Source organism: Podarcis gaigeae, assembly GCF_964106915.1.
Source record: "Podarcis gaigeae genome assembly, chromosome: 11".
Classification (NCBI taxonomy): Eukaryota; Metazoa; Chordata; class Lepidosauria; order Squamata; family Lacertidae; genus Podarcis; species Podarcis gaigeae.
In genome coordinates this window covers 27,065,452-27,209,630 of record NC_139687.1, presented here as the reverse complement: position 1 = coordinate 27,209,630, position 144,179 = coordinate 27,065,452, and the positions used below count along the sequence as shown (strand labels likewise).

At 43.0% G+C, this 144,179-nt stretch overlaps 2 protein-coding genes and 1 long non-coding RNA gene across 7 annotated transcripts; 2 read left to right on the top strand and 1 right to left on the bottom strand.

Annotated features, from left to right (window-relative positions):
• Positions 1-5,516: 5,516 nt before the first annotated feature.
• On the top strand, positions 5,517-48,524 carry RGMB (repulsive guidance molecule BMP co-receptor b). Of its 4 annotated transcripts, none has more exons than XM_083702394.1 (5): positions 5,517-5,764; positions 7,730-7,816; positions 13,686-13,927; positions 25,162-25,673; positions 44,433-48,524. In XM_083702394.1, the coding sequence occupies exons 2-5, from the start codon at positions 7,812-7,814 to the stop codon at positions 45,096-45,098; spliced, it is 1,425 nt and encodes a 474-aa protein (XP_083558520.1). In that variant the 5' UTR covers positions 5,517-5,764; positions 7,730-7,811; the 3' UTR covers positions 45,099-48,524. The 4 variants fall into 4 exon arrangements, with proteins under 4 accessions (XP_083558520.1, XP_083558522.1, XP_083558523.1 ...); XM_083702396.1 differs by lacking the exon at positions 5,517-5,764 and adding an exon at positions 5,782-6,530; XM_083702397.1 differs by lacking the exon at positions 5,517-5,764 and adding an exon at positions 7,169-7,220.
• Positions 48,525-53,026: 4,502 nt separating this feature from the next.
• On the bottom strand, positions 53,027-101,861 carry CHD1 (chromodomain helicase DNA binding protein 1). Of its 2 annotated transcripts, none has more exons than XM_083702179.1 (37): positions 97,150-101,861; positions 95,195-95,394; positions 86,406-86,607; positions 84,981-85,085; positions 84,405-84,472; positions 82,617-82,766; positions 80,528-80,793; positions 79,894-80,119; positions 78,849-78,949; positions 78,404-78,582; positions 77,832-77,959; positions 76,842-77,058; positions 73,815-73,904; positions 73,362-73,552; positions 71,071-71,259; positions 70,746-70,908; positions 70,090-70,242; positions 69,911-69,982; positions 69,392-69,541; positions 67,814-67,962; positions 67,114-67,210; positions 66,933-67,028; positions 65,948-66,124; positions 65,649-65,809; positions 64,703-64,744; positions 63,355-63,485; positions 61,950-62,088; positions 61,129-61,279; positions 59,913-60,035; positions 59,689-59,826; positions 58,703-58,960; positions 58,161-58,301; positions 57,399-57,577; positions 56,347-56,443; positions 56,135-56,192; positions 54,863-55,073; positions 53,027-54,098 (listed from the first exon to the last, which is right to left on the bottom strand). In XM_083702179.1, the coding sequence occupies exons 2-37, from the start codon at positions 95,245-95,247 to the stop codon at positions 53,756-53,758; spliced, it is 5,394 nt and encodes a 1,797-aa protein (XP_083558305.1). In that variant the 5' UTR covers positions 95,248-95,394; positions 97,150-101,861; the 3' UTR covers positions 53,027-53,755. The 2 variants fall into 2 exon arrangements, with proteins under 2 accessions (XP_083558305.1, XP_083558306.1); XM_083702180.1 differs by having other exon boundaries at positions 56,135-56,189.
• A 14,040-nt stretch (positions 101,862-115,901) lies between these two features.
• On the top strand, positions 115,902-133,958 carry LOC310827014. The gene is made up of 3 exons (XR_014556134.1): positions 115,902-116,068; positions 123,953-124,057; positions 133,842-133,958. It is a non-coding gene; the product is annotated as an uncharacterized lncRNA (long non-coding RNA).
• The last annotated feature ends 10,221 nt before the right edge of the window (positions 133,959-144,179 follow it).

Here is a 144,179-nt window from a genome sequence, read left to right as displayed (position 1 = left end):
GAAAGAAAGAAAGAAAGAAAGAAAGAAAGAAGGAAAGAAAGAAAGAACCCTCATTCATGACATGATACAGGAAGGGGAACGGGGAAGATGCTGGAACAGCATGACAAAACAGCCTCACAGGCAAGCTTCCTGGGATTGCTTTGAACTCTTCCTCATCATTATTTCATGCACAGGATAGCTTTTACGCTTATGAGAGGGGAGGGAGAGGAAAGAGAGGAACAACCAAAGTTGCCTTCAGGATTTTTAAAATCAAAGCTGCTGCTTTTCTGATTCCTGCTGCAGTGAGTTTTCGGTTAGGGAGATTCAAGTCTGGTGACCTATACACGACAACCTTTTTTTTTTTTTTTTTTACGTTTACAAACACCACTGGGCCTGCAAGTGATTTATCAGAGACAACAGATATGGCTGTCCTATTTCTGGAAGATAATCACGCATCTTGACAATGGAGTACAGGCCTTTGTTCTTATTTGGTCTGATCTTCTGATGTCACTCGGACGCGTGTGCCATACACACCATCCTATGGACTATGGAAAGATGGTCATTCCAAATGTACTCAAGGGAGAATGGGATGTTAATGATGGTTACGGTTTTCTGAGCTGTACCTTCAATAATTAAGGTGTTATTTGGGGGAGCAGGAAGCAGGTTGTTAAACAACGGTATCTCAGCTCAGTGAGCATGTGGCCAGCACAGCATCTTCTGACAAAGTGGTTCCATCAGAGGATGTATTTATTTAATATATTGCAATGCAATATACAATTTTAAGACCACTATGCCTAAAAGACCACATTTCCCCATATAAATCTGCCCTGACCATGAGGCACTTGTCTGCATGCTATATCTGAGTAAGGCTTAAAGGTGGCAGTGAGAGAACAGGCTGTCTCTATATAGTATGCTCCCCCCACCAATGTTTTCAGGAATGCTGTTCCCGGGGAAGACTGCCTGGTACCCATATTATCATGAATTTTGGCACCCAGAAAATGCTTTTTTGTTTTCCCAGACATTTGAGCAGCATCAGTAGCAGGCTATTGCACTATAAAATCTGTTTTTAATAATGTTATTTATTTATTTATTTGCATATATTTTTTTACTTCGGATGTATGTTGATCACTTTAGGACTATTTTTCATGGGAAATAAAGTATAAACTCAATAAACGCAACAGATTATACTGAGATTTGTTTCGTTCTAAAAGGAAAATGGAACCAGAGAATTAAAATACTGAAACACAGGCAATTATTTGACTATGTTTTATTAGAATATGAAATAAAAGATCACTATAAGAGATAAATACAACGATTATGTCTATGCACTGTGCTCCACAGATAAATAAGGAGATCTATACTTGATTCCTAGAATGAGAAAAAAGTATTAATACATTTCTGGGCAATTGGTATAGTTATTGAAGCCCCAAAGAGCTAAAATGCTGTTGCCCCGTTGAGAAATGTGGCGTTGCATTTTTAGGACCCTTTCTTACAGCACCATCACTGCTGGTTTCTCAAACTGCAGAACTTCAGTGACCTACAAACAGATCAATTTTTGAACCTGGAGTTTCAGGCCTTTTATTAGGCTCCCAAGTGGCTTTGGATACACACATAGCAAAGAGCAAAAGATCATTGCTAGCCCCTCTCCTGCTGTCTTCCCTGCCCAGGCTCTTCTCTTCTTTGAACACCGAACAAGCAGCTCTGCTTGAAAAGGCAGAAGCTCCTCCTCTCCTGTTGAGAGGACATCTCTCCCCCTCCTCAATTATACCTCCTTTGTATTAGGGGGCAGAAACATTTTGAAAGGCACTAAACCACTTTTATGAAAACTCCTGGCACACCAGCAATAAAGATACAGGGCTTTCCAATGATGCTGAAAAATGGCATTCCACTTTAGCATATTCAAAACTTCTAAGAACGATCCTGTTAAAACCTATGGTGGCCCCACGTTATACAGGGAGGAAGAGAAATAAGTCAAAAAGTAGATTCTGAGCAAGCAAGCTCCATCCCCCATACTGAACTTCCGAAAACATGAGCACCGTAACACTAAAAATATTGACTAAGCTGATTTCCACCAGTTTTGCATCCAAGTAAGTCAAGATTGGAGCCTTAATTAAAAGTTTGTTTTAAAAGCCAAACTGCACAATAAATGAGTCGTTGCATTTAACGTGGCTGTTTTTGCTTTCGGTAACCACTGTGTTTGGAGATCAAGACCCTCACAGGCCAGATAAAAACCCTCCCTTATCCCCTTAAGCTGCTTTTTGCATTAGGAGAGAATCTCCAAATTGTGGTATGGGCTGAACCCTTTTCCTGCTCACTGGAGTCCCAATCTTGGTTGCATCCCCCTGGTACAAGTGACCACACTTGGAATACTGTGTGCATTTAGGGTCACTGCATCTCAAAAAGGTGTCTTAGAGCTGCAAAAGGTGTAGGTGACAAAAATGATCAAGGGACTGGAGTGACTCCCCTCAAGGGATAGGTTACTTGGGGCTTTTTGGGTAAGCAGGGGGAAGGGATGACAGAGGTATATAAAATTATGCATAGTGGAAAAAGAGAACTTTTCATCCTGCTCTCAGAATATTAGAACCCTGGGGACACCCAATGAAACTAGATGCTGAGAGACTCAGACCTGACAAAGGAAGTCCTCATTTACACGCTATAGGATTTTGCTGTGAATGACTTTAAGAGGGACTTAGACACATCCATGAGGAACAAAGCCATCAAATGCGGCTAGTCAATTTGGCTCTTTCTGCTCATAAAAAAAAAGACAAGGCCTCCCCTCCCCCCCTTATTAGGAAACAACAATTGAGGTACAAACTGTGGCAGCATGGTGTACTTCTGCTAAAGCCACTCCACTCCATCTGACTCCTTCTGGTTTTCTTTTCCATGCCCGCCTACTAAACAGTCATTCAACATTATTTGCCTACTGAGCATGTTCAGTTCTTATTAGATTGTTTTTTCTCCCGTCTCTCTCCATTTCCTCCCTCCATTTTACTAATGTTTTACTAAGTTTTTATATAAATGCTGCAAGCTGCCCAGAGTGGCTGGTGGCAACCCAGTCAGATGGGCGGGGTAGAAATAAGTTGTTGTTGTTGTTGTTGTTTTTCAGGGTGGGGTGAACACAATTGTGTCCAATCCTAGCTATATTAAATTTATCAAATTTATCGACAGATGTCTATGGCCTGCCATTTCTTCCAACCCTGGGAACATTTAAAACAGCTTCTTTGTATGAAACAGCAAATAACTTATCCAGACAATGAGATGGTTCTTTCTTCCATATTTTTCACTCTATTTCCTCCCTCCATTCAAGAGTCTCTGTGTGTTCCATGCCACTGAGCTATCATGGGATTGTTTTAGGCTCTTTCCCCCCACCTAGTTTTCTTGTGCTTGTGTATCCCTTGAGGCCACCCTGAGTCTGTCAGTATTTCTTTCTCGTGTGTCACCAATGTGGTTTTGGCAACCTAAAGCATGAGCACCATGGGAAGAACTGGAGAAGTATTAGTTGTTCGGGAACCTTCTCGGATTTGCCCTTTTCCTGGAAGTGGGACAATTTGCTTTGAACAATAGCAAACCAGAAAGCCAACTGAGGAAGCTTTTCCCAGCAAGATGGCAAAGTGATGGGGAGCTTTTGGTCTTAAATGACTGCCTGCCATGCAGCTGATTACGAAACCCTGGCAGAAACACAGGTGGGCACTACAGATTTCATGTTGTATCAAAGGTGCCTTAAGGCATAATTCGGTACAGCAATCTGGATACTTCAAGTTAGCAAGCCAATTAACACACTTCAAGGTAGTAGGGCAGTTAGGAGAATTCCTGGATACTAGCTTTCCAATTCAGAGAGGAAAGGAGGACTCACTGAAATGAAAACACAAAGCCGAAGAGAGAAATACTAGTTAAACATGAAGGAGCTGGGTGCAAGTTATTGCCAAAGTTCAGCTTTACTTGACTTGGAATCATAGCTGTCAACGTTTCCCTTTTTTTAAAGGGAAATTCCCTTATTCCAAATAGGATTCTTCACAAGAAAAGGGAAAAGTTAAAGGCTATGCTTAGAATACAGGATCCTGCTCATAATGCCCATTTGCCCCCTGCTAAGAAAAAGAAAGAAAGAAAGAAAGAAAGAAAGAAAGAAAGAAAGAAAGAAAGAAAGAAAGAAAGAAAGAAAACGAAAGATCAACAGCACCAGGACTTATAGTTTCTATGATGCACACAATAAGGACGAGGATACAGTACTCTGCACCTCCCTGACACCTCTGTGGTTGAAATTGTAGAAGTTGCAGAAGGCATTCCCATCCCACTCCTAGTTATTATATCACGTCTCAGAGATGTTACAGCTTTGTCTTCCAGACCGTAAAGAGACCTATGGATAATTTGCATGCCTGGCATCTTATTCCACATATCCAGCTGCCAATCTTTGCCTGCTGGTAGCTGGCAAGTCTCGGGATAGGGCACAGGTGAACTGGTGTGTGATCTGCCCCCTTAGGTAATCTGCTGCACTGGGGGTGCCAAGGCTGATTAATATTTTCCTGCTTGGCAGGGGGTTGGATTCAATGGCCCTTGTGGTCTCTTCCAACTCTATGATTCTATGATTCTATATCTGGAAGAAGGGCCACTGAGATTCCCCATGTGAGCTGCATTGAGGAAGCCATTTAGGTGTAAGTATATAAATAAACCAAAGCCAAGTCTGGAATAAGATAACTGGGCTCTTTAACTCAGTCTGCACCCATCTCAAAATTATTTTTACATATGAAAATGCTTTTAAGCATATGGAATGGTTTTTGTTGCTTGTATACATAAAATTGTTTTTACATATGGAATTGCTTTTAATTGTTGATTTTATTTAATTTTTTTTTTTACTGTAACTTCACTTCTTGATTTCTCTGTTTGTCCCAGAGGGGGCACAGGAGAACTAATACTTGCTGTGAAATTCAGGAGTGACCTCTGATTCAAAGAATGTGTGGAGGACAAAGTTTCTGCCTGACTTTCCCAGGAGGGTGAGGATGCTCTCGGAAAAATAAAAAAAGAAAGTTTACTCCAACAGCCCTAGTGCATTCAGGAAAGCTACCCAAGCAATGGTGTTGTGCTAACAAAGGAACCATGGACTTTCATTTTCCTTCTGATTCTGCCTTGGGGAAATATCGTTTACTTATTCATTCATTCATTCCAAATGCAATCCGGCTCCAGAAATGAGCTACTACAACAACAGATAATAACAACTGCTCTGACTGGCAATCAGAAAGGGAAGGGATGCAGGAGGCGTGGGGATAACGAAACATCTGGAAATAAAAGAGGGAACCTGGAGATTAAAAATAAAAGAAAAAAGTGGCAGGCACTGTGAGCAGAGTAAAGAAAGAGCGAGTTGCAAAAGGTAGGCAAGAAAGTCGCTTCCTGTCTCATGGCAGAGACCAGGAGGGGCAGCCAGCTGATGGTCCAGATGTTCAGGTACATTCCAGCGGTTTCCGCGAAGGGAGGGGGCAGCGAGCGAGAGGCTGGGACTGGGAGCCGAGCCGGGGAGCAGCGCTGCCTTCGCCTCCCTCATTTGTTTGCGGAGAGACCGTGGCGCTGTCGTTAAAGGCACCTCGTCGCCTGCCTGCCTGCCTGCCTTCTCCCTCCCTCCTCTGTCTCTCCCTCCCTCCCTTTGTGTCAACGCTACTGAGCGCAGGAGGCCGGAGCGGAGCGAGCGCTTCTGGTGGCGGATCCGGAGACCCCGGAGGAGCCGCACCTCCTCGCTGGCTGGCTGGCTGGCAGCGCGGGGAGCGTCAGCGATGCAAGTGACGAGGCGATGCTCGCGGTGAGTTTCTTTTCCCGCGGGGGAGGGAGGGAGGGAGGGGGAGGTGGACTTTCCCTGCCTCTCCCACTCCTGCGCGCCGGGGGGTCGGCCTCTCCCCCGCCCCAAATAGAACCTGGGAAATCACTTGTGGAGGGAATTCGCCTCGGGCCAACCTCACACCTGGAGTTTGCAGGCGCCGGCGGGAAAAAGTGCTCCGTCCATGCGAGGCTCGGAGCGCCAGCCTGGCTCTGTCTGAGCCTCATCCGGCGGCTGGGAAGGGCTTCGGAGAGAAAGCTGCTTGGGATCGAGGAGCCGCGCAGCCAGATCCTGAACCACACTGCTTTCAAAGTGGGGGGGGGGGTCGTTAGTGTTGTCCACGCACTTTACCCGGGAGCAAGCCCAGCGCACACATTGGGATTTCTCAGTAAGCAGTCAAGAGATGGTGGATCTCGACGACTGGGGCGATCAGGTCATGCCCACACAAGGATCCCTTTATACTGAGTGACCAGATCGTCGTTGCAAAAGGATCTCTTTGTAACCAGCGATCTCCAGTGCCTGCCTGGGTCGAGCAACCGGAACCTGCTGTAACAATAAGGAGCAGCGATCTTTTGTTATCAGTAACTGAGATTACCCCCCTCCCCTTCCAAAGCACCTGGTGGAATTTTCTTTTTTGTACTTGTGAGGAAGGCGGCGCGGGTCAGAGCAGCCAGATTGCTGCTGAGAATGAAGCAACCACATCCCATTGGTTCTCACCTGTCCGTTTTTATCCTCACAACAACCCTGAGAGGTAGGCTCGGCCGAGAGAGGCAGGGAGTGCCCACCCAACGAGCTTTGTGGCTGAACGCACGAGTGTGAAACCCGAAGTCCTGTTCTGGCCCTCTAACCACTATGCCACACTGCCTCGCTTTCAAGCGATTTCCTCGGAAGCTGCTCGTGTACATTACCCTGGAATGTCATTCTCAAGGCTTTTGCTATCCTTAAATCCAGTTTTCCTGGGAATAAAATCTAGGCTCGGGAGCGTCAGGCTGCGATCTTTGAATTTTCAGAGCGTGGTGATCCCACAGTCCGCTCCTAAAATACCCTTCCTTGCAAGGAGGAAATCTCAAGGATTTCAATGGGCTTCCATTGAAGGGGGGGGGGAGGTTGGTTCCGTAACACCCTCGGTCAATTGGCAGGTAAAATCCTAGCATGTAATATATACTTGGGAGACACTGAGACTCTCAATCTTAGGGTCGTGAGTTCGAGCCGCACGTTGGGCGACAGATTCCTGTATCGCAGGGGGTTGGACTAGATGACCCTCGTGGTCCCTTCCAACTCTACAGTTCTGAGATTCTAAGAGTTTTCTGAGATATCTTTCTTCCAAGTAAAGCGTGCCCATTTCCGCGGTTTCACCAAACTGGGAGGGAAACTGGTTTTGCCCGCACTTGACACTGGAAGGAAGGGAGCACCAAGCCAGGAACTAACTGAGCTTCGCGGAGTAAGTTGCGTCTGATGTGTCCTTATCAATTTCAGAGCAGCTAATCTGCAATGTCGGACCCTACCTTAAAAAAAGAAAGTAAGTGCGGGGAGCCCCCCTCCACCCCCCATCTTCCTGACAGCCTTAATAACCCGCGTTTTTAGGAAAGCAAAGAGCTTGAAAAACACATGAAAGGGCTCTGTCTTCCTTGCTGGAAAGTAAGAGGTTAAACTTTGTTTCGGAGGGACGAGCGTGCTGGTTTCCTGAGATAAATGGGCAGGAAGCAAATTGCTTCCCCTGCTCTCTGGCCAGCGGCTCCCAAATGCTTTTTGCACCTGCTACTCTGCATTTTTGCAGTTCGGCACTGCAAAAAAAAACTCCCCCCGCACGATCGCATCACTTCTTTCCAGCCTGGCTCGAGCAGAAAGCCCCTTTCCCCCGGCCCCGGGAAGAGGGACCCTTCTCGCCGCTATCTTGATGGTTTTTTTTATTTATTTACGATTGCTGTTGTTGTTTTCGCTGCCGATCAGGTCCTGAACTACCCGGCGTCCCATCTTCGGAGATGCAGGTTTGACGACGCCCTCGGTTCGCTCGGCGCCGCAAGGGTTAAAGATGATGTAAGTAGCCAAGTATTATTTTTTTTCTCTTCTTCCCCCGAAGCGGATTTATTAAGCGCTCCGTGGTGGGTGCGCGCGCGCGCGTTTGTGCCCAGACTTCCCCAGATGGCTGGAGGAGAGAAGCAATGGAGGGAGCAGGAATGGGAGTTCTGGGTTCGAGTTTACAACTAACCCCCTGCGGACTGAATCTGTCCACACACAGACCCCATCCACCAAGTTTCCAGGATTCAGAATGGTGTGCTGGCAAAACAGTTCTGCAAACGGAAATCGCATCCACAGGGGGCCAGTTCAAGCAGCTCACGTCCCTTCTGGGGACTAGTGCTGTTTGAAGGAGAAGCCACAGTTTCTTTCACTAACGTTCCCAGCATATGCTTGACACATGACCAGATAACGATCCTTCAGTTTCACTTTCCCCTTCCCTCGGGTTTTCTGTTTACATGTTGATGCCTCCTTCCTGGACAGTAACTGCTGGATCCTAAGTGTGAAGGAAAGCTGACTGGATCCCCAGTTAGGTGTTCATTCATATAGGGTCTCCCAGCCTAGCTGGTGTTAGTGGCTGCCAGCCACTTTCAGGTGGAAAGATTTCACCCCTAGATATTTTATCTAAATACGTCTGCTTTCAAGGGAATCTGTTCCCAAGGAAAAGTGCTCAAAACTGGGACCTTAATGCCTCTTTACTTGTAAGTACATCTGAGGTGTACTTGCCAATAAACTTGCAAATAAACAAGATTATGGCGCTCAGGGCTCTTGCCGTTTGACTTCCATCAAGTAAGGCGGTTAAGGATGAGAGGTAAAAAACCCGAGTGTTCTTGTTACAGTTTAATGGATTTAGGAGGAGTCTAAAGTGCTCTGATGCTTTGTGTGGATTTAAGCTAAAGCCGTGTGTGGATCTATCTTGTTGATGGCAGCAGTGGCGGAGCACTGGGGGGGGGGGGGCAGAGAGCAGGTGGGGGCGTGGCTGGCGCGCATCCCAGGGGGCGTGACGTGCCACCCGCAGGGGCGTGACGCATGTCCTGGGGGCATGGCACACTGCCTGCGGGGGCGTGGCACCCAATGCAGGCGGGGGAGCAGCCATGATGGCACCCCACCAGGATCGTGCTGCCGGGGGCGGCGCGCTCCCCCCGCACTCCTCTCCCTCTGCTTTTCTTGCTTTCTCAAAGTCCCGGCCTTATTCAAGGGATGGAGACACCCTCAAATGGAGGCCAACTCCTATCATCCCTGACCATTGGCCATGTTGGTTGAGTGAGGCTGATGGGAGTTGGAGTCTAGTAACATCTGGAAGGCCACAGGTTCCACATCCTTGTCTTAAAACACACACACACATTCTTCTGAGTAGCTATATTCAGGGTCGAAACTAAGTCACACTGAATTAAGTAGGGCAAACTAGTAAGTTAGCAGTCAAGGTGACCAGGGCACTTCCTTCAAAAGGCTCCTGCCATAGGAACATGGTCGGTGGATGATGCACAACATTGCAGCTGGTAACATGTGGAACACATGTGGTCCAAACTTAAGGGGGTCCTCTGTCAGCATAAGGAGAAACTGAACTGCTCAGTGGTTCATTTCCAGTTGATGCTTTTGTTGGAACTTTGCAAACACATGCTAACACTTCAAAAACCAAACTTTTTGGTCACAACAGATCTAAATAAGACGTCATTAATGGGCATCTTTTCTTTTTCTTTTTTTAAAGCGGGGGGAGTAACCTTTCTAATTCAGGGGTATTATGTTGGCATCAGCATATTTCATAAATAAATAAAGAGAATGTATATGTAGCACATCTCTTAACAGTGGCATTTATATCATTGCAAAAGATGCAACTGAAAAACATCATTTCCCAGCGTCTCTACAACTGAACAATCAAGCCCCCTTTGGTGAAATGTAGCTTCTTTTAATGAAAGCTGTAACATTTCATGACCTGCGTGTTTACAATAACTCAAGAGCGCCCTCTACAGTGTGATGGGCTGCCATGCAGTAGAACGAGAGCAGAGAGAGCCTTTTCCTCCAGCGTTTCTTTTTTAAAAAAAATAATTTTCTGCATTCAGTGATGGTCTTCCTGTAATCTATGCTGAAGAGTCAACTGCTATGAAAAAAACACACTTGCATTTTATATACTTATATAAGTTAACCTATTGATTTTTGCCAACTTCAATTCATTTATGGGTTGGATTATTTCTGGCTTTGAACTATTTTCTATATATACCCTGACCTGAATCTAGTACAGGTTACAGCAGTTAGCAGAGCTTTAAAGAGGGCAGGGCCCCCACTCTTCCGGTGGTCATACTTTAGAAATCCATAATTGTCTTAATGCAGGTGGAGGTATAGCACAAGTTGTGACCAGTGTCTCTTTATTGTTTAATAAAATTACCAGAGACAAATGGTTTGTGGATCTCTGGCAAAACAGATATTTTACTATTTAGGCAAAGTGCAATCCTATGCATATTTTCTCAGAAGTATGTCACTGAATGACTCAAAAGTAGATGTGCAGACTCAGTTCTACTGAAGTCTGTGGGACTTGGAATGAAACAGATGGGCTGTAAACTAGCTAAAATCACACAGTGGTTTTATAAGATTTTATGGTGATACTAGAAATTTGTACACCTTAAGTGGTTTACTTTGCCTCACAAATGTATCCAACGAATGTGATGACTTGGTTGAGAACCACCTGGTTTTGAAGCAGTAATTAAACACACTCTGCTTAGTACAGTTTGGTACATATTTACTCAGGAAGGAAGTCCTGGGTTCAATTGAGCTTACTTCCACATAAGTGGTAAAGAACTGAAACAACAGGTTCTCTCTGGGAGTTCATGCATCTCAAAAGCCACTTTTGCTAGTCATTATAACTTGATGGATGTGCAGTGTGTACTGTCCTCAAAACTAGATTAGGGATCTGGAACTTGTGGTCCACTAGATGTTGTCAGACTTCAGGTACCAACAGACCCAGTCAGCAGAGAAAACGGTCAGGGTTAATGGGAGCTGAACTGTAGTCCAATGTTATGTGGAGGTTTCCCATCCCTGCTTCAGATCTTGCTAGACCACCAGCTATTATATAAACCACCTGAGTGTTGACTGTTGGCCCATGTTTGTATGAACAGAGATGGTTGGTGTCCATTGAGATTGGAGGGGCAGAATGCAGGGATCCCAAACAGTAGGTGGCGCTTGAGCCAGTTACAGACAGAGTCAACTAATTTTAGTTTCCCCATCATCCTCTTTCCTGCTAAATTATACAAGGGCAACTCTGAGACTAAGGAAGAAGTTGTTGGGGTCTCCCACTAGTCGTGAGAAATAAGGTGGGCAGGTGGGGGTTGGTTGGCAAGGCACTGCCCCACTTGCCCCAATGAATCAGCCACCACTGTTCACGACTCCCTGCCTGTATAGGTAGGTTTGCATTCTCTTATTGACATGGATATAATCCATGGGGGGTTGGGGGACTTCATCTGCTCAACTTGTGCAGTTCAGACCTTTGCCAAAGGCACAGGATCAGCATCGGTTAAAACAATTGCAAAATAAATTGCCTGGCTTGCTTGCTTGAAATAAGTGACTATACTGTTGTTTATAGTTGAAACCTCAAAGACTCCCTCAAATCATTCCAAAGGTTTTAGAATTATGGTGGTATTTCAAGTTAGTTTTTGTGACCTTGGTGGGACTTCCTATTTTGGGGGTTGAGGGCACCTGTTTAACAAGGCCCTTGTGCCCTTGCTGGAGAGTCACTCCCTTTGAACTCAGTGAGGGTACAGGGTACAGGCAAGTTCTTGCCTAAATGACTTCAGGATTAGGTTAAAGTAGGACCTTCAACATTTCCTCTGGCTCAATTCCAGGCCTCTCATTTTTGCATAACAATTCTTCCAAGAAATAGCATCTATCCAGGTTGGAGGGAAGAGGGTTAATTTAAAAAAAAGGAGCCCTTGTGACTGCCCCAAGGAGATATGCGTGCGAGCTGATGAAAAGGAAAGTGTATTCAAGTGTTAAAGCAATTCGTGAAGATTAGATTCCACTTCACACTTACAGATAAGGAAACTGGATGCTGTTAGACACCCCCCTCCTCGCTTCCACGTTGTGTATATCCCGCCCCTCTCCGGCAGACTCCTTGTCCGCGTGCCTGGCAGTAATTTAGTACACTGCCTTCAGCTTCTGGATAGGGGAGAGACAGAAGCAGCAGCAGCTCAGGACGAGATCAGTGCTGCTAACGTTTACATCACAATCCATAAACTATTTCAATAAGAGCTGCCCTCCTGCCAATAAGTGTTATTCTATAGATGCTTAGTCAAGGTAGCGTAACGCGGATTAGTTGCTCTTTAAATTGCCCTGTTTCGCTTAAGCCGCTTTAATGCACCAACCGTACACCAATTGCTTTTTGTGTGTGTGTGTGTGTGTGTGTGTATAGCCCTCTCTCTCCCGATCTTTCTTTCTAGAAAATACACTCGAGCTAAGAATAGGCAGGTTGCTAATTATAGATTCTCCCCCCCTCCCCCGCCGCATGATAATATATATAAGTGGAGCTTCCGGTCTCCTTGTTCTTTACAATTCACTAGAGAAGGGTGGTTGTTACGGATTAATTATACCAGTTCAAACAAAACAACACCCTTTTAAAATGAGAACTGGAAGTGACCAATTGGAGGACGCCTCAGTCCTAATGATGACTAATTTCACAGCATGCTTGCTTAGGATGGCAACATTAAAATCCCGCCCTTTCTTTAGAGATGCCTAAAGAAGTCGTATGCCCCACTTTCCCCGTCTAACAAATAACTTCGCTGCTAAATCGAGGACACAAAAAGTTAACAGGAAATTTAACTTGAAGCTGAATCTCTCCTGGGGAGAAGACACAGCGCTCTCTCGACCCCTTCAGGCAGAATCCTACGGGCAAACCCCACCCCTACTTTCCAAACGTGTTGCTGAAAACAAGCAGCCTTCAACCTTGTTCCAGGATTCTAATTTGGAAGGTTTGCCTAGTCAACGTTCCAGTGTTAAGAGTACGGGGCTGCGCTGGGCCGGGAACGTGATTGGCCGCTTAAAAAGAAAAAAAAAAGTTGAATCACGTGGGGGGACCCCCTCCCCTCGAAAGAACAGCTTAGATTACATCAAGCCAGCGCTCACCGGCCGGATCTCTAGAATAGTCTCGGCAGGAATGTGTGCGCTGGGAGGAAGGAGACGCAGCCCGGGGGTGGTGCGTAAAGGCGCAGACTTCCCGGCAGCGAGGGGGTGGGAATCACTGGAGTGTGAGGGCTCCGCAGTAAAAACAAAAAAGTCTCTTCCAGGCGGGTCGTTTCCCTCCTAGTGTAAGGAGACTCTGCACTAAATCTGCAGCCTGCTTTCCGCTTTTGTTTTGTGCAATTGGCCAGAGCAAGAATAATAATACCGACAGCCAGCCATTGCAAACAGTAAACACCTAAGCAGTAGTACAGGCTCCTTGGAGGAGAAGAAGAAAAATCTGCTCCAGAAATTGGTTTAGTTAGGTGGAGGAGGGAGGAGGAGGAGGAGGAGGAGGAGGTAAGTTCCGGCCTCCTATGAGGGTTGCCTTTGTTTGGCTGAACGGGCTCTCGGAGCCAATGGGAGCGCGCCGGGAGGAGTGGGGCGGGCGGGCGAGCCTGGTGTGAGTGTGTGTGCAGAGCCGAGATTGCTTCCAGTGGGAAGGGTGTCGGTCTGCTTTTCTGCTGCCAGGTCTCGCTCCGCTCGGCGTGAGGACGGGGCCGACCATCTCCGGGGCTGCTCGGTGGCTTTCCGCTCACCCGCTTTGTGTCTCTCTTCTTTCTCCCCTCTTCCTCCTCCTCCCTTCCTCCAACCAACCGCCGCCTCTCCGCGATGCCGCCCTCGCTGGCCTCCGCCTCTGCTCCCGTGTGGCCTGGCGGCCTCTGTCCGCCGTGGGGTTGATCCGAAGGAGGAAGAAGAGGAAGCGCGGAGGCCCGATCGCCTGCTCATGCAGCAGCCCCATCGCCGCCGCCGCCGCCGCCCCACCGTTGGAGTCCCGTCGAGCTGCATGGACGGGCATGGGGAGAGCGGCCCCTCTCTGCGCCATCGCCGCCGCCAACGCCGCCAGGGCTGAGCAGCAGCAGCAGCAGCATCGCCGCCCCCCGCCTACCCTCCTCGTCCTTTTCAGCCTGGGGCTGCTCCTACACACAGGTACCGCCTGGGCCCCTCTTTGGGCGGGGGTGGGGGGTGGAAACCCCCAAGAAAACGGGCCGGGATGGAGCGGGAAGCGACGCCCCGACGGCTGCGGAGCTGTGTAGTGAGACGTGTTTGTTCGCGAGTTGTTGGTTTCGGGGTTCCCTTTATTTCTTTTTTTTTTTTAACGGGACGTTTGGTGGGCGAGCTGGGCTGCCAAGACCCGGTGTTCACTTCCTCGGGAGCAAGTGGAAAGCCCGCGATCGCGGAAAGTGCGCGCGCGCGTCTGTGTATGTGTGTGTAGAGGAATCTGAAGTTTTTGCGCGACCCACCTGGAGCGTCGCAGGCGGGGCGGACGGCTCCTTGCTGAAGGCGCGTGGTGTTCCGAGGCTGCTCTTGCAAGTGGGAGCCGCTTGTGCCAAAACGCTTGTTTTGCAGCCCGGAGGAATCTGACACACACGCGAAGGCTTCTCCCTCCTCCTTTCCTTTCCGCGGTCTCTGCTTTTAAAAAGCAAGTCTGCGAGCCTTCTCTCCCCAGCGAGGCGGGGGCGCGGAGCTGGCCCCGCTCGACGGAGCGGGGGAGGGGGCTGCCGTGTCTGGGTGAGTTTGATTGGCACCGCTCCCTCCCTGCCCGGGTGTTTACTAAGTCAGCGCCGAGATCAGGTTTCTCTTCTCCTCGCCGCCTCCTCCTCCTCCTCCTCCTCCTCCTCCTTCTCCTCCTTCGCGACGCAGGAAAGAGAGCGCCTGGGCTCTCCTAATCTGCAGCTGGCGTTGAAGGATTTTGGGAGGAGAAGGCGAGGCGATCTCGGTGAAAAGTCGTCGCTTTCCCTTCTTCCCAGCGGCTGAACTTTGAATGCGGATCTGTTTGCGCGGCTGGAATTCTCACTTTTTTCTTTTCTTTGCTCCAGTGGTGCAACTGGATGAGGCTTGCTGCTCCTGTTTTGTTTTCTGCAAGATGCCTCTGTCTTGTCAGCTGTCATGCTGCTTTAAAAAATGGTATTTCTGTTGGCCTTCCTGTAGGAGCCCAAAGCTTGCTGGGTTGTAGCCTTTTCCTTTTCATTTCACCCAGGGAAGCTTGCTGGGCAAAGGACTCCTCCGGCTCAGGCAAACTCATGAACAAAGGTTGGGTTTGTAACATGGCTTGGGTGGGTGGGGGGACTTTATGGTGTGTATGGGGAAGGGCAGAGTCTGGTTTGTGTGCAGCAGATCCCAGCTTCAGTCCTTGGCCATCCCCAGGTTAGGGATGGGAGAGTCCAAAATCCTGGTGGGATTCTGCCAGTCAGTGTTAGGCAGTGCAGAGCTAGATGGACCATTGCCTGACTCAGAATAAGGCAGATTTCCTCTGTTCTTCCTAGCAAAGCTTCTTACATCAGTGTGTGAAGGGGGTCTGGGTCCCCAACTGTTTTTCTGATAGGGCTTCTGTGCCTTTCACACTTTTGCTTACAAATCAAGTAAGACCTTTTCCTGTCGCTGTTGACACACCATAGCAATTTTCAGGTTCTGAATGTATTGCTTTTAAAGATTTTATTACTGCTTTTCTTTATTTCGGAGGGAGTGGGAGCACCCAGGAAGTTTCCTAAAAATGAAAAGTCTCTGAAATCAATAGGATTTTGTGCTGGGGTATTTGGTCAGGCATACAGTTTTAAATATTTGTAGGCCACCTTTCTGGACAACGTGCTCTGAAGGTGACAGCGGTGATATGATACAATATCAAATTAGAAACTTTTTAAAACCACAACAGTTAATAGAAATACTTTAAAATATTGTTCAGTCAGTAGAAAGAAGCTGTGAGAGGCCCACTCTTGTGTTCCTTGGTGCAAATACAGAGATCAGATACATGAGTCCCAATGAAAATCTACACAGATGTATTTTGTGAAGTTCTAGATTGCACAAAGTTATGCAGTAATACAACCTTGGAAAGCTGTGAGAAGAGCTTACTAGAGACATTTCACTAAGTAACCGGAAAGCGTGAGATCACCGCGTCAGAGATTTGTAGAATTGTAGAGTTAGAAGGGGTTAGCCATCTAGCCCATGGGTAGGCAAACTAAGGCCTGGGGGCCGGATCCGACCTAATCACCTTCTAAATCCGGCCTGCAGACAGTCCAGGAATCAGTGTGTTTTTACATGAGTAGAATGTGTCCTTTGATTTAAAATGCATCTCTGGGTTATTTGTGGGGCATAGGAATTTGTTCATATTTTTTTCAAAATATAGTCCAGCCCCCCACTGAAAAAAGTTTGCTGACCCCTGATCTAGTCCAACCCCTTGCAATGGAGGAATCTCAGCTAGATCATACATAACAGATGTCCATCCAACCTGTGCTTTAAAATCTCCAAGGAAGGAGAGTCCACCACTTGTGGCAGTCTGTTCCACTGTCAAACAGCTCTTGCCATCAGAAAGTTCTTCCTGTTGTTTAGTTGAAATCGCCTTTCTTGTAACTTGAATTGATTGATAGAGGTCCTAGCCTCTGGAGCAGGAGAAAACAAGCTTGCTCCATCTTCCATGTGACAGTCCTTTAGATGTTTGAAGATGGCAATCGTGTTTCCTCTGTCTCTTCTTTACCAGGCTAAACATACCCAACTCCCTTGACCATTCCTCATAAGGCTTGGTTTCTAGACCCTTGATCTTCTTGGTCACCCTCCTCTGCACACATTCCAGTTTGTCAATATTCTTCTTAAATGGTGGTGCTGAGAACTGGACACAGTATTCCAGGTGTGGTCTGTCCAAGACATAAGAGAGTGTTATTACTGTGGTTGTTTTAAGGAAAGGGTTGATTTTAGTTTTCCCAATGAGATTTAACTATATGAAACTGTATTAGACAGCTTCTGATAGAGCACACCACTTATTGAAGTACTAGAGGCCAACATTTCTTGAATTTTAAGGAAGAATGTGTTGACAAACTGGCTCCTGTCCCAATCTGAGAGCACCAGCTAAATTTAGGATTCCGGGTGTAGAATAGCTTAGCTTTCAATAGGCTTCATGCTCCCAGTGGTCCATCGAGAGAAGTGATGGTCCTTAATCAAAAGTGAACTCGTGTTTGTGGTATTTGATTCTTGTGTGTAGGTTACCAACCCGGCAGCCATAGAATGTGTGAGGTTTTTGTTTGCAGAAGGTGTAGCACTGACAAGTCAGTACTGAACAAAGAACAAATTCTCTTTGTGACTTCCTTTATGAAATATTCAGAAATATTGTTTCTTTGGATCCAGAACTTCTCTTTCTGTTTACAAAGAGGCCCTAGAGCAAAGTCCTGTCTCTTTTGGAACTTTGTAACAAATACTATGAACCAAAACAATAAGGGAGAGTTCATATGGTGTTTTGTTTTAAATTCAGTTTATTAATTACACTTTAGAATCATAGAACTGTAGAGTTGGAAGGGCCCCTGAAGATCTTCTAGTCAAACCCCTGCAATGCAGGAATATGCAACTGGATCGAACCTGCAACCTTGGTGTTATCAGCACCATGCTCTAACCAACTGAGCTATCCACATTTCCCCCTTCCCCAAGGGGTTAAATGTGGCATACATGGTTCCTCTGCCTCCATTTTATTCTCACAATAATCTTGTGAGGTAGGCTAGACTGAGAGATGGTTAATGGGAATGGCACAAGGTCATGCAGTGAGTTTTATGGCCAAGTGGGGAATTTGAACCCTGGGCTCCCAACAAACACTTAAATGTACACCACACACTTGCTGCATTCAACAGGTTTACACTCTTATGTCCCATCGGTACTCTAGACGAAAGGGTTTTCCGTTTTGGAGGCACTTCGCAAAACGAATTTCCCTATGGGGTTGCTTCGCAAGACGAAAAAATCTTGCGAGTTCCCGCAGTTTTTCCCCGCTTCCCCCTCCCTTTTCCTAAGCTGCTAAGCCGCTTAACAGCTGATCCGCTGATAAGCCGCTTAACAGCTGATCGCTAAAAGCTGCTAGACCGCTAATAGTTCTAATCCGCTAAGCTGTCAATGGGCTTGCTTCGCAAGACGAAAAAACCGCTAGACGAAGAGAATCGCGGAACAGATTCTTTTCGTCTTGCGAGGCACCACTGTATACATCTTTGCTGCCAGCGCAAGAAAATGGCTTCAGTGACACTTATTAAGTGCATCACTGAAGCAATTCCTTTTACTGGCAACAAGGCAAGGCATGCTGGGTCTGCTACACATCCTGTTCCCTACGAAGATTAACATTCAGTGGAAAGAGTTGTGGTAGAAAGTGGAATGTAGACCAACCCTTTTAATCTATTCTGCATTTTCTTAATCTTTAACCAAAACACCAATTTTTAAAATGAAAAAGCCCAACTTCTGTAACATCATAATTTTAGTTACTAAAATACTGTAAATACAAAATTCTCGGTGTCTGTTATTCCTAAAAGTATGTGTGGCTTTCTTTAATTTACATACAGCCCCATCCTATACACATCTACTCAGATGCAAGTCCTATAGAGTTCAGTGGAATTAATCTGTATAACTGCAGACTTAAGTGCATTGAATATTTACATTTTGAGAAGGATGGGGCTGCAACAAAAACACCAAGTTGCTTAAAATAGCATTTGAACTGGAAATTATTTTTCCAACATGGTATCTCTGATTCCCTCATGGGGGTATGTTAAATATACAGAACTGCATCCAAAATAGACATCTGCGGGTTAGTGAATATTAAAAAATGTACATTAAAGACACCAGGAACCCCTGTTAAGATTTTCCAACAGGGACCTGATGAGAAATCCTATGCTAAGGTTGCAAATCTAGGCACGTTTACCTGGGAGTAAGTCTGATTGCACCCCAGGAGGTCTGATATACAGTGGTACCTCAGGTTACAGACACTTCAGGTTATAGACTCTGCTAACCCAGAAATAGTACCTCGGGTTAAGAACTTTGCTTCAGGATGAGAACGAAAATCGCACAGCGGCGGCAGTGGGAGGCCCCATTAGCTAAAGTGGTACCTCAGGTTAAGAACAGTTTCAGGTTAAGAACAGACCTCCAGAACGAATTAAGTTCTTAACCTGAGGTATCACTCTACGAGTAACAAGTTTTTACAGATAGCACTGTAAATGAGAATGTGTGCAGAAAGAAGCAAGATGTTGACTGTGGCTACTCCAAGACGATGCCAACTCAGTGGGTTGCAATGGAATGAAGCACCTGTGAGTTCAAGGCTGGTTACATTGCCATCTTGGAGCAGGTGGGCGCACACCTACAAGCTGCCCACCCTCTCAGCCCCACCACTTCAGCTCTGCCCCCTCATGTGCCACGACTGAACAATGCCACCAGTTGTTGGAAGAGCTCCACACAGGAACATGTTTTGATTTATAAAAGAACCCAGCGTTTGAAATTAGCCAGGCACAAAGCGCGTTTTATAACCATTTGCAGATCTCTGGATGCCAGGATGGTGACTGACATCTCCATCTGGCTGGCCCCTCCAGCTTTCTTAAACAGAAGAACTTTCCCCCGCCTGCATTTGCAGGCAATGTAACCAATGTATCTTTTCCTTCAAGGGGTACATGGTTCACTCCCTCCTCAGTTTATCCCTACAAAGACCCAGTGAGGTAGGCTAAGAGGTAAGTGACTGGCCCAACGTCACCCAGTGAGCTTTATGCCTCAGTGGGGATTTGAACCCTGATACCCCATGTCTTATTCCGGCACTCTAACCACTATGCCAAACTGGCTCCCTAGAGTACAGTGGTACCTCGGGTTAAGAACTTAATTCGTTCCAGAGTACGTTCTTAACCTGAAATTGTTCTTAACCTGAAGCACCACTTTAGCTAATGGGCCTGCCGCTGCCGCCACGTGATTTCTGTTCTCATCCTGAAGCAAAGTCCTTAACCCGAGGTACTATTTCTGGGTTAGTGGAGTCTGTAACCTGAAGCGTCTGTAACCCGAGGTACCACTGTACTTCTGCTCTATCAATTAAGTAGGCCAATAAATACAGTAAGGATCAGGGTAAGTACCTCCACCCAATTCCAACCCCTTTCTGGCAGAGCTTCTTTCTGCTTCCTGAGGCTCAGTCTCGCAGGTCTTCCAGTTGTGACCTGCTGCTGGCCTTGTCCTGTACTTAGTTATGAAGTTGTAGGCCTAATCTTTTATTATTTTCAGTACACACCAAGGTGGATAAAAATCAATGATTATATATATACATGTGTGTGTGTGTGTGTGTGTGTATGTATATATATATATATATATGTTATGTTTTTTTATTTAAATCAGATTTTTTTAGAATTTAAATTGGATTTATTTGATTTAAATCAGATTGGATTTTTAAAATAAAATGCTTTTGGAGGAAAAAATCTAAAGATAACTTTCTATTTTAGTTATATTATAGTCCAAAGGCTACTCATCAGGAAATAAGGATTTGTTTTAAGTTTTTCATGTGTGCTAAAACTCAGTTTAAGGTTTTGTTTTTTTTAAAAAAAACGTTTAACCACATCAGTTAACAAACATGGATACATTTGCTGTAATGTTATTGTTTTAGTTAAATAAATGGTTTGAATTGTTATTAAGGAAATGATTCTTTTTCTCCTTCCAATAAGGTACAGCAGAAAGTTGTCCAAATATAAACAGTTAACTTACTAAACCTCACAATAATTTCATAAAAGGCTCTGGCTGCAAGATGCAACACTTCTCCCTCAGCAATAGGAAGCAGGCTCTCTGCTGGAGTGCTATAACAGGTCTTAAAGGGACTATTGTGAGTGCAGTGCCTAGACGGTTAAACTAGGACCTGGGAGACTAGGGTTCAAATCCCCACTAGACCAAGCTCCTAAAATGCTTGCTTCTTTCTTTCTTTCTTTCTTTCTTTCTTTCTCTCTCTCTCTCTCTCTCTCTCTCTCTCTCTCTCTCAAATCTGCCCCCCTCCCCAGTTTCTTAGAAGGCAGATTCTTCTCAGAAACAAGTGCTTTTATTGCCATGCAATCAGAGACTGGCTATTTCTTTATTTCTGTTGATGTGACGAAACAGGCTGATCTATAAATCGTAATGCAGAAGGACATGAATTTGGCAACACTGATTTTCTTTCCCAGTGAACAGGGAAACCAACAGCAGCAACAAAACCCCTCAACGTCATGCGTTACCCTTATTAGGGTTTTTATTCCCTGGTGCACTTTTGTGTTTAATCTGAGTTTGAAAACAAGAGCCGTTGCATTCTGGTGTCCATGGAAACCAGTTAATTAAAAGGGGGAAATGAATGCTATTGTCATTTATTTCGGTTGCTTTCTCCATTTACAACCAAACACAGATGCCCTACTGTTTCTGTGTTGCTCTTCATCTTGGCATTTTGATTAGTTGGGAAATTGCTTACTAATGTGAGCACCACTGAATTTTACAGCTTGCAGTGGTGGATTCTCCTTCCTTGGAGGTTTTTAAGCAGAGTTTGGATGGCCATCTGTCATGGATGCTTTAGTTGAGATTCTTGCATTGCAGGGAGTTCGGACTAGGAATTGTGTGATTCTACAGTTCCCAAGACACACCATCCTTTCTTAAGAGAGCAAAGCACATTATGGCACTACTTTGAAATGCTCCCGTGTGATGCTCAAGCAAAATCCATGGTATATGGCTTAGAAATAGCTTTCGCTAAATGAGCATATCCTTAGCACAAAATACAGGGCAATTTAATATGGCTAGCTTTTCACTGGGCAATGTAATTAAATCTGTTTTGAAAAGTGGCAAGGCTTTGTGTGTGGAATGCTGTTTTAGACTCTTCAGAAGTTTATCCTGGGTGGAATGCTGGAGAGTATGAAAAGACAAGTGTTCAAGATATTTGAGACTACACCCTTTAGCTGCGCAGTAAGCATGCAAAAAACTGGATTTAATTATGTCGGTGCATAGCACTTCCAGAGCACTTCTCTCGTTTCTCTCTCCTCTAAACTGCCTCCTCACCAACCCCCCAAATGTGAAAAGCTATTCAACTTTATAATGGAGAAAAGATCATTTTATTCCTTCCCTTCTCCAGCATAAGTTTGTATGTGTGTTAGCCAGCTTTATTTTTGGGACGTTTGAAGATAATTCCACAGGTGTAGGACATTCCGATTTCTTTTCAAAATTAAACATGTCAGAATTACATGTGTAAAGTTTGCATTAAAAGATGCAGAAAAACACTCAAGATTTCATCAGTTTGTGGAGGAAAGCTTAATTCCCTTGCAGCCTTCTTTGGTTTCAAATTAGCATGATAAATTCTCTTTTATTTTTAAAAGGGCATGTTCTTAATTCTCTCCTTTCCCCCAGTTGTGGACGCAGCCCATCAAGTCTTGCATCTGCAAACTGGTTTAACTGAAACATGTATTCAAGTAACATGATAAAAGCCCTAAAATTTACGCCAAGTGAGCCATGAAATTATATTCTTTATCATAATTAAGTTCTTTTTTTCAAAAAAAATCTGTATTTTAAAGCTTATGCATAACAGAACTCTGTGAGCCCCACAATGAATGCCAGCTTTTCTAAATTACTTAGCTTTGGATCAGTACTTTTATTCTGGGGGTACTCAGGGGTACACACAGTGCTATTTTTCTAGAAAAACTCACCATGAACTCTTAGAATGGCAATGAGGTTCCTTCCCTGCTCACTTTACTATTTCAAGTATACAGTTGTACCTTGGTTCTCAAACTTAATCCGTTCTGGAAGAATGTTCCAAAACTAAAGCATTCCAAAATCCATAGAAAGTAGTGCAAAATGGATTAATCCATTCCAGACTTTTAAAAACAACCCCTAAAACAGCAATTTAACATGAATTTTGCTACCTAATGGGACCATTGATCCATAAAATGAAAGCAATAAACAATGTACTGCAGTCACACAATCAGTCAGTAGCTGAACTGGGTTCCACACAGTCACAAAAACAAAGCAAAAAAGCCACAAAACACAAAAGAAATAGCAAAAAAACCAGACAAACCTCAGCGTAACACTCAAAACGAAAGTGTGGCACTCAAATTGGAAGTGTAACACTCAAAACGGAAGTGTGGCACTCAAAATGGAGCACGTTCGGCTTCTGAAAAAAGTTCGCAAACCAGAACACTTCTGGGTTTGCAGTGTTTGGGTTCCAAGTTGTTTGAGTACCAAGGTGTTTGAGAACCAAGGTACCACTGTACCTCACTTTTCACGCAAAGCGCTCAAGATGGCACGCTTTTCTTTTCTTTTCCCCTCCCCACCCCTCCATTTTATATTTGCAACAGCCCTATGAGGTAGGCCAGGCTGAGGCCCCGCTAGGCCAGTTTTGCTAGGCTGCATCATCAGGGAGTGAGCAAGACACCTTCGAGGGACTAGCATTAAGCACCTCTGTAAGGGCAGCTAGAAAACTAGCGCTGTTCAGCTGCAAGATTTCCTTGCTGTTCTTTGGCTGAGGTACATATTGTTAGTTGGCATCTTCCATGCTCTTGCCAAACGTGCTTTAAAGAAGCATATGCGCAACAGGGGACCTCTGTCGGGTCGGGCGCTCCCTTGCGCATTATGGTTTGGCCATGTGCTCTGCATGCGCCTGTCGAAAGCATTATGTGCATAGCGGTCCGAGAGTGCAAATGGAGATGGTCTATTGTGTTGATTTTACTAGGGCTCTCCTGGCTTGTAGGCTTTCAGTTGAATTAGCAGGGGTCAGCAAACTTTTTCAGCAGGGGGCCGGTTCGCTGTCCCTCAGACCTTGTGGGGGGCCGGACTATATATATATATTTTGAGGGGGGGGGATGAACGGATTCCTATGCCCCACAAATAACACAAAGATGCATTTAAAATAAAAGCACACATTCTACTCATGTAAAAACACGCTGATTCCTAGACTGTCTACGGGCCAGATTGAGAAGGCGATTAGGCCGGATCCAGCCCCCGGGCCTTAGTTTGCCTACCTATGAATTAGAGCATGGTACTGATAATGTCAAGGATGCAGGTTCAATCCCTGTGTGGGACAACTGCAAATTCCTGCATTGGACTGGATCATTGTCAGGGTCCCTTCCAGTGCTACAATTCTATTATTCCATGAGTTTCCTTAATAACTGAGAATGAGAGAGAGAGAACACTTTTCCAGGCACTCACTGAGCCAGACTCCTGCCCCCCTCAAAAAACCCAGGCAGTCAAGAAATAGTGTGAAGTTGGGAGAGTCTGGTTTTTTTTTTTTATTTAAATGTGAATTGAATTGTAAATTTACCACCTGCATTCCATAGCCCGTCTCCCCCTTAGGCTAGCCAGGCGTAGCTGCAGCATGTGGTTTCCGTAGTTAACAAATATTAAGTGTAGTTTTAAATAATTATGGGACTGTGGTCGATAGGGAGAGGTGGGGCAAAATCTCTGTTTAAAAAAAAATAAACCCCAAGTACTCAGCTTTCAGCCATGAAGGAAAGTAAGACTAAAATCTGGACTCTCCCAAATAAAGAGTGTGACTTAACAGGCTCTTTTCTTTCTGCTTTGTAGAATATGTGCAGGTTATGTGCATGGTCACATTCACACCATATGTTTAAAACACTGTGGCGCCACTTTATTCAGTCGTGCCCCCACCAAATGCTGGGAGTTGTAGTTTGTTAAAGGTACAGAGAGTTCCCTGTTCCCCTCGCAGAGCAACAATTTCCAGAGTGGTTCAATAGTCAATCCCTCTTTCACAGGGAACTCTGGGAATTGCATCTTGGCCAACCTTCAGCCAAGTTGAATATTAATAGAATCGTAGAGTTGGAAAGGAACCCCAAGGATTATCCAGTCCAACCCCCTGCAATGCAGGAATCTTTTTGCCCAATGTGGGACTTGAGCCCTCAGCCTTGCGATTAAGAGTCTCATGCTCTACCGACTGAGCCAGATGACAATAGAAGCTGCAACTCACTCATCTGGAGTTAGTCTCACTGAAGTCGCTGGTGTTTTCTTCTGACTGAGCATGGATAAGATAAAGCTCTTTTGGAGCATGCTCTCATGGAATAATAGAAAAGGTTTTGCTGAAAGTCCTACTGATGCATCTGTTTGAGCATATCATATATCTAATCCGAGGGACTTCTGGCAGTTCCCTCAGTTCCCTGGCAGTTCCCTCAGTTCCCTGCGCGAAGTGAAGTTACAGGGAACCAGGTGGAGGGCCTTCTCTGTAGTGGCCCCCTCACTGTGGAACTATTTTACTTTTAGAAGAAATCTGAAGGCAACCCTGTTTAGGGAAGTTTTTAGTGGTTGATGTTTTATTGTGTTTTTAAATATTTTGTTGGCAACTGTGCAGAATGGCTGAGATAGTCAGATGGGTGGCATATAAATAATGTTGTTGTTGTTTGTTTGTTTTATGAAAACGAATCATGCCCAGTAATGTCCGCTCTTCTTTTGCCCAGGCGATTGCCAGCTGCAGACGCCGTGTCGAATCCAGAAGTGCACCACGGACTTTGTGGCACTGACTTCTCACCTGAACTCTGCCCTTGATGGCTTTGATTTGGAATTCTGCAAAGCCCTGCGTGCCTATTCCGCCTGCACCTACCGCAACTCCAAAGTCTGCCGTGGGAACCTGGTCTACCATTCGGCTGTGCTGGGGATCAGCGATCTCATGAGCCAGAGGAACTGCTCCAAGGATGGCCCGACCTCCTCGACGAACCCCGAAATCACCCACGACCCGTGTAATTACAGCGGTCGCCAGGGAGCCGGCGAACTTCGCGGGGGAGGAGAGCAGACTCCACCCACATACTTTTTCTGTGGCCTGTTTGGAGACCCACACCTGCGGACCTTTAAGGATCACTTTCAGACGTGCAAAGTGGAAGGGGCGTGGCCCCTCATAGATAACAACTACTTGTCGGTGCAGGTGACAAATGTGCCCGTGGTCCCCAGATCCAGCGCCACTGCCACAAATAAGGTGCGTACAAGGCACACGCCTTATTTTCCTCTTTAAAAAGTTACAGTGGAATTTGAAATTTATAGACGGCGGGATCTTGATGAATTGGGATATGGAAGAAAGGACAAGCCGCAGAGCTGTGCCAGGCAGAAAATCCCTAGGCTGGCTTATGCAAACCAGTCTGGCTGGCCTAGCGGAAGAGCAAATCTGTTAACATGACGAAAGGGTGTTGATGGGTCACCCCAGAGGAATCTTTTGGCCTGGAGAGACAGGTGTTGCTGATGTGATGGGGTGTGTTTTTGAGGTGACAGGAAAAGAGAGGTGTTGGGTTTTTTATAGCAAGGTGTTCTGGGAAGAAGAAGGGAGAAGAAAGATTGGGATCCATCTTGGGCAGGCTGGCTGAAGGCTGGCTTCACTGCTGTGGGGGACAAGTCCCTCTTGAAGTGACCATGCTGTAAGATCTGGGCTTCCTCCATGCAGACTGAATTGGTAAATAGGTGAATAAACCAGATTTCTTAAAGCTACGGCAGTCTCTGACGTGTCTCAGTTCTGCAAAGGAACACCGACCCGGGGTGAGTGCCTGGAACCCCCTGGGATCTTGCAGAGAGTGGCGGCACACGATTTTTGTACCAATATTTTAAATCCGAAACTTTCCTCCCTCCCCCTTTTTGGTGATGGTGGCGAGAAAGCAGAGCTGTTGCGTGTGAATTCATGTTTAATTCTTTCAGACTAGAGAACATGCAATCAAAGCATGCTCACAGATAGGTGGCCAAGAAGAGACAGCTGGTTTTAAGGAGCAGCTCACCTGCTGTGCTATGCAGTGACCAAGGGAAGGTCTCTTGTGCTGTGGGCATAGAACATTGGCTGAGAGCTGATGAAGATTGGAGGGTTTGTGAGCAGCATTGAAGTTCTCCAAATCCCAAAGGAAAGGTGTGGTTGGGAATAACTTGGAAGGAATTGCATTGTAGTGAAGCACATTTGTTGGTGTACAGTCTGTAAATAAGGTTTGGTGGAAGGGAGATTGAGCTCTACTAGCCAGTTTTTGATTGGCTGTGTTGTGCCTGGCGGCTGAGTGCAATAGGAGATGGATTTTGACACGCTAGAGCATGGTGCTGATAAGGCCAAGGTCGCAGGTTCGATCTCCATAAGGAACAGCTGCATATTCCTGCATTGCCGCGGGTTGGACTAGATCAGTGTTTTTCAACCTTTTTTGGACAAAGGCACACTTGTTTCATGAAAAAAATCACGAGGCACACCACCATTAGAAAATGTTTTAAAAAAAATAACTCTGTGCCTATATTGACTATATATAAAGTAATTCTCTTGAATAGGAATCAAATAAACACAAAGAAAGTATTTTATAATTATTTTATTATGAAATAGTAAGTAAACAGAAATATGAAAAATTATAAAATACTTTATTCAGTGCGCAACCTAGGCCTGTTTGGCTGAACACAAAGCTGATATTCTGGCTGGAATCGAAGACACACACGTAGCTCTTCGTCAACAGCTCTCAGTCTCTCTCTGTATTTAGTTTTTATAGCAATCATGTTTGAAAAGCTCATCTCACACAGATATGTAGTAGAAAATGGGAGCAATGTCAAAATAGCTTTGTTTGCCAGAAGGGGGAACTCCTTGGCAGTATCCAACCAAAAACTGTCCAAAGGTAGATCAGCAAATCTTAGCTTGAAACAACGATTTTGTCTCAGTTCAGTTAGTTCCTCCTGTTCCTGTAAAGTCATGTCCTTTCCACCAACTGATGCTGAGCTATAAGGGTCCCTAACCCAGTCAAGGCATTCAGTGGAGACTGAAGAGAAATAAAATGACAACTTCTCCGGTCCTCCTGGTGACTCGAGTCGCGACGTCGTCTTCTCTCCGCTGCTGCGCACACTGTGCTCGGGCGGGAAGGAAGTCGGAAGATGATGTCCTACTGTGATAGGTCCAGGCTGGAGTCTGGACCAATCACAGCCCGGACATCAGAAAAGTGGAGGGTGTCCCCCTGAGGAGCGCCAATCGGCGCCCCTGCTGGCCGAGGGTGGGGTCAAAAACCCCACCCCCCCATACCCAGGACACAGTCCGGCGCCCGCCTAGTGGGCGAAAATTTGAATTTTTTTAAAAAAATCTTTCGAATTTTTCAATTTTTCCCACGGCACACCAGGTAACATCTCACGGCACACTAGTGTGCCGCGGAACAGTGGTTGAAAAACACTGGACTAGATGATCCTTGGTGTCCCTTCCAAGTGTACAGTTCTGTGATTCTACGAATTATTCTGTTCTTTAGCAAGAGTACATACTTGGGATCACACGGCAGAGATGTGCTAATGCCAACTGTTAAAGGGATTCTAAAAACGCGCTCTTGTAAATGTAAAGTGTGCTGGACTATGAGAATGCTAAGTTTTCTTTTTAAATGTTTATTATTAGTATTATTAAAATAAATAAATACATTCAAATTAAATTATACAGTGCTGATGCTAGTGGGATAAATGGCACTTCTGGCATCTATTGTCTTAAATTTTGTGAGTCAGTAGGATTAAAACACTGAAAAGAACCCCCCCCCCCCCGCTTATGAGGAATATTTCCAACTGAGAAGAGCTGTATGAAAGACGTGACTTGTTTTAAAAAGGTGGAGGCTCTGGGTCACTGCTCATGGCAGATTTAGTCTGACATTATTCTAGTGGGTGGAGAACTTCCCTCTTGACTCAAAGATGGCTTTGGCCCATATTGAGCCAGTGTTGTAGTCCATTAAGTTCAATGAACATTAGGAGGCCTGAGTTCAAATGCTAAGACCCGCGGAGGGATCTTGGCAGTTTCCAAGTAGGGAAAAATGGAGATTTGTCTTAGAAGTTGCTTCTGAGAATGACTTCATTAAGGAAACGCTGTTAGTGCCTCTGGGCTTTTGGGCTAAAGAGCAATCTGAAGTGCAGGGTGGTTATTAAAAACAACAACACAAAAGTGACGTAATGCTGCTTTCAGAGTGCCAGTGGAAGCATACAATTAGCAATTTGTAGGATAAGTGTTTTGGGAAGAACAATATGTTTGGTCCTTTTCTATGCATAATTGACCCTTAATGCCTGTAATTTGGTGTTGAGGATCCCACCACAGCCCCTGTTTCCCCTCCCCCCCAAAAAAAATTCTGCCTGCATATCAGCTCAAAGTTGCAGACACAATTTGATCTGGGGTGTGTTAATGTTTTTTTAGAACAAAAAAACCTCAAGACCTTCCAACGTGCTTTTTTTGTGTAGCCATGGAGTTATTTTATGACCTAACTATTCAACATGCTATCAAGCCCGGTTCAAGATCTTAATGGTGACTTTTAAGGCCCTGAATTGCTTGGAACCCAGTTATCCAAAGGCCCCCTTCTTCTTACTCTGTCCTATCGGGGATTAAAGTTCTACTGGGAAGGCTCTTGACACCATCTCTGAATGATGCTCATAGTTCAGCAGCTTGAGTGAGAGAGGCCTTCTCCTGGGTGGTACCCCAGCTGTGGAATGCCCTCCCCTTTGAAAAATGACTGGCAAACAATATTATTTAGTGTTGCACGCTGGCTACGAACTTACCTTTTCCACCAGGTGCTTAATTTGCCAGGCCACCAATAGTAATATTGAGGAAGAGCAGTTGCGGTATTTGTGGTGGTTGTTTTTCACAGAATCGTAGAGTTGGAAGGGACCAGGGGGGTCATTTAGCCCAACGCAAGAATCTTTTCCCTAACATGGGGCTCAGGCCCACAACCCTGAATTTCTATCCCACCATTTCTCAAAGCACCTTAAGGCGTTGTACATCTCCCTCCCTCCCTCATCCTCACAACAGCCCTGGGGGGTAAGTCAGGCTGTGAGAGAATGATTGACCCCCAAATCACCCACTGGGCTTCATGGTCGAGTAGGGATTTGAAATCTGGTCTCCCCAGCTCTTAGTTCAGCACTCTAACCCAGGGTTTCTCAAACTTGGGTCTCTTAACTGTTTTGGACTACAGATCCCATCATCCCTGACCATTTGTCCTAACTAGGAATGATGGGAGTTGTAGTCTAGCAACAGCTGGAGACCCAGGTATGGGAAACCCTGCTCTAACCACTGGCTTTTGTTACCTTTTTTATCCTAAACTATGTCACCCACCCTGGGATCTCTTGCTGGCGAAGGCTGAGCTAAAGGTGAAATTAAAATAAATAAATTTCTGTGTGGCGTTTAGTTCTCTTGGATAGAGAGGTTTGAATAAGTGAGCTGTCAGATACCAAAGTGGATGCTCTTCTGAGTGGCGCTGTCTTTTGTTTCTACTTAATGTGGTTTTGAAGTTGCATTGCCCAGGCTCACAATCCTGGGGAAAGCGCTGCGTTCAACACCCTGCCTTTTAACAACAGAAGCCGGCAAGCACAAAAAATGAAAATGGAAAATGAAAATACCATCGTCAGTGTTAAGAGGTGATTGATCCAAACCGTGCATCTGCATCCACAGGGATGTTCAAATAGGCAGAAGCAACTAATGGGATGTGGGTGTGTTCATTAAAGAGACTTTGACTCTAGGATGTCTGAAAGAGGTTTCTTGGCACTGGTGATTCTATTGGATGCTACACAGACCTTGAGGTTTTGCTTCCACTGCCAGGCAATTAGGCTTTTATCAGAATACCTTTGTGCTGTCATGGAAGCCGTGCATGACATACCTCTGAAAGCCTTAATGCATTTACTTGAAACCCTTTGAGTACTGTTGCTTAAACATTCCCTTTTTAAAGATGCGTTATGGAAAAGTCTTCCGTTTTCTTTAGTTCTTTTCTCACGTTTACCCATGCAAAGTTGCATAAAGTGTCCACCATTTTCAGGGTGGCCTCATACCTAGCTTAATGACAACAAGTCAGTCACTTCTCATCTTTTTAACAAGACACGCCCCCCGGTGAAATTATTATTATTATTATTATTATTATTATTATTATTATTATTATTATTATTATTATTTTGCTGTCAAAAGTGATCTCTCCAAACAAGACATCTAGTGAGCGAGAACTATCATCTTTTGTTTTGAAGAATGAGGCTTCGGAATTAAAGTCTGCATATTGTAAGTTCTGCTAAGCAGTATAGATTTCTCATTAAAAAGAGAACAGGCTGAATTTAGATTGGAATAAATATCCCCTCCCCCCCCAGAGCAGACTGCTCACTTTGGTTGTGGGTTGAAGCAGCAGGAATTTCAGCAGCGGTCTTTTTAGGTTTGAGAGCAAGAGCCCTCTTTCAGCATTAGCCAAGGGGGAATGTATTTACCTAATCTCAAGGAGGGCAATACCATTTTAACTATCAGATAAAAGAAACAACATACACAGTACAGGCCGCTCCCCCCCCCCCCCTTACGTGGAGGTTACTTCCGTGCACATAAGTGAAATCGGGTAAAGTGAGGAGCACCCTTTAAACGCCCTCTCTCCCCAATCCAGACCCCAAATACTGGTACAGTGGTACCTCGGGTTACAGACGCTTCAGGTTACAGACTCCGCTAACCCAGAAATATTACCTCAGGTTAAGAACTTTGCTTCAGGATGAGAACAGAAATTGTGCTCCGGCAGCATAGCAGCAGCCAGAGGCCCCATTAGCTAAAGTGGTACCTCAGGTTAAGAACGGGCCTCCAGAACGAATTAAGTTCTTAACCCAAGGTACTAATGTATCCAGAAATATCCACAACTAGGATGGAAGCTGTGGGGCTGGCTGGAGACAGCTCAGGGAAGCCGTGGCTGTTGCTGCTACGCTACTGCACACATCAGCTGCTAGGCGGGGAGGCTGAGCAGCGTAAACAAAGCCCCACTGCACTTCTGGTTTCTTAGGGGCTTTCTCTGCCCTCAATGACGTCCTCTTTGGGGGGATCATCTCCTCGAAAGCTGTGAGGACTTTTCAGCTCTCTCCTGCCATTTCTGGGTTTGAAATGAACTAGTTACTGTATTTTTCGCTCTATAAGACGCACCAGACCACAAGACGCACCTAGTTTTTGGAGGAGGAAAACAAGAAAAAAAATATTCTGAATCTCAGAAGCCAGAACAGCAAGAGGGATCGCTGCGCAGTGAAAGAAGCGATCCCTCTTGCTGTTCTGGCTTCTGGGATAGCTGCGCAGCCTGCATTCGCTCCATAAGACGCACACACATTTCCCCTTACTTTTTAGGAAGGAAAAAGTGAGTCTTATAGAGCAAAAAATACGGTAATTATTTCCCTGCGACGCACATATATGTGATCGTGTGCAAGTCAATCACACGTAAGTGAGGCTGGGCACCTGTATTGCACACTAAAATGAATTTGGATGTTTGGTGACCTTGGAGAAAATAGGCGGGAGCAGTAATTCACGTTGTCTGGAGATACAACAAATTTAACCGGGGTGGGGAAGTGGTGGCCCATGTTTCACATCTCACTTATAAGGCCTTTCCTTTGGGCTTCCTGACTCTCTACGAAGCCCCACCCCCTGTCTTGAGTTGGTGGGGGCGGGAATACCTTGCTCTTCTTAATATGCACAATACAAATCGGGAAGCTTGGAATGAACTTTGCAAGTGTTGTACAGTGGTACCTCGGGTTAAGAACTTATTCATTCTGGAGGTCCGTTCTTAACCTGAAGCACCACTTTAGCTAATGGGGCCTCCCGCTGCCGCCACACTGCCGCTGCGCGATTTCTGTTCTTATCCTGAAGCAAAGTTCTTAACCTGAGCTACTATTTCTGGGTTAGCGGAGTCTGTAACCTGAAGCGTCTATAACCCGAGGTACCACTGTATTCCCGTAGGCACCAGTGTGGGTTTTTCAGTAACAACTGTGGAATCTCCAAATGTGCTTCTGATTTGTGGCACTGGGTTTTGGCTGGCAGCAGAAGATCTTCAGCGAGTAGGAGACTGGACATAAAAGTTACTCATCTCCCTGCAAGAGTAATGCAGCACTACTGATTGCTGTGAATTAACACAGCATTCTATAGAAACCTCTTCCTTGACACACCCTGTTGCAGCTTTGATGATCTTATGCTTACTTCCAATCAGGGAAGGCTTAAGAGGTCCGCTTCATTTCCTTTGCTGGTTTCTTGCAAGGTTGGGAGAACCTTGCAGCAGATGCAGCCATCTAGGTTGTAAACATTCTTGGTTGCAGAAAAGTTCGCCTTTCTCTTGGTCTCCTTTGTTGCCTTTCGCTGACTGGCTCTGACTCTTACGGTTTGCTAAATGGCTGTTTTCATGTCCCTTCTGTTGCAGTTTCTTTAATTTTCCGGGCAAATGTGCATCTCTCTGATAGGAGGCAAACAATTGGCACTAAGAATTCTTACACCGTGTTGTGTAACATTGTTGAAATAAAGGAGATTCTTAATCTCCAGTTGTGTTCCACATGCCCTTTTTTATCCGTAGAAGACGAGTGTATCAGGTTTCAGGTCAAGAGTGTGGCAGCGTAGCTCAACTTTTACAACAATTTGTTCATTTTCATAGAATTGTAAAGTTGGAAGGGATCCTAAGGATCATCTAGTCCAACCCCCTGCAATGCAGGAATCTCAACTAAAGCACTCATGAAAAGAAGCATGAATTGCTTCTTTTAGTGCCTGTTTCTGTGAGTCGCAGAGCTTGGCAATTAGTAATGGAGGCACAATTTACTTAACTGGTTGAGATGAGCTTTGTCTTCTGGTTTCTGTGACATTGAGGCCCAAGAGTTGTGTATTATCCACCTTCTTGAATTCACCTTTGCCATTACTTACTATGTTTCTGTGTAGTATTTAATTTTGAGGGGAAAGGTTGAGCTGTCTCCCCCAAAGCTTGAATTGCTGCTGTCTATGCCACAGGTGAACCCAGCAAGATCTTTACTTGGCAGCATTGTAATCCAGACTTCTTGAAAACTATAGGGCAGAGCACTAGATCTCTCTGACCTGCTTTCCAGCATTGCTCTGACGAAGTTAACAGATGGTTCAAATTGATTAGATCTCACCTGGAATCAACATAAATAGGTAGCAAAAGAACAAGGAGGGAGAACGCTGGCACTGACAAAAAAAGAAAATAAGTTTGACCTCAGGGTTACCTTCTCTGTCCTTATGTTGGTTTCACTTCCTTGAAGAAAAAAAAAAGAGATTGGTTGTCTAGTTTCTTGGTGTCATTTGAAATGCCAGTTTTGTAACTGCTCGCACCTGTATGCAGTGAGTCACTACCATATCTTGATGGGATCTTGTTCTTTTCCATCCTTCCTCACTTTTTGCTCTTCTCAAGAGATTGCTTATTTCAGGTAAATCCAGGTAGCCATCTGTTCTGGTAAGTAACATCCATAGGTTCTGTACTTCAAAAATAGCATTGGGCCACAGGCATCTTTTTCGAAAATATCTGTCAGAAAATGCAAGGAGTAAAAACACACACACAAAAAGTCATATGTGGGCCTCCTGTTGAGTCAGAGTGCCATTTCAGCAGCCTACATGACAACTGTGCTTTTGAAAAGATAGATAGATATGCTAGCTAGACAGACCTGTTTTGGGATTGCCTTTGACTTGCATGCCAGCCACATTTCCGGAAGAGAATTTGGTACAGTAAAATATACAGTAGGCCTTCTTGGGTACGGCAAGGAAACACCTTTGTGTTCATCAGCATGAAAAGGAATTTGCATTTCTTATCTACCTCTGTAGTTAGAAAATGCACCTGGATTTAGGCCTTGTGCACAGAACCATTTGAATGGATATGGTTGTCTGGGTCAGAGGACAATATAACTCTTGCCCCATCTTGTTCTTCATACAAAAGCAGAGCAGGCTAGTGGTGGATTTTTGATACTGTTGATGGGACAATAGGGTGGCACTGTGGTCTAAACCACTGAGCCTCTTGGGCTTGCTGATCAGGTCAGCAGTTCGAATCCCTGCGACAGGGTGAGCTCCCGTTGCTCTGCCCCAGCTCCTGCCAACCTAGCAGTTTGAAGGCACATCAGTGCAAGTAGATAAATAGGTACCACTGCAGCGGGAAGGTAAACGGTGCTTCCGTGCGCTCTGGTTTCCATCACGGTGTTCTGTTGCGCCAGAAGCAGTTTAGTCATGCTAGCCACATGACCCGGAAAGCTGTCTTTGGACAAACCCTTGGCCTGAAGCGAGATGGGCACCACAACTCCACAGTCATCTTTGACCGGAGGTAACCTTCTAGGGGTCTTTTACTTTACTTACTTTACTTTTGATGGGACAGTATCCTATGCTGCATCTCAGAGCAGCAGGTCACTCTGCCCTCATTCTGCCCCATAACAGGTGCATGAGATGGCTGCCTCTCTCTTTTCAAGTTTGAGCGCAAACTTACCTTTCTGTAGCGATAGGCGAGGTGCTGCTGGCTCTTTGCTATGGCTTAGGCAGCGGTTCTCAACCTGAGGGTCCCCAGATGTTGTTGGACTACAACTCCCATCATCCCTGAGCTCTGGCCTTGCTAGCTAGGGGTGATAGGTGTTGTAGTTCAACAACATCTGGGGACCCACAGGTTGAGAAAGACTGGCTGAGAGGATGCCTGGAAAAACTTAGGCAGAGGGCCTTCTCGGTAGTGGCGCCCTCCCTGTGGAGCGCCCTCCCATCAGATGTCAAGGAAATAAACCACTACCTGACTTCTAGAAAACATCTGAAGGCAGCCCTGTTTAGGGAGGTTTTTAATGATTGATGTTTTATCATGTTTTTAATATTCTGTTGGGAGCCACCCAGAGTGGCTGGGGAGGCCTGGCCAGATGGGTGGGAGTATAAGTAATAAATTATTATTATTAGGTTGGTCTTATCAGCCCTGAGTCTTCCCCAAGCAAACATCAAGCCTTCCAGGGAGGGACCTGACAACAAGGAGATCTTGCTGGCAGCAGAACAGGGGAGGGTTTCTAGGGCTGTGTACACACCGTTCATTTTTAAAGCGCATGGGTTTTGATCCGAAGAATCTTGGGAACTGTAGCTTAAGAGCGCTGGGAATTATAACACTGGGGGTAAGCTACACTTCCCAAGATTTTTTGGGAGAAGCTTTGTGCATTGAAGGTGTGGTTTTGTACGCAGCCTATGTCTTGCTCGTAAGATCCGGGCACTCGTAAATGTACTCAGGAGCTTCTCGGTCATTGCTCTTCAGAGCTAATGTCTCCTTGATTGTAGTTGTGAGAGGTTGCTGTATATTGAGGTAGGCAATTAGCCCATCTAGGCCAGCACTCCCTGTTCTAATGGGCACGGTTCCTTCCTGCTGCCTGAAGTTCTTCCTCGGTGGAAAATAGGAGCTGGGACTTAAAAGATGTTGATGTACCTTGGAGACAGGTCTCAGACTGGGCAGCTGGTGCCCATGAAAATGGCAGTCTCCTAAGAGCACAGGAAAACAAAAACTTTCACCAGGACAACTTGTATGTTTTATTTTTTGGAAACAAAACACCGGCGTTGAGACTGTTGGCTTGCATGGATTATGTAAACATAAGCAAATTTATGGAAAATTTCTGTAATTTATAGTCTGATTCACCTACTGATGTGCAGGGACAATGTGCTCCGTGGGGCACCGGAGCTTCAATCTCTGGCTCCTAGGAATCATGCACAGACCCACCTGTTGCCTCTGTATTATCAAAACATATTTTTGAAACCCATGAGGCCTAGAAACTCTTCAGTGGAAATTGGGGCTTATGGGATGCTGAACTGGTGTCCCAGTATCCAGTTTTAAATTTGAACCCATGCAATAGGAACGTACATGGGTCATATCCAGCTAACTCCTTCCATCAGCGCAAGAGCTTTTCCTTGCACAATAGAGCTTTTCTCTCTGGCCCAAGTGAGCTTCATGCCTGAGTGGGGATTCAAACAATGATCTCCCAGGTTCTAGTCCGACACACTAACTACTACATCACACGGACTTCCTAGAGTACTTCTACTGCAGGGCAGCTCTATAAGTTGAGTAGGGATATAGTGAAAGCCAAATGTCCTTTAGAGAGAAGGATCCAAAATATTTTCCTTGAAGTTTGAATTTGTTTGATTCTGGATTGTTTTATTGGATGTTTCGATGCATTGTAAACCACTTCTGAGATCCAACCCGCCCTTAAAATATAAAGCAGTCTGGAAATGAAAAGAAAATAACAATAAAAAATAAATCCCATTGGTGGGAAAGGTGCCTAGATGTTCCATTGTGGCCACTGCAACCAAGGTTTACGGTGCCATTTGGCAATTCGCTTATACAGTGGAAACTCAGTTTTCGAGCATCTCTTAAGCCGAACGTTTTCAGTTTTCGAACACCGAAAACCTGGAAGTAAATGCTTCCGTTTTCGAACGCGGCTTGGAAGTTGAACGGCTTCCAAGGTGTGTTTCTCCATTTTCTCAATGGAATTTTTCGACCTCCCATTGCGCCTTGGTTGTCAAACATTTTGGGAGTCGAACGGTCTTCCAGAACGCATTACGTTCGACAACCGAGCTACCACTGTATACCTGAGCTTCGAACACTGTTTCATAGGTAACCTTTGACAGGCTGAGAGCGAGTGAGGTTGCTTAGCGCCACCCAGTGAGGTGACATCGAGTAGAGCTTTGAACTTTGCGCATTAAGTATAGAACTCAGGTGTTTGTGTGGCGTAGGTTGTCTGAGGAGAGCTGGGATTTATGGCAAGTGCTCCTTACTGGTGAGTTGAGAGGATCGAGTGGAATGGAAGTATTAAAAATGAATGAGCCAAAGTAGTTCGGAAGGAGAGTTGGGGCAGGGTGGGGGTGGGGGGAGAGAGGCGAAATGTTTAACAAAGGCATTGATGTTTTAAATGCACAACAATATTACCTATTAATAATAAATGGTGTGGTAAGAGACCAAATGTGCCAGAGTAAGTTATTGCAGTTTATGGATTAGGTCAGAGAAACAAGTAAGCAATGCGGATGGTGTCTGGAGGTTCAGTGACTAAAAAAACATTTGTACAAGCCTCCTCAAGGTGGGTTGGTGTGGGGTGTGTGGGAAGCAACCTTTAAGGGGCAGTAATTGACACAGCAGCTTAGTCTGTAGCTTGGATGGGGTTGTCCTGAGGGGATACCTCCCCCACTCTGTCAAAGACTAGCATCCTGGAAAAAAATGCATTTGCAGTTCCTGTGTATTGCAGTTACATCCAAGATGGATGTGCTTTCATAGCTCATCCAGGGCTGGGCCTACCTGCATTGGGAGCCTGCTAGCTAAATTTGGAAAGCAGTTAGTGACCATTGGAGGACTTTGAATGCTACCTGGAGAGCAGTAAATCATGCCTTGATTCTCTTTCATAGCAAAGACTGAAACAGCACATTCGCCGGCGGGTCTGCTACAGTAGTGGCTGGCTGCCTCTGCGAAGACCCCATACCCTCCAACATTTCTCTGATGAAAATAGGAATGTCCTGTTCAATACTGCTGCTACCACCGCTGCTACTACTGCTACTACTAATATTTATACCCCACCCATCTGAATGGGTTGCCCCAAGCCACTCTGGGTAGCTTCCAACATACAGTAGAGTCAAATCTCAGATCCTGAACGCCTCCGTTTTGGAATGTTTCGGCTCCCAGACACTGAAAACCCGGAAGTAAATGCTCTGGTTTCCAAATGTTTTTTGGAAGCCGAACCTCTGACGCGGCTTCCACTTGAGTGCAGGACATGCCTGCAACCAATCTGTTTTTTTGTTTTTTTAAAATATATTTATTTATTTTTCCAATAAAAGAATAAAACATCACTTCAATGCAAAACACCAAAATCCATTGCCAGTATACATCAAAGAAAAAGAAAAAAAAAGAAAAAGGAAGAAAAAAGAAAGAAAGAAAAGATTTGAAAAACAAAAACTCCAGTTTTTAAATTTGTGTTTACAAAACTTTCTTTCCTGACTTCCTCACACCTCCCTTTTTTGTGTTCCTCTTTATCTAATCAGATACAGCAAATCCTTATCCTCCTCCAAAAACTCATTTCAAATTGTTATAATCACTTCTATTATGTCTCCAATCTTTCCTTCTTATAATTAAACACCTTTAACATCTGAAGCTGCGCCTTGGTTGTCGAACATAATGGGCTGCGGAACGGATTATGTTCGACAACTGAGGTTTGACTGTATATCGAAAACATAATAAAAGGTTAAACATTTTGAAAACTTCCCTATTCAGGACTGCCTTCAGATGTCTTCTAAAGGTTGTATAGTCACTTATCTCGTTGGCTCGGGGGTCGCCTAACTCCATAACCTCCAACATTTCTCCGATGAAAATAGGGACGCCCTAAGGAAAAGCGGGACATTCTAGGATCAAGTCAGAAACTGGGATGGCTTCTGTAAATCCTGGACTGTCCCTGGAAATTATGGACATTTGGAGGGTCTGCAACCAGCCTTTTCCCCCTGAAATGCTGTTGGACTATTTATTTATTTAGAAAGATCCATAAGCTGCTTGATCACAAAGCTTTCTAACTAAAAAGATTGCAGCCAAGCTAAAATACGCAAAGCTGTTGAAAAAACAAATATACATAAAATCACTGTCTGTAAAGTACAGATAAAATCAGCAAAACCCTTAAAAACTAATAGAGGTAACTACATTATATGACTACAACTCCTGTCATCTCTGATAATTTGTGATGCCGGCTGGGGAGTCTGGAGTGTGTTGACCCAACAACATTGTGTTGAGAGTACAGTGGTACCTCGGGTTAAGTACTTAATTTGTTCTGGAGGTCCGTACTTAACCTGAAACTGTTCTTAACCTGAAGCACCACTTTAGCTAATGGGGCCTCTTGCTGCTGCCGTGCCGCCGGAGCACAATTTCTGTTCTCATCCTGAAGCAAAGTTCTTAACCTGAAGCACTATTTCTGGGTTAGCGGAGTCTGTAACCTGAAGCGTATGTAACCCGAGGTACCACTGTCAAAAGTCCACCTGGTCCAGCATCCTGTTCTTGCAGTGGCCAACTGTGGAAACCTTGTAGGAAACAAGAACACTCTTCTCTGCTGTCGTTTTGAGAAATGGTATTCTCCAATCCATGGAGGCCCAGCATAGCCATCATGACTAGTAGCCTTGGCTGGCCTTCTCTTCTCTCAATTTCTCTGCTCCGCTTCAAAAAACCGTCCAAATTGGGGACCATCACAGCGATTTCCATAGTTTAACCACACTTCTGCCTCTGGCCCCATCGTCCACTGGCATATGGCTCCTGTAAGATTGGTTAGAAGAGAATGCTGTCCTTGAGCTGAGAAATGGTTAGCCAGTTGAGTCACAATCTGCGACTTCCCTAATACCTTAGGGCAGTTTGAGGATATTCTGTAGACCTGTTAATAATAGAGTTCTGCGCCTGATTGAAAAGTTAAATCTGTGAAAGATGATTATTTATTTTCTTGATCCTGGCCTTGCTGGAAAGCAGCGACTCGAAATGTGTGGTTTAATATATTTTTTAAAAGGTCCTTATCCCAAAGGTGGGATGCTCAGCCAAGAATACTAATACGTTTCAGATTATATTGCATTATGGTTTCTAAATTGAGAGAGAGAGATGTTTACATTGCCTTACATAATGCATCCATATTTTTTTTAAGAAACTACCCTACTTAATACAGACTTTGGAAAACTTTGCTGCCTTTTAATAGGAGTTGTGTGGCCTGTAGAGACCAGCTGCAGAGCAATGCTGCACTCAGGGCAGCGGGAAGGCAGACAATTGCTTGGCACCTTTTCAAGGCTAAGTGGTCTGTGAACAAAGCTCTGCTTCCCTGGGTCTTGTTTAGGCTGAATTCTCACCCTTGCATTTGTTGGTGCATGCCAGGAGTGGGGAACATGTGCTCCTCCTTGAGGTTGCTGAACTCCCATCAATCCTAGCAAGCATGGCCCAGTGGTTGATGGGAGTTGTAGTTCAGCCACATCTGGAGGGCTAAAGTTTCCCTTTAGCTCATGAATAGTAGTAGTAGTAATATTTTTTTTATTATTTATACCCTGCCCATCCGGCTGGGTTTTCCCAGCCACTCTGGGCAGCTCCCAACAGATTAAAAACAGAATAAAACCTCACATATTAAAAACTTCCCTAAACAGGGCTGCCTTCAGATGTCTTCTAAAAGTCAAGTAGTTGTTTTATTTCCTTGACATCTGATGGGAGGGCATTCCACAGGGCGGGCACCACCACTGAGAAGGCCCTCTGCCTGGTTGGTTCCCTGTAACCTCACTTCTCACAGTGAGGGAACCGCCAGAAAGCCCTCGTAGCTGGACCTGTTTCCAGGCTGAACAAGGGGGTGGAGACGCAGAAACCAAAAGAGAGCAGGTGACCTATTAGTGGTACCTCAGGTTACATACGCTTCAGGTTACAGACTCCGCTAACCCAGAAAAATTACCTCAGGTTAAGAACTTTGCTTCAGGATGAGAACAGAAATTGTGCTCCAGCGGCGCGGCAGCAGCAGGAGGCCCCATCAGCTAAAGTGGTGCTTCAGGTTAAGAACAGTTTCAGGTTAAGAACGGACCTCCGGAACGAATTAAGTACTTAACCTGAGGCACCACTGTACTTTTCATGGTACACGCATCCCCCCACTTAGTGGGACTGCGGTACCAGCATGTTGGACGACTCGGTGTTTCCTCAACTTGGGTCTCCAGCTGTTTCTGGACTACAACTCCCACCATCCCTAGCTAGCAGGACCAGTGCTCAGGAGTGATGGGAATTGTAGTCCAAATGGAGAGCCAAGTTGGGGAAACACTGGACTAGATGATCCTCAGGGTCTCTTCCAATGCTATGATTCTACCCTTCTGCAACCTGGTACCCTCGTGATGTTGCTGGCCAAGCCTGCATCACCAATAGTCAGGGAGGATGGGAGTTGTGTTCTAGCAACACTTGGAGGGTCACAGTTTCACCATGCCAGCTCTATTAGGCTAATATTGGGAGCAACGGTGGTTGGGTTTTTGTTCTGTTTTTACCCACCCACCCCCCAAATTCTTATACCTGTAAATCAAGTTCCTTCCAAGGATAGAACTAGCTGGTTGATAAAACAAAGCAAGCTACTTTCTGTGATTTCTCAGAGAGATGCTCCCTTTCATCATGGCTGGTGTCGATTTTATGGCACATGCAAAGCAAAGATGGCAGTGGGGGAGAGAGTTCTGCCTCTCATTAGAAGTGATTTGTCCTGCTAATCTCTCACTTCAGTGTGAGCAGACTTGCACTTATTTCATCCGGCCTGCCAAAATTAACTTTCCCTCGCTGAGCGAGGCTGCAGAGAAGGGCCCGAAGTCATGTTGCTTTTTGTGTTTGGAGATGCTAGATCATTCCGCTTCCTGTTCTGGGGGAAAGCAGCTGTTTTCAGATTGCTCTTTTTCTCTCTTCAGCGAGAACTCCTCGGCAGAGGAGTTGGCTACACAACAAATTACTCGGAGAGACAATCTCCAGCATATCCTCCCTCAGGGTTCTCAAACGGAGCTTTAACATGATTAATGCCAAAAGAGGGATTGTGAGTTGCTTCAGTGGAGTAGAAAGGGGCTGAATTCTTGCTCCAATCCAGACAACGCTCAAAGTCAACTGCTCTCTTTCCCCCACCCCCACCCCAAATGGGGGGGGGGGAAATCCCCGCTGGTCTCAGCTGTGGCCCCCGGCTATGCATTTAACAGATTGCTTGGCTGCAGCTGGTCTGCAGATAGCCCTCAAAGTGATTAAACCGAAGGAAACCGTAGGAAAATTCCAGTCACCCAGCACCGATGGGAACATGTGGTGCTGAAATAATGAGGGTGTGTGTTTTGGGGTGGAGAGGAGGGAGGGGGGTTGGGGGGGCAGAGCGGATGTCAGGGCAAAGGGGTGTTTAAAACTCTCCTGGTGAATTCACATTTCACTTTTTTCAATGTCCTGTCTTCTGCAAAGGTCTGGATAAGTTGTGCAGACTAATAGGCAACCTACTTGCGTTTATCTTGTGCCAAGGACCTACCTACCTTGTAGCACAAATGGGGGGGGGGGGTGAAAGCAAAATGGGAAAATTCAGTCTTTTGTGGAATAAGGCTTTTGTTTTAATGTCATGGTGGGGGAGTCCTCCTGCGTACCTCTTTCCTCGATTTCTTTGTAATCTTGCCCTGGAATATGTGTGTAGATCTGTGGCCTTCCCAAGGAGGAGTGTCCTGTCTTTTGCAGCCATCTTGGACAGCTAAGGAGGGAAGAGCAATAACAGAGAACAGCCAGTCCTCAGGCTGAGTCCAGACTCCTCCAGCATGCCGAAGAAAAGGGCTCAGAAATAAGAAAGACTTCAATGGAAGGATCTGAAAATCGCTTTGCCCCTGTGAATGAGCATAGGCTGAAAAGTGGAAGGGCATTTTGTAACCTTCTGTTTCTGAATTTGGAGGGTTCGCTTCTTCTCCTTCCCCAACTTTGGCTTCCTGGACTTTGGCCACACCCCAGTTCTGTTGCTTTCAGTGTGCCAAAATCAGGCGTGCAGGCGTGGTCTGGGACCCTCAGGCATTGCAAAGTCTGCATGTTTTTCAGAGTGCTTTTCCTGGGGTTCCTATGGGCTGCATGTCTCTCTCTCTTTCTCTCCAGGCAGCATATTTCGGTGCAACACGTTACTTGCCTTCAGCATTATTTCTCGGTCTCCCACCATCTGCTAAAGTTCTTAACTGTTGCATAGCTCTGTGAAAACTCAGGGATCAGGCAACTTGTCTGCATAGGAATACCTGAAGGAGGATTCCCCAAGCTTTAACGTTCAAACCAGTGCTTCATAAAGAACTAAGAGCGTCCCAATCCACTTCCCCAGGGATGCATTCATACTCGCAGGAGGGCATCGTAGAATTGTAGAGTTGGAATAATAATAATAATAATAATAATAATAATAATAATAATAATAATAATTATTATTATTATTATTTATTTGTACCCCACCCATCTGCCTGGGTTTCCTCAGCCACTCTGGGCGGCTTCCAACAAAGATTAAAAATACATTAAAATGTCACACATTAAAAACTTCCCTGAACAGGGCTGCCTTCAGATGTCTTTTGAATGTCAGGTAGTTGTTTATCTCTTTGACATCTGATGGGAGGGCTTTCCATAGGGCGGGCGCAACTACTGAGAAGGCCCTCTGCCTGGTTCCCTGTAGCTTTGCTTTTCTCAGTGAGGGAACCGCCAGAAGGCTCTCGGCACTGGACCTCAGTGTCCAGGCTGAACGATGGGGGGTGGAGACGCTCCTTCAGGTATACTGGGCTGAGGCCATTTAGGGCTTTAAAGGTCAACACCCACACTTTGAATTGTGCTTGGAAATGTACTGGGAGCCAATGTAGGTCTTTCAAGACCGGTGTTATGTGGTCTCGGCCCCCGAGGGTCATTGCAGGAATCTCAGCTAAAGTAGTTAAAACAGAAGCCCCTCCAACCACTGCTTAAAAACATCCAAGGATGGAGATCGCCCACAACCTCCCAAGGGAGACCATTCCACCACTGAACAGCTTTTACAGTCAGAAAGTTCTTCATGCTTGTGATTTCTAGAATTTAGGACAGCCTTCCTCAGCCTGGTATCTGCAGTCCAAAAAATCTGGAAGGCATCTGGGTGGGGGAAAGGATCATCTGAAAGTGTTTTTCAAACTTGGGTCTCCTTCTGTTGTGGGACTACAACTCCCATCCATCCCTGGCCACTGCTCTTGCTAGCTAGGGATGATGGGAGTTGTAGTCCAAAAACAGCTGGAGGCCCAAGTTTGAGAAACACTGGTTTGCACCATGATATACAATTCAGATACACCATTTTGTGATGCTCCAAGACTATTTTGGGGCAAAGGTTGGTTTCTGTTTCATCAAATGTTGCATGCTGATAATTGGACTGTGCTAATGGTAGCATCCTAGTGGGTATTGAATTTGGTGCCCGGCAGCGAATGGAGTCTTTTTGAGTGGAATTTAAACAGCTGCACGTAGCCGAGAGGTGTGTCGTGTCATTCCCTGCTCTAATTCTGCTCTTCTTGGCTTCCGTTCCGCAGATCACCATCATCTTCAAATCTTACCAAGACTGCACAGATCAGAAAGTGTACCAGGCCGTGACCGACGATTTGCCTGCCGCCTTTGTCGATGGCACGACCAGCGGTGGCGACGGCGACACCAAGAGCTTGCACATCGTGGAGCGAGTGAGCGGCAAGTATGTGGAGATGCACGCCCGGTACATTGGGACCACGGTCTTTGTGCGCCAGCTAGGCCGCTACCTAACGCTCGCCATTCGCATGCCGGAAGAGCTCGCCATGGCTTATGAAGAGAGCCAAGACCTACAGCTCTGTGTGAACGGCTGCCCCTCCAGCGAGCGAATCGACGACAGCGGGCACCTCCCTTTGCCTGTGATGGGGCAGCTCCTCCCTCCGGGCGCTTCCAGCCAGACCCGGTCCGTGTACACCTTGGAGAGCGCCACGGCCAAATGCCACGAGAAGATGCTTCTGAAGGACATCTATTTTTACTCTTGCGTGTTCGATTTGCTGACCACCGGCGATGCCAACTTCACGGCAGCTGCCCACAGTGCCTTGCAAGACGTCGAGGCTCTGCACCCCAGGCAGGAGCGGTGGCACATCTTCCCCGACAATGGGGCGGCAGGCCAAGGGCAGCAGCTTTTGTGTCTTAGTCTTGGACTTGTGTTCTTGATGCTTGTTGTGTTTTTGTAGGGTTGTGTTGGGTTCCCTCATCCCCGAGAACAAAGGTTTAAAAATATATATTGTCATAATATATTGACTTAAAGATTATATATGTATATACCATGTATATGAAGGGATGCTTCCGCCTTTCCCACCCCCTCCTCCTGGGACGCCCAGCGGATTGTACATATTGTGTTAGTTTTTCTTTCCTCATGTATGTTGGATGTAATATTCTTTTTTTGATTGTAATAATTTTTTGCTTTGCAGTTGGTGAAATGTTTTATAATGTCCTTTCATCAGGACCCGATAGAAAGCACTTTATTTTTTATATATTGAATATTTATGTGTATCTAGGTAATATGTAAAGCATTTAGCCACATGTACATATATCATACCCAGTGCTCCCTCTAAGTATTACCTAGCTGAACTCACGAGCTTCTGCGGTCCTTTCCCCCTCCTCTCTCTGCTTCGCCTTTTGAGGCAAACCCAAGAAGTTGGCTGGAGGGGGGAAGATAGGTGCAGGTCTGGGATGAGCTAATTCCTCCTTGTGGACCCTGGGCCAGTAGCCAGCCTGTGTTCCATAAGAACAAAAAGGTCATTTGATATTGATCCTCACAATTGGAACTGCCCCTTGCTGCATCATTCCTGATGCAGATGATTCCCGCCCCCTTCTCCTGAGCACTGCTTTCTTGTGTGTGATGGGGTGGTATTTTGTGCTCGGGTATTGACTCGCCAAGTGCAAAATGCATTTCTCGCCTCGGGTCATGAAGGGCACGAACGTAGAAAACGGTGTCTCTGTCTCCTTCCCAAACATACGCGTGTGAAACCCAAAACTCGCCGAGGTTTTTGGGGCTTGGTCTCTTAATATATATCGATTATATGGATATCTTCAAGTGGTTTGTATTAAGTGTGTTCCCTATGATAGTGGTAGGCCTCACTGGGTTAATCATGTCTGATTCCCCTCTCTCCTCCTTGCCCCCCCCTAAATGTAGGCACCCTCAGCCTACCTAAATAAGTTTTTTGCAACAACTACAAAAAAAAAAAAATCCCAAAGCTTTGGAGATAAACCTTTTAGAATTCTGACTTAGGTGTTTGTCTAAAAAAGGAGCAAATAAGGGAACCCCTACAGTTTGGTCCAAAAAGCTTGCTGTGCCGGCCTATATTTTACATTTGGAGCCTGAGCAGCCTAAGGCAACAGAAGCATTTGCTCAGAGGTTGCCTGGTCGTCATTCCCAAATCTAGTTTTTTGTTTGCAACTTGCTAAACTGCAGTAGCTTCTTCTGTTACAAAATTCAGACACCGAAAGAGAACATTGAGGCACCTTTAAAGATCTGACTGATTTTACCAGATTGGTGCTGCAAGCGGTAACCCATGAAGCCGCAGTCCACCTTAAACGTGTCTGGATTCTAACTCCCACCATTCCTGACATCGGCCATGCTGGCAGAAGCAGATGACATTGCAACAACAACTGGAGAACCGCAGCTTTTCTGTCTCGGGGTGCAGCTATGAAAGTATGTCGTGTTAAGTTTTTGAGGTGCCCAAAGATCATTCCTTTAATACGGTGCAGGCAATCATATACACATTTCATGTTTAGAGGCTCAATTCCCACTCCTGTGTTTTGCTAGAGGACCCTGTGGCTTATTGCAGCTGCAGTTGGACCTACACCCAGCTCTTTTTCAAAAGGCCCCCTGCCAACTGAGCCATGTTTTCCCTCCCCCCCTATGCTCTCTTGATCATCCTGGGGGTGAGGAAGCTAAGAGTACTCGCCCCCTCTCCCTTTTTACCTAGGAAAGCCCACTGGGACACTTGGGGGAATCTTTGAGCTCTAGGTTGGCATCTAGGCGGGTAGCAAAACTCGCATAGCATCAAAGTGCCAACCTCGTTCCAGATTTAGTGAGCAGAGGGGTAGCTGAAATTGCTAAGTAAAGGAAGGTACGGAGCTAGGGCTTAGCCGAAACTTCTTGAAATATTTTTTTCAAAAGAAACAAACTTCTGAACTCCTGACAATTTTTGGCAAAAGAACCTGGTCCTAGATGAACATGAAGAATTTTGCCCAGGCCATTTTAACTGGAGTACCCAGAGGTGCAACCTGACAACAACCTGTGGCTCCATCCACCTGTTTCTTTGGCTTTTGGGGTCCTGGGCCACTTGTCTCAGGGCCAGATTTCCTCAATCTGAAACACAGATGGCAACAACAAAGGGATGAGAGTTGTAGTCAGCAACACTGGGAGGGAGCCATGTTGGGTTGGACTAGGGGATACAGGTGTGGATTGCCTTGTTGGGACAGGGCCAAATGCCATTTGTTCAGCAGAATGAGCTGTGAACCTACTGCCGCCCTTGACAAGATGCTCCTTTTTAGATTTGCCTCAAATCTAAAATGTGGCCATAGTAATATTGGCCTGCATTGATTGACCAGTTCAGGAAGTAAGAAGTACTGAAATAAAGCCAAACAAAAGCTTCATCCTGATCAGTTTTGGGAGAATAATGTTTCATCCTTTTTTTATAATTGTGGAAAAAGTTGGAAATGCTTTCGGAAAAGTTCCTAAGCGAGGTGAAAATGCTGGCCACTGTGTAAATGAATTGGGCTGGCGCTCGGGAGTTTAGCGCTGAATTTGCTGCTTAGTCCTCTTTTCCCCGCTGCCAGAATGGTTTTAAAATGGCAATTTTGTGTAAAGCTGTCCTTTTTTTTTTGTTGCTTAGGGCAGCACAGAATTTGAAGCAAAACCTTCCCCCCCTCCCCTGAATCTTGTCTGGAGAGCAGCATTGATGGTCTTAGAATAGTTGGATTTTCCCGTTTTTTTGTGTGCCAAGTGGAAAGGTATTTGTGGAAGAAGCCCGATAGACAAGCTTAGAGGTGTAACTGCTGTGTGAGCCCATCGTAAAGAGCAGCTGTGTGCTAGCTAATTTCCTGTGTTCCCAAGCCCCGCAAGTATCTATGTACACTAATATCTAAATCATAAAGTCCAGAGATAAGTAATATTTCAGAAATGTTAGAACCTGGAGTGTGTGGGGTTTTTCTTTTCTTTCTTTCTTGTTCCTGCTGTGGGATTTCTTGAGAAAATGTTATTTGCACATGTTGGCTCTTGAAGTCCATCACAGTCAAGAGAGCTTTAGTTAATGCCAAACATATGGATAGTTTGAAGCGAGCGAGTGGTGTCTGGGGACAGCTTGCGCTTAGAAGGAACACTAGTTTTCACAGACACTCCAAACGGCTGGCTGTCTCTCTCTCCCTGAAGACTTCAAACTTATTTTTATGCTAGAAAGAAAGAAAGAAAGAAAGAAAGAAAGAGAACCCACAGTGTGCCCAGTCTTTGCAAAGCCCCTTTTAGATGTGGTTCATGGATATACAAATAAGTATACATTTGTGTAAAAACAAAGAAAAACAAAGTGACCATACCGTGTACAAATACTTTTAAATTATTATGATAGAATAAAGCTACATACCATGTTGTGGAATGTTTGTAATGTGGTTTTACTGACCCCTGGTGGACGCCAGCATATGACACGCGAGACGATGGGTAATGCTCATAAGGTCTGTGTGATGCGGCTGGGCTACAAGGGTTTTTTCTAGCGCCAGCTCCATTGTGCCAGGGCAACTTCCGCCCTCCTGCGTGTTAAGAAGATGGAATGCAGCCTTATCCTGAGCCAAGGCATAGGGCAGTTTTGTTCCGCACTGTCTACATTGGCACAGGATCTCAATGGATCTTGTGATCCCAGGGATTTGGACCTGTTTTTTGTTCAAGTGTTCTCTGCTGCTGCACTATGGCCTTTCCCAGTAAGGTAACCATGGAGGGTTAAGTCCAGTCAAAGGGGACTGTGGGGTTGCTGCACTCATCTCGCTTTCAGGCCAAGGGAGCTGCCGTTTGTCCACAGACAGCTTTCCAGGTCATGTGGCCAGCATGACTAAACCACTTCTGGCGCATCGGAACACCATGATGGAAACCAGAGTGCACGGAAACGACGTTTACCTTCCCACCGCAGCAGTACCTATTTATCTACTTGCACTGGTGTGCTTTCAAACTGCTAGGTTGGCAGCAGCTGGGACAGAGCAATGGGAGCTCACCCCGTCACAGGGATTCGAACCACCAACCTTCCAAGAGGCTCAGTGGTTTAGACCACAGCACCACCTGCGTCCCTCTTTCCCAGTAGCAGCCAGCTTTCCAATGTGATTCACTGCTGAACATGTAGGAATCTCTGTTATATAGAATCAGGCCATTAGTCATTCTGGCTCAGTTTTGTTGACATTGCCTGGCAGTGACTGTTCAGGGTCTCACACAGGGATCGTTCCTCAGCCCTACCTGGAGAAATGGAGAATTGAACAGATCCTTCCCATGCAAAGGACCCCATCAGTGAGCTACATCCCCTTCCCCTTCATAGGATTACAATGTCTTATGCTATAAAGGCCAGCATACTAAAGTAAAAAAGTTACTGCAGGCATCTGTAAGAATTACAACTCATCCTCAGCAGTACGTAAATTGCTTTTTTAAAAATAATAATACCATAATTGTGTTTTATTTTTCATGGTTCCAAGTCATTCTTAAAAAAAAAAAAAGAACATGGAATCACTTTGTTGTGTTTTTTGGTTCCACCTTTAGAAGCCTTTCAGCAAAAAATTTTTTTGTCATTATAAAGTTGCTTGCACATACTATACTGCAAAGAATGGTTGAAATGAAAGGGCAGTGGCACCACACAAGCTCTTTATGCGATTGTTCACTGACAATAACTCATTTGTTTGTGCTAAGGACAAAATGAGCTTTACCTTTAGACTGCTTCAGCTAGGTCTACGGAAGGCCTCTACATGTGCAGAGAATTGCGGAGAGAACATGGTTCTTTTTGCCACAACTCATTGGAATCGAGACAAGAAAACCTGTGATTCGGGCTTTCCCCATGCTCTCGTTAGACAGCTTGACCCGAGTAAGATTTAGCTCCCCGCCCCGCATTAGATGACGAGCAGATTCCTTGTTGGATTCCCACAGGGATCTGGTTGGCCACTGTGAGAATTACCGTAAGATGCTTGAACTAGATGGGCCATTGGCCTGATCCCAGCAGGCTCTTATGCTGTATCCCTGGACAACAGTAAACATGAATGTATGCTCAACGTAATGTACAGTGGTACCTCAGGTTACATACACTTCAGGTTACAGACTCCGCTAACCCAGAAATAGTACCTCGGGTTAAGAACTTTACCTCAGGATGAGAACAGAAATTGCGCAGCGGCGTCAGTGGGAGGCCCCATTAGCTAAAGTGGTGCTTCAGGTTAAGAACAGTTTCAGGTTAAGAACAGACCTCCGGAACGAATTAAGTACTTGACCTGAGGTACCACTGTAACACGATTTTTGACACGTTCGGTTTAATCCAGGCCTGCTCATACCAGTTGCCTCTGCCGGGACTAGGTTCAGTCACTAATTCTGCAGTCACGGTGAAGCACCAGAAAATCCTGATAATGTGGCGAGCCAATTTGATTCCCTCCCTCCCTCCCTCTCTTTCTTTTTTTTTCTTTTCCTTCTCCTCCTGCGATGAGGCTACATTTCAATATTTTAATGTTCCATTATTTTAATGTTGTATTTTATTTTTGTTTTTAAGTTGTAATCATTCATCTTGTTTTTATTATTGCTTGTAAGCCGCTCTGAGCCCGGCCTTGGCTGGGGAGGGTGGGGTATAAATAAAAAATTATTATTATTATTATACAGGGGCCCAATCCCCACTGCCTTATATATGAGGATTGCCTGGGTTCAAAAGCCCAGTGGCAACCAGTACTACTGCATCTCAGACAGACATATGATTTGGGTTCCACAGCATTGTCTCTCGCAACCAGAAAGAAGAGAACAATGCCATTACTCACTTTTATCACCTTTGCTTCTAAAACATTTGTAGCAATTCAGATCATTTCCCTAAAGTCCATTTATAGTTCAATGTAATGCATGCTTGAACACATCTGCGACTCTTCTTGTTTTTGACTCTGTTCAACAGCATTCCGCTCAGCAAGAACACTGGATCCCTTCATATTCTTACAGATTGCAAGATCTCCTGGGGAATCTCCAATTTCACTTTGCAATAATCACATAGCGCTACCATCCAAAGTTTGCATTGTTGCCAAATCATAACAACCAGCTTTTCAGCTCGGATTCCTAGAGCAACGTAAGAATTTAAAATCAACAAAATTATGAAAGCAAATAGAAAAGGGGGGGGGGTCTTTAAAGGTTTAGGTAAATAAAATGCTCTTCCCCATGTGATTAAAAAAATGCAAAGAGCTGACAGAAAGCATTTCAAAGATGGCAAGCCATAGCTTAACTGCCATATCACTACTGCCACCTGCTGTTCTGCTTGTGACACTACAAGCAAGTTAGCCTGGGCTAGTTTCATCCATTCTCCCGAGATGGAGAACTCTTGGTACCATCTGACAAATCCTCCTGCAGCCAATTCCTTGTACTCCCCGAACAACCTGTCCTCTCCATTCAAGGTGGACAAGTTGTATAGATAAAATTGACTTCAAAATTACACAGCTCAGTCGGTTTTATGCTTTTCTTCGCAGCTTCTCTTTGTTCTTGGTTTCACTTGGATAAATCATTTCAATATCCCGGTCCGCCCCCCCCCCCCCCCCGGTCACTCACGTTGCTGAATCTGTGCTGAATTTACCAAAGTTCACCTGTTGCCAACACAATCATAGCTCATCAAACTGCAGGTCAGTGAAAAACAGCAGCTTGCAAGAACCTGTGAATCCAAAATGTAGGAATTGCGAGTCTGAATAAAGCAGAATTTGCCAATTACGCCTCAGCTAATGAGAAATATTTTCAGGTTTTAAGCACTCAAGAAATTCCATCCATCTCATCAGCAGTGGCTGAGGCGACTCCCTCACTAAATCAGCAGTTAAATTAAAATGCATCTACAGGAGTAGAAGCCAAACCCTCTTCAGTAGCTTGACAGAACATTCTGAATCCAGTTTGCTGCATACATACTCCATGTGCATTAAAACACAGGGACTACTCAGAATGGTGTGTCATTTTATATTCACTATATAGTTGGCACGGCACCCCTGCTAAACCCTTCATACAGCATTTCTCAAACTACATGAGCTTCCAGTGTCACTCTTACTCCCATTTCACAAGCATGAACTTGAAAGGGCCCAAGACTATTCAGTATATTCAGAATTCAGCAAGGATGTAAACACAAGCTGTCTAGAACAAAACTTACAATACTCATCTGCCAGGACTTGGCCACTGTCTTCCAGAATTAGAAGCGGGGGACCACCTGCCCCCTTTGCTTGAGTCTCCATATTTATAGCAGAGTAGTGAAACATCTGGGTTGTAGTCTTCTCCTCACTCCAGTACAGAAGTACCATGGATTAAATTAACAATGTTGATTCAACCAGTTAATTCTGGAACGTGCCTGCTCCGTAATGGTAAGCATCTATGGTGACTACATATGTTTTTAAATTTTAATTTAAGTAGTATGAATATAGTCAGTACTGTACCAACCAGTAAAATTGCTGTATCGAACCAGAGCATATTTATAAATTGGCACTGAGGGTAAAGTAAAAACATTAGCCAGGGGTCCTGATTCAGGATACATTTCGAAGTTGCATTTTGGTACTGAACAAGTTGTCAATCTCAGTCCTTAGGGAGCAGCAGAAATAGAAATCTAAAGTAACTATGTACTGCTTAGTCTTGCTAAAATGAATTATCTCAAACTAATTGAAATTGTGATGGCCAGTGTTTAAACACTGATGAAAATTTATTGAAATGACTATGCATGTGCAATCTTCAAATCCATGCTCACTTAGTGAGACTTGTTTATGTTATAAAAACAAAATCCAAGCATCACTCGAAGTTCTCACACTACAACATCAAAGAAGCAGAATTTTAGTTTTTAAAAGGCTAATCAATAATTTAAGTAAAATATCTTATTATATAGCTATGGTAAAGAGGTTACTTTTTCTCAGTTTTAGTCTGAACAATGACTCCGCATCAGATATTTTATTTTAGAAATTAATACTTTTTCACATTTGAGGAAGGTAGGCCAAGTCTGAACGGAAATGTCTGGGGGAGGGGGGAGGAGAAGCTCATTTAATTAATTTACAATAATTTACAGCCATTTTGTAAAAGGGCATTACAACTGATCAAACTGGGGAACATGTGGCTATTTTACAATTATAGGTACAGAATTTAAATATTCAAGCTTGTGATGAAAAAGCGGCAAGGTGGTCGCAGTGTACAATGTAAACAAGTAGCTTTGGAAAGTGAAGAGAGTCCTTGAATCTTTATTTTTTTTAAAAAAAACAACAACCTCTTGATTCTTTCCTGAAATATGATCACAGGTCAACATGTAAATGCTCATCTAAAAACATAATTTAAATTGTGTTCAGAATAAAACCACTTCGATGAGGAGGAGTTCAGATTAAGATCCAGTCTGAGTGGGGCAGTGTTGAGGTCCCTGTAAAAAGTAAACATATTTTCTTTAAAAAAATGCACTACAACATTTGTAGCACAGTGCAGCATTAAAACTTTAAATACAAAAATATTTTCTCTTCTGTTGGGATAATAGACCTAGCATACTGGAAAGTAGTAACAATACTGCTACTCATAGCACATACGGTCCATGTCTTTCAAGTCATGTAAGGCAATTGCTGTGTTAGTTTATTGTGTATGGCAAAAAAAAAAAAAAAAAAGTCCAGGAAATGTTAGTCTTTGCTATGTCTTCCGGCTACTCCACATATGTTCCGGTGTACTTTTGTGATCTGATGAATGTTCAAAAGGAGATCTGTGTCCTAAGGGAGATCTGGAGTCATAAGCTCTCTGATCTAATGGTGACCTAGGACCGCTGCTGGAAGCTCTGTGGTCCATTTGCCAGTCCGAGTGATACCTATAGTCCCTCGAAGATTTATGATGGCTGTAGTCTGAACTGGATCGATGGTCTAAGTGTATCCGATGATCAGAGTGTGACCGACTGTCTTTTAAGCTTCCTTCCAGACTGGACCTGTGATCTCTGCTCCTATGGTCATCTAGCTTTCTGTGCTTTCCATCACTGTAGTATCTGAAACACAAAATAAATACTAGTAGAAGCTATCTTAAAAGAGTAGGCCTTGCAGAAACGTAACAGGAGTTTTTAAACACACACACACACACACACACACACACACACACACAGACACTCCTTCTTCTAAGAACAAAACAATAAAAGATTCCTGAAAACTAAGGGGAAAAAACCAACCGATTCTAGCATCCTGGTGTGCTCTGAGAGGTGGACAGGATAGCACAGCATAGCATTGCATCACTTTTCTCTCTTAGCAATGCAACTGAACCAAACTACAGGTGACATTAAACTTTCCCCTGCATGGACCACTTGAAAACTGCTATGGGAGCCGATGGACCTTTTAATGTTCTATCTGCCTGTTGCTGAAATTGTAATGTGCTATGTATGACTTTTATGCATATTTTTACAGACATGCCACAGATCGCCTGAACTAAAGCTTGTGGACCAGTTTGGGGGCCCTTGCATGAAACAGATGTTTGCATCTAACCTGCTGATCTTTTAAAATGCTAACTGCATCAGTTGTGGGGTTTGCACACCAACAAACTGCAGCCCTATCACACTCTTGGCCACCCCTTTTCCCAAATATAAAACCACAAATAGCAGTGCGTTCAGACATGTATTATCATCATGCATGTTTTCGCCCTACACACAGCCAACAGTTTCTGAGCAAAAAGTCCTAATCATCTCGTTAGTGAGAAATATTGCAGAAGAACTGTGAAGTAATTGGGAAAACAGGGTTATGTGGATGGCTGTCACAAACTCACCTGCTATCCTGTTTATAGTGATCCCAATCTCTATGATCTTTTCCATTGCTGAAGCTGGAATAAGGCCTTTTCCTAGACTCACTTTTCTTGTAGGTATCTCCGTGAAGTCTGTCTTTGTGATGATCGTGATATTGTGATAAGTGTCTGTCAGAGGAATAACTGTCTCTGCTACTATCGTCATGATTCGTATTCTCTTTTAGGCGTTCCACATCTGCTTAAATGAAAGTACAGAGGTTTGTTTAGCTGTAAATAGGCAACATAAATTACCAGCTGAATGTTTTCGAGATCAGCAAATGGGCTGAAAAAGTGAAGAACTAAATTAAGGTATTTAAATAATCCATTTGACAACATTTAAACAGAAGACATTTGCTTTTCCCACACATTCTAAGCCTGATTCAAAAGCACTGAAACTTGTAGCCTGAGCCTTAACACCCTTAGTTGTAAAGAAGTCTCACCAATTCCCAATGTTCTCATGGCTGGCTGTAATAAACTGAAATTCATAATGAGAACTACCGATTTGCATGCATTTTAATGATTTGAGTAAATTGCAGGCTAATCTCAAGACTTGTTGCTCAAACAAATAATTTATACATGCCAACTGAGATAGCAGTACATTGCTACACACTGATATGATGCTAGCTTCACTCACATAGGTAAAGGTAAAGGGACCCGACTCTGGGGTTGCGGCGCTCATCTCGCTTTATTGGCCGAGGGAGCTGGTGTACAGCTTCGGGGTCATGTGGCCAGCATGACTAAGCTGCTTCTGGCAAACCAGAGCAGCGCACGGAAACACCATTTACCTTCCCGCCGGAGCGGTACCTATTTATCTACTTGCACTTTGACATGCTTTCAAACTGCTAGGTTGGCAGGAGCAGGGACCGAGCAACGGGAGCTCACCCCGTCGCAGGGATTCGAACTGCCAACCTTCTGATCGTCAGGTCCTAGGCTCTGTGGTTTAACCCACAGTGCCACCCGTGTCCCTGCTTCACTCACATACACATATGCATGTTTAGGCAGCTCTCACAGCCCCCCAGGTTTCATTCAGAGAACACGCCTGTCTTTCAGGGACTACACCTTTCCCCTCAGTCCTTCCCCCCTCCAGTCCCCAATTCTTTAGGTGGGGTGGCTTGGAGAGCTGCTGGGGTGAGGAGTGGGGAAGTCAGTTTCTAGCAGCTCCATTCATGCAATTTTCTCTACATCGAACCTACTATCTAGAACGGGAACTATTTGTTTATTGTATAAAATTTAGCATCCCAACACTGAGGTTCTTACCTGGATTTCTAATCAAATGTGTATTCACACTGCTGCTGATATTCTGGTCATTGTGTTGCTGGGGGAAAAAATAAGGAAATTTTTAATTACCAAATTAAACTGAAATAATAAAGTTCCAAATATGTCTCATTTGCATGAAGTACTAATACCAATGTTAGAAGAAAACAGGTAAAAGCTTATTTATTCTGTACTACTTGGCAGTCTATTAATACCTGTGTTTCTTGGCGTTTTTTAATTGCATGTTTGTACAATTTGTGTAGCTTTCTGGCATCAAATTCTGTAAACTTTGAAACAAAAATCCACAGGTTTCTAGAATGGAAGAGAAAAAGTGGTTTAGTTTTCTAAAAGATCATTAGCACGTCACGTTCCTGGTTCTACAGCACATTATTTTACTTGTACGGCACTATCACTGTTATTGCTTTTACTATTATGAAGTGAATTGCATCATATTAAAAACAAAAAATAATTTTATAAGTAACTCTGAAATAGTTACACATATATAAATCTGCACAGCAAAGTATACCTCAAGCTAGTCAGAGATATAATAGAATTGAGCCTCCATCTAGTGGTTAGTATACAGACTGCACTATGATATAGCAGCTATGTAGCTCTGTTGGTTCACACAACTTTAAATTAAAATATAATTCAGCTGTCATCTTGCAAACTGTAAATGGGCTGAACAAATTTTCTTCAATCCATATTTATTACTTTTCCCTCCATGTGGCCATAAAGAGTAGGCAATTAAAAACAAAGTGCCTAGGCATTAAAAAACCTAGCTAGGCAGCAAACCATACTGCTTTTCTAGTACACCCATAAAAACTGAATAGTTGAACCTTATGTACAAATGGGGCATCTGTACACATAAGCGTTTTCAGAAGACTGTTTTTCTGGATCTCTTCTCTCCGGTAACTGCAGGAATTTCAGATGTATGAACCCATGCTGAACCTTCTCAATAGGTTTCATTAATTTGTAAATTGAAGATGCTATTAGGAATCTCCATGACAGGCTCTGACACTCTTTTGCCACCTCCACCATCGTAATTACAAAGGCTGCTTTTCACCTCATAACAGAGAGAAGTGGCTGGTCCTCATCAAAGAAACGGCTGGCAAAAGTTTAAGTAACCTCTCTCTCTCTCATGATAACACCTCCAAGTGCTTTTCCACAGGTTGGGAAATACATTTTTTTGCAAAATAGAGGTTTTGCCCATAGGTGCTAACAGGGGCACTTAGAAGACAGACTTTTTCCTTCCCCAGAGATTACTTACTTTCGCCACTGCTTTATTTGTTCAGGATTTGTGTATTCTTTTAGACACTCCGTAATATGATCTCCAATTTTGATAAGACACTGTCTAGTATGTTCTAGTTGTTCCCTTTCTGAAAGACCTTTCTCTGGTCTATCCAGCTGTTTCAGTGCTGCTTTGACAGGCCTCATTCTTTCTTTACACTGTAAAAATAAAGAAATATTCAGAGATCTGACATTCTATCAACATAACGTGACATTTATAGACACTAGACATCTATAACATGAAGATTCTGCCCACCACTCTTGCTTTTACTGCGTTTTCTAAGAAAATGCAATTTATCACCAATTTAGCCTTCTGGTAGTGGCACCCACCCTGTGGACTTCCCTCCCATCAGAGCTTAAGGAGATAAATATACAACTTTTAGAAAACTTCAGAAGGCAGCCCTGTATAGGGAAGTTTTTAATGTTTGATGTTTTATTATGCTTTTGTATTTGTTGGAAGCTGCCCAGAGTGGCTGGAGCAAACCAGATGGATGGGCAGGGTACAAATAAAATAATATTTAAATTTTATATGGAGCATCAAACTTAATGATCCATATGAACATATAAAGCATGGTTTAAAACTTTTTAAAAACAGTTTGCAGAGTACAAACTGGGTAGCCATAATCTTTCAAGAGCTATATTTAACCGACGACCTAATGAACGCTTTTTCTGCTAACAGTGAATCACATGCCTCATGCCAATTAGTATGACCAAATGACAAAATATTATGAAGAAGTCTTACAATACTGAATGTCTTCTGATCCAGTTCTTCAGATTCTTCAGATATAGGAACTGGCTCACTACTTGCTGTTATATGAACAGGAGTGTCTGCCGAAGGCGATTTCTTGCTTTTGTCTTTGCTTTCAGATTTGGACTCATTCATCTAGAAATTAAGAGATTGAAAATTTCTGAAGTGATGTGCTAAATATTCACTTCATTAAAAAAAATCATATACTGCTTGATTGCGGAAAAACCAAAAACCACCATTGAAGCAGAGTGATGTACATTAAGCTAAAGCAGCATTTCACATATAACATATCTAGACTGGGTACACAATGATGTTACTAGATAGCAAAATGAAGCATACAAGGCTTTTCCCTTCCTTTTGAGAGCTTAGTCACAATTCATGTGAAGAATACAGGAGAGCAAGGAAGTTCCACCCGTTTCTGACTTCTGCATCAGGCCTACCTCCCCTTCATACCCCACCCCTACAGGAGAGGAACTAAAAACACAGCATGCTTATTATGGGCACAAGGTGGTCTAATATGCCTCTGACTTAATTACCTTCTCTTCTTTTACTTCTTTCTCTCTCTGCATGTACTCTTTTGCTTTACTTTCCTTCTTCTCTTTTGCATCTTTTTCCCTTAATTCTTTTTTGTCCTCTTTTTCTTTTCTCTCCCTTTTCAGCTCCCTCTTGTTTTCCTTGGCCTCTCTTTTGTCATCAGCCTCCTTCTTCAGGACAATATCCGCATCAGATTTTTCTTCATTTTCTTTTTCTGCTTTTATCTTTTTGCTTGGATGTTTTACTGCAGCCATTTCATCCTGGAACATACACGCATGTACATCAAAATGCTAATTTAAGAAGTTCAGATATAAATATTAGAATCATTTAGTACTTGGTCATTTCTTTTGGTGACATATCCCTCCATTCAGTTCTATTGCCAAACTTTTGTTTGCCACAGCTGCTCCTTTTTCACCTACACATTCAATGGAGCAGAGGTAGATGGAAAAGAGAGCTTCAGCAGACTGGTGCACCCACTTCCAATTTAAATTCAACGTTCAGTTTGTTCCACTTACTGTCGGTCTCTCATAGGAGCCTCCCAGAGCTGGGTAAGAAGACAGGCAGAGCTTAGAAACTCTCTGCCTCATGTGGGAGGCAAGGCCCACTCGGCTCCAGAAAGGTGGGGTGGGGTTCTGGGGTTGTTCTGGCTATGCGCGGTTTTAGCTGTACGCTCAATCCCTGGAACCTAATTACCATGCAAGGTGCAAGTTGTCTGTTATTTGCCCAATCAATTTGACTCTGGCCATGTTTCAGCTGCTAGTGGTTCAAGTCAAGAGAGCTAGTTCACCAGAGGGGTGAAGTCACAAGATGAAATGTCATCTGAATTTGTTGTGGTCTGAGGAAAACCACTATTTTCTCCAGTACAGCCCCCTGGCTGAAATATGGGGGCTATCTGAGTGATAAAACTTCAAAATGGCCAATCGAACAAATAAATCTAATGCTTAAAAATTACTACTTTTTGCAAAAATTCAAACTTCTCGATATTCACCTTACTATCTTCCTCTTCTTCCTCCTCAGACTTATCTGAAGGTGGTGGTGATGTGTCACTCTTTGTCTCCTCCTTAATTTTTGCTGCTTTTATGGTCTTACTCTTCTTAGTTCTCATTTTCCTTCTTTTTGAGCCTCCCTGAATATCAGAAAAGTGTCATGTTAGATATTTATTCAAGTTCAAGTAGGTGCACTTAAAAAGGTAATACACAGAAAATAACTTACCGCCCCAGATAGTCTTTGTGCTTCCTTCCTTGCAAGATCCTTACCGAGTAATTTTATGAGGTAGTCTGCACGGGTCTGCAACTGTTTTGCTTGGGGTTTCTTATCTGGATCATCTGGTAGAATCTGAAAGGGCAATTTAAGATTTTTTTTTTTCCAAGTACAGAGAGTTTTATCAGCTTGATGGATAAGATTCACTAAACTGGGAAAAGCTGTCTGAATCTAGATTCTTTCAGCACAACTTTCTTTTTCTTACCAAAAATGGAACACAAGAGTTCTTAAAAGCCCTGGTTTTCACCTCATCCCTAAAGATATCTAATGAAGGTGCCAGGCAAGGCTCCCTAAGGAGAGCATTCCACAAACAGGGAGCCACTGCAGAAACGGCCTGTTCTCATGTTGCCACCCTGTGCACCTCTCATGGAGGAGGCACACAAAGAACAGCCTCAGCTGATGATCGCAGGGTGAGTCAGTTCATATGGAGAGAGGGGGTTCTTGAGGTACCGCAGTCCCGAGCCATTTAAGACTTTACAGGTAAAAACCAGCACTGGAAGCTAATTGGCAGCCAGTGCAGTTGACCCAGGATCATGGTAATATACCCAAACTGTCTTGCCCTGGTGAGCAATCTGGCTGCCGAATTCTGTACAAGCTGAAGTTTCTGAACCATCTTCAGAGGCAGCCCCACATATAATGCATTGAAGTAATCTATCCTAGAAGTTACCAGAGCATTGATAACAGAAGTTAGGTTATCCCTGTCCAGATAGGGATGCTGCTGGGCCATTAGCTGAAGAGGCCACATGAGCCTCAAGCAACAGCAATGGATCCAGAATTACCCTCAAGCTTCAGAAGGCGTGTAACGCCATCAAGAGCAGGCAACCTCCCACCCACACTGTCTAGGGAACCGCCCAATAAGTGCCACAATCTTATCTAGACGGAGCTTCAATTTGTTGGCTTTCATCCTGTCCATTAGAAAGGAAAGACAAAAATAATGAACCAGTAACAAAGGAAGCCCTCTGTAAAATTTTCCAGGGATACCAAGGGAAAACTAAAAATATAAAAGACTAAAGTGGGAATGCAGAGTGTGAGAAATGAGATACAACAGTCAGTCTCATCTAAATGTCTCAAATCAGAATACAGTCCACTTGGCTACCACCGTAACCATTCAACCAGCAATTTTTGATCTCCTGAATAACATTATGTTCAGACAGACGGCAGGACTTACCTTGTGTGTCAAGTTGAGATCTGGGTCCATTTTGATCATTTCCCAGCTACCATATCCATATTCATAGATGCCTATTAGAAGATTAGAGTCATCTTCCCTGCCCCAGTCTATATCGAAATGAGCAGCCTTAGTATGACAAGGAACGGTGTATCTAAATGAAAAACAATAAGTTCACAAGCTATTTGTATTACCTCTACTGGCAGCTAGATACTATATAATCATTAGAAAAAGGAAGCAAAACAGAAGTTTAATGGCACTCTTCCTCTAAAGAGTTCCCTCTCATTTTATGGTTCCCTCTCATTTTATTTTTACATCAGTGCTATGAGCAATAGTGACCCATGTGTGGGGCAAGCCATGGTGTTACCCCCTGGTACTGCTGCAAATTACCTGGAAGGGCTGGGGGGGGGGGAGGGAGAGAAACTTAGTGACAAAACTGTGAAGGCACACTGGTGAGAGTGCCATACTGACTCTGTTGGTCCATCTGCATAGCCTTGACCTCGCCACGCCTCTGCCCAACCCCCTCCCAGGTAAGTTGCAACAATGCTGGTATCAGAAAGGGGGCTCTACCAAATAGGCCATGAGTTCCTGAACAGTCAGGCACTCTAACCACTATTCGACACTTGCTCTGCTCTTCATAGGTCTCACTCCTCTGATCTGTGCATAAGAGTGGCTAGAACAGGAAAAAAGCTAGATCAGCTGTGGCAAAAGCAAAGGTTGCTGTTATGTGAATGGAGATATTCAGACTCCTGAACAATGATGTGGTCAGAACTCCCTAGCAACATACACCCCCCCCCAATCAAAATAAAACAAATGTAACAAACCTCTTCCTTTCCTCTGGATCGGAAGGAATGGATTTGTGTAATGGTTCCAGCTCTTCTTCATGAGAGATGACTAGTTTTGCATTTACCTGCACTCCCGATATTCGGAACGTTGGGCCTTTAACTTTTCCAAGTCTACCCCCTTTCAAATAAGAATATAAAACAGGTAAATGTTAGATCAGTTTTATGCATCTCTATTCCAAAATATGAAGGAACTAGATGCCCTTTCAACATGAGGTCACTAGAAGGAAGAGGTAATCAATACAAATGTGCTTCAAGGGCATGAACCAACAATGTGCCAGATAGGGGGGGAAAAGCAACAAGTAGTGCTGCTGACATGGACTAACAGTTTCAGGTCAAGTGAAGAATATGGCCTCACTTATACTTCACACATCTATGTAAATCTTATCACAACATAACTTAATCCATTAATTGGTAACATCCAGCTTTTGTGCTTCAGCCAAAAAGGCACCCAGAGCAATTTAAAAAACAAGCAAATTACTGTCCTGAAGTTTATAACCTACACCAGAGGTTTTCAACCTTTTTGAGTCCATGGCTCCCTTGACCAACTACATTCTTTCTGTGGCACCCCTGTGGGGCCCAGGAGCCCAGATATGTCACCCCTCATCTGCAGAGCTGGCAGCCTGTCACCCCTTTTTTGAACACCTTCCCTTGTGGAGCGTTCCCTCAGCCTCCTATCCCCTCTCCTTGGGAGACCGCTGGGCAGCCGCTGCAGCAACAAACAGCTGTGCAAGCCTTTGGGAGGCAGAGATTCGAGAGGGCATCAGAGGAGGAAGGGAAGTGAAGAGGGACAGAGGTCAGTGTTGCCAGTGGCACCCCTAACCATCATTCAAGGTACCCCATGGTGCCATGGCACACTGGTTGAAAACCACTGATATAAACAGACACAAGAGAAAATGAAAAAGGAATGGGGGGAGAGATTGGGGGCTGGGGAAGCAAGACCAGGCTCCAGTTTTTAAAGTGCTTATGAAAACAGGCTGATTTGGAAACAGTTCAGGAACAGAAGGAGCTGGTCTCTAGGCAGTTAATGGAGGGCTCTGTATCCCATCTCCTGCTCTCTCCTGCTTGCATCTGAAGAAGTGTGCATACAAACAAAAGCTTATACCCAGAACAAACTTGGTCTCTAAGGTGCTACTGGAAATTTTATTTATTTGTACAGTTATGAGTATAGCTGGTTTGGAGCTAGGAAGAAACACCAGAACAATCATGGGAACTACTGCCAATCCCTTATCTCTGTTCAAAGGCTGTGTTTGTCCACTCAGGAACATAGCCAAGGAAGGTTGGGGCTGCTTGTGTGGGCAGAAAAAGAAGTGCCACAGGAGCTCACTTCTTTAGCTCTTGGCATGGGTTGTAAGCAATCTCTCCCTCCGCCCCCTGGAAGCTGTACCTGCTCTTTCTTGTCCAGAAGAGATGTCCTTTAAAGCCTTGATACATCCATTATGTACCAGCTCTCCAAGCCGTCTGAGGTCTGTCTCAGATTTATCGACTAATTCAGCATCTCTTGCTATGGCATCTAACCTGCAACAGAGCAGAAGTATCATAGCTCTCGTATCAGTATGTGAGAAATGAAAAACAGAATATGCATTAATGCTAGACACAGTATTTATACAACCTTCTTAATGAGGAAATTCAAGACGTCAACCCTCCCCAATAGCCTCTTGCAGTAGCACTCCCTGGTAGTCACAGCAGACAATGGGTGCATATTATTATTATTTTTTAAAAAAATACCAGTTCTACCAGGTGCTCTAACAAGCACACTTGTTATTTGGTCACTCAGCATACTGCACTGGCAAATTCCTTATCCATTGTTCTGGCAGCGGCTGATCTGCCCTCAGCAATATGAGTAGATTCCTCCCACCCCAAGCTTCTAACACACCCAGTAGGAGCCCGCTGCTAATTTCAGAGAAAGAGGGTTTGATTAGACATAGTCCCTTGCTAAGTGAGTAATGTAAATTAGCTTTAGGACAATTTTTCTCTCTTTCTAAAACACACACTCTGTGTTAGAAAAATATCATGTTACTGAACATCTCAGGTGTGAATTATGCTTCTGACTTTGCTTGCTGCCTCTTACATCTTTGGAGTGCAAGTCTCCTGTTTTGTCCAAACATGGCAACTATGGTCACCAAGCGCAGAACAAGCCAGGGTCTCCAGCCAACTTCAAACCAAGAAATAGATTTCCTGATTTATCATGGAGGGCCAAGCAGAAAGAAGATGGCATGGTTTGAGGCAAGGCTTGTACTAAGCAATGTTTTGTTTGTTTGAACCGCACCACTCAGTTTATTGACTCCCCTCAAAATAGCAAAAACACCTTATCTGTACTCCTTGAGCATGCAAGAAGCAGCATTAATACAGTGGTACCTCTGGATGCGAACGGGATCCGTTCCGGAGCCCCGTTCGCATCCTGAAGCGAACGCAACCCGTGTCTGCGCATTTTGAGCATCTGCGCATGCGTGAACGGGGAAACCAGGAAGTAAGGCATTCCGTCACCGCAGAGCGCAACCCGAAAACGCTCAACCTGAAGCAACTTTAACCCGAGGTATGACTGTAGTTACACTTTCTCATGAATAAATGGATTTTAATACCTACAATCATATTTGCACAGGAAAAGTCAATCCATCACCATTTCAATGAACGATCACTGAAACTTCAAAGCTGTTTTTGCCTTTTAAAAATGCAGTGCAGGAATACTTCATTATAATTTTAAAAGTTTCCAGTTGCTAGGTAGGCAAGCTTACCTTTCAAGAGGTCCCCCAAATTTCTTGTAACTCTTGATAAACCTTTTTTTGTAAAAACAAAAGGCGGTATATTAATTACATCGTCCTTATATCACTTATCTTTTTCAAGTAAAATATGCACGCAAGAAAAATACACTAGGTAAAGTTAAGAAGGGAAAATATTTGGTAACTTCAGTGAATAAAGACAACCTATATAGGATATTCTACTGAAGGTAGCGTGCCCATAAAGAATCTTTATGAGAATATAATTTGTAAATACAAAGCTAAGTTTCAAAATTCTTTGTAAAAAATTGTACTATCTTCCACAAATAATACAAAAAGGTCTTGATCCTATATGCATTTACTCAGATGTAGGTTCCACTGAGCTCTTTGTGGGTATGGGATTGAGACCAAAGTCACTTCAGAAACCGATGTTTTAGGTTGTCAAAATATGGCAAAGGAGAGTAAGAATACATTTTAAATTATGAAAGTAACCAGATTCATGTTTACTACAGTAAAGTGTCTAATCTGTCAAAATAGATACTATTAAATATTTCCATACACTATCAGATGCCATGCAGAGAGAAAGAGATGCTGGATTACAACCTTCTCTATACTGAATTGCCATTATAGATTATATGAATATTAATTTATTTCAATCCAAAATCCATACTATTTTGCAATCCAAACAAAAGGAAATAATTTTATTTTCTTTCTAAAATGGCTTGTAGAATTTTAAATGGGGTGGGGAAGATGAAGGTACTGCGATATAAACCCAAAATTCTGTAAATGTAACCACTCTATTTGAATTTAAACAAACATGTACCCTCAATTTAATAGCTTAATGTAATGTGTGAAACAGTATTTATCAAAGTAATTGAAAAGGAAGCGTGATTTTTAAGACACGTAACATACAAGCATTTCATTACTTTCCCCTTGTAGATCTTCCCCCTTCCCCATTTCTTACCGCCGAATTTCTGCATCACTAAATCCTTTAATGTTTTCCCGTGGAATAGTCCGTGGTCTTCCACGTTTTTTGGGTCGTTTTCTTTCCGAGATGGAGTCACTATCTGATCCAGAATACCTTCTGTTTCTACAACGTCTGCCTTCGCTTCCATTGAAGCTGATCTGTATTTTTTATTAAAAAGAAAGTGCAAAATTTAAGTGTTTCATTTGTGAAGCCAAAGCAAATTTCAACATTTCAAGTGCAATTTGCTCTAACACAAAACTCAATGGGAAGGAAAATCTCTCAAAAATAATCTTTACCTGTTTTGCACAGTTTCTCATTCTGGGTAACATATAAATTTCTTCCAGTTCCTTTTGCCTTTCCTCTTCTTCTAATCTTCTCCTATGGACCTCTGGAATGATTTCTTCCCAGTTCCTTGAATTTTGTTCAGGCTCCAGTTCAATGTCATCTTCATCCATATTGGAGAAATTTGCCACCTGTTAAAATGGTAGTTTTGATAAAAGTAATTACAAATGCATACACACACACTCCAAATACAACAAACAGGGCTAACCTGAGCATCATGACTTCATTGGGTCAACTCTAAGCATGATTAATCCGGGATCCTATCCTTTGTGCACTCTTCCCCAAAGGCATTTCAGTCATCTTTTCTGTTTGTCTGTGTTACGAGGCCCTAGCATAAAGTTACTGAGGGCCTGCTAACTTACAGACCAATCTTATGCATGCTAATGTGGAAGTTAAGTTCCAGCGAGTCCAAATACTTAATCTCAAGTATGTTCACAGGATAGCAGCCACAGTTTCAGATGATTATGTATTTATTTATACACACTATACCTCTCCAGAAACTCAAGGAAGTTTCTAACAACAGTAATAAGCTTTCCTCTTTTCTCTCTGGAGTACATTCAGGTAGGACCGTGCAGAGTTTGTCTGAGGCCAAGGGCAGGAGTTTTGCTAGAATAAAATTATAAACTTGAACAAAAAATCAGCTGGTCCCTGGTGGGGGCCCCATGCCAGTTTAGCTTTCCGAGGCAAGTGTACCTGCCTCCCCCTTTATGGGTCTGCATACAGGGAAGAGGCACAAAAGTTCTTAGCGAGCTTTAAAAAAATTAAACAAATCTCAATATTCAAGTGTTTAAAAAGGGACAGAGGTGACTACATTCTTCTAAACAGATTTTGAAAAACTGTTTCCCAAGGAAAAACTTGGAGCTTTTAACAGAAAGCATTTCTAAAATGGAGTTGCTTTTAATAATTTTTACTTAACATAATTATGGAATGAAAAAGTACCTTAAACTGGGAAAGCAATTCATCTCCGACACTTAATGGGCCAGTTTCATTTTCCCGTGTTTCAGCCCTCTTCAAGATTTCATCTATGTCCATTTCCTGAAAAAAAATAAAAATAAAATCTTACCGGTGAAATGTTGATTTGAATAGACCAGAAAATCAAATGCTAGGATGTTAACCTTACTTGTGGCTCCTGTTCTTCACCTTCCAGTTCCTTAAAAAGTTCCTCAGCACCAAACTTTAAAATAGCTGACAGCTCCTCTTTGTTAAAAGGAGTAGAGCTAAAAATAAAGGAAACATGTTACTCTTTTACTCAGCACAAGGCACAAAAATGTGTGTGTCTAAGATACTAGATGCCCACAGACAATGAGCTGACACATTCAATCAATAACATAAATTCAGAGTTTCTCCTAGAATTGTGTATTGGTTCCTTAAGCTTCTTAGGTCACCATAATCCACAGCAATAGGGAAATGTCAGGCAGAGGGATTCTCTTCCTTTGGTTACTGCCCTCCTTTCTTCAATCCTCCCCCATGTTTATCTTTCCATTATTATATTTTTCAGAAGTTCTGGGTCAATTCAGTTTGGCTTCTTCGGAACCGTTGCTCTAGTAAGGGAGGAAGGAATCAGTCTGAAGCCATCTTCTATCATTTGAGAAGGGCAGAAAGGACTGCATGATGGGAAAGCAAGTGATATCTCAGGTGATGCCTATCTGTTAGCTTCAGGAGCCAGGAGATTTAGCCCTGACGTTCTGAGAGAAAGAAGATAATTGGCAAGTTTTGTAACCTTGGACTTCCTTAACTTCCTTAACACTGTGATGGATTATCTGCACATTTTTGGGAAGTTGTCTGTTAGATATGCTTACAGTTCATCCCCAAAGGTATACCTAGAAGGTGCAGAACCTGTGTGCAGCACAGTCTTTCCTGTAGTGTCCATTCTCTGAATGACAAGGTGATCTAAAACCATTTTCTTCTTGGCTCTTTCCAGGATATCTTCCTCTACAGATCCTTTAGTGACTAGCCGATAAATGTTTACCTGTGAACAACCAAATAAAAAATAAAGATTTACAGGAATCACTAAAGTAATAGGAAATAATGTGAAGTTTTAGTCACAAATAAAACTCCCGAATGCACTGGGAGTCGAACGTTCCGGCTCCCGAATGATCAAAAACTGGAAGTGAGTGTTCGGGTTTTCGAACGTTTCTTGGAAGCTGAACGTCTGCACGGCTTCCGCTATTGTTTCCGGTGCACCTGTGCAATAGGAAACCAATAGGAAGCCACGCCTTGGTTTCCAAGCATTTCGGAAGTTGAATGGACTTCCAGAATGGATTCCGTTCGACTTCCAAGGTACGACTGTATATTAAATTTAAAATGGCATTCATATTTTTAACTCCTCTTCAATGTGTAATGTGCTTAGAGCAATTATGTGAAAGTCTTTTAGAGGTATTTGAATGAAGAGTATATTCTAACGAGACATGTTTCTACCTCCAGAGGCTGCAACTCTACAACAAGAAACCATGCAAGCCCTCAATTCTGCAGTGAGAATCCATTTCTGCTCTAACAACACAGGGGGTAGTGGCCCAGTAGAGGATATTCTCTGTGGCAGCGCCTAAGCTGTAGAATTCCCTCCCCACACAGAGGTGTATCTGGCACCTTCAATGTACAGCTTCTGGTGAACACTGAAGGTACAGCTTATAACCCTGGCTTTTACATTTGAGGTATATATTTTTAGGATCCACCTTATTTTTGTGATTCTAAGTTGTTTTAAACTAGTGTTCATATTGTGTTTTAGTGTTGCAATCTGCCCTGGCACCTTAGGGTGAAGGGTGGGCAATAAATAAATAAAATTTCATATGTGAGCGCTGTTGCTGCTGTGAAACCCAAATCTAGTTTCCAATGGTCTTGCTATCAGCACCTTCCCCTTTTGTGAATCATCACTGCACAGATGCAAGGAGATGTCAGGCTGATCACAGTGGTGGAACATCTCCAGAATTCCATGGCTAGCCTGAAAACTTTGTGCATGGTTTATGGGGATAACAGCTCCTCTGTCTCTGTGGAGATGGGAGCACACACAGTTCACTGCTGGTGGACTGCAGCCAAGGTATACGAAGTGTACTTACACTCTTTTAAATATACTCTATCATAAACATTTATATGCTATTACTGTGTTTGTTGGAGTCAGGCTGCTAGTTTTGGGAACTGGGCATGCTAAAGTTGTCTTTCTACTAAAAAGTTGAATTCTTTAGTTAATTGTAACACACACACACCCAAAACAAACCGACCACACATTGATAAAAGACAAGTAATCTAACACATCCATAAAACATGACCCAGACATTCAAACTACGTCACTTGGGGGGCAGGGGGAATAAACACAGATAAACACACGTATATATGTAAACTGGATTTCATACAATTTGTTCCTGTCCCCAACCAAGTACCTAAATCAAACAAAATGTATGTACCTGTTTCTTCTGCCCAATCCTATGAGCTCTAGCCTGTGCTTGCAGATCATTCTGAGGGTTCCAGTCAGAATCAAATATAACAACAGTATCTGCAGATGCCAAGTTTATGCCTAGACCTCCAGCTCTGGTAGACAGTAAAAAGCAGAAGTCCTGGAATTAAGAGAGACAGGAAGACTAAAATAAAAACTGTAAAAATATACCTAACAGGAGAGTTAACCGATACATTTTGACATTAAACGTACTGTATACATTAAAATTGTTTTAAACTACTTAAGAATGCAATTATTCTAAAACTGCCCAGAACATTACCAAAACATTTGTCTCCAACACAAACAACGTTGTAAAATAAACTGCTAACCTTAAACAAAGTACTACAGTTCCATTTTGTAACATAAAATCCTGGATTTCACTATGAAGGTTTTTGTTTATAAGATGGCAAATAATCTTTTCTGCTGCTAGAAACAAAACACGTTCCTTAAAAGATAAAACAAAACACAAAATAGGCAAGTTTTACATTACCTCAGAACCTTCTGCATTAAAATGGTCCAGTGCTTGTTTCCTCAGTTCTCCTTTTATTGACCCATCTAGCCTCTGGAGAGAAAAAGACCAATTAGACTAAGACTGTGCTAGTGTGTAAACAGCATGAGGCCAATAAATAAATGTGTGCACAGTGATATAATTTAATAGTAAGCTCTTACCTGAAAGGGAAACTGACGATATTTCAAATATTCAGCAAGGATGTCCAGCATCCGCACCATTTGAGAAAATATAAGCACTCTGCTGCCACGTTCTCGTAAGCGAATCAGCAGCTTGTCTAAAAGAATAAGCTTCCCACTACTCCGGATTAAATTCTTGAAAGAAAACACAAGACATAAAAAAATCAATGACTGCGTGGAAGATTATGTCTGTACATTAACGTTAATGCATTTTGTGGGAACTACCAGAAACCAAAGGTAGAAACCACATATCAAAAATTTAAGGAAGTCTGAATATGCCTAACACAATTACATCTATTCCTGTGCATAGAATTCTTAGATTTAAAAAGCTACACTACGCATTCAGAATATTGCTATGAAACAAGGTGACGCAGTGGGAAAGCAGGGGGAACATTCTGAGCTGCAGCACCACGTTTGTGGAACTTCCTCCCCAGATATGTTTACTTGGTGGTGGTGGTGGTGATGATAATAATAATAATAATAATAATAATAATAATAATAATAATAATAATAGAAGATATAATCATTCCTAGGTTATTTAACATTTAAAAACCCAGTAATCTGATCATTGCATTTTAATTTGTTTTATATACAGAACAATATATGCAGAGCAGTTTTACAAAGACATGAAATTTTACCTGTAAGGCCTCCTGTTTAATATAGAATTCATTATCATCTGGTGGTTTAATGAGGTAGCAATGATTGCAACACTTTTTGAGCTCCATCATGACATTCAGAAAGCCTGAGGTACTGCCCTTTGAACCTTTACTTAAGGCTTTGTAATTCCTAGTTAAAATCCACCTGATATTTTAAAAAAAAGCGTATTGTCAGTAATGAAACTGTGGAAAACAGAAAATTTTAAAAAATGCTTGCAGGCAGACAGGCAAACTCTTTACTGTATGAAAGAAACCTGCTCACTTTTCACTGTGTGAATTATTTTGACAGCCACAATAAATTACTTACTTATAATATTGCTTTTGCAATGCACTCATCTCCATTCTTAAAATTTGTTCAACCTTGGCAGGAAGAGATTTTTCTACGTCCTTCTTAACTCTCCTTAGTAGAAATGGTTCGAGTTCTTTGTGAAGACTTGCGTAGCCAAATTCCCTTCCTTTCCCATGTTCCTCTTCAAAATCTTCCCAAGAAGAAAACCTTCAATATAAAATGTAACATTCTAAATTGTGGCAAATTTTCAATATAACCATTGTGGCAGATTTTCAAAATAAACATACATGCTATGCCAGTAGTCTTACTGTACTATTATACATGACATCCTGGACATACACACAAGTTCTCAGACTTGAGAAAAACAAGCATATAATCAGCCAAGTTAGTAAGCCAATAGAAAATTTGAATTATGAAAAATAAATGACCCCTATTTTTAAACATTTCACTAAGTTCTAAGCTACTAAGTTTTAAAGCAGTTTAAGCACTGTACACATTCCTATACACACTTGAATTCAATGGGACTTACTTCCGAGTGACACACCAAAGAAAAAAAGAAAAAAAGTCTGTTAATTTATTCTCCCTTCTTTTCTGACAGTTCATCCCCATTTTAATTTCCTTCCACTTTGTTCATACTTGTCCATAAGAAAAATATGGGCAAGTAGCAATATTTAGGCTGTTGCCACTCTCTCAACATACTGAAGGAAAAGTACAAGACTTTACTGGGAGAGATATAAAAGATTCTACTGGCAGAGACCATCCGGATACAAAAAACCCGTACCCCTGCCTTCAAAGGGTTCTCCAATAATCCCCAGCAAGATTCCTAGTACAGCCACAATGCTCAGGTTTCTATCTTAATAAAAATCTGTATAGTAGTTAGTAGAAGTAAACTAATAATCTGAGTCTTTTCAGCAGCTTTCTGTGGTTACACAAATTTACAAACTGCTAATGTAAGGTAAAGGTAAAGGTACCCCTGCCCGTACGGGCCAGTCTTGACAGACTCTGGGGTTGTGCGCCCATCTCACTCAAGAGGCCAGGGGCCAGCGCTGTCCGAAGACACTTCCGGGTCACGTGGCCAGCGTGACATCGCTGCTCTGGCGAACCAGAGCCGCACACGGAAACGCCATTTACCTTCCCGCTGGTAAGCGGTCCCTATTTATCTACTTGCACCCGGAGGTGCTTTCAAACTGCTAGGTTGGCAGGCGCTGGGACCGAGCAGCGGGAGCGCACCCCGCCGCAGGGATTCGAACCGCCGACCTTTCGATCGGCAAGTCCTAGGCGCTGAGGCTTTAACCCACCCTTTAAAATTAAACTGGTCTAAGTGATTCTATTTAATTTATTTAAATTGGCTGTTGCTGTTTGAGGGGTTTTTTATTTGCTATATTAGTTTTCTGTATTATTAGAATACCGTATTTTTCGCCCTATATGACACACTTTTCCCCCTCCAAAAATGAAGGGGAAATTTGTGTGCGTCCTATGGAGAGAATGCAGGCTTTTGCTGAAGCCTGGAGAGTGAGAGGGGTCGGTGCGCACCGACCCCTCTCGCTCTCCAGGCTTCAGCGAAAGCTATCCGCAAGCCTTGGGAGCCCGCGGGAGTTCCCGCCGGGCTCCCATGGCTTGCAGAGAGCAGCCTGTTCTGGGGGCTGGGGTCGGGGGAAGCTCGGGCTTCCCCCACCCCAGCCCCGCGCCTGAGGGGGGGGATTTTTTTTTCTTTATTTCCCCCCCAAAAAAACTAGGTGTGCCCTATGGGGCAAAAAATACGGTAATCATTACTATCATTTTAATTTTAACTTCCTGTTTCTTATTATTTTGCTTCGCCACCCTAAAAACAAATCTATGTTGAAGACGTATGGTTTACATAAACAAATAAAAGTAGCCAGTATATCAGAAGACCATTATTTACCTCTATTGCGAGACTATACAGAAAATATACAAAACAAAGGGTTGTTCTCAACTAAATTCTAGACCCATTGAAATTAGTATACATAAATTGGGCATGCCCATTAATAGCAGAACTTAGCTGGACACAAGCCAAGGCAGCTAAAATAAATAGGTGACCAGTGATGGTTGTCACCATTATGTTCTGCCTGTAAAGTTCCCAGAGGCATTGGACTTTTTGTTTTGTTTTAACATGGTTCCAGTGTCACTTAAAGCCGGCTAACAACATAAACAAATAAACTCTCCAGACATTATGCACCAAAACAAAGCAATAGGCAAACCAGCAAAGCTGTAGTCCCTACCATTTTTCAAGGAGTGCTAGTTAAATAATTATACTAACTGTACATGGCTAGTATAGTAAGTTTACCTACTTATCTGGCATGATGAAGTGCAGCAAGGACCAGAGCTCTTTTAGGGAGTTTTGCAGAGGTGTTCCAGTGATAAGGAGGCGATGATTGGACTTGAAGTCTATTAACGTCTTGTACAGGAGGGAATCATCATTTTTTAATCGATGGGCTTCATCTACTCCTATAAATGCCCAGTTCAGACCACCAAGGAATGACTGTTCAAATAAAATAAAAATGAGTGACTTTTTGATTTGGAGCATTTAAAATGGCAATTTAAGTGACGCTGTAGAAAAATGAACATCTAATCTATTAAAAACTTTCTACCTCCTTCCACAAAATTGAAAATGACTGCCTTTTTCAGTAATAAAATTCACAAGTCACTTCTTCTATTGAACCTAAGAACTGTTGACAGGCAAGTCTAGTTCCTTCAGTAGTCTGCTTTCATTTTGAGAAGTGAGTGGTGGTCAAATTACTTACCTTATCCTTCAGTAAAATTTCATAAGTTGTCAGAAGGATGTTAAATTTCAATCTTTTGGTCTGTGGATGCATCCATTCATGTGTTCTTATCTGCAGACAAAGTTGGTGAGAAATTAAGGTTATGAAATAACCCAAATTCTGATAATATTTGATACTGTTAGCTTCTAAACATTACCTTACACACAAGCTAAGTGCTCATAAATATGAAAGTGAGTAAGTAGGATCGGATTAGAATAGCTACCCATTGAGAAAGCAGCTAGTGCTGCACAACCAATGCAATATACTTCTGCACCAGCACAGCTTAACCTGTTTCTTTGCAACTGTCCCTTTGCAGCTATGTTACAAAACAGAGAAACTGATCCAACTTTGAGTGTAAACCACACATGCAGTACACAACACAAGCAATTACCTTGCTCATTCTGGTCCTTCTAGAGAGCCTTTATGGAAGAAAGATCCATTACACTAACCAGAGGCAGAAGCCAGGGAACTAGATTTTATTTACAAGCACATTTCACAAAAGAAAAATGCATATTGTGTCTTTTTATTTACTTGTAAATCTCTATTTCCCTTGAGAAACAAAATAACAACCCAGACTATGGCAAAGTCATTCCCTCTGGGATGAGAAGAAGCAAGATTAAGATTGATGAGAGAAGGGCTTTCTCTTAAATCCACTGAATGAAAAGTCATTTATTAACTTATCAGCCTAACCTTCTCCACAAGGTTGTTGTGAAGATAAAATTGGAATGGGGATCAGAATCAAGTAGGTTGCCCAGACCTCCTTGGTGGTATTAAAATGCTGCATTATATCTATTTATCAACACACATTTTATATCCATGTATCTCTACCTATGTAAAACCTGTATCTAACTATCTGTCGAAGTGTGTGTAGCCTTACAAAGATAATTATAAGCAAAGGTTCATAACTATATGAGAAGTCCGTAAGTAAAAAAACAACCACCACCTTTTCAAGATGCCGACCTAGGAACTGTGCCAAATAACCTAATGAGACAAGTTTCTGTTGCTCAACTGCCTGTTAATATAAACCTTGCTAGTACACCTGTTTATATGAATTATGCCTGTTTATTTGCCAACTGATACTGAAAGTCCAGGAGACTTAACAGCGCTGCTTAGAGCTCAACATATACTTTGACTCAAATGAATTCTGAGGAATTCTATGGAATTCAAATTGTAACACAATTTGCCCAGGCAAGTGGTGATGAATACAGCAACGGACTTCTGTTGTATCTACAAAGCAAGGAAATATCTTGGTTGTGCTGCTGTGAACTTCAGCATCCACAACTTGGAGCACCTTTTCTCCAGCAATTTGCTGAAGTACTTGAGAGACAGAATGGCTTGTTTCCCCCTATCAATTTCCAGCACGGTGAAAAAATATGCCCAATGCCTCATGGGCTAGAACCATTTCTAAAGCTTGAAACTGAAGCAGATATGACTGATTCTCTGACGTTTTCCAGGATCAACTGATCTGATGCTGTCATCTCTCAGATTGCAAAGGCTATAAATGACTGCCCACTTAACAAAGCAGGCAGGAGGGTAGTGCCACTGATTAGAAAGCACACTGAGATACTTAGCAGGGTCTTGGAAAACCCTTTATCCTCTGATACCTGAAGTTGCTACACTACTGCAACTGCAATTCCTACCGCACCCTTCTCTCCGGACAGTAACATCTAATCCAGATTATGCTATTGGGCCTTTAGGAGAGTTGGGTCCTATGGCGTGATGGGGATCTGTAGGGAGACACATGAAAACATTTCACTGGTTCGAAAATGGGTATCTGGTGAGTTGGGAGATCCTATAAATAGGTCCTTCTGAGTCTAGGTGAGTACTGCCTGAAGGCTCAATCATGATAGTGAAAGACAGGAGAAGTTTTGTGGAACAGGATTGTTTTTGGCAAGGCTATAGTCACTACTGCTACCTGGCTAAATATATCTTATCCTGGAAGAAAGAGTGATAAAGAGTAACAGTTAATCATGTTCTTGCCTGAATGGTTTGTTCCTCAGAGTGGTCATCTGCCCCACCCCACACCTGCCCTGTTTTACTGTACAAATGAGGAACTGAAAGATGGAACTGTTATTCTGCAGTTCTTTTTTGTTTCCTAGCTTTCCTTCCTTCTCTCTCCCCCTCCCTTTTGCTCCAAACACTTCTTTCTCTTTAGAGGCAGGAAAGCATTTCACCCCTGCAAATAAATTACTTTGAGAATAACTTGTCAATCTGAATCCTGTATTCTGCCATCAAAGAGAGACTGACTTCAAAGTAGCTCAAATTGATGCCTTGTTCCCAAGAAAGAATTAAAGCTCCTTAGGTACTGGAGTTAAATGTGCTTAATGCTTGATCAGTATAATACTTTACTTCTTGATCAACGATGAAGAAGTTTATTTTAACAAGCAACAGCAAAAAGCAGTCAGTGAATTTTATAAAGAAAATTTGTAAATTAAAAGACTGTGTTAAAATATTGCGTAGTTCAAGGTTAAAAAGAAGATGAAATCAAAATGATTGGAAGTATTGTTTTCAGTTGCATTTGTAGCAGATTCAAAAGAACTGATAAGCATAAGGTAAATTTCACATATAACATGCTACGACCTATAGTTTCATGTTTTACAGCCCATTTCATTACTGAATAAAGCTATTATCTGTAAATACCTCTCTAGTGAAAGTAATCAATTATTACATTTTAACTACTTGAGTTTGGTAAATTGAAGCTTGAATGAATACTGCTTTTTGGTTAGTTGGCCTCCCTCTGTCTTAGCAGACAATGGAAGTGTCTGTGCCATTTCCTAGATAGCAGCAATGTATTTGGCAAAAACGAAAGGCTAATATTTCTCTGTTATTCAACAAAGTATCAAAATATTGGAGAATACACACTTTATTTTACTTACAAAAATATTAAATATTACCAAAAACAAGCAACTCTTTAAAATAAATGTGAAATTTGGTTAATTTTAATCTTTCCAATACCATTTCTGTATAAGCACTAAGAATACGGTGACACTGTACAATTTGATCACTTACCACATTTCTGCTAGTAATATCCCCCAGATAAACTACAGCATTCATCTGGGGAGCCCATATCTCGATTTCTCTTTGCCAAGATGTCAAAGTGGAAAGTGGTACTACCAGCAAGAAAGGTCCATATAACTGGTGTTCATGAAACAAATAATTCAGAAAGGAGATAGTTTGTATTGTTTTGCCCAAGCCCATTTCATCTGCAAGAATGCAACTGTTGCTCCTGTAAAGTGAGGTATATAAAACATGGCAAATTTCAGAATGACAGTTGCAGTATTTCTCCCAGAAGAGCAGATTTCACCATTTTGCAGTGAGTACAAGAGGAATCATTGGGGGGGGGGGCAGTGGGAAAAAGACAATAGTTCCCAAGGAAAGACTGGAGGGGGACATTTCAGAGCCTAGCAAAGACCCTGTTACCCCAAGGATTTTGAGAGGGGGTTCTGTTCCCTCCCACAAGGAATTTTGGGGATATAGCCTCTATTTCCCCCAGGATAGCAAAGTTTCATCACTGCATAGTGCGAAAGGGTGGCAAAAAAGGCCAGACTCTCAGGAAAGTCTAGTGTATGGAAATACCCCCCTCAGCATATGTCACTGGTGGGGTTAGGTCATGGGCATCTGTACCATTGAACAACGAGTGCAGCAAAGCGATTCAGAAGCTTAGGTAGTCACTGACAGGACAGAAATGCTTTGTTAATGGCACAATCTGACCTAAGATCTGAGAACCTACCCCAAATTTTCCCCATTCAACTTGTAATTCAGGGTACACACAGAATCAACACACACCGCTCATTTAAACACACATATCAAACAATAAAAACTGAACCATATCAGTTTAAGTCCTATCTTCAGATTTTAACTAGCTTACAATTTTTAATGATCATGCTTTTTTTAAAAAAAAAATAGTCTGCATGGATATAAGAATGGGATATAAATAACTATTTTTGTACAATCCATTAAACATAACTACCACAAGCACACATTTTATTATGTACTTACTTGCACCAAGAGTGAGCTAACCAGTTCAGTCCATTTAACTGATAATCTCTTAGCTCTAAACCTTCATGCCCTCCAATGTAAGATGGTTGTTTCTTTAGGGCCACAAACCTTGGCCTCTGCTTTAAAACCTGACAAAAGAGGGGTGGTGAAAATTAATTTTCTATATTTGAATTGGAAGAAAAAAATGATAAACAATCGTTATGCAAGTGAAAAACTGAATCGACTACAGCCAAGGACCAACTTCCACCCTGAGCATCGTGCTTAAAAAAATAGTTCTTAAACAGTTGAAACCATTAAATCTTATATTTCTTCTTGTTGGATTAGATTTCACATACAGCAGATCAAGTGGTAAAGCTATGACTGGCATCATTCAGTAAAATGCCCCTCTATACAAAATAATTCTCTGACACAGAAAATAAGATGTCGGGAAGAATTTTAGGCTTAATCCCTTATTCCTAACCAATAGTATTCTATGCAGGTTTCTTCTTTTTGAATTGAGCTGCCATTTGCCTGACACCGGATATTACTTCAACTGAAGGAGACATTGTTAAAAGAAACACTAATGTACCCACCTTACAGTCCTTAAAAGGAGTTGTCTTGGATTGATTTCTGCTAAAATACTCGTCAATGCGTGACTGGAATTTTTTTGCAATGAGAGCACCATCTTCCCAGCTGCATTCTGAGTAAGGGAGACCCTGCCATTTACAATAATAGTCTGGATAACCTGCTGCTGACTTCTGATTTGAATGAGCTGTGGGAAATATATGTTTAAAGTAAAATTTAACACTGACACATAATTAGGCTCAAATAAGGCACTATGCTGAACAACCCATGAATAGATGAACAACTTATGGATATAGCTGTAGGAACACTAACATGTACATTGAAAGTCTTTAAAATAGTTTATAAAATATGATGATACAACTTCTTTCTAACTACATGAACACAGAAAAACTTAAATGCATGAATTATGCTGGTGTATCATCATTATTTCCAGTTTCAAAATCTGTCACTTACCAATTATTCTTTCTACTATTTGATACTGTTTGTGCAAATCATCTGTGAGTTCTTGCTGGCAGTTATAATATTCCACATCCTCTGGAGAAGCATTTTTTAACCTGGAATGAAATTACACAGCGTATTCATTATAGCCCTGTAGAATGTATAGCTTACTATTCTTCTAACTTTCAACAGAAGTACAGGAAGACTGATTAGAAACTTTTCTTGTGGGGGCGGGGGGAAGAGACGAAAGGTAAGTAAATTGGAAATCTATAAAGTTAGAAAGCACAACCTGCAGGCAACATTCTATTATTCTCCTCTTCCTCTTTTTATCTTTGCAACAGTCCCACAACATAAATGAGGTTCAGTTGATATATGTACATAAGAGGTTCTTGCCAATAGATTGTGTGGGGGGGGGGGGGGATGCAGAGAGCTCAGTCTGCATTCAATGAACTACATCCAATGAATCCTGTTGGCAACCCTGACAAGTCAGTAACTACTATTAGTGTTTTGAGTCGAAGAAATATATTGGAATCCATATTTTCACTAATTCTTTCTTACCCAATGTAGCCCCTCCATCCTACCAAAAGGCTAATGGTTCTTCTGGAACAGTATGGAGTGGTCTCCAAGTGCTATGGACTACAACACCCATCACCGCTGCTAGCATGACCCAGGATGATATGAGCTGTAGTCCAAAACAGCTGGAGGGCACCACACTGGTTATCCCTGTAATATGGCTTAAAGGGCTGCAATTGAGAAGATTGGTGAAAATAGGGTACCTCACCTTGTTGTAGTGGAAGCATTTCTGCTGGCACAAAGCCACAACTGGATACAGCACACAGTAACCATTAAGAATCCTGCATAATGCTGAACCTTAAATCTGCAGATAAACAGTACTACAGTACTTTGAATTTTTTAAAAAAACATTATGAATGAATTACATCTGCCTTATTCAGCATTCTGCCAATTATGTTCATGCATGAATAAAGACACGTGCCAAATGAATACTTCAATAATATACAATATGTGCTTGTATTATACTTTTACAATAAACAATACTTGCCACCGTTTTGTTTCTTGATCCTTTTTCTTATAGTTGTCCAGTTTCTTCATTCCTCTAACATTCTGCTGTTTCAGGGTTTCTTCCGTTTCCCAAGTGTTATGGATGTGAGACCAACCTTTCCATTTAATCAAGTACTGCACGTCACCAGGTTCTGTTGCTTTATCAAATCCTGCATTTGGATCTCCATCAGCTTCAACTGCATAGATAGTGGTTGTAGCACCAGTTGCTGAAAAAGAACATGACAACAGCATCAACTACAATACTAAATGGCTTTAGATAGAACAAAAACATTGTTAGATTGGTTTTAGATGACAGAAGCATCAATAATCACTCCATGAAGTTGTACTTGAATGCTGGTACATCGCTGTGCTATTTTAAAATTCAATACAAACTATATTAATGCCAGAAGTATGTGTTGAAACCAACATATACAGCAAAACTACAGCAAATAAAGAGAAAAATAGGACAGCACTGAAACAACATATATAACCAAAATATTTTGTAATACATACAGAAAAACCTAAAATATCAGTTACTGTATCATTCACAACATGTACTTCTCATATATTTCATCCAATAGAAACAATTTGAAAAATTATTCATCAGCTTGAGAAGTTTTACAAGTCAATATTACCTCCTTTTCGTCCAATGCGGCTATCCATAAATTTTTCAATTGTCTCGAATTCATCTTCTTCAGGTTGTGGGACATCCTCTCCACAGACTTCCAGCAGATCATCTGAATCTGTCTTTGCTTCCTCAGCTTCTTTGTAACTAACATTTACTGTTGCCTGGCGGCGAGATCCTCTTTTATCATAATCGTCGTCGTCGTCATCATCATCTGATGAGTCAAGCTGCCTTTTCTTCTGCCCCCCACTTTTCTTTCCACTTTTTTGCTTTATTCTTAAACATTTGAAGAACAATAAAAGAAAAACAGACTTTCATAACACTCATCAGTAAAAGCCCTAGAATAAATGGCAGGCAAAGATGCTCAGAACCCTGTAGGTTGTGCTGGAGCACCAATTTTTATTAACTGCCTGTAGTAAATCTCTGAATCTGCAGACTATCAGGTTTCTTCTTTTTTTTTTTGACATTTAAAAAACATTTTTATTATACTAAGTGTTTGTCTATTCAAATAAAATATCCAACTTTCCCAACACCATTAAGGAGTTGAGTCTAGCCAGTTTCTTATACCATGCCAATGGAATCTGAACACATCAAAAGGCAAGGGCCAAGGTTGTGAAAAGAAAAGCCCTTTGGGGCATTAAGACACATTATAACCTTGGTTGTTTTGTTTTTAACCCGCAGACATTGCTGGCATAGCATTTCCTGTAGACGGATTCTGAAGTACAGTGATATCCACAACAGGAACCATCTAAAATGCTCTCCCTCAACAGCCAGCTTCCCACGCAGTTAATCTGCTGGGTTTTATTACTTTTATGCTCCAAGTGGAAGAAACACATGGTTGAAGGCTTTCTCTTTGGGGGTGGGGTGGGGTAAGAGCTCCCGCTCCCAACAACCACTTCTCCCGTCTTTCCCAGCTTTCTATTATTAGATGGTACTTCTTGAACAGGTCTGGTTTCTTTTAGCAGCTGGGTTCTAGGTCAGGCTTCTAGGCTCCACCCTAAAGAAACATTGTGGCTTCTCTGGCCACACTGAAGCACATCAGCATGAATTAACATGCCTGAGGTTGCAAGCTTCTCACAGAAGAGCCTTAACTGGACCTGGCCTCGCTGGGAAATAAAAAGTCATCACATTCTCCAAAAGCAAAACAAAGCAGATGGACAAAGGATTCAATGGGCCCAATTGCACACTATCCAAATAAGAACGGCCATTGCGAGCAACATATTAGTTTCTAAAGCCTTTGTCACCACATTCTAACCAGTTGACTTCGCCACAGCCCAATGCTTTCTGTACTCTGGTTGCTGCCACTCCAGTCAATCAAAAGGAATAAAATATAATATTGACAGGACCCAGGAATGCCTTTGAACACTGTAAAATAGAGAACTAGCTTATATGTGCCTTCTCCTTCTGTCTCATCTGAAAATGATCCAGACACAGGGCGATATCTCTATAGAATAGAAAGCAAGTTCTTTAGAAGAAAAACTAAGCTGACGGCTAAACTAGGAAGCATCTCCCATTAGTATGTTTTAAGGACGCACCTTGTTTTTAAAGTTTTAAGTTGTTTTTAATTAAATAAATTGTTTTTAAAAGTTGTTTTAAATTATTTGTTTGTAGCACTGTAACCCACCTTGGGACTTTAGGGTGAACAGTGGGTAATAAACCACCACCCTAATTACCATAAACATCATAATTTTTCTTAACTATCTTCAATAAAGGAGGAAGACAGGCAGCTGTAAAATTGACTCCACCTGTCCTTGGAACACAAAAATTGCAAGACAGAAACTCAGCCCAAGTAGGTTCAGTGATCAAAAAAGACTTCTACCTTCTTTCTTTCTATTTCGTAAACAAAGGCAAGCTTTGGCCTAAAGCAGTCTAAACTAGGTAGATCATTCTGCAATGGAGGCAAGAAAAATAGATATATGGAGAAAATGGGAGATGCACCCCCAGCAAGAAGACAACTTTTCTTTCTTCTGCATCTCAGTGTACAAAGACAAGCTCATTTACTTACTGGACTCCTAGATGGCAACATGTAGGGAGGATATTTATAATTTTTTTATCCAAACAAGGGGGACATTTTCCAATCGAAAATATTTTTCACATACCTGCTTGGAGGCTTCCTGCTCTTGACCTTGTTTTTTGGCTCATAGTCAGATTCACTCTCTTCACAACTACTTTTATCTCTGCTTTCTTCCAAATCAGAATCTGAAGCAGTTCCAGAGACAGATCCTGACCCAGACATTTGCCAGTCTTCACTACATAAATTAAAATGACAAAAAGAACATTTATATACCTAAATGTAGATCAATAGAAGCAAGAATAATCTTACAAAATCAAGTTTTTTTAGTATAAAATTTTAAAGGGAATGAGCCACTATCCTGACACATTTTGAAAACAGCAATGTTGAACAAGTGAAATTAGCAGAAAATTTAATGTAGATGGAAGGTGTTACCGGAAAAGGGTTAAACCTTTAACTTTGCATGACTAAAATGAATAGTTAATGATTGACAGGAATTTGTGAATATTTCAGTAAGTAGTTATTTGCCACTTTCTTTAAAAAGTCTGTCTCTACAGCTTTCACACAATAGGAGAACTATCTGGGATAATTCCAGATTCATTAAAATGAAATGCTAACTATATAGATTTTTCACATTAATGACTTTTTCTCACTGTCATCAATACTCAAACCTTCATATATTAAATAAACAAAGCAATATGTAAATTCTAGGAAAAACTTTTAAATGAAGCAAATCTCAGTGAAGCAAGGGGCTACTTAAAAAAACCAAATATGAACTGAATATATAAACCTTAATGAGACCTGCTGTGGTCCACAAATATGTTAGCAGCACTGGCCATGATCCAAATTCTCCCCAACCCTGATGAGCCTCAGCCTTCCTTCTGAGTCTGTAGCTGGAGGTAGGGAATCATCCTTATAATTGTACTGTACTGCTTTTTGGAGGCACTCTGAGCCCCTTAGAAGTAAAGCACAACTTTGGATAATCCAAAGGACAATTCCTTGGGGTGGATAATTTCTAAGGTTAAGCTCAGTAGAAAGGACAGTGGGAGAATGGGCAGGGGCAAATTCCAAATACAAAAGGACAGTTAGAGCTCCTTCAACATCAGATGCACTTCTGAAAGCTTCAGAAGTACAGTGGGACTGCAGAGATGACTACTCTCTCTCTCTTCAGTATCAAGCTCAGGAGGGAAGGGACATGGAATTGTCCTGAGCTAGTAACATGCTTTGGAGACATTTTATGAGTATATATAAAACAGTGTGATGTCAGAGACCTGATCTGCCTCAGTGAGAGAATGATGGGGTGATAGAAAGCAAACATTTTGGTTGGCCAATTGCACAGAAAACATTCACCAGATTATGCTTAAGGGGCTTTAACCTCTTGGAAAGAAATATGTTCTGGGCAATTAAACTCCTAATACTGTTGCAGTTGTCTGTTTCTAAAATAAGAATGTTTCCATGCAAAGATCTTAAATATGCAAATCCTAACATGTCACTATATACAAGTATACAAGTATACAGATCTGTATACAAACATTGGAACATTGGAGGCTAGACACCACACCCCCTCTACAGTATTTATAGGAACTCAAACATTGAGATCCCGCTCTGTTCCAGTAACAAGAAGCCGAAAGCACCAGCCTGAAGATGACGAGTGAGACCTCGTCGAAACGTCGCCTAGACACCCCAACTTTTACACGGGAAGACACCCGAGGACACCAAAACCTGCATCTGTATACAAGTATACAGATAAGCAAGTAGTTTATTCACTGGATACTAAGCAACCACTGAGATAAAATAACATTGATAATGTCATGTGCTCTACTGATCAGATAAATTTAAAACACTACATCAAGCTATGTAATACTTAATTTCCTACTCTTTATGTTTCTTCCTCTTGATTTCACTGGATGAGTCATCTGCAGAATCTTCACTACTTGATGAGTCCTGCATAGAAAACAAAATATAAGGTCCATAAGGATGTAAACAAACAGTCATTCTCTTAACACTGCTATTCCATTTCAACACCGAAGTTGGAGGTAATTTTGAAGGTAAGATGAGGAAGGATGGCACATTAAGTTTGGATGGCAAGGGACATTTGAAAAGTTGATCCTCAGTCCAAGTACTCATTAAAGCTGCTTGTCAAATTAGCCCCTGAATTGGTCCTCCAGCCCATTTGAACTCGACACCCTTGAATTACCTTGTAAAAGAAAATTCAACTACATATATTATAATCTTGTGAATACTGAAAGCAAGTATGACATACAGTCTTAAAAATACTGTGCTGGCCCCAAGAAAGGTAACAGTTGGCATCTACAGTAGTATACAAGTCAATGATTTGAAAGGTACTTTACTTAAAGGATACTTTGACTCTGATTTCTCTTTTAAAATACTGGCACCGGCTAGTAAAGATCTGTGTTTACATTTACATTTAAAATACTAGCTAACTATTCACCTCTTCTGAGCCACTGTTTGAAGATGCTGCTTTTGACTGCTGCTGCTGTTTCCTGAGCATTGCTGATCTCTGTACAGCCAGAATACTTGGGTTTGATTTCCAAAACTAAAGCAGAATTCAAATAAAAACATTATGTAGTCACATAAAACACAAGCAATAAAATACATTCTTCAGTAAAGTCCACAAACTTTACAAGTAACAGGTAGATCCAAAATACAAGAAAAGTTATCTTAATCACTGTTCAGAAGCCTTACCTTAAGAAACAAATGAACACAATTGAAATATATCTACATTTCTTCCACTGACAACATAGAAATAATAAATTAATTTCAAACTGCAACATCATCAACTGGCACTTTTAAACACTGTCTCACCAGGCATGCTATATTGGAGGGTCTACTGTGAACTTGATTCCATTGTTTGGTTGCAGGCACATTTAATATGGGCTTTAAAATATCCGCTGATCTGGGATGGGCATCATTTGTTGCACAGAAAAGCTGCAGCTGTTCAATGGAGACCCTCTGAGACAGCCAGAGGGGGGGATGGCCACCTGGTCCCGCTCACCTTCGACTGCAGCAGACCTTCCAGGTGAGGGACAGTCATCTCCTTCTGGGCCTATCAGGGGCAGAGGCTTGGGGACTGCACCTAGTCCAGCCCTAGTCTATATAAGGGGGAGGAGGCCAGGTGCAAGCCACCCTCTTTGCAGATTTTGAATGGCTCAGGTGAAACATCACAGCATGATACACCAAATTCAAACCACTCCAACTAAAATATGTCATGCTGAATTTGTGCATGTTTTCAGGTGGGGTGGCATGGGGACTTGATTCAACAACTGAAACAGTTACAGTTATATTGATATGCTAAGGATACCATGCCATCGTCAAAATTGCATCTAGGAGGCTATAATACTGTTGCCTTTTGTGTGGCAAAAAATAAACATGATTCTTTAATATATTATTTTGTAAGTTCCTTCTAAACATAAGAGACTTTACTTAAGGGTTGCAGAAACATCCAATGTATGCACTGCTGCATGAACTGAGTTCCACATGTGGTACTTCTCTTTCCTCTTGAATCCTTGCACCCACCAGACCTGCTCTGAAGGGTGTCCCAATCCTCTGGAGCAGATTTTGAGGGTGCATGGGAGAGGAGGGGGAAGTTGTGCAAGCGCAAGTCTGTTACACAAGTGGAATGGCAGCAGTGGATACAACACACATTGTTAAATAACCCAGGCAGTGTTAATGTCAACACTGGGTATTTCTTAGAAAGGTGAAAGTTTGGCACTGCTGCCATCTGATATTTTCATCAGCATTTCCAATGTTTCATATTACTAAAGTACTTTCTAATTTACACTATTTATGCAGATGCTCACTTAATACAACAACCATTTAAAAAGAGTTTCTCATACGTGGAGAAAGTCCACCTTACCTCAGCTCCATCAACCTTTGGAGGTTTAGCTTGGACTTTCTTTTCCTTAGATGTATTAGACTCAGATTCTGATTGACTGCCAGACTCTGAACCAGAGTCTGAATCGCTGCTTCCCGACTGGCTGCTACTTCCATTGCTACTGCTTCCAGAACTTGAACCAGATCCAGAACCTGATGCTGAACCAGAATCATCATCTGACTGACTGCAATTTTAAGTTAAAAATAAATATTATAAGAAGGCTGAAGAACAGATTCAGGTGCGCAGTCCTCATTTAAAAGCCCCTTAGTATTAGCCTTAGATAGTAAATGTTGCTGCTTCAACAGTATGCCCAGCTGATTATCAGTCTTTGCAGTAATGCCTGCATCTGCAAGTTGGAGTTCTTCCAATAAATCTCTCAAATGGAGTGTCAATGAATTAAAGGGCCTTGAATATCCTTTTTTTTTTTTTTGAACGCACATACTTAGAACATAGGATAAAGTACAGAATGGAATGACCTTAGACATCTAGTTGCTAGGTAACTGAACACTGCATGCTGGACACAGGAATGTTAATGTTTCCCCATCCAAATAACAATTGCTCAAATGTTAATAACACCCTATCAAGACCTTGCCACATGCTTTAAACCTATGGACATGCAGTTGCATGCTTTTGCTTACATTTGCACACAAGCAACTTCCTCCGACAGACAAAAATTGTGTTTTAAACTTCAGATTCATATATTTAAAATGTAGTTTTTCTAATGGCTTGTGCTGTGGAGCTTGGCAACCAAAAGCCGATATATTTCAAACGGAAAGATACACACAGATCTCCGACTGGTTTGAGGCTGACATTAAGGAAATGGAGCCTGTTATTGCTTGCAAAGTGAGAGCTCTTATGACCTACAATGGTGCACCCTGCGAGAAGATGCACTAAGACAGGCAGGGAGTGATGCCCAGTGGATTGCCAGACAATGTGCCAATGACTACTGTCAGAGCATTCAACTTGCTACTGCCAGTGGCAACACTTTCAAAATGTACGCAGGCATGAAGAAAGCCTTGTACAAACAGTCAGGAAAACTGCACCACTGAAAACCTAGTTGGGAGCGATCATCACAAGCCGCAACAAGCAGATGAAGCAGTGGGCAGAGTACCATCAAGAACTGTACTCATGAGAAAACATGGTCACTGAAACAGCAGTTGACAGTGTTCACACTCTGCCTGTCTTGAAAGAGATGGATGTTCCTCCCTTCCTCCTCTGACGAGCAGAAAAACGCCATAAACTCCCAGGAATGCAGTAAATTTGAAAGAGAAATAACAAACTTCTAGTACTCCACTCTGGCTCAGCATTATTAAGTAATTTTCTGACTTGGTCCCGTTTCCATTTATACTATTTTTAATGGGAAAATAGCACTGCAGAAAGGTCTCCATCAATAATTATAAGTGACAATAGCTATTGGTCCTATGGCTCTGAATACCTGTTGGTGGAGAACATTAAAGGGTGATGGCCATTGTTGTCAAGGGGCATCTAGTATGCCACTGTGGAAAATTGGATGGTGGCCTATTTTCAGCAGGTGCTCTCTTTACATTTTTATAAGTATTATCACACCTACACATCCAAAGGAAATGAGGTGTCCTCCAAATGGTTGTTTGAATAAAGTAGGGGTGCGCTCTCTCTCTCTCTCTCTCTCTCTCTCTCTCTCTCTCTATCACCACAGCTTGCATTAGTAATGTTTATAAGTATCAGGTGGTCTGCAGAATACTTGAGATAAGACTATTCCATTTATGATTTCCAATGATTTCCAAATACTAAATTGATTAACATTGAGTCTTGGAAACAATGATTTTCTTCAGGTCAAGGAGGGGGCTATTCTACTGATAAGCTCCCTAGGTCCATTGATGCAAAGGTTTTTTGTTATGTGTTTTTTTAAGCTTTCACATCTGTAGCAGAATAATCTTTTCATTACTATTTGCTACACCTCAACTTTTATTATTTCAGTATGTTTTTTCTAACTAGATGGATGTAATTTCCCTACTAAAACTTGATGTTAGTCATATACAATTTCTATATTGGCTAGGATCCATTATTATTCATCTGTTCCCAAGCTAGCTAAGGTGTTGATTTAATCAATTTGACCATACTACACAAGTGCCTCCAGATTGAAATATCATTCCCCCCTCCCTCATTGGGGAGCTTTCAGTTTCCTGTTCACTTACTAATCAGTTAATAAAAAGCAATTATGTAAGTATCAGTTAAATTTGTAAGTGTTTCAGACAAACTAATTAGACATCATTGTGTTCATATTTGAGTATAAGATTGCATTCAGATGATCACATCTTGGCCTAGTAACAAAAAAACACATAGACAATTTTTTCCTTCCTTCTCACGGGTTGGGAAATAAACCAGGAATTCTCAGGATCAGTTTTACTACTGAACTGGAAAACTATGACTTCTAAAAAAGTCAAGATATAAAGTCACAGTTTAAAGTTAGTTTCATAACATGGCATATTTAGAAACCATTAACCTGTTGTGCCCAATTTGGATATAGTGAGAAACTATAGTTAACTGAAACTTCCTGGCTTTTCATTTGCTCATGCAATATGAAATAGCTGAATGGGGAGGAACAGGTCTCATTCATATATCCTTTGAGATATGATCATCCAAACAAGATAAGTATCTTGCTATATTTACTTCATACAATATTAGAAACAGTATTTTAACTTAGCAAAGAATGGACTTCATAATATCCAATCCTTAACTTTAATATGAAAACTCACAAGCTCCTCAATTGTCTCTAAAGCATTATGTGCAATTTTGGTTCAAGTTTGTTCTGCTATTTTCAATAGGTGATATTCAGTCAGTGCTCCCAGAACTGGTGTGTCAGAAGGGGTTAGACACTCACTGAAAAAGAGACAATGTGATTTTTGCCAAGTCCACTCCCTAGGTAGCTCCTAATATCACCCTCAACATCAACTCGAGATTCAGAACATTTTTTGGGGGTGCTGCTACTGCTAGGATGTTGGGAAGTGGAACAAAAATGGCCTCTCATCTTCCTTGAATGGACATATCCTATTGGATCAAAAGTGTTTGTACGTATACAAGGGGAACAACTGGATATTACACAAAGCCCCAATACAAATATGGCAATTTATCAAAGTTCTGCATTACAAAAATGAGTTATGGTAAGACTTAGGTCTGTGTACTTCCTTTGTGAATGTGGGATATTAAAGCTTTCACTTTTAATTTTTAATACGGTGGTACCTCTGGTTAAGAACTTAATTCGTTCTGGAGGTCCGTTCTTAACATGAAACTGTTCTTAACCCGAAGCACCACTTTAGCTAATGGGGCCTCCTGCTGCTGCCGCACCACCAGAGCACAATTTTTGTTCTCATCCTGAAGCAAAGTTCTTAACCTGAGGTACTATTCTGGGGTTAGCAGAGTCTGTAACCTGAAGTGTATGTAACCCGAGGTACCACTGTACATAAGTTTTCTGTGATATCCAAAATCAGGAAACTGGCTTCAAACAAGTTCAAACAAACTCGAATCTGAACTCACAGAATCTGAACAAGTGTATTTTAACATGGAATCTTTCAATCTCCTCCCCTTGCAAATGGAAAAGGGAGGAATATGTGAGGCCATGATTTGCTGCAAATTGTTATTATCAATTTTTAAAAACAAACAAACACACAGCTTGGCCTTTGAAAATTAAAACATTTTAAAGTAACATTGTCTCAAATGAATACGAAGTACATGCAACTAATGGTACCATTTCAGAAAATAGTAGGATCTACAATGTTACGATACATTTCAGTGTCGCACTGAAAGCAAAGAGCTAATGATTTTACATACTAACAGCTGCACCAACAAAATTAAGTCTCAAAAACCTCACGTTAAAAAACCTTTTGCTCATAAAAGCCAAACACCTAATTATTATTATTAATTTTATTTCTATACCGCCCTATACCTGAAGGTCTCAAGGCGGTTCACATAGAGGATCACATACATAAAATCAAAATACAAACCACCGGTGGAACCACAGATGGGGAACCACTGCAGAAAAGGCCCATTCTCGTGTTGCCACACTCCTGACCTCTCAAGGAGGAGGCACACGAAGAAGGGCCTCAGAAGATGATTTCAGGGTCCAGGTAGGTTTGTATGGAAAGAAGCGATCCTTGAGGTACTGTGGTCCTGAGCCATTTAAGGCTTTATAGGTCAAAACCAACACTTTGAATTGGGCCCGGAAACTAATTGGTACCAGTTGGACCAGGATCAAATGCACATTAAATAAGTAGACCAACAGAGTCTAATTATTTTCAGTCTAAAAATTATGCCATGTTAATCTTTTAAGTTCAGAAAAGAACTTTTAAGTTCAAAACTATTTTCTGTAAATGTATTGGCACTTTTCAATAATCCTTAATACAGATTTTACATTTATCCAATATTCACAAGTTAAGAATTTTTAACTCCCACAATATGACCTCTGTGACCAGATTTGACTCCTAAAGACCTTAAACTGACCTTTGAAGCCTAGCTTTATTGTTCTGCCTTGCAAAGAACTGAAGTACTACCAAACTAATAAAGCCTGTTCAATGTATTAGTTGAAAAAAGTACCGTACTCAGTGCTTCCCAGGCTCCTCTGAAAATCAAATTGGTTGAATTCAAAGCAGTTTGTAACTACAGATGTCACAGCTCATTTGGATCATAGCAGTGTTGAGGCAAAAGGACAGTGTACCAAGAGAAAAAACAACACCCTGATTTATAATTTATGAATTAAGTTATAATTAAAACTCTCAGACAAAAGAACTAGAGACAGTAGGCTGCAATCTGTTGATTCCAGGGGAGACTGAGAATCTAGAATCAGTTTTGAGAATATGCGCCATGACACCTAAAACAGGCTCTACCCCAACAAACTATTTGTTGGATAGGACACATTTACTTATTACTAGGGCTGTCAACCAATCAAGAAATTCTATTCTTTTGAATATAGTTTTACAATATCCTACTTTGATTAATCAAATGATTAGATCATTTACTAAACAATAAATTGAGAAATCAAATACTACACCCAGATTTCACAATTTTTCATTATTTTAATTAAGCATACTTCTAAGGATCAGCGTGGCAAACCCAGCAGGGAAAAGGTAGTATCATCATGCTAACTGCTAATAATAATCACACACATTTATACCGTTAGAGTGTTTCAAATACATACATACATATCAGACTATTCAAAAAGACAAGAAAACCCCATAAGGTAGGTTGTTGGTATTGCCCTGCTTTCACAAATGAGGATTTAAGACAGAGGGACCATCTTATGAATTCATGACAGAAGAGACATTCAGATGGGAACATGTATTTTAATGCTGTAAGCAAGAGTCAGAACCAGCAGCGGAGCATGCTTTAATAGCGTCCGGAGCGCACATGCGCTGGGGGGACGGGTGCAGGAGACGGAAGGAGCTCACTGCGCACCAGACCAGCCCTTGTTGCCACTGGAGCAGCACCAGCCCTGAGCCGTTTTGTGAGGCTGGAATGATCCCAGCCTCACAAAGCAGCGCAGGGCTGGCTTGGGGAGGGCGGTGTGAGCAGCAGCACCCCTCCCCTGAAAAAATGCACCCAGCTCAATCACTCCAGCAGCCCTCCCGCATGCTATGGCCCTGGTCAGAACCCATTTCCCCTCCCTCATCCCTGAGTATATGCATCCTACATTCATTTTCTCATACAACAATATACCTCATGCTTTTCTAGTTTCCCCACCACTCCACAGACACTGTTCCAGCCTCCTCCTATCTCATTCCCTCAGCCTCCTGGCCTCTGTCTGCTAACTAGCCCTTAGCCCACCTCTCTCCATGTCATCTTTCCTCCTGTCTTACACAGCTATAGTTACCCTTGGGTATCTAATACACATTCTCAGTAGAATACAAATAGCTGAAAGAAACTGAAAGCATGGGGCTGAAGAGGCAGTGGCTGGCAATATCACAAAGCCTTCTCAGGCTGCCTTAAAGTGATTTTACTCAATGTAATTCCCTGAGGGAAATAGACATTTTGGGAGGGTTTTGAAGGGGCACTTCCACAGCTGAGAAGTCAGATGCCACAAAGACACTCTATTGCATTCCACAACTTTCTGACCAAAACTTTCCCACGAATGCGACAAAGCTGTTAAGAACAGCAAGTAGACAGGCAGATTTGATTATTCAGACATATAGAGAACATCTTTATAAAAGATAAGAATGGCTTGATTACAAATTTATCTTGTTTCCTATTAGCCTGCCAATGAGCATGACCTGGGAATCTCTTTTATATTCCACTAATATGGAAAATATATGAATTATTCCACCAAATACACTTATAGAAAAGCATACTCAAACTAGCAAAATTCTTAAAACAGAACATAATCTAGCAACTTCATCTGCATCCCAAGTTGTATCCATATAAGCACAATTATACTGCCTCTCGTGCACTACTTCCAAGTCTCCAATATATTTCCAGATGTATTATGAGAAATGACAAACTACCAATCTGCAGTCTGCAGGAGATGAAGGCTGGGATGGAAAGCGGGAGCAATTCTGGGTAGCTTCTGCTCCACATTCCACCAGGCTGCAGAAACAGGCAATGCCAAACCTCTGCATGCTGCTTCCACAACTAGTACTGATGGGGATCACCTATCTACAAATCAAGCAACCATCTTTGTGACACAGCTCTCTGTGCCACACTTAGTCCTGTGTAATCAGCTCAAATGACAGCTGCCCTTGAGTTTCCATACTACAATATAAATGGAGGGTCGCATTCTTTTTGTACCAAAACATTACCAAATACAGAATATTCATGGGAGTGTTAGGACAAAGGGAAACCTTGTAATTTTAATCTACAAGAACCATGAAAATAACTGAGCTGTTCCTCACATTTTAAGTTCAGAACGGTAGTATGTTCGAGAGAAAAAACAAACTACATCTTCCATACAACACAATTTATGGAATTCACTGCTGAAATTTGGTGTGGTGGCCACTACCTGAGATGGCTTTAAAAGAGGATTAGATAGTCATGAAGTACAGGAATAAGCAGCAGTTGGCATCATGTTCTCACATGCTTATGAGAAACCCACAAGCAAGATATGAGCGCAACAGCATTCTTCTCACTTGCGTTCCCCAACAACTGGTATTCAGAGGCATGCCATCAATATACGCTAAGCAGTGCATGCAGGTTCAGAGGCGCTATGCTACTGAATAGCAGTTACTGGGTTGTGGGGAGAGGACTATTCCTTTCATGTCCTACTGGTGTGTTTTCCAAAAGAATTCACTACCTTGGGTTAAGAACTTAATTCATTCCAGGGGTCTGTTCTTAACCTGAAACTGTTCTTAACCTGAGGTACTACTTTAGCTAATGGGGCCTCCCGCTGCCACTGCGCAATTTCTGTTCTCATCCTGAAGCAAAGTTCTTAACCCGAGGTACTATTTCTGAGTTAGTGGCGTCTGTAACCTGAAGCGTCTGTAACCCGAGGTACCACTGTATAGCCACACTGTGATCAGGATGCTAGATTAGAGCAGGGCTCCTCTTACATTCTCTAAAGCTTCCAATTTATAAACATGTAGTGTTTTCAACATACATGAACGAACAAACAAACCCATCCATTTGTTTTTTGGAATCCCCTAAAGAACAAAAAGAGACACATTAAGTGGTCTTCTAAGACAGGCCTTCTTATCAGAGGCAAGTCCAGTTTTACAGCTAGCTACTCAGCTAGGGAGTGTTCTGATATCTAGCTTGTGAGAACCACTGCTCAAGACACCCTACGGCACGTAAGATATGAACATACAAGGAAAACTACATGATATATACAATTCAATTCACTATAGTACAATTCAGTACAATTCAATATATACATTCTTAAGTTCCATTCAACAGTGTTTACTTGCAAATAAGATGGCATAGGATTGGATCCTTTATTTGCAAGACTGGGTAACACACAAGTGTATATAAGTGTATATAAGAACTCCGCTGACTGGGCCAAAGGCTGACTGGGCCAACCAAATGCCTATGGGAAGCTCACAAGGAGAATTTGAATACAACAGCAGCCTCCCCACCTGTGATTTCCAGTATTCAAATGCATACTGCCTGCAACACTGGAAAATAAACATAACCCTCACTGGTACAAGTCCCAAGACACTATGTGCTACTTCACATGGGTTTACTCTGAAATAAGGTTCAAATCTTAAGATGGTATAGAATTGGATTCAAGTTTATTTAACTAGGTAAGTATGGAATACAGGAATTAGCTACTCCAGTTCCAGCACTCACTCTAGATGAAACCATTCCTTGGTTCCATGCAAATATGGAGGTGGTACTCCCTCCTCTCACCCCTAAAAACACAACACAGCGAGGACATAAAATACCACTGAGACAGAAAGTGAGAAATGCAAGTGAGGAACATGGTTCTGGAACAGGAATCTGTCTAAGATATGGTCACAAAATGTATCCTATGGAGATCACTTAGTCCTGTGTAATCAGATACGTATGACAGGCTGGGCTAAGCACTCTATCTAAACCATTACGCATACTGTTGTTGCAAAGACATGCATATTTGAGTGTTAGTTAACCATATTCCATTACTGCCTGAGGCACACCATTAATGGATTCACTAGAATTGGGTCCTGATCCTTGTGCACACTCTTATTTCTAAGTAAATTCAATTAGTTTCCAGAGTCCTTATTTGAAATAAGAATGCTTGGTCCGATACTTCAAAATAAACAATTTAATTATGGTAAACACTTCACTTTCACAAAAATGTAACATTTACCAGAGACAAATCTTTAAGTACATACCTTGATTCTCCACTACTGTTCCTTGCACTTTCTTCATCACTGTGCCCATTCATTGTAAATATTCACCAAAATAAAAATATAAATAAAGTTCTTCCAGTTTGGAAGCTGGATATGAAATGTCCACTTAAGAGAGTTGTCTTCCTCGCTCTTCAGATATTTCACATGTAACTTCAGCGGTTATTTGTTTTTCCCAAGTTACCCTAAAAATGAATACACAAATAATAAAGATGTGAAATGTTTACAAATCTGTAATCTATTTGAGGATACTGCTGTAAACTAGCTGGATATGTGCAATTCATCAGATTCTTGAATTATTTGTTACATTTATAACCCTGCATTCCCATCCCCCATCCATTTTCGAATTACACCAAACCCATGAGATAGTGACTGGCACAATGTTGCTTTGTGGCTGAGTGGGGGATTTGAACCTGAGTCTCTCCAGTCCTAGTTTGACAGTGAACACTCATAATGGATTCTCTCAGTGATCTTTACCGTGTAAGTTCATACAGCAGGGTCAGTATTATTCTTCAGAGGCTAAGTAACTTCATACACAGGAAAACCCAATTTGATTCTTTTTGAAGCATTCTGACATTGATCTAATTAGCAGTGCCATTAGTGGCAGTGCCAAGGGAAAGCAAGGGAGTAGTGCTGGTGCAGGCTGGAACTTTTTTCTTCTGAAAGTAAAGCTGCAATCCTAAACCAACTCACTAGAGCATGTCCTATTATAACAATTCATCTGACTTCTGAGTAAACATACATAGGACTGTGTTGTAAGCAACATGCATACATGAACCATTTTACAAATTTGCAGCACCAGTAAAATGCAGCTTGCTCACTCCCGTTAAGATTACAGTCTCCCGTCTGCTTACTTGAGAACTGAAACTGCAATTAAACATAGGTAAGACTGATTTATAACAAAACTGTTTTCCTGACCCACAGCAAATGTACAAATCACAGATCCCAACTATGATTTCTATGGCATTGCCCTTTCAAAATCCTATACTAAAGCCAGCTCTGTTAAGTAGCTGGAATTACTCGTGCTGCTCATTCTTACTGCCACCAGCACAAGAGCAATTTCTAGCTACTTAGAAAGTCAGCGTCCTTTGGGCACCATACAAGCTAACAGGGAATACCATAGCAGCAAAGATCATCCACTTGGTCTCAATCAACCCAGTTATATATATATATTTATTTCAGGGAACCCAAGCAAAAGGCGGGGCCACTGATCAGAGCAGCAGGAAGGCACCGCACCGAGTCCCTGATAGCCAGCCTGTCAGCCAATGAGCAGCGGGCCTCGTGGATTTAGTGGGTGCCAAAACAAATGGGCTTTCTCCCCTCCCTCCGGTTCCCCCCTTATCGCGGCGGGTGTCTCCTGCTGCTCCTCGCGGGGCGCCTTTCCCACTATTACTGCCGCCGCTTCTTTTTTAGGCTGGCCGCGGTCCTCCCGCCTTTCCCCTCCTCACCCCGCTTGCGAAAGCCTCGCTGCGTCCTGCATAACCGCTTCTCCTCGGCCGCCTGGTAAACAAAGGGAGATGGCGGGGGAAGCCGGAGGAGGGGGAAAAAGACAACCAGCAGCAGCACCGCGGTCGGCTCCTGCGAGCCTCTATATGGGGGTGGAGGGCGGGGGCTGAGAGCGAGAAAGCGAAGGCGGTCGGACAAACGGACCGGCCTGAGGCGCAGCGGCTGAACAAAAGCGGCGTTTCTCCCCCTCAGCTCACCCGCTTTCCACACAGAACCGAGCGAAACCGCCTGGGCCGGGCCCTTTCCTTCCTTCCTTCCTCTCTCAAGCCGGAGCCTCGGCTCCCAACTCCCGTCTAGCTGGCTGGCTCCCTCCCTCTCCGCCCTTCCATTGCCCCACCGCGGCCTACACAAGGCGCCCAGGCCGGGTATGGCGTGCCTCTCTCCGATCCCCACAGCCTGCCCTCCTCCTTCGCTCTCCATCGGGCCGCACTTACCGCCAGGCCTGCCTGGGCCTCTCCTGAGGAGTCAGCGAGGGGGAGAGCGCTGCAGCCGGGTCTCGAGGAAGGAAGGAAGGAAGGAAGGAGCGCTCCGGGGCCTGCCGGGATCTCTTCCCTCTCTCCTCTTCCCTCTGCCGCTTCTCTTGGCCCTCCCTCTTGGCCTACCCGAAACAAAAAAAAGAGGAGGGCGGGAGGGAGGGAGAAGCAGCGCAAGCCCCCTCAGAAACAGAGAGAAGCGGTTTAATAGGGAAGAGCGTGGCGGGAGGGAAGAGAACGGGTTAAAAAAAACCACCCCGAGGTGAGCGGGCGCGCGACGCCGTTGCTTTAAGTCCTCCCGGCCGCCGCCGCCATCACGCTGCCGCAGCCGCTCCGTACAGCGTCCTCTTCCTCCTCCTCCTCTTTCCTTCACCCCCCTCCCCTCCCCTCGTCCGATGGAAACCCCGGGCGTGATGTCAGCCCTGGGACAGAGCGGGAAGGGGAGGGAGGAGTCACGGGCGAAGGGAAGCGGGCGGCGCGGCTCGCGCAGGACGACGGCGGCGACGTCGGCGGCCGCGAGGAGGCAGGAGGAGGGAGGGAGAAGGAGGAGGAGAGGGCCGCGCCAGGCCTGCCGGGAGGGAAGAGAGCGGGGAGCCTGTGGCGCGCGTGGAGTGGTCACGAGGGGTCTGTGGGAATTGCGGCTCGCGGGGTGAGGGAGGGCGCCGTCAGTGGCTCCGCTTTGTAAACCCACTTCGCTTTTGCTGCCCGCGTGTGTAAATACTCTTCTCCATAGGAGCCGACTCCTAGGGGCCGAGGGGGTCTTCACCCCACCAATCACGTTTTTAAGGGGGTGAGCCCCTCCATCCCCACTTGATGGGCATTGCCATTCACATAGTGTGTGTGCAGCGCGTCATGTGATGGATTATGTGGGGCGGGGCTTACCTGGGAGCCCCCCCTCCCACTTTTTATATTCAAGTTGGCACCGCTTCTTTTCTCTGCTCCCCAAAACTTACGATCTCTCAAATTCACTGTACCTCGATGAGGGGTTATGCAAACCTTGTTACGATGTTGGAGGCAAAGCTCTGTGAGGAAGAGAAGCAGAACTTGTTGCTGTCTCTCTCGTCCCTTCCCCCTTCCCTTTCTCTTTTTTGTTTTGTTTTGTTTGGGTTTCTACATTCATCCTTCCCGCAGGCAGAAATTCAGTAGGTGGGGAGGATTTCCTTTCAGGATTGTTGTTGGAATGTTTGCTGTTACAGTTTGAACTTGGCTTCCATTTGATCATTGCAATAGATTGCTTTGAAATCATTTTTGCACTTTTAAGTCCCCCAATTCTCCCCCCCCCCACAACCTGCCTTTTCTTTGCCTGACCTGCCCCATATTTTGCCCAACCAAAAGTGCCAACCCTACTTGCTGTATTTACCACCGACTTCTCAGCTGCTTAAGAACTCAGTAGTTGTGTCCTACTGCCTTGTAGTAGTTTCAGGCTGCAATTCTGAAATCAGTGGCTGTTTTCATCTGGAGTAAGCTTGCTTAGGGACAGACTTTCGCGCTTGGTTGGTGAAAGTCACCCCATTCATATGCATTTAAAGTTTATGTGCTTTATAACTTCGAAAAAATGTAGTTGCTTGTGGAAAGCTATATTGCCCCCCCCCCCCTCTAGTTGGAAGGCTATGTGCACTGGTTTAAGGCGAGAAAACTGCTCAAGCTGTGTATTCCTCAAAGTAGCTGAGTAATAGGAGCATTATGTAAGATTGTGAACTGTGGATGAGTTCACGGAAGCTGTGATTAATACTGGGACATAAGTGGAAAATCCAAAATTTGTTTGGGAATATAGCCTTCCAGTGCCAGGTTTGTAAAACAGCTCAGTTCACAGCCACACTTCACATCTGGCAAATGCTTGTGGTAGGAAAGGCTGATTTCAAGTGAGATTTCAGAATCAGAATTCAAACTTAATTTCCTGCTCTTAATTATCAACTTGTGTTTCCCCACCCCCTTCTGAGACAAATTTTCCATAAAGCACATTAACAGTTTTTATCTCTCAGATCAAAACTGGGCTACGAAAGAGAACTCCACACCAGCAAAACATGTATTCTGTCCAGCTTCTTCCGTGTTTCTTCCTACTTTACGTTTTATGGCCATTGTCATCTCTAAAAGCGCAGCTGTCATGAATATAGCTATGCTTCCAGCACATCTCCTGACATTTGAAAGATGAAGCAAATACATGGGTCACCCCTCATCCAGTAGAGATCAGTTGCTCTCTACAGCACATCCAGTCTTAAGGCATCTGTATGCTACCAACTGTGTTTTAACTAAGATCAATTTGGTTTCTTGCAGTGAAATCTGAGAACTATAGGTTGTTGTTTTTAAAGGTTTTGGTTAGAATTCAGTTTTATAGATAGTAAAATTGTGTTCAAGGCTGCTAGATTCCTGCCTGCTTCCCACACTTCAAAGACTCTAACTCCAAAATTCATTGGAAAGAATCTGTGGCTGTTAAGTTTGTTTGTAGCATAGGTCTTAAGGCAGGAGTGGATAACCTGTGGCCCTCCAAATATTGTTTGATTCCCATCAGCCCCAGCTAACATGATCAATGGCCAGGGATGAAGGAAGTTGTAGTCCAGCAATAGATTGTCCATCCCGTCTTATCCCTGCAAATCACAGTAGATTTCTAAGAGAATACAGGGTGTTTGCTGAAGGAAATAACCCAATTCTTCCAGGTACAAACTACAAAGTTTTCAGATATTCAGGAAGACGTTTCTCAAGAAAGCATTCTTTACTTGATTATACTTAGGTTATGCAATATATTTGCAGCCAACAGTATTTATATTATTCATGATGCCCCTTTAAATACTTAGGCATAAATCCAATGGAGACATGCTTAATCCTACTGATTTCAGCAGGCTTAACCATGCCTAACTCTGTTGGGTTTAGTCCTTTGCTCTTGAATTTAAAACAGGTTTATACTCAGTTTAATCAATCAGTTATGGAGATAGAAAGCCAGCAGGAGTAAGTAACTTCCTGTGTAATGTACAGGGCATCACATGTATGATTAGCTGCTGGCAGGGAACAAATTGTTGGTGTGTCCCTAAGACAATGAGCTCCTGGCTCTTTGTTCCTTTGAGGCTAGGGTAGCTAACCTGGAGAAGCTAAGAGAGGTCTGTATATGAGATCTTCAAGGTTATGGCACAATATAATCTGTTGTGATGGAGAATGGAGCCTTGGGGATAGGAAGGCATCATACTGTGGAAGAGTTGCTTAAAAGGGGTTCATTTGATGATGAACAGCAATGAGGTGGAGCTGTAACAGGCATGCTTACTGCAAGGTGGCTTGCCTGCAAGGTGTGAAGGATATGGATATTGAATGCCATCTAGAAAATGCAGAAGAGAAATCCACGGCTTTGGTGCATGTTGATCCCAGTGCTGTTGAGAAAAGTAGTGCTGCAGTCCTAGAAGAAGAAGAAAACTTAGCTAAGATTTTTAAATTCAGGATCTCCAAAGAAGCATTTCAGGGATAAAAATGTCCAAATCTGGGGCTACTTTCAGTGGATAACAGGGTGGTGGTGTGGGAAAGGGGTTTATATAGCATGGGGAAATTTTGGTTGAAGCAAAGCTGGTAGGATGATCTACAGTTAATCCACTGCGGAACTGGAAAACTGCCACGATATCAGAAAGCTTGCAGATCAACTTTTAAATTCTTTTCTATTTGAAAGCCATCAGGAGCTTAGACTCATTGGGTTCAGGATGATCCTTCCATAAAGAATAATGGTGTAAGTCTTCCAGGTCATATAATTAACGATAGGGCAGAATATGCAAGAAGTCATGACATGGCATAGATGAAAAAGGGGAGGAATGCTGCCTATGGGAAGAACTGTAGCAGCAACATACCTGCCATGCTTTGCTTTGTTCTGAGGAAGGTAGATTTGGTATGAGGATTGTATTATCATGCCTTTGCCAAAGCTACGAGAATAATCTTGAAATGGTTCTTTATTTTCAGTTACTGGGAAAGTGCACATTGGAATTCTTAGAAAGACCTACATCCTTTTAATACAGTAAATGCTTTGGAACACTTAATCATAGGATTCAGTCCAGGGTTGCATCCCAAGAGGTGCCCAAGATCTGATGTGAGATATATGTGCTGTCAGACTGATTGGAAACAGTAACCACCGTGCTAACAAATATGTAAGTGGAAGGCATAGCCACATTTAATTCCAAAGTAGGGGGGGGGGAATGAGTTAATTGGTTAAAAGAGGGTGTCAAGAGGGCCAATTCTCTTTAGGATGCGTGGAAGTTATTTAAAACCACAATAACAGAAGCTTGGCTAGCATGTATGCTACTGATCGAAAAGCTGCAAACAAACCCAAGAGCTTGTCAATGTCGTTTATAAGTAGAGTCAGAGAAGCTGTAATAGTTGAGAAGGCTTCTGTGGAGCCTGGAGGTCTTGTCCAAGCAATGGGAATGAAAAGAAGCAGTAATACTGGGGAAAAGAATTGCAGGTAACAATAAGTGGGAGGGGAAAGAAAGAAATAAATGGCAAAAAAGATAAACAATAAACACTGCATTAAATATATCAGAAGCAGGAAACAGCTAGGTATTGGACTGTATGTGTCAACAGTTTGGAGACAACAGTTTTGCTTATGCCTAGCCATGTATCCTGGAACTCTCCTTACGATTGAACCTGTACTTGGAGTTGATGCTAAGATCGTGTGGTGATTTTATCAATAAAGCTTTCATGATTTCCTGACCTGAGAATCGTGAATCCTTCATCCATGGGTGAAAGCATTAAGTTACATATATTCCTAACAACAATAACAACACCTTGAAAGGGACAAGAAGCAACTGAATGTTGACATATATAAATGTTGCTGTTTTCATTGGCAAAAAGGCATATTATCATGGTATAAAGGTAAAGGGACCCCTGACTGTTAGGTCCAGTCGTGAACGACTCTGGGGTTTCCTGGCTGAGGGAGCCGGCGTACAGCTTCCGGGTCATGTGGCCAGCATGACTAAGCCACTTCTGGCGAACCAGAGCAGCGCACTGAAACACTGTTTACCTTCCCGCCCGAGCGGTACCTATTTATCTACTTGCACTTTGATGTGCTTTCAAACTGCTAGGTTTGCAGGAGCAGGGACCAAGCAATGGGAGCTCACCCCGTCGCGGGGATTCAAACTGCCGACCTGAACAATGAGCCCTAGACCTGCGTGGTATAAACCACATGGTATATGTTGCACTAAATGCCAGAAAAAAGCAGCAGCATTATAACAGAAAGCTAAGAAGACATGGCATATTGCGAGAGAGGCACATAAAAAGCATTTAAAGTCTCTTTGCTTTCGTTGAGCAGTCCATAATGAAGAATAAAGAAATTGTATATGGTGAACATACACAAAGTACATTGCTTTGTTTTCTGAAAACTACCAAGGTAATTTTGAAGACACAGCAACTGTGCGGAAAGCAATCCATTAAAAGAGGTGCACATCAGATTTGTCTGAAGGTGGAACAACTGGCAGTAAAAAAAATTACTTTGTGTTGTTAGGGCGGGGAGCAGAGCTGCTATTTAATCTGAATGCCTCTACTTATGCTCTACTGCATTCGTTAATAAGAGAAATATTACAAAGTTACTATAAGTTCCAGTGCTATCTCATCCAAAGAAAATGAGCTGATAGCTGCTGGCTGAGAGCAGCAGGGCTTAATCGAACGATGCAACTGCTGCTGCAGCAAAGAGACCTGGATCAGGCCTGTTGTTGCCATGTGTCACAGCAGGGTCAGCTCAGGCTCTAGCAGGTTCTAAATGTTAAAAAAAATAACCCACAGGCATTCCTTTTGGGAATGGTACAGATGGAAGTACCCAGGTATCAGAAAAAAATATATTTATGTATGCCGCTACAGCAGCTCAGTTCTTCTTAGCCCCAAAATGGTGGGTGAGTGAGGTCCCCGATAAGGAGGATTGGCAATCAAAAATGATAGAATATGTAGAGTTAGCAGGTCTAATAAATAAGAGAGCAAGAAGATCAGGTATATAAAGAGGAGTGGGAATTTTTTTGAGTATTTGGAAAATAACTAAACAAGTGATTAAGGTAAATTCAACAGTATAATATATAATATATAATGAATAATAAAGGGAGAAAGTAAACTAAATGGAAGGGGAAGAAAGGAAGTCATTACAGATTACAGACGCTTCAGGTTACAGACTCCGCTAACCCAGAAATAGTACCTCGAGTTAAGATCTTTGCTTCAGGATGAGAACAGAAATCGTGTGGTGGCAGCAGCGGGAGGCCCCATTAGCTAAAGTGGTACCTCAGGTTAAGAACAGTTTCAGGTTAAGAACGGACCTCCAGAACGAATTAAGTTCTTAACCTGAGGTACCACTGTATAAAGAAATATATTAACAGTGGAGATGTATATTTGAATGTCAATGTGATTTTGGAAATTGTAATAATGAAAATTATATTTTTAAAAAAGAAAGAAATGAAAGAGGATCTAGCAGATTCTGTGACAATCCAGCACTGAAACAATGTTCTTTGTGGTGTAATTTGAAAGACCCTTTCTAAATGATAAAGAAGCAGCTTTGAATCTTAAGAAAAAACGCTTGTGGACATCTGAATTCACTTCTAAGTGTTCAGTTTTTTAGATTTGAGCTACTCATCCAGTTTGCAATATCAGAAAAAGCTGCGACACATGCTTTTCTGCACAGAGTCAGTGCAAAACTGGACAATGGCATATCAGTCAACGGCATTAAGAGAAAAGCATGAAGATCAGTCATTTGCTGAAGTGAGAGCATACTGAAAGGCTTTTAATTACTGATCTTACAGCTGAAGAAAGGAATAAAAATAATACCAAATAAGTAAACGTGCAGATGAGGTGGAGGGAAGATTGACTCAGTCATCCAAACCATGTTGTTATCTGAAATCATTATGACAATTTATGATATAAGCATCAGTTTGTTCTGCTTAACTTGATCAATGCTGTTAAAACATATGTCAAACCTGCCAAAAGTTACTGTTTTATGGTTGTAGGTGTTGTTGGTTTTTTTGCTCAAGTATGTATTTCTTTGTTTTGTAACAAAAACTGTAACTGCAAAGAAAACACAACATTTAAGTGGATGTTTTCTTGAAATAAGTGGTTCCAAAATGTTGCAAATAATAGCCCATTTTTCAACAAATTTGTTTGTTGCAGAGAATATAGTATTTTTGTTGGTAATGGAACTTTTCTGTGTTTTTTCTACAGCAGCCTTCCTTGATTATTATTTCAAATGGTATCAATGAAGTGACTGCAAAATCCTGAAATTGTGCAATAATACCTCTAGGACTTGCCAGTGTTATTAATGTGGATTTAAATCTGCGAAGATGTGAATCAAAGCTAACTGGAGAAAGTCTGCTGCTGCCTCAGTCTCAGAATGGGATAACAATACCAAGCAGAATGCATTTTTAATTGAAAAAAGGAGATCCACATTCATACTAATAATCATTTTGATTCTCAGTGTTGTTCTTTACAATGCCAGAATAGTGCCATCAAAGCACAAGAGGGCTTGAGAGGACACCAAAGTTTGCATAGTATAAAACACTTGTAGAAAAAAACCGCTTAAGGGGAGGGACCCCAAAAGTAGCCCAGTGAGGACTGAGCATGCTCAGTGAGCTCAGAATTCTCACTTAGAATCATAGAGTTGGAAGGGAACACGAGGGTCATCAAGTCCAACCCCCTGCAATTGTGAGAGAAGCTGGAATGGAGTGGAGCATCTAGAATCCTGCAACCTTAGAACTCCAACAGCAGTATTTGTCCCCCTTGTACTTGATCATAAATCTTGTACAAGTTCATTACATTTGGAAATGGGTCCTGAGAAAGTGTAGATTTGCCTCGTCCCACACAACACCTTCAAGCTCTTCTAACCTTTTAATTGCATGTTCAGGTTACAATTCTGAAATTAAACTTGAGCTCATAAATCGTAACTGTTTGCTTCTAATTTTATAGGCTCCTAAGTAGTTTCATAATATTGGGGCTTGCGAGCTGTAAAAAACAAACGAGAGGAACATAATTCTGTTTGTGGCTCAGTAGTTCTGAGTCATTACAGATCCTGACTCCCTCTAATGGAGAAATATGTGTAAGGATAGCTGGAGATAGGAAAGAAGGAAATTGTCCCAAGTTAGTTGAAATATACCAAATATCGATGTATAAAATGCTTTTATGTGAGAGGTCACATGTAGAATTTCATAGCTATATGTGAAAGCAACACATTCCTACATAGAACAAGGAAACTGTTCATAAGACTCCACTGCTAGAAACTTAAATTTTTATCTTTTTTTGAGTGCCACATGGCTTGCAGGGATCAGGTGTAGTGAATAGAGGTCAGAACCCCTATCCCAGAAAGCCTTGTGTAGAAAACCATTGAGAATGTTAAGCCCCATTTGTCACCTTCTCCGGCTTACATAAGTTGGTTTCCTTTTCTTACGATAAATATATGTGAATACAATATAGACAAAGCTGGGGGGTGGTGGTGGTGGAACTGAGTCTGAGTACAGAGGAATGATAAACAAGCTTAGGACAAGGTGGTTAGAATAGGTGCTCCCTGGTAATTATCCTACAAAAGCCTAAATCCATGTGTCTGGAATTCAATAGTATCCAAGGCACTGCTCCAACAAAGGCCTTGGCTTAACAGAACAGAGGAGAAAGGCTTCTCTAGTCTAGGCATTATCCCCATCTCCTTTCTTGTAAGATTTAAAAGCAAAGGCGGGCTTCTTGTAGTTTTACCTGTGCTGAATTCGTTCGGTCAGGTCCTGTGACGTTGCCAGCTCAACATCCGGGGAAGAGAGTTGTTATGAAATTGGTTCTACTTCCTCATGTGAATTGCATAACCATAGCTGCAAAGTGAGTTTACAGCTGAGGTGATTTTGGGAGATCAGCCAGTTTCAAGACTCCCTTCTTCATTCCATCGTCTGCTGAGAAGCCTTATGTTCCTAAGACCATCCATTTGGTGAAGAGAAGCTTTCATCTGCTCGGCTGTACAGTGGTACCTCTGGTTAAGTACTTAATTCATTCTGGAGGTCTGTTCTTAACCTGAAATGGTTCTTAACCTGAAGCACCCCTTTAGCTAATGGGGCCTCCTGCTGCTGCCGCGCCACCGGAGTACGATTTCTGTTCTCATCCTGAAGCAAAGTTCTTAACCTGAGGTGATATTTCTGGGTTAGTGGAGTCTGTAACCTGAAGCGTATGTAACCCAAGGTACCACTGTAACTTGTCTTTCACAGCGGTACGCATTTGCTGTTCTTACTTCTCAGCCCCCAACACTTCTCAGTCTTGATATGCTCTTTATGGAGCAAATAAAATTCTGACTCTGGTTGCTAGATCTCAGCCAGGGAAGTACCTGTGAAGAAGGAGACTGGGGCAGTAGAACACCTGTCCTTTTCATCCCCTAGGCCTGGACCCTTGTCCCCACTTCCTGTTGTGAGCAGGGCTCTAATTTTGCCTTACAGCAAAAATAAATGTATGAGGAGAGCGGGAGGCAATTTTGGTGGACAGAAGAGGCTATAACTGCATCCTTTCTCCCCTTGGCCCTTTTACAAAATATGTATCTCCGTTAGTGGATTGGGTATTTTGTAATTTCAACAATAAATTAATCAATTGTGTGTTTCTCCTCATCTGCCTCGTGGAATCCACATCTTGAATGAGAAGAAAAGGCCAAGCATCTATCTTCTTAGGAGGCTAACAACAATAACTGGTTGCAATGACTTCTTCAAAGGCTAGTCCATTCTGAAAAGAATTGCTGACCTGAGGTGAATTCTACTCATTAATCCCCAGGAAGTTCCCCGTGTCTTGGTCATTAAGGTCTAATTGCTAGGTTAAGCTTAACTATATCAATATAATTGTGTGTCACTTGTGCTTTTTAAGTGAGAGGTTAATGGTCGTGCTCCACTAATTTAAGGCACATGGGATTTTGTTTTGCTCATAAGATGCAGATTAGCTGGCTAGAGCTCCACCAGAGGAACAATATTATCGTAATGAGTCTGCACGTGGCCCCATGCTGACATTACAAGTCTCTTTGGGATGGCCTTGGGCAAAATACACACACAAGGAGTCATTTCAGAATATGAGCAGGTGGAATAGATTGAGCAATTTGCTCTTACTGGTAATGGTCGTTTGGGGAAACGTGATTTTATTTTTGGTTCCCTTTTCCTTCCCTAGAGTTTTCTATGGCACTTTTTAAAAAAAAAAGTAACGGTAACAAATGATAAGTTAGTTGTAGACACGTTATCCAGCAGCTGCCAATAGCCATCTCATTCAACTCCAGCTTTGCAAGCAACTGCAACAAAGAACCTGATGTCAAGCATTGTTCGGTTTGGGCAGCTAAGTTTTCAGTTCACTGTGATAATGGCCAAAATTGAGGAGCATTTGGTAAATCATCTTTCTCAAGGCGTATGCTAATATGTGAATGGATGATTCCAAGGGGCAGTGAAAGGTTGCCTGGATAGCCCAGTTGGTTAGAGTGTGGTGCTGATAACACCAAGGTTGCATGCTCAATCCCTGTATGGGACAGCTGCATATTCCTGCATTACAGGGGCTTGGACTAAATGATCCTTTGGGTCACTTCCAATGCTACAATTCTATAAGTGCTGGTAAAATTTTTTGCTGCCCCCCTATTTGCTCCACCATCCTTCAGCCCAAGTATATGAAGGTTCTATTCCTCATGGATTAAACACATTCTCCCTTCAAAGTTTCCTTTGCCACCCTTTTGTCCCCCAAGCTAGTTTTTTCCAGAGTTGACTGCATTATTTAAAAAAGAATGGTAATTGCACATTGATATTGATGATGATGATGATGATACGCACCAAGTACATGGGTGAAAACAACTGGTGGTGACAAATTTCAATATTTCAGAACTACCCACATTTGAGTCCAAAATGCTCAATCCAGAATGCCCCAATTTCAACATTTATACTCTCTTTAACAGCTTTAAAGGCTTTGTAGGCCTGTAAACCCAGGGGTATCCACTGCCACAAGCATGGGAATTGTGGTTTCCAGTTCCACTCAGTTTCATAAGTTGTGCTGATAGGCACTGGAATTTACAATTCCCATGCATCTCCTTGACAAAGCCCTTGAGAATGAGCCATATGCAGCTTCTGCTTTCTCCAGCCACCAAGATTGCCAACACATCCTCTTTTGCAAGAGCAAGTTTGCTTGGGGAAATGACAGGTTGGCAGAGAAGTCTGGAGACAAGCTCCTCTGGGCTTGTGTACCACCCCACCCCACCCACCCGCAACATTTCTTACTGACTTTTTATGAAAGTCTAAGTTTTCTCTGATAGCTCGTCTTTACTAAGTCTTTCCAAAAGTGTAAGTAGAATGCAGCTTGCAAGAGAGGCATCTCATCCACAGTACCACTATAGGTGGCAGAACGTTTAGCCTCAATTGACTGAGTCAGGTTAACATGGTAGAGGGATTCTGCAGACAGGAGTGTACAGTGGTACCTCAGGTTACAGACGCTTCAGGTTACAGACTCTGCTAACCCAGAAATAGTACCTTGGGTTAAGAACTTTGCTTCAGGATGAGAACAGAAATCGTGCAGCGCCAGCGTGGCAGCAGCAGGAGGCTCAATTAGCTAAAGTGGTACCTCAGGTTAAGAACAGTTTCAGGTTAAGAACGGACCTCCCGAACAAATTAAGTTCTTAACCCGAGGTACCACTGTACTGGAATTGCTAGTCTTGCACTGTACTTGGCTGCCAAAGGCTTTGTATAGAGAAGGAATGGGGAACCTAGTTCCTTCCAGATGTTGAACTCCTAACAATGGCCAGGGAGTTGTAGTCCACTAACATCTGGACAATCACAAGCTAGCCACCCCCTGGTAAAGAGGGTTATGCAGATGGAAGAGGAGGAGGTCTGAGAGCTACACATGGCAAGGAGCAGTGAAGAAAAGGAAGGAGCCACATTGGTTTGAAATAATCAGGCAAATTTGTGGCCTCAGATCTCTAGTAAGGATTATTAAGCACCATATCCATTTAAACTGGGACGCGGGTGGCGTTGTGGATTAAACCACAGAGTTAAATCAGAAGGTTGGCGGTTCGAATCCCCGCGACGGGGTGAGCTCCCGTTACTCGGTCCCTGCTCCTGCCAACCTAGCAGTTCGAAAGCACGTCGAAGTGCAAGAAGATAAATAGGTACCACTCCAGCGGGAAAGTAAACGGTGTTTCCGTGCGCTGCTCTGCTTCTCCAGAAGCAGCTTAATCATGCTGGCCACATGACCCGGAAGCTGTATGCCGGCTCCCTCGGCCAATAAAGCAAGATGAGCGCTACAACCCCATAGACGGTCATGACTGGACCTAATGGTCAGGGGTCCCTTTACCCTTTACCTTTATCCATTTAAAATTCTGTATAAACATTTTTAAAGGTGAGGATAAGAGACATCATCCATTGAAGTGATCTTACCTGTGGAAATCAGCTAATCGTAAAAGATGGCCACAACTCAGCAAAGAGCAGTCTGCACACTTTTCTCCATGTGACTCTTGTCTACTGCATTCATACAGCTCCTACATAGCTCAGTTGGTTAGAACGTGGTGCTGATGATGCCAGGGTTGCAGGTTTGATCCCCATAGTGGGATAGCGGCATACTCCTGCAGTGCAGGGGGTTGGACTAGAGGATCTTCAGGGTCCCTTCCAACTCTATGATTCTATCATTTGCAATAATAATAATAATAATTTTTATTTATACCCCGCCCTCCCCAGCCAAGGCCGGGCTCAGAAGCATCTTGCTTGGGCATGCTGTGAGTTTTCCAGAAGATTGTGCGTACCACTTTGCATGCCCTCTTTCCCTGGCAGGTGATGAATGTTTGGTCATTAATAAAGCACACATTTTTTGTATGTGTAAAGTCTCAGGTTCATTCCTTGATATATTCAGTTAAAAGAATATTGTGTATTTAAGCTACAAAAGACCTGTGGTTGATACTTTACAGCTGGTCCAAGTATGCCAATGGCCTCATCTACATGTGCTCTTTTTAAAAAATAGCATAAAATGAATTTTTGTGAGCTGCATAAACACTTCAATGTAAGCCACTCTATATTTTACTGGGTTATTATAATTCTGCTTTTGTTTGGTTTTGCATAGCTAATCATGGCAAGGGGTAAATTGTGCCTCTGGATTTTGAGATTTCTGCAAGCGTTGCCCACATAATTTCAAACTAGTTTTTACCCTCATGAGGGCTAGAAAACCTTTTGAGAAAATGAAACCTGAGCTTCTCAGGAAGCTGATTTTCCTCCCTTCCCCGTATCGCTTCCTGCACTGCTGTGGAATAATAGCTTATACACATTTCTAATTAAAGAAGCAGCTCCTTATACCTGTTCTGTGAGCTGCTTTATAATTAGGAATGTGTCTATGCTATGATTCTGTGGATTGGGGTGTTTGTTTTTAATGACATCACTGCTGCATAAGTATAGGAATACATCTGCATTTCTGATATGTAGGTAGACCATGAAATGTCAATGCATGTTTTATTTGAAAATTGTGCTAGACAATATTCTATCATTTTAATCAATCTGTTTTTCAGGATTATAATTTTTCTCTGAAAATAAATATGTATGCTCCAGTTTGCTACTTGTGCTTAAAAACACACACACAATCTTTTTCCAGATTTGCCTGAGGCTGTTAAATAGCAACTAAGAGTATTATTAATGATTTACACAGTGAAAGCCTCCATTCATCTAGAAAATGAGCCCCTATGCAAGGCAAATAACTGTTGCAGGTGTGAGATTTTAGGATCAAAATACAAGGGTTATTGATTTTATAATAGCTATAATTAAGCAGTAATTGGGTAAATCTCTATGTTGTTATTGACTCAATCTCACTGGGGTAACTTCACACGAACAATCAACTCAAATAAAAGTAAATATAAATATTCTGACTGTAGATCTTAGCAGGTGCGTGGACTTGCGTGCTTCCGGTTCTATTACTCCTGAACAGATGGTGTGTTGCTGATTGTTTGCTTAGGACTTTTAAAGTTCTCAAAGGTGCAGTAATGGGTAGAGCTAGACAAAACGGAGGATGTAACATTGAAACCAGACATTACAGGCCTGTTTGGACGAAAATGGCTTCTAAAGTGATTTGACGGGAAAGTGACTGGCGGGGAAATGGGGGGATGAGGGAAAACTAACAAAATTTAGGAAATGGGTAACTATTTCAGTTAAATTTTATATTTATAAACTTTTCAAATCAGGTCCATTCGTGTTCCGAAGAATGACTTCTAACAAAAATATTCAACTCGCCCCCAAAACCAGCCAACATACCTGAAAACTGGAAAGTGGCCAGTGTGAGACCAATTTCTGAAAAGGGATCCAGTGAAGATGCTGGAAATTGAAGGACAGTTAGCTTTATGTGTTTTCCAGGAAAACGGATGGGGAGTATGGTTGAAGATAAACTAATGAAGTATATGGCAGAATATGCAGCTGCTGAAGCAGAATCAGCAAGGCTTCTGAAAGGACAAGTCCTGTCTCATTAACCTATTAAGAGTTCTTTGAGAATGTCAACAAGCATATAGTCAGAGGTGATGCTGTTGGCATAGTGTTCTTTGAATTCCAAAAAGTACCCCACAAAAACTCCTGAAAAGGGTTACCAGTAATAGAATAAGAGGAGAGGTCCTCTTGTGGATCAGGAACTGGTTAAGTAGCAGGAAGCAAAGAGAAGAGGAATAAATAGACAGTTCTCCCAGCGGAAGGATGTAGAAAGTGGTACCCATCAAGGGTTTGTTTTAGGACAACCGCTTTTTAACTTTAACAATCTAGAGTTGGGGGTGAGCAGTGAGGCAGCCAGGTTTGCTGACTGTCCTAAATTCTTCAGGGTTAAAACAAAAATGGATTGGGAAGAGCTCCAGAAGGATGTCTTGAAACTAAGTTAAATGTGCGTAAGATATGATCGTGCAGATTAATCATAAAAAACCTCTAAGCTCTCTATATACGACAATATAAAATATTCAAAACAAATACAGATAAAGTCAAACTTTAAAAATAAATACAGGTATAATACACATCACTATGTGTAAAATCAGCAGTATATTGAAACAATTTCTTAAGTCAGCTTTCTGTCCCAATGATAAGTTTTATTGCCTTGTCCCCAGTTGTACGAGCCTCCATCTCCAGCCTTATGTGGTCAGAGGCGAAGCAAGGTGGAGGCGGTGAGAGAGGCCTACCCTGGGTGTCATCCCTGAGGGGGGGGTGACATTGCTGTGGGTGGCGCCCCCTCGGAACGCTCCCCGTCGCCGGCACCCTCAGCTGGGACACATGTCGCCACCGGCACACACCCCTGGGATGCACAGCACCACTGCTGCTAGCTCTGCCTCTGCTCATCCCTATGTGCATGGCGCTGCACGCCCCGTCCCTAGCCCCTATGGGTACCATGTGGCACGGCGTACCCTGTCCCTATGGGTGGTTCGCCCTCTCCCTGTAGCCAGTTCACCCCACCAGTGGGTACACCGCCCCAGGTGCCCAAAAGGCTTCCTCCGCCACTGTATGTGGTACAGCTCAGAAATATGCTCTGCTGTTTGTGTCTTAGGCTGGAGTAATACTATGAAGTGGTCATGTGGTATGCACACGTGTGTGTGTGTGTGTGTGCTAGCAGTGAAGGCCCAGCATCTTCCCTGATCAAGAACATCTCCATGTGGAATAGATCTTCACTCTGCCATCTAATCAGCTTCTGGGGAAGGGCTGCACACAATACTTGGACTCTCCACTTGCCCTTCAAACAGGAAGCTTTTATTGGCAGGGTTGATTAATTCAATAGGTGCACCAGGGGCAGCCTGAGGCAAAACAGTAAGGTGCTCCACCCGTCCCCGTCCCCGTCCCCCAAGCCTCGCTAACAGAGACATGTGGCCACGGTGGTAGCTTCTGTGTTCCAGCAGTGGCCCACTACCAACACAGGAGAAGTGAGAGAACCTGGAAATCAGTGCTGCAGCTGCTTCTCTTGCAAAGGCAGGGTCAAGACATTGGGGGGGGGGGGGCAAAGAGGAGCTAGATATGCTCCCTTCTGAGCACATTGCAGACATAATAATTCAGCCGGGCTTTTTGTGCTGTTGAAAATGAATTAAAAAGTTGCAACCAAGGAAGTTCTTCAAATCCCAACAGTTTTAATTCGTCTATCAATTTAAACAATGCATGATGAAATTGGGATCTTCCCCCTTTGCTCATGATAGGAAGTATACCAGTTACTGGCAGTGGTTTAGTATGTGTGTGGGACAGCACAGGGGATGGTTGCCCCAGGCGGAGAATTGTTAGGGGTGCAAAATGTTCAACACCCAGTGCTGCCTCAGTATAGGTGCAACCCCATAATCACCTTTGACTAGACTTAACCATCCAGGGGTCCTTTACCTTTTACCTTTATAGCTGTAGGACGCTGGTGGTGCTGTGGTCTAAACCACTGAGCCTCTTGGGCTTGCTGATCAGAAGGTTGGCAGCTCGAATCCCCGCAACGGGGTGAGCTCCCGTTGCTCTGTCCCAGATCCTGCCAGCCTAGCAGTTCGAAAGCACATCAAAGTGTAAGTAGATAAACAGATACCACTGTGACGGGAAGCTAAATGGCATTTCCATGCATTCTGGTTTCCGCCACAGTGTTCCATTGCACCAGAAGCAGTTTAGTCATGCTGGCCACATGATCCGGAAAGCTGTCTGTGGGCAAACACCAGCTCCCTCAGCCTGAAAGTGAGATGAGCACCGCAACCCCATAGTCACCTTTGACTGGACTTAACCGTCAAGGGGTGCTTTACTTTTTACCTTTACAGTGGTACCTCACATTAAGTACTTAATTTGTTCTGGAGGTCCGTTCTTAATCTGAAACTGTTCTTAACCTGAAGCACCACTTTAGCTAATGGGGCCTCCTGCTGCCACTGCGCTGCCGGAGCACAATTTCTGTTCTCATCCTGAAGCAAAGTTCTTAACCTGAGGTACTATTTCCGGGTTAGCGGAGTCTGTAACCTGAAGCGTATGTAACCCAAGGTACCACTGTATAGCTGTGTGCTTCCGTTATTGGGCTTCATTGAAAACCGCTTATCCATGTGAAACAGGAAGTGGCCTCTCTAGACAATGGAGCGACTCCTTATCTCAGTGGCTGCAATCTCCTGTGTGACACGGCCACCTTTAGGCAGTTGAATGTCCATCCTTACTCTGTCTGTTGCACTTAGATTTCACTTGCAGGCTTACTAAAGGCATCTTGTTGGCTGCTGTGAGAACAGGCTGCTGGGCTAGACAGGCCTTGAGGGCGAATCCAGCTGTTTTCTTCTTATGTTTTCTAAAGGGGAAACGAACAAATGAGTATAATAAAAGATTAGTGCCCTGAACTGCAAAATGATTGGCCAAACGGCAAATTTAGCAATGGAGTTCAGTTTGCAAACTTAAGACCCTTATCAGAGATTTAACTAAAGTTAATGACCAAAGGAAAAGAGCTTGCTCTTTCTTCTCTCGCCAGAGTCCTATTTACTGAAGAAATAATTCTCTCCAGCTGTCAGTAGATGTCCTCAGTGCCACACTTTATCATCGTGCTTGCCTACTCACAACAGCTCTGTCCTCAAATTACAGTTTCCCTGGTTTTCCTGTTACACATTTTACTCCTTGTAATTAGCCAGAGTACCTTCAAATCATGGCTCATGGAGGTTCCTTTCAGGTGTCAAAAAGCCCAATGGAATTAGCAAGGTGCTCGGAAAGATATATATATCGCACAACATGAGCAACTCTGGGTCTTGTCTGATTGGCACCAATGAGCAAAGGGCAAGGCAACAGAGAGGTGGAAACATACATGGGCCGAAGTAGGAATGAAAAGGGCACGTCGGTTGGATTGAAGCATTGTGGGTAGTCTCATGTTTACCTTCTGCAACTTTCTTAAACTGCTGCTTGGGAATTTTTTGAAAGTTTGGGTCAGGAGACTTTGACAACAAGAACTGAGGATAAGACAAGGCTGAGAATAAGTGATGGTGGGAGGTTGAGGGGGGCACTTATATCAGCTAAATTAAGATGCCTTTCAAGGGGGGAAATGGGATTCTAGCAGAAATAATTTCAGTTTTTACAAAACCACTCTTCTTGCACTTCCGCGGGGTGCTTTTAAATTTGGAATAACTTTATCTGAGTTCTCTCTCCTTACCCTGAACTCTGTTGTCATCTCTGAACTGGGACTGCGGAGCTGAAGTGGGGCACACTTTGCTTTCTTCTACAAGTTAGGAGCCACTGGGACTCAGTACCTCCTGCCACCTGAGAAGATCATCACATCAAGAGGAAAGACTAGTCTGTCTCCATCCATTGTAGAACCCACGAGTGTCCCTATTTCCCAGGGACAGTCCTGAATTTACAGAAGCCATCCCGGTTTCTCATTTGATCCAGGAATGTCCTGCTTTTCCTTAGGACGTCCCTATTTGCATTGGAGAAATGTTGGGGGGTATGCTATTGGCCAGTGAAGAGGCAGTTGCAGGGAGTTTGCTTCCTCCTCCCAGGGCTCCCAGTTGCATGGGGAACCCTTTTCTATGCTTGTGGGAGAATGGGGGTGAGGGATGGAGATTGTGCTGCAGACCCTGCCATCAGCTGGCATTTCTGCTCCTCTCCTTCTTCAAAATAAACACATAACAGCCTCTGCACACTTGAGCTTGTCATTTTCCCAATTGTTAACGCAGCTGACACAACCCAGGCGAGGTTTCATCGCTTTGGACTGAGAGCTCTAAGGGTAGATTAGTCAGCTCGTGTTTTGGCAGTCCATCCAGTACAGTCAGAAATGAAGTGTCCCTGAAAAAATACAAACACCTCCCTCCCTGCGCTAGGAGTTGAAAGGTGCAAAACTCTGCATTCACAGTCCTATCGCTGTGAACTGGTAGAAACCAGCATGGACTGGCCTTTTCTTAGAGGTTTTGGGAACAGAACAGATCCACGACGACTGCAATCCACCTCCCACCCTTATGACAGTTTCATCTGTTGAAATGATCCTCTGAAAACTGCAGTTTGGGGTGAGGAGAAAGAGAATATTTTCAGTGCTTCCTCTAATTGTCTCTTTGGTGATCTATCTGAGGTTTTATAATGAACAAGTTTTAGCGAACTGAATACATTTCTTGAAATGCAACCCCTGGGCGCACTTGAAACGATTCTCTGCTTCAGTCATACATGGGATGTTTGCATAACAGCAAGTAATTTGTTTTTTTTTATAAAAAAAATAATAATAAAAATAACACTGCTCTTTGTTTTTTGGCAAAATTGCCTATAGATGGCTCCCCTTTCCCTCTGTTTCTGAGATCCATTGATCCCCCAAAATGTGCACATGCTATTTTTGCTTAGAGAAGCAGAGTCGTTTCCCCCTCCCCATTTAGGAAATAGCTTCCCCTTGGAAATGGAATTAGGGGTTTGTTGTCATGGCAACAAAGATTTCAGCACTTCTGTTTCCTACAACATATCTCTCTCTGGGTTGCTGCAATTCTAGTGCTTATCAGTGTTTTATCCATTGTGAGTGAGCTTGGTGGTGCTGACATGTAGAACAAACTTCAAAGCAGTGACCTAGGATATTCTCTGAGGATCAGAGCAGCTGTCACTATATCCCAATTATATGTTTTTTTTAAAGCATTGTGTCCAGTTCTTGAACAAAGTATCATTAAACTATCAGGCTTGCAGTTGTTGCTTTGAAAAGTGATCTCGATGTAAAAATGAACATAATACCTTTGTGTATAGAGGTGGGTAGGGAAACTTGATTGGCTAGAGCAACCAGTAAATATTGATAAATAGCGACACAAAGCTTGCCTGGGGGACGGAATAGGATAATGATGAAGACATGAGCAGCAAACTTCAAAGAATGCTAGGTGCTCACTTAAATCTTGTATTTGAAAATGTAGCAATTATATAGAGAACACAGCCATAATCCATGACTACTTCCTGTGGTGTCGTCAGAGTAGTGATTCCGAAATTGTGTAGGCCATTTGACATGGCAGTTGTGTTTGCCATGGTTCCATGAGTGCTTCTGTATGCATAATTTGTCACAGGCCCCCTGTACATTTAAAGCAACAAAATACCACTTTAAACAGCCATGACTGCCCCACTGCAAAAATTCTGGGAACTGTAGTTTGTTAAGTGTGCTGAGAGTTGCTTGGTGATCCTTAATCCCCTCACAGAGCTACAGTTCCCAATTCCCTGGGAAGAGGCATGGACTGTCCAACTATTCTGGGAATTGTAGCTAGGAGAGGGGAATAGCAATGGCAGAACTTGGGGTCTCTAATTTCAGTGGCACCCTGTGAAACACCAAAGTTTGGCTCTCCCTGCCTCTCACCTTCCATTGTATATCATAGCTGCAGCACCGCCGGTGCCCTCACCCCAAAGGCTCCATGCCTATGCAACCAAACTGGTCACATTCTCCTAAACTCATCTCTGGGAATAGGGTTCTCTTAGGAACTCTAAGCACCCTTAACTACTGTTCCCAGAATTCTTTGGGAGGGGAAGCCACGACAGTTTAAAGCGGCATGATACTGCTTAAATACATTCTGAAGATGGGGCTTTGTACACCAGGAGGTTTGTCAGGCAGCCCAGATGAGTGAGAGTTCTCTGCGGACAACTCTACAGCATATTTCACGCATTTGCCTTTTGTGCTTTAGATCTCTTGAAGGAAACACCAGTTTAACACTGGTTCAGTGTGGCAAACAACTCAGTCGTTTTACATGGTGTGTGAAGAGGTCGTCTTGAGGCAGACCTTAGCCAAGTGCCAAAATTTGACAGTGGAACCACACGCTCTTTACAGACCTCCGTGATGGTAGTGTGGAAGGATGATCCCACAGCTATCCTAGATGAGATTCTGTGTTGCCCAGCTTGCCTGCTTGCTAATATTTGGGGAAAACCTAGACCAAACTGCAACCGAGTATTTAGAGAAAAACAAACTTCACTTGCAGAATCTTTAACCTAGTTTTAGAGTTCAACGTATTAAATATATGAAATAATATTTGTGATTCATCCTGAATCACATCATTCCAAAGGGCCCTGAAGTTCCATGGAGTAGCAGAGATTTGGATATATTTATCTTGTTTCATGTTGTCATGTTAGGGAATAGGCATTTCTTAAAGGACAGAAAGTAGGCAAATTCTAGTATTTCCTGCTATTTCAACATGGCCTTTTTACTTCAAAAAAACATCAACCTCTATCCAGCATTTCTTTAGCTGTGCATACAACAATACAGTGGTACCTTGGGTTAAGAACTTAATTTGTTCTGGAGGCCTGTTCTTAACCTGAGACTGTTCTTAACCTGAAGCGCCACTTTAGCTAATGGGGGCCTCCTGCTGCCGCTGCGCCACCGCTGCATGATTTCTGTTCTCATCCTGAAGCAAAGTTCTCAACCCAAGGTAATATTTCTGGGTTAGCGGAGTCTGTAACCTGAAGCTTATGTAACCTGAAGCGTATGTAACCCAAGGTACCACTGTATCAAGGAGGGGAGGCTGTGTCTGCAACTACAGGACTCCAGATCACACTTTGTCGTATGGTTCTTTTTTCTGGGTGTTCCCTCCTCCCACATTGGTCACTTGCTCCATTCCATCCTCTTGAATGGAGAAGGGTTTTAACTTGGTGGTAGAACACCTGCTTTGCATGCAGGAGGTCCCAGGTATAATCCTCTGCATCTCCAGGTAGAGAGCCACTGCCAGTCAGTTTAGACCAGATGTGGGGAGGGCCTTTGGCCATGTTTGCTGGGGCTGATGGGAGATGTAGTTCAGCAACATCAGGAAGACCAAAGGTAGACAATACTGAGCCAGATGTACCAGTAGTCTAAGTCACTGCTCTGTGTTCCTGTCTAAAGCCTATTTTCTTCCTAGGTCTGTACAGATTGACATTGTTTATACATCAGGATAAACCAGAGGTAATGACACATCATGGTTTATTGAGAATGAGCAGTGTGCTCATGCAGGCTCCCTGTTTTCACTTTGCCTAGTGTGAATACATACCCTCCAAGTGTCCCTATATTCCAGGGACAGTCCCAGAATTATGAAAGCCATCCTGGCTTTTGATTTGATCCTGGAACATCCCTATTTCCTCCACCAGCACCACTGTCAGTGAGCTTAGGGAAGAGGATGAGCTGGAGCTTGTCCTGAGCATCCTGTTGCCTCTCCATAGCCCCCACTGCCGGCCAAGGGGATGCGGGTAGCGCTGTGTTCTAAACCACTGAGCCTCTTGGGCTTGCCGATCAGAAGGTTGGCGGTTCAAATCCCTGCAATGGGAAGGTAAATGGTGTTTCTGTGCCCTCTGGTTTCCGCCACGGTGTTCCGTTCCACCAGAAACGGTTTAGTCATGCTGGCCACATGACCTGGAAAGCTGTCTGTGGAGAAACGCTGGCTCCCTCGGCCTGAAAGCGAGATGAGCGCCACAACCCCATAGTCGCCTTTGACTGAACTTAACCATCCAGGGGTCCTTTAGCTTTACCTTTTACCGCTGGCCTCCTCCCTTCCTTGGGCACCTTGTAGCAGCTGCAGGAGACTGGGCAAGGAGGAGGAGAGGCTGCTTCCACCAAGGCTTGATATGCCAGCTCTAAGGGGCAGGCAGAGGGCAGGGCAAGAAGAAAGGGGGACCAGAGCATGATGCATCTAGATTTAAAAAAAAATGCTTTGTGCACTCATGTCTAATCCTGCTCCTTTCTAAAATCTATTTATTGGTGTGTGTGGTTTTTTTTGTACATCTACCAAATAATAAAATAAAATAAAATCGGGATTAAGTTGTTTTCTCAGGATGGCGGACAGTGTGTGTGTTGTGTCCTGTTGGAGTAAATAGGGGTGGCAATTGCCTTCTTCTGATAAGCAATGCTCTGCAGGCAGGCGAGATGACAAAAAATGGGGGTTGGGAGTGAGAAATGTCACTATTTTCATCTGAGGAATGTTGGATGGTACGTGAACAGGAAAGCCGGTTAAGCTTCCTATGACATATAAATCCAGGATTGTGGTTGTTTCTCTGTACAATCCAGAATCACTTACTAATTTGGGAGGAAGAAACCAGGATCCCACATTCAGACGCCATGAGAAGCCAAGGCGTCCTGGTTTGTTTCTCCCCATCACACCAGGGAAAGAATGAAGTGGGGGTGACTGGGCAGTGAACGCCAACATGCTGCTCTTTCCAAATCAAACACGCTAAGCCAGCAACCGTGGCACCTTGTGACATGCAGTTGTGACTCCTAAGTTCTACAAGAACAACTAGGATGCATCAGAATCATCTAACTTCAGCAGATATTGTTGTGGTGAGGAGGCCAACAGAGACAGGACTTAATGCAGAAGAACAGAGGCTTTGATATTTTTCAAGTTATTGCATTAAATCTTAATAAGAAAATGTTTAAAGGTTATATAGTGGGATGTTTTACAATGCCCTGGTGGTTGTGAGTTATACCTGTGCTTTTGCACTCATTGCACGAAACACTGGAAGGTGAAAGCAACTTTGCTTCTTAGCAGTCAGGTAGTCTATTTGCATCCAAGGTTATTATATGGGTTGTAAACAGCCATTTCCCTCATGCCAAAATGTGTTGCTGAGCGAGCTCCATCATGGCCCATCGCTACACTATTTTTTTTATTATAAAATATTTATTTTGGTTTTATGTAATGAAACAGGTATTACAATCTAACAAAACCATCTAACAAAACCATCGCTACACTAATTCAGGTGGTTGGCAAAGACCTGGCCTTTTTTTAAAAAAGTGTCAAATTTAACAAAGAAACAACAAATAACAAAGATAGATTTTTTTAAAAAAGTTAGGGGGATGACACACACCCGACAATAACAATACACACTATGAGTTCATTTGAGACTGTAATAGCCACAAGCTTTTCCTTCTAAAATTAAACATATAAATCAATATAAGCCCCCTAGATGTCCAAACAGGTATCCACACAGAATTCATATTTATTAAAAATATATATGTTCAAATGCAGCAAGGGTGGTCAGGTCCTCAGACCACTGCATAATGGATGGTGGGTATTGATTCTTCCAAGCTCAAAGTGCAAGTCTCTTGTCAACCATAAGGGATTCCAACATCCACTTTTGTTGTGCTGCTATTAATTCCCATACTGTAGAAATATATGGTAGTTCAAAAGTACATGAACATCTGGCAATACTGAAGATTTTGCTAGTACACAATTCATATGGGTAATGATTTCAGGCTAGGATGAATATATCTCCAGATACATCATATGCCTCAATGAGGCCTTTTTAGCATTAGATCTTCATCGTATAATTATTAGACAGTGCCTTCCAGTACAAACATTGTGGACTCAAATTGAGACTGGTGGATCAGTATCTCATCCACCCATCCATTTAATTTATATACCACCCTTCATCCATAGATCACAGGTCAGTTTACAGTATAAAAACACAAAAATATTCAACATACAAACAAACAAAACGATACCCACCCCCACATTTCAACTCTAGAGAAATGTTCTGTGTAGATTCCAAAACAATTTCCCATTGTTTAGGTTGTACAGCACATTCTAATTCCCTGTTCCAGAACTCTCTGAATAAGCAGCAGTCATGGTTTCAGCTTTATTAGGATATCCAATAATTCACTTAAATAATTCAGTAGATATTGAAGTACTCAAAGCAGGTGTTCCATAAACAGACATTGTAAAAAGCGTTGTCATTGACAATATTGCCATTCAGCACTCACTGGTAAACGATATTTAAACCACAATATGGAAAATGGCAAAAAAAAAAAAAAAAAACACACACACAAAAACCAAACACATCTGGAACTATGAGCTGATCTAATGTATATATCCCACAACCATTCCTTCTACAAAAATCTGCCTCGCTATCCTCAAATCTGGATTACCCCATAAAGTGATTTTTTTTTCTAGCATATGGGTTGAATTGTAATTGATCAGACAAGATACACTATGTCACTCTAGTTGCAAGAATTGCAGGTGGTATAGGTTCCTTCCTTTTATGTACTTAAAAGCTAGTTATCCTGAGAAGGGTGTTCATGCAATCGCCTCTAAAATTACTATGCTGTGATATTAATAGAAGAAGGAACTTGCCCATTGTTTGTGTTAAAAGATATGCCTTGTGGTATAAGCTAAGATCTAGAAAATGAAATTCTTCTTCCTATACTGGTAGTTGCATTCTCTCTAGTGAGAAGTGAAACAGAGAGTTGTCCCACTGATCTTTGAAAAATATATTCACTACACTGAAATATCATCACTCTACTTCAAATGGTTGGTGAAGAATCCCCCCCAGCAGTGTATATTTTGCTGGTTCCCTTCCATGTTAAGTTTATGCTGCTGGAATTTGTTCAACACTTTTCATATTGCTTGCCTCCAGACTGCCCATATTTTGCGGGAGGGATTCAGTCGCATAGGTTTGTGCAGTTAAAGTGGATTAAAGCACTCTGATGCAACAAATCCACAAAAAGCAACAACAACCCAGACTGACTTTTTGTGGTTAGGAAAGTGACAGGTAAATGTGCATATAACCACCATGTAAGCAAATCACAGTGAACTCAGGATGAATGTTCATTGTCACATAATATTTGTGAGAGCAAGCAAATCAGAGTGAATGCTCCATAAAACTGGACATTGTCTAACCTCCTCATAAGCGAGTTGCAAGCAAATCAAGACAAATCTTCAATAAACAGGAGGAGCACATTGTTACCTTATTAGTTTCAGTGTACATTAGTTTTTGTTTCCAAGGAATTATGTTTCGTTTCTTCTGTTTTTATTATTGTCTGTTTGGGGAAACAATTCAGATTATTTCTTTAAAATAATAATATTAATAATGGTGATGTGTTTTCTTCCAAATAATTTTTTACCAATACGCAAATTTCTGCAGAGTCAATTGTTTCATTGGTTCACTAAGATTCCTTTAACCAAAATAAAAAATTTCTTCCAGTAGCACCTTAGACACCAACTAAGTTTGTTATTGGTATGAGCTTTCGTGTGCATGCAGTGCTGGTATCTGAAGAAGTGTGCATGCACATGAAAGCTCATACCAATAACAAACTTAGTTGGTCTCTAAGCTGCTATTGGAAGGAATTTTTTTATTTTGTTTTGACTATGGCAGACCAACACGGCTACCGACCTGTAAGTATTCCTTTAAACCAGTCCGAGTCTCTAACCCAGGCCCCATTAAAGTCAACAAGACTTACTTCTTAGTAGACATGATTAGGCTTGTACTGTGACCTCCGCTTTTCTTTGTTTACTGTCAATGCCTATGCTTATAATCAGTTGCCTGTTCTAAGTTTAGAATACCTGTGCCTCATTAACTGCTCTGAGTGCTTCTTGCTCATCTAATGGTGCATGAAGAACGTTTCTCCCCATGACGGAGGTGAGAGAGCATCTTGGTCTTGTTAGAGGCTGAAGTAGGTTTACAGGTGGATGATGCTTCAGTTATAATTGTTTTTGGAGCAATTTGCCCTTTAGTTCTTCCTTCTCTGAAAATAGCGGGGGGGGGGGGATACATTTTTTTAAAGGCTATAAAGAAAAACAAGTTGAGGCATGTGTCTTTTCTATTTTAATACTTTCCAATCTTTGGAATGTGAAAGCTGTATTATTATTATTATTATTATTATTATTTAAAATTTATAACCTGCCCTGTGAAAGCTGAGTGATGATGATTTCAATTAACCCAATGCCTTTTTAACATGTGTTGGAGGGGGCATTATTGGATTGGTCTGTTTATTATTATGTATTGTGTATTTTTAATACTGCGATTTTACGTTGCAACCACCCTGAGACCTGCAGGTATAGGGGAAGTATACAAATTTAATCAAAAATAGTAATAATTTATAACTTGCCTTTCCTTCCCAAGGAGCCCAGGGCAGCAAAATGTTTAACAACAAATATCATTTAAAAAATCATTCTATCAAAGCCTTTGTTTTTGTGCCTCTTTTCTTGCAGCATGTGGATTCAAATCAGAATACCAAGTTATGATATTCACAGTTTTTGCACACACACTTTACAGGTATAAATGAATGGAAAGAAGAGATGGAAAATGTCCTGCTGGTAAGCTAGTGCAGGGGAGCAGGGGTTTGGCAAAACTTTATATAAAGACTGTAATTTAAAGACTGTAATCTGCTCCTGAGCAACTTGTGACTTTACAGCCATGGAGCGTAGCCGACCAGGTGCTTGAAAACACTTGGATTTCTACCATTCAAGGCAGAGATGAAAAACAGGAAGTTTATCAAGCCCCTACTGAGCCAGCATGTATGGATTCAAATTGGGCAGGCGTGTTGTAAATCAAGTGTATTCCAGTGTGATGCAACAGTCAAAGAGTTTGTCCTACATTTGGAGGTGTTTGTTTGCCATGAATGAAAAATCGAGTCAAATAGGAACCATTCTATTCAGTTTCCATTGGTTCTGAAATAAGAAAAGGAAACTCTTTCATCATTCACGTCTATAGTAAGTTTCGTATGAATGGCTGGACTTATCTTTCTGTGGTGGTAACGGCAGAGCTGATTTGGGGGAAATGTTGCTGGAGCTCATATTTTATTTTCTTAGAATGCCCCCTGATATCTGCATGTCTGGCTATCTGTGAAATCCAACGCATACTTTTCGATTTTCAGAAAACAAAAATGGGACACTGAATGTGGACAATGCCCCAAGTTAGGGGTGACACCGACCTAAAGTGAGATGTTCCAGAAGTATGACATGACAGGAGAAGATACAATATGGTAGTTCGCAAACTGGAACAGTTACTTCCGGGTTTGCGGCGTTTGGGAGCCAAAAATTTTGAGAATTAAGCTGTTCGAAAACCAAGATACAATTGTAGAGTTTTCTTGCTTCATTGGAAATGATGCACCTGGAATTGGAGTTCAGAAATGTGAAACAAGGAGTACAGAGGACAGCATGTAGGGGCAGTTTTTGTGTCAGGGATGCCTCCACTTGAATTTTGGCGAGAGGAGCAAAGGGTGTTGCAGAACAGCTAGATATCTTTGTGTAAGAGTATCTCATAAAAAAAGGCACGTGGGTGGCGCTGTGGGTTAAATTACAGAGCCTAGGACTTGCCGATCAGAAGGTCGGCGGTTCAAATCCCCGCGACGGGGTGAGCTCCCATTACTCGGTCCCCGCTCCTGCCAACCTAGCAGTTCAAAAGCATGTCAGACTACAAGTAGATAAATAGGTACCACTCAGGTGGGAAGGTAAACAGCATTTCTGTGCGCTTCTCTGGTTTCGCCAGAAGCGACTTAGTCATGTTGGCCACATGACTCGGGAGCTGTATGCCAGCTCCCTTGGCCAATAAAGCGAGATGAGCGCTGCAACTCCAGAGTCGGCCACGACTAGACCTAATGGCCAGGGGTCCCTTTACCTTTACCTTTATAAAAAGGAAGGTGGGGAACATGTGGCTCTCTAGATATTGTTGGATTTTAGCTCCCACCAGCCATAACCAGCATGGCCTATGGCCAAAGGTGATAAGAATTGTAGTCCAACAACATCTGGGAGCCACAGGTTCCCTACTCACATATTAAAACTGTTTTATTTAATGGCTTCCCACTGCAGGCTCCTGGAGTATTTTTATGGGGCTATAATAGCAATGGAATAAATAATGCATTGAGCTCATCAATAAAGCTACATATCAACCTAAGCAATTTGTATCATTGGGTATTTTTATTTATTTAAAATATTTGTATCTCCCCTACCAAGCAAACAGCTCACAAGACAACTTTGTAGAATGTCTCATGGTTGCCTGATGACAGCTATGTCTCCTGACTGCTAAACATAATGTGTGAATTATTTCTTACACTTAAAAAAGGCAGATTAAGAAATGTGGGGCTAGATGGGTTCTATTTCTTACGCAACTGATTCCACGATTGAGAGTTACGCATTTTTGCAATGTAATCTTTGCATCGGCACTTGAAAAAAAGAAGACGAGAGAATTAGGATCAGATTGTGTTAACTTAAGTTTGAGTGCTGCTTTGCAACAAGTTCTGCAAGTAAAAACCAAAGAAGCTGAAAGCACAAACCAATTCACTTAGGTTTCAATTTCTGTTGATATCATTTGTAGCACAATGTGATGCTTCTTCTGAGCTGACAGAAGGATCAGAGGCCATTAAAAGCATATAAAATAGGTATTTCAGAGGGATCTCACTGTGTGCATTAAGTATGTTATTTAACACAATCCTGAAGGCTTCTACAATAAGGGCATTTACACAGGATGTGGTTGCCATGTTGAAGCCTCTTTAAATTGCCTCCTGCGGTAACGGGTTCTGCGTGGCAAGCTACCTGCATCCAAGCCCACCCAGGAATTCCTGCATTTCAGGGGGTTGGACTAAATGATCCTTGGGATCCCTTCCAACTCTGCAACTCTGTGATTACATGATTCTAATGGGTTGCCATGTGATATGGGGATCTATGCCATATCTTACAGAAATGATTTGGTCTCAGAAACTACCTTCAGAATTTCTTCAGCAAGTGTTAATGTCAAATATAACTTGATATATTCTGAATATTCAAGTAGTCACTGAATCATCAGTATTTGACACCAGGTGACATTTGATTTCAGTACTTGACAGCCTTTTATCATTGATTTGCAGTGATATTTAGCACTGGACTGTGGAACAGGTGGCATGCAATGATATTTAGTATGTGACAGCCCCAGACAGACAACATGCAATGGTGTGTGTTTGTGTGTGTATGTATGTGTGTGTATATATATATATATATATTATTTGACAGTTGGGAGATTGATAGCTACCTTATTAAGCACCTGCCAAACACAAAACAATCAAAAAGTGGCACTTCCAAAATTCAAGCTTGAAACCTAAATGCAGAAATTAGGAATTCTTTTTATAACTTTGTTAAATGATCAAACTTGGTGAAATTTGACTCCGGCTCCATTTTTTACAATATGGATGTGATCATGCTTTTTGCAGTTCTCATTTGATGAAAGTTCTTCTTATAGAATCATAGAATTGTAGAGTTGGAAGGGACCTCAGGGGTCATCTAGCCCAACCCCTGCAATCTCAACTAAAGCATCCATGACAGATGACCATCCAATCTCTGCTTAAAAACCTCTAGTGAAGAAGAGTCCAACGCCTCCCAAGGGAGTCTGTTGCGTGTCTAGACTCCGCAACCACCCCCTCATTGAAGAATAAAACACACCAGGACACAGATATTAAGTTAATGTTATTGGGCAAATTTTGGCTACAACTTTATTGATTACAGAATGTGAGTGATAATTGGCTTAGGCATTGAATGGACCAGACTATATCTGACTCCTGCCCGTAGTGGTAAGGGTAAATGAAATATACTCGGAGCTGAGTGTGGATTTCATGCTCTTTATTCATTTCATAGTAGTGAGGAATGGAATTTCCCCCGAAATGCCTGCTTTATATACATTATTTACACAATAGGCACTACGTGATTGGCTAGTTCCGGGATTCTCCTGTAGGCCAATCAGGTTGCGGATTCACTTCCACCTGGAGTTGGATTGGGTGGCTCCTGCGGACCAATCAGACTGCTGCATTCTGGACCCTATTGTTTTAAGACCAATCAGAATACTGCATTCTGAATCCTATTGTTCTAGGACCAATCAGACTGCTGCAATTTCGATCCTATTCAACTCAGTACATAACAGTAAACCACCAGAAGGGGGAGCCCCATCGATGCAGAGAAACTTGAGCTCCCCTACGTGTTCCCGACGGGGTCATGTCATGGCCGTAGCCCCGCCCCAGGCTTCGGACAAGATCCACACCCCTAGATTCCTTTAACGGAATACCCTTAAACTTGGAGGGGCAGGTGATGGCCACACCTCCCCTTCCCCATCAAAAGGTCAAACAATGGCTAACCGCAGAACCTCACAAAGCTGTGACGATTGCTATGAGGTAGGCGAAAACCAAATGGCCCGTGCCAATTTTGCCAAGTGGAAAAATTCCTACCAGGCCCCTCAGCGCCAACCAACCAAGGTCCATAGCAGGGCCAATGAAAACCTGCAAAAGGGAGGGACGGTGGGAGATTCAGGAAGTGAGCCAAGAAGAAGCCCCTTGGCTAGCGCCCTCACTTAAATGGTCCTGGCCACGCCCCCACCAGCAGGCGGATTGGCTGGCTGTGTGCTGATGCGGCCAGGATCCCCAGGGCAACGCGGGACTTCATCCCCCGCCCCTGGGGGGAGTGGGTGGCTACCGCAACGCCTCCCCACTAGGAAGTGGAGCGGATTTCCTTACAGCTCTTACTTAATGAAGTAACTTTTAAAGTCCTTTTCAAATAATGCCCTGCAAAGCACCTGCATTTAGCTTCTGTTCATTTCTGTTCATTTCATACAGAATTTGGAAAAATGGCAGGGGGTAGGACTAGATGACCCTCAGGTCCCTTCCAGGTCTACAATTCTAGGAAAGCTGCATTGATTCGGAACACCTAGCACTAAGCTGAGGCTTTTTAACAGAAAGAGGTTCCTCCCCAGGGCTTGTGCAATGAAACGATCATGAATTGTTGATCGAATCGGCCCCTTTACTTTAAATTATGCTGAGTGGTAGTGCGAAAGTAAGAAAAACCTCAAATGACAAACAGCAGGCTACAAGGACTCAGCATCGCTTTTCATTTCTTTGCTTTTGTCAGTGTTTGTCAAAAAGCTTTAATGGTTTCCAAAACCATTTATTCCTTCCATTACTGGCTTTTTCAAAACCTCATAATATTTAAAACACTTACCGTAATTTCATTTCTTAAAAGAACATCATGCAGGTATATAATTAGCGTGGGATCAAACTGGATTTTTTTCCGCCTGTAAAATACAGCTGCAATCAGCTGAAATGCCAGCTAAGGCTGTAATTCTTGATGCATGTACCTCAGAGCAAGCTCCATCAAACTCAGAGGGCTTACTTCTGAAGAAATAACAATAATTTTATTATTTGTACCCCACCCACCTGACTGAGTTCCCCCAGCCACTTGGGGGGTTGGCTTCCAACACATGTAAAAGCATAACAAAACATCTAAGATTAAAAACATCCCTACATGGCCTTCAGACGTTTCTAAAAATTGTGTAGCTACTGATCTCCTTGATATCTGATGGGAGAGTGTTCCACAGGGCGGGTGCCACTACTGAGAAGGCCCTCCATCTGGTTTCCTGTAGCTTCACTTGCAGTGAGGGAACCACCAGAGCTGGACCTCAGTGTCCGGGCTGAATGATGGGGGGTGGGGTGGACTATAACTCCCATCAGCCCTGACCATTGGGCCATGCTGCCTGGGGCTGATGGGAGTTGGATTTCACCAACAGCTGAAAGTGCCCCATCCCCGATCTAGTCCTACCACACCAAGTCCCTGCTGCTGCTGATCATGTCCATTTTCCTCTCCTGAGTTCCTCGCTGTGTACTTTCCTCCCCGCCTTTCCCTGCTGAGTGATTTGCACCATTTCAAGTTAAGATGTTGAGAGAAGAGCTCGGCAGGAAGGCGGATTGTTTCTAAGCTCTTCAAGGCCACTTTTCTTTTCACCTATCAAAAAGCGAGAGAGATTCCTTGAATAGCACGAAGCCTAGGGCACTGTTACGTTAAATGCATTTTAATGACATACAACAGACCTTGGCAAAGATGTTCCTTTAGAAATTCTCATTCTTCCCACCCTCTACCACCCACCAACTACATTACAAACAGCCATCCCAATATTAACAAAGTTTGGGATGGCTGGAAAATGGCTTAAGATGTGCATTAGCCTGGATAAGCAGTTGGTTAGAGTATGACGCGGGTGGCGCTGTGGGTTAAACCCCAGAGCCTAGGACTTGCAGATCAGAAGGTTGGTGGTTCAAATCCCCGCGACGGGGTGAGCTCCTGTTGCTCGGTCCCTGCTCCTGCCAACCTAGCAGTTCGAAAGAACGTCAAAGTGCAAGTAGATAAATAGGTACCGCTCTGGCGGGAAGGTAAACGGCGTTTCCGTGCACTGCTTTGGTTCTCCAGAAGCGGCTTCGTCATGCTGGCCACATGACCCAGAAGCTGGACACCAGCTCCCTCAGCCAACAATGCGAGATGAGCGCCACAACCCCAGAGTCGGCCACGACTGGACCTAACGGTCAGGGGTCCCTTTAACTTTACCTAGAGTATGATGCTGATAATGCCAAGGTTGCAGGTTCGACTGCTGCATATTCCTGCATTGCAAGGACTAGATTATCCTTATCTACAGTTCTATGATTGTATAAATGAACTCTAAGATATGCATTAAAAACAATAGAACTTATGAAGCTGCCTCTTACAGAGGAATCAGCTACATTAGTAGAGAAATAGTTTTAAATGCTTTATAACACCATTGACACCAGATGGTGCTGTAGAGTTCCGCTTTCCTGAAACACTTTTTTTTATGTGTCTAGAACCAGTCTGAGTCAGGTCGTTGGTCCATATACTATATATGGTATATGGTATATATATGGTATATGGTATATGGTATATACCATATACCATATACTGTAGTATAGACAATAGTGTCTATACTACAGCCTACCAGACCCTCCCAGCCCTACCAGAAGATGCTGAAGAATTGAGCACGGGAATTTTTGCATCTCAGAGTGTGCAAGCAAATTTTATGCACACACGTGTCTGCCAAATATTATTTTTATTTATTTTAAAAAGCAAGCCACTTAGGGACTTCTTTAAAAACAATGGGCTGGTGCCAAACCCTTTCCCATTCATATCTTCCCCATTCCAAATGGCTCCAGGCTGTTTTCATCCCCGCTGTGGTGGGTTACAAAATGAACGTCTGCATTTTGAACACTGTTGGGACGAAGTGTATGAAAGTTGTTTTAAGGACCATTTCGTGTGGGACGCTGTAGTCAGATAAAGGGCTAACCACCATTTATGCAGCATCTCAGCTCCAAATCTCGCTCACTTCCTGTGCCTATTTAGTTGCAATCCTTACAACAATCTGGTAAACAGTGCTTTTTTTTTCTGCGCCCGAGTGCAGTTCCAGCACCTCTCAGGTGAGGGCCATTGAGGGCTAGTGCTGCCCCAGCCCGCTTCTTATATGTAAATACTTCTGAGAAGCCCAAAACGAATACAGTCATACCTTGGGTTACAAATGCTTTGGGTTGCGCACTGTGCCGAACCCAGAAGTACCAGAATGGGTTACTTCTGGGTTTCATCGCTTGCGCATGTGCAGAAGCACTGAATCGCAACCCACATGTGGCACTGTGGGTTGCGAACGTGCTTCCCACATGGATCACATTTGCAACCCGAGCATCCACAGTATTTCAAGTCAAAACAGAAGCTGGCCAGCATGTGTGAGTCTACACCTTTTTTTAGATCTAGCTCCTAGCCACTCCTGGCCACAATTGGTCAAGCTATGAAATGGGGCCAATTCATATTTCCTTTTCTTCAGTCTATCTCCTGTGTACTAGAGGTGCACTTTAAGCTTTCCAGCCAGGCCTCTACCATCGCACACACTTGTGTTTGTGTGAGGGCCCTTAGATGACTGCCTTAGCCATCTGCCTGAATCTAAGACAATGAGGGAGGCAGTGGTGCTTTTACTTGTCCTGCACCAGAACTAGGGGTGACCCCCAAACCAGACAGGGAGACAGCTTGCTGTACATCTTAGCCCCTCTGCAGGTGGTGAATGTGGCTGTTGTCTAACCGGCATCTGTTCAGGGCTGCCCCGAGGTGTCCGGCAACTTACTGTAGCAACTTCATGGTGAGTTTTGGCACCTGTTTTTCTTGGGGGGAAAGCACTGCCTGTGAAGTACAGTGGTACCTCGGGTTAAGAACTTAATTCGTTCTGGAGGTCTGTTCTTAACCTGAAACTGTTCTTAACCTGAGGTACCACTTTAGCTAATGGGGCCTCCTGCTGCCATCACACTGCTGCCGTGCGATTTCTGTTCTCATCCTGAAGTAAAGTTCTTAATCCAAGGTACTATTTCTGGGTTAGCGGAGTCTGTAACCTGAAGCGTCTGTAACCCGAGGTACCACTGTATTATAATCACAAATGGCAACACTGAGGCTGAAAGTGGTTTGCCTTAGGGCCAACTAGTAGGCATATGGCAGAAGTGAGAGTAAAACCAGTGGCTTTCTGATTCACAGCATGCTATGCCACACCAACTCCACAGATTCTAATCCAGAGACTTGTGCATAATGTGCAAAAAGTCCCTGACTTGCGCTCAGTCTTAAACACATTACACGTGTGTTTGTGTAGAGTGGTTGCTTGGTAGGTTTCTGGATGAAACATCGGCTCTGGATCCGCGCTGGTCATGGGACCGAGACGGCTCTGGTCGCCCTAACAGATGATCTCCGCAGGCAGCTGGATCGAGGCGGGTCAGGGCTGCTGATTCTTCTAGACCTGTCAGCAGCCTTCGACATGGTCGATCCCGAACTCCTGGACCACCGCCTTGCCGACGTGGGGATCCAGGGCACAGTCCTTCAATGGCTGCGCTCATTTCTCTCTGGTCGGGGACAGAGCGTGGCGCTTGGGGGGGAATTGTCATCCCGCCACTCCTTGGTGTGTGGAGTGCCCCAGGGTGGGATACTCTTCCTGATGCTTTTTAACATCTTTATGTGCCCCCTCGCCCAGCTTGTCCGGAGTTTTGGGCTGGGCTGCCATCAGTATGCTGATGACACCCAACTCTATCTGTTGATGGATGGCCATCCTGACTTGGCCCCAGACACACTGATCAGATGCTTGGAAGCTATGACTGGATGGTTACGTAGGAGCCGGTTGAAGTTAAATCCTTCTAAGACAGAGGTCCTCTGGCTGGGACGGGACAATATGGGATTGAGGAGGCAACTCCCATCTCTTGCGGGGGGTGCAATTAGTGCCAGCACTGTCCGTTAAGAGTTTGGGTGTAATCTTCGATACCTCCCTCTCCATGGAGGCGCAGATTGCAGCTATAACAAAGGCGGCATTTTTCATCTCCGCCAAGCTAAGCAGTTGGCTCCTTACCTCTCTCGCCCTGACCTAGCCACTGTGATCCACGCGACGGTCACCTCCAGACTGGATTATTGTAACTCGCTCTACATGGGGCTGCCCTTGAGACTGACCCAGAAACTCCAGCGGGTGCAGAATGCTGCAGCGAGACTCCTTACGGGGTCTTCGCTGCGAGATCACATTCATCCGGTGCTATACCAGCTGCACTGGCTCCCGGTGGAGTACAGGATCAGGTTTAAGGTGCTGGTTTTAACCTTCACAGCCCTATACGGCCTACGACCCTTGTACCTACGGGACCGCCTCTCCTGGTATGCCCCACAGAGGAACTTACGGTCTTCAAATAAAAACATCTTGAAGGTCCCAGGCCACAGAGAGGTTAGGCTGGCCTCAACTAGAGCCAGGGCTTTTTCGGCTGCGGCTCCAACCTGGTGGATCGCTCTGTCACAAGAGACAAGGGCCCTGCAGGACTTGACATCTTTCCGCAGGGCCTGCAAGACGGAGCTGTTCCACCAGGCCTTTGGTCAGGGCACAGCCTGACTCCTTCCTTTGGCAATCTTTACAAAACTTTAGTTTATGGTTGCCATCAATTTTGATTTTAATTATTTTTTATAATGTTTTTATAATGTTGCACTGTTTTAGTGTTGTTAGCCGCCCTGAGCCCGACTTCGGCTGGGGAGGGATATAAATAAAATTATTATTATTATTATTATTATTATTATTATTATTATTATTATTTACACAGTTTTTTCTCTCTCCAACCACTGCAATGAATGCAGGGTTGGAAAAAAAGAATGTAGAGTATAGCGCTTGGAGTTTTTGCTTTTTGGGTAGTTTTAAACATTTGTTTTCTAAATATCCTTGGGCCAGAACTAACACATAGCATGAAAGAGAGCAGGAAAAATATTCAGCTATCATTAAAAAAACATGTAAAGCTACCAGTGTGATTTTTATTTTCTTCAGGCTTCAACACAAAGTCTAAATATTACCTGACAAAGAAAACAACTTTCGAAAATTTGCTAAACTCCACCTTGGCAACACTTTTCAACAGCAAAGGCATCTTGCTCTCACACTCCAAACAACATTCAAGGTAACTCAGATCTGGATCAAGCAAAGAATCAGCATTAATTTCATAGTAGCTTGTTCTGAGATCTCCAGCCTGATTTCCACATCAAAGAAGGTACACTCTTTTAGTTAGGTTTTGGATACTCTTCCAAACCAAGCCCTCAACTCTCTTGAGCTTTGCCCATCATTAATATTTACCCAAGTCATCATCCAGAAAAACTGGAGGCAACTATTAATTCCTTCATACTGACTTTAAAATGGAAGAACATGCTTGGGGACAGAACCATAGGCTGCCTCTCTTTCAAGAGGGGAAAAATAGCAAACCCTCGGAACCATTTTTTTGCATCCTCTTTGATGTGAAAACTTCCCTACAGATATTTCAGTACGGTTTCCTAAGTTATACGAGATGTGGAGAATCTCCACATCTGGAAAGTCAGCTGACCCAAACCTTGCTTAGCAAAATCAACAGCTCTGAGATTATTAACATAATTTAATGTTTATATATATATATATATTCTTGAAGAATATTATGATCTGAAGTAATTTCATCTGGAGCAGAGTTTTGTTGATTATTATTAATAACGGTCAAATGATTAAACAACAAAAGTTAACAAAATGGCTATATATTTGCTCGACTGTGTTGCAGGCAGAGAAACAGTGGTTTACGTGGAGTCACGGGTCATTTCCATGTGTATACCAGAGGGCAAGAAGCCCTTGCCTGGCCTCTCTTCATGCTCAACATCTGTCAGGGAATGATCAGAAGACGAGGACTGGGGAATGTGTTCTATGGCAGACCAGCTTCTCTCCAATGGAGAGCTGGAGGGGCAAGTCGCCCCCACTTGTCCACAGCATGTTTAGAAGTACAGTACAGAGAGAGACAGGAGCTGAACAGCTTAGGGAGGAGTTACCCAGTTATGAGATAATGACAACAGAACCAGAAGGGAGGGGGCAGCTAGTTGAGATGTCACTTGAGAGCATGGGGGACCCCCTTCACCATGAACTCGGAGGTCCAAACGTATGAGAGAGCAAAGGATTTAGAGGGAGGGAGGAACTTCCCATTGGCGCCCAAAATGCGGTGGAAGTCAGAAGGGAGATTAGACTAGCCAACTGCTCTCCTTGCGGAGAGCTGTGTATCTGTGCTTGCAACATGATGCTGTAGTAAACGGACCATAAATCTTATCAACTGCTTGTTAATTCATATCTGCGAAGTTGCCGAAGGGAGGGGAGGACTCTCCACGCCTGACAACATTGCTTCTGGATTCTTGGCAGTAATTCTGGGAAATCTCATGCCAGACTCCTGCTGACTTCATTTGGACTACTGAGCTGATTGCCGGGGTCATTGATTGCAGTGGATGGCGATGTTTGCTTTAGCTTCAAATGGACTTTATTCATGATGATCACTAGTGATCGTTAAATATCTCATCACGGCACTCAGCCCTATCCATCAAGGCACTTGCTGTTGTAACGACTGCATAGAAATAAATTACTCTCTGCTTTATGTTGTCCTAGTGGAGTGGCCCAATATAAAAATATTTCAAAGGAGTGCCATAAATTAGCCCCAGTCCTCGAATTAAATACGGGAAGCCGAAGAGGACTCGCGGTGCTTCGTTTGCTCCAAATGGCAAGGGGGAGTGGAGCTCCTGATGCAAATTGCTGGAAAGAAACAAAGCCTGCCTTGTTGATGATGAAACGAGCATCTGTTGAATTGTCAGAGCATCAGTATAGTTTTACGAGAGTAGCTTTTATTCACAGTGCAGCTCAAATTCAGACTCAGCATGGGTCTGTGTTGCAAAAGCCAGCCCCATTATGAAGTTCTGATTACACAAGGAAGGAGCATTAATGGTCGGCATCCTCTAAGGAAGTTTCTCTGGGCAAAATGACCATTGGGCAATACCCAATTAACTCATTCTATCAGTGCTAGGATTTTGAGCTGCACGCAACAGGATTTCCCACCTCCTCTCCCCATGCACAGACCACACTCTCCCCCAATCTGCCCTGGAGGGTTGCGGAACCCCCAGAACAGATTTAAGGAGCATGTGGGATGGAGGCAGGGAAGACGCTCCATTGCACAAGCAGAAATCCATGGATGGAACAAGTTAGTTGTATATGTCCCATTGAAGTGAGTGTGGGGCTAGGCTTTGAGTGCTCCTCAGTGGTGCAGGGATGGCACTTTGCATATGCTCAGAGGCAGGATGAATTGCTTTTTCATTAGCAGGGAAAAGAGTTGATTGATGCCACTGTTGTAAATTAAGTTTCCCACTGATATGTCATCTGTTTCCTAAATGGTGCATGCTTGACTAAAATCTACAGCTGAACAGAGCATTAGCAAGGCCGTTTCAACGTTACATCCCATTGCTTTGTTGCATGCATTTTGTGTCCTTCCCATATTTGCCTATACAAGGAATGACTTTCGTTCTATATACATAAAATGCCCTAAACAAAAAACAAATCTAGAAGTGTATTGATGGTGTGCCTTTTTTTTGTCTCAGCCAATGTTAACCACTAGATTCCAGTGTCCTCTTCCTGTCACAGCACATGGGATATTTTGCTACCTTGAGAAACACTGGAATTTGGCTCAGGGTAGTAAAATGGCCCCCAAACTGGCTATGTAATTTTCTTTGTCTCTGTCCAAGAAGATTTAGTATGAGCAGTGCTATTTTTCTAGAAAAAGAAGTGCCAGAATTCATCCCAAACACCTCCCCTGTTCTCTTATAATGGCAATGGAGCCCATCTGAGAGGTGATGGAACTGAGTTCTGGTGAATTCCAGCTGAAAAAAAGTCATGAGTATGAGAATATAGAAACATGAGCACAAGTACAAAGTAGTAGTCAAGAACGAAATGCCTGGTAGCGTGGAAACATTATCTCAAGGACTATTTTTCTAGAAAAATAGCACTGCTCATACTAAATCTTCTGGAGAGCCAGTGTGGTGTAGTGGTTAAGAGCGGTAGTCTCGTAATCCTGGGTAACCGGGTTCGCGTCTCCGCTCCTCCACATGCAGCTGCTGGGTGACCTTGGGCCAGTCACACTTCCTTGAAGTCTCTCAGCCCCACTCACCTCACAGAGTGTTTGTTGTGGGGGAGGAAGGGAAAGGAGAATGTTAGCCGCTTTGAGACTCCTTAAAGGGAGTGAAAGGTGGGATATCAAATCCAAACTCTTCTTCACCACCCTCCGCTGATGTGGGTGGGAGACTATGCTATAGCTCTGAAGAGTGTTAAGCTGTGTGTGTTGAATCTTGTATGTCAATCATGAGCACAAAAAAATCAGAGTGGAATGACCCATTTATATGAGATATTGCTCCCATCTAGAAGTACCCTTGAAAACAAACCAACATCCTCAGTTCACTATTTTATTATTATTTTTGTCAAATTTAACTATCAAAGCAGAGTTCTTCCACTTGAGGGCATGAAATTATTTGATTGTTCATCACAGAATATTCTTTCTTTTGCAGACATTACTGTTTCAGACCATCATCACTGACCTCGACGAATGGGGACAGATTGATCTTTTTATTCTGTAGAAACTGATGACACAGACTTTTGAAGTAGTTTCTCTGCACTTTCTGCCAGAGGAGCTGTGCCAAATATCAATCCTTAACTTGAAAGAAATCTTTTTTTTATTTTCAAGTGAGATGAGTTTTTGTACGGCAATCAGTCAAATTCCAAATCACTGCAAAATGTGAACTCTGCTTGTTTCTATGAATATTAATGATGCTTCATTCTATGGGTTTACTCCCCCCCCATTGTGTAACTCCAAAATGACATTTAAAATTGTTCATTAAAAAGACAAATTGCTACATGAGGACTTGAGTTGCTTTTAGTGTAACATCACATCTTTGTGTATTGGCAAATCCATAAGAATCTCAAAAGCCCAACAGAAGTCTAGAATCTTGTTCACTGATCCTTCTGGGAACTAATATATATATATATCTAGAGAGAGAGAGAGTGCGCTATATAAGCCAAATAAGATGCTATAAACCAAACTACGTCAATTCACAGTTGTGCAGTGCTCCAAGAGGCCAAAACACTCACTGGTCAAATGGCTTTAAACTTTCATTACATTCATACACTAACAGTTCGAGGCCTACACAGGAGTAAATCCTGTGGAAATCAATTGGCACTTTTGCCCTTGCATATAGGTAGAGATGGGAGATGCTATCAATTTCAGTTTCTTGTTTTTCCTAATCTTAAATGCAATTCTCCACATTTTTAAAAAAACTAAAAAGGCCTTATGGAAAATCACCAGCATTTTAGCACAAATTTCTCCTAACGGCCACATTTTTGTATGCCATTTCCCCTAACATACACATTTTTGCAAAACATGTTTTCCCTAATATTTATATTTATCAAAAATATGCACATTTTTAATGCACACTTTAACCTTAGTATATATGCCTGTATACACATGTCTACTTGGCTGGAGAACTGTGAATTTCAAAGGATAGGTTTTGGTTTGTATTTGGTCAAAAAATGCAAATTAGGTAGATTTGACTTGCAATGCAAATGGAATCAAATTTCTCCCTCAATCCCTCCTTACAGAATCGTACCCCAGAGCTGCAATCCTATGGACATATACTCGGGAGGAAGTTTTTCTGAACTCGAAAGGGATTTACATCCGTGTAAACATAAAGAGAACTGAAATGCATTCATGCTTTGGGCTTATACTGTGTTTTCTGTAAATTATGTTGTGTATTTAACATGTTGGCCTTTTAAAAAAGTTGGATAATTGCCTACAGAGTGATTGAAATAAACAACAGTGAATAGGATTCACATACTCTAAAAACTTTTAGCTACGAAATGTTCAGCTTATTTTGCCAATAAGGTGATATCTGTGCCCAGTGTACACTCATGTTTACTGTCCTGCATTTATTTAACCATTTGTCAATAAAGGAGGATCCTTGGCAACATCTGCCGTGTGCAGTGGATCAGCTGCAGATGTTTCCCCACACATTCAGAACTGCAAAGAAAAAAACACATTTGCATAACAGATTAGCTAGCTCCCATATAGCAGCAGTCCAGCTGCTTTCTCCCTGAATTGTCTCAAACCATCTGGTTGGCATTATCCCATACTCAGTGTGCCAACATATATTCCCTGAGTGTCAAATACCACAGCATAAATATACTCTGGTACCTGTAAGAAATGAGGCTTCCCTAATGGGCACTATCACTGGCCATGTGTGCTAAGAGGCTCAAGTGCCAGTATTGAATTGCGGCATGCAAAGATACTGACTCATACCATTTACACTCAGTGTCCACCTTTTGTTTCATCTTACAGTTTTCCCCCCATGTAAGTTCAGGCTGAAATAGAGTTGCTTTGCTTCTAATGCCTTTTAAAAATCTCACGATCTAATGCAGGGGCCGGCAAAATTTTTTAGCAGCGGGCTGGTCCACTGTCCCTCAGACCTTGTGGCGGGCCAGAGAAGCAGCACCGGGGGGGGGGTGTGTGTGGAAGAAGAGACAAGGGGGGTAAGTAGTCCTCCTCCCCACCCCCCACCCCTAGCCCCAGCCGCTGCACTTATCTTCCCAGCGGCTGCCACCGCTGCCACCACCACTGCTGCTTCTCATGGGTAGGCAGAGCGAGCTTGTCCGCTCTGCTCTGTGGCCCACAGGAGTACTAGGGTGGTGGCGGCAATGGGAGGAAGAGGCGGAGCGGCACTGGCTCTACCAATCAAACGCCGCTCCTGGTTTACCTCAGCGCGGTGTGGGGATGTCTCCGCCAATCAAACACCACTGAGGTAAACAAGGCGTGGCATTTGAGTGGCAAAGCCGCCGCCGCTTGGCCTCTTCCTCCTGTCACCATCTTGGCTTCGCAGTGGGTTCCGGCTTCGTGGTGCAGGCTGGATTTAGGACCCAGGTGGGCTTGGTCCGGCCCAGGGGCCTTAGTTTGCCAACCCCTGATCTGCTGAATTAACTGCCAAGTTGCATAGGGTCCTTGGTGATACGTGTGTGTGTGTGTGTGTGTGTGAGTGAGTGAGTGAGAGAGAGAGCATGAAAGAGAGACATATATAATAAAAATCTAAGGCTATTGTCACACTGCAGTCTGCTTGATCACAGACAGGTGCTGCTGCAAGAGATGGTGGATGGGTAGCCCAGGAGAGGCAAGGAGGACAGCATCTGTCCCTCAGCAGCCTCCCTGCTCTGCCAGCTCCACTGCCTACCAACCCCAAGGCTCTCTCTCTCTCTCCCCCACCCCCATTCCCTGCCGCAATCCAGACCTGCTGTTGGCTGCCTTCCTTCTCCATGGCTGATCAGGAGATCTGTTCCTGCCACCTCTGCCTCTGCAGTCACTTAGGATACAGGAGGTGCAGTGTGGCAGTGAGGAAGCTGGTCATGGAACTTTCCCTCTTTGCACATGAACTGCCATTTTCATTAAGATACTGGTTGCAGCATTTTCTGTATCCTTTCTGCATTTTTCTTCTTGGATCCAGTAGTTGTTGTTTCTGCTATAATTGGGATGCTAGAATGCCCCACTGCACCTGCCCAGGACCCTGGTCTCAAAGACAGTAACTGGTCACAACACTGTGTTAAGACAATAGCTACTGTGACTTATGATGACCTTAGGGAGCTGGGCATGTTTAGCCTGGAGAAGAGGAGGTTAAGGGGTGATATGATAGCCATGTTCAAATATATAAAAGGATGTCACATAGAGGAGGGAGAAAGGTTGTTTTCTGCTGCTCCAGAGAAGCAGACACGGAGCAATGATCCAAACTACAAGAAAGAAGATTCCACCTAAACATTAGGAAGAACTTCCTGACAGTAAGAGCTGTTCGACAGTGGAATTTGCTGCCAAGGAGTGTGGTGGAGTCTCCTTCTTTGGAGGTCTTTAAGCAGAGGCTTGACAACCATATGTCAGGAGTGCTCTGATGGTGTTTCCTGCTTGGCAGGGGGTTGGACTCGATGGCCCTTGTGGTCTCTTCCAACTCTATGATTCTATTTTTTATTTTATTTTATTTTATTTTGCTTGTACAGTCAGTCTTGAAGTCAGGCTATAAATACAAGGATGGGGGGGGGGGATAGTTGCCTATTTTTCTGTCTATTTCATTACGTAGCTGAGCTAGACAGTAAATAGGTGTCAACAGCAAATCGCAATAGGAAAAGGAGAATTTCATAACATAAAATAATGTACCAGCATTACTGCAGCACAAATGTTGTTACTATCCAGGTAAATAACGACAGGAAAGTACCAGAATAAAATACTGCAGATATGGCTTCTTACTGCATCCATGATTGTTGTCTTAACATTTCCATGAACCGGATATGCAAAAAGGTGTCGTGGGCAATGTTTGTTTTTGTTTTTGTTTTGTTTTTTGCAAGCAGCTCAATACAGAGGAAAGCAATTACAAGTTTTCTACTCACAACATAGCTGAAATTGACTACAATCCACTCACCTTTGCTTCTGCACAGTCCTCAGGAAGTTGTATGGCCGATTGTTCTCCATAAGTCAGTGGCCGCACAAAAGATTTATGCAGGGTGGTTACTTCAAACCAGACTATGTGGAAGCTGCCTCCCTTTTTTGCGGTGCTTCCTAACACCAGTTTTATATGCTACCCTAATATGCAATCTACGGTAGTGAGAACACACTACTTTTTGGACCCAGCAGCCTAACAATTTTTGGTTGGTTTAAAAATAACGGGTGAAAGGCTCTGAACTTTAGAGTTTCCTTTTCAGGAAAGTGTTAGGGTGGCAGAGATGTGACTCACCCCTGCCAGTCTGGTCTGTGTCCTGCTGCAGAGGCTGCCCAGCTCCTCCTTGAGATCAGGAGCAAACACGGAAAAATAAAAGCAGGGAAAAGAGCAAGGACAGCCGATGTAACCTATGATTAGGTGCTGCTCCTTGCTGTGCCCAATCTCCACACATTTTTTAGAGTGTGGTATCGAGGCAGGCAGTGGATTTTCAAAATCTGTAATGTGTGAAATAGCCGCAGGTCCGTTGTTTGCAGGCGTTATAAGAAAGGAGAAAAAAACGTTGGCGATATGCACACTTTGTGTGTTTGGAAAAATAAGAGGCCTTCTAAGTCAGAGAATCATTAAGCGGATGCCCTCTTTGCTCCAAAAATGTGCCTCTCCAAATTGCTTCCATAAATTTTCTCACTGAGGCAGCGTGATATTTGATAATTATCCGCTGGTGTCATAAGGCATAATGACAAAAAGTGATAGCAGTTGGGAAGCCTTTTATACTGAGCCAGCAATTTTAACCATCTGCTGCATAATTGTAGGCTGAGGGTTATGGACAATGGACATATAAGATCATTAGCGCCGATGCCATCGAGGTGCAACAAAGGTCCTGTTGGCAAAAGGCCTAGCAAGAAAATGGTGTGGGTTGTTAATAGAATGGTAATGGAGACAAGGTGCTGCAATTATGTTATCGTGAGACAGTCTTAGTCGGCCCATGTTCTCTTCGAGCTCCGCTCCCCTCCCACTGTGATTGCTTGCAATACTGGCGGGAGTAAGGAAGCCATTGAGAGGAACACACGGGCCATTCCTTCCATAATTATCAGCATAACCTTTAACGACACCCAAGAAAAGACATACCATGTAATGCACTGTCCATAAGGCCCTTTTCACTAAACACCTGTGTGCAGGTAGCCTTCACAGAAAAGTGCTTTGCTTGCCTAAGGCTATCTAAAGTGCTCTACAGTAGAATGGAGCTTTAGACCTGCCTTCCACTTCTCAAACCAACACTCTACACAGCATCACGCCAAACTTATTGAAGTTTTAGCAAGGAATATTAGATTCCATTCCATTTCAAAAGAGCTTAGAGCAAGAGCCTTCCTACCACAATAGGAAAGTCCCCCCTTCCTGCTGTGACCAGATCCCCTCGCCATGGTGTCCCAAAGAGGAATGAAGAGGGTGGAACAAAGAGAGACAAGACAAGTCTTGCGCTGCTGGGGAAGGATCTGGGAGAGGAGGGGCCTTAGAGAGCAGTGGAAGGTGGGGACCTTCAGTCCTCACAACTGCCTCATTGGGGCAAGAAAAACTTAATCAATTATATAATAGCTCAGTTGGTTGTAGCATGGTGCAGGTAACACCAAGGTTGCAGGTTCGATACCTGTATGGGATAGCTGCATATTCCTGCACTGAATGGGGTTGGGCTCAATTACCCTCATGGCCCCTTACAACTCTACAATTCTATGATGCTAGTATAGATCTCCGACAATTCCTCTGCAACCACCAGAATTGACTTACACTCGCATCGCTCAGAATGAATTTGGCTTTGAAGTTTTCCCCAGGATAATACTAAACATGTGGTATTGCTTGAATATAGAGAAGAGAAATCTGGGGCTCTTTTTTTGCAGAATGAACATAGAGAAAGAAAAATCTATTTGAAATTTGCTGTAGGGCTGCATCAGGCTGACACGTCTGAGCACCCCCTTATTTAATTGGGTAAGCCTGAGCTTAGGATCTGCCTTCTCTTTGCTGCAACTTCGGAAAGCGAAGACATTTGGCAATTTAAGCCACAGCTCATGAAATGGATTTACAAAGAGTCAACAGTCACCTTTGACAGGATTACAGTGCAGGAGTTATTTGTGCTGTTTATAATGTTAAAAGATCAAACTCTACCCAATGCGCGAAGCAGAAGGATAAATACCCCCTTGTACAGACCTGACTGCACAGGACAAGCCAACCTTGTCAAAATTCAGCATTATGCAACTCACAGTTCAGTTGTTGCCATCAAGGGGAATTAATTTTGGAGAACCTGCGGCAGCAAACAGAGCAACGCATCTGGGGGTCCGTGGCAGAGAGGCTGTGTACCAATTCCTTCCTGATTGTATGCTGTAAATTACGCCTCACCTAGCAGCTTTAGTATAGTGATTTAACATTGACTGCCACAACCGGATCCCTGCAGCTTCCATCTTAACTTGTTAGAAGCCTGTAATAAAATCTTTCCTCCTCGACGGAGGAGAAAAATAATTAATTTGTTGATGTTGTATGGAAAAGCATAGCATGTGGTGAATGGGCCATTCTTTGGATAAAAAAAGAACATAATTGCACTGAAACGATACAGCCTAGAAAGCAAAGACAATTTTGCTCTCAGAGGCAATAATATGTAACGGTAACCTTGGGCTTCCTCCTAGGTGACAGTCGCTATAAATTCTCAGTTTGCTGCCACATACACCCTGCTTTGCCTAGATCACATCTAGTCAATCATGCCTGTTACTTGGTGAGTCAATCACAATCTTTGAATGGATGCTGCTGAATCTTTGACTGGGATCTGAGCATGCTCAGAAAATATGCCCAT

Coding starts and splice junctions, on each gene's coding strand:
- CHD1 (XM_083702179.1), bottom strand. CDS start 95,247: ATGAATGGGCACAGTGATGAAGAAAGTGCAAGGAACAGTAGTGGAGAA. Junction 86,608..95,194: donor AACAGTAGTGGAGAATCAAG/GTATGTACTTAA, acceptor TTAAAATTGCAG/TCAGTCAGATGATGATTCTG. Junction 77,059..77,831: donor TTAGCTCACTCTTGGTGCAA/GTAAGTACATAA, acceptor CTCACTTTACAG/GAGCAACAGTTGCATTCTTG.
- RGMB (XM_083702394.1), top strand. Junction 13,928..25,161: donor GGGGCTGCTCCTACACACAG/GTACCGCCTGGG, acceptor TCTTTTGCCCAG/GCGATTGCCAGCTGCAGACG. Junction 25,674..44,432: donor GCGCCACTGCCACAAATAAG/GTGCGTACAAGG, acceptor TCCGTTCCGCAG/ATCACCATCATCTTCAAATC.